The sequence below is a fragment of the Eretmochelys imbricata genome, chromosome 6 (genome assembly GCF_965152235.1).
Source record: "Eretmochelys imbricata isolate rEreImb1 chromosome 6, rEreImb1.hap1, whole genome shotgun sequence".
NCBI lineage: Eukaryota > Metazoa > Chordata > Testudines > Cheloniidae > Eretmochelys > Eretmochelys imbricata.
In genome coordinates this window covers 72,339,238-72,483,416 of record NC_135577.1, presented here as the reverse complement: position 1 = coordinate 72,483,416, position 144,179 = coordinate 72,339,238, and the positions used below count along the sequence as shown (strand labels likewise).

Below are 144,179 nucleotides of genomic sequence, written 5' to 3'. Positions count from 1 at the left end.
GGAGGCATTCACAGTAATGGCTCCTGGCCTGTCAACTCATACCTGCATTGATTTGCAATGGGAGTGCTACCTACCTAGAATTTTAAGTAATAGGACATGGAAAAGGACTCCTGGGTTATCTACTTCCAAATCCAGCACGGAGCAAGACTGTTCTCTACACTCTAATCCCCCAGGTGTTTTATCTAATTTACCCTGTCAAAATAAAAATCAGATTTTTTTTAAAAAAATGTTCCTACTGCATTACTAACACTAATAATTTTTATTATTAACACAGAAAGAACCTTCAAAATCCTTATTTATTTTTCACCATGTGTGCAGCTTGCTTACTTCTTGCAATTCCTTTAGCTTGTACTGTGACACTAACACAGATGGGTCTCTTTTGAGTCAGTTCCAGTTTCTCCCGATAGCTCACTCATTTGACCCCCAGGTTCTCGTGCCCTGGGATAATGCTGTTTTGTTTAGGTTTCCAGTACTGCAGGGGATTGGAAAAATAAGACATTTTTTAAAAGAAGTTGTATTCAATAAGAGCTGCAAAAAAAAAATGAAAAAAATTCTATTCACCCTGGTTTAGTAAAACTATTAGGGCCTTTGCTGTCAATCCTAGGATGCATCAGGCGAAGTATTTCCAGTAGAGATAGTTAACACCATTATAGAAGGCACTGGTAAGACTTCATCGAGAATACTGTGAGCAACTCTGGTTTCCCATGTTTAAGAAAGATGAATTCAAAGTAGAACAGGTGCAGAGAAGAGCTATTAGAATGATCATAGGAACGGAGAACCTTCCTTACAAGAGGTTTAAGTAGCTTGGCTTGTTTAGCCTAACCAAACCAAGGCCGAGGGGAGATATGATTGTTTTCTATAAATACATCAGAGGGATATACATCAGGGAAAGAGAAGAGTTATTTCAGTTATGAGCCAGTGGTGGCACAAGAACAAATTGATATAAGATGGCCATCAACAAGTTTTAGGCTTCAAATTAGATGAAGCTTTCTTACCATCAGAGGAGTGCAATTCTAAAACAGCTTTCCATGGGGAGCAGTGGGGGGATAAAAAAAAAATCAAACTTGTTTTAAGACTCAGCTTCATAAGTTTATGGAAGGGATTGTATGATGAGATTGCCTACAATGGCATGTGGCCCACCTGCGACTGCAATTAGCAAATATCTCCAACAGCCAAAGATGGGACTCAAGAAAGGGAGAGCTCTACACTACAGAGTTACTGTACAGAGAATTCTGTCCCAGGTGTCTGTCTGGTAGGTCTTGCCCACATGCTCAGGGTCTAACTGATCACTGTATTTGGGGTCATGAAGGAATTTCCCCCCAGGTCAGATTGGCAGAATACCCTGCAGGGTTTTCACCTTCCTCTGCAGAATGAGGCATGGGTCACTTGCTGGTCTGAATTAGAGTAAATGGTGGATTCTCTAACTTGAAGTTTTTAAATCATGATTTGAGGACTTCAGTAACTCAGCCAGATGTTATGGGCCTACTGCCAGAGTGGGTGGATGAGGTTCTGTGGCCTGCAATGTGCAGGTCAGACTAGATGATCATGGTGGTCCTTTCTGGCCTTAAAGTCTATGAATGCAAGTTAAACTGGTATAAACAGAGGGTGAATCAGACCCCAGTCCTACATTTTGGACCTAAATTATTTGACATTATCCCTCTAAACACCTCTAGAGATGGTGCCAAAAGAAGCCTGAGATCACCTTAATACCTAATTGCCCCTATTGTTACGCAATTATTTTTAACACATAACCTAAATTTTACTTTTTCATTTCACAAGAATTGAGTAAACCAAGCAACACAGTTCATTTGGGAGAGGAAATTTAAGAGTTCCTTTGGGGAGCTAAATTGGGGCCAAAATTTTGCTTTGTAATGAGCATTTCAGCAATTAGAGACTGGCACAGGGGTAGATTTTACGCAAAGTATACTAGACCCCCTCTCCCTTCGAAATAGTTCACGGCCAAATTAAGGCCATCTGGACTGTGCTAGCAAGACTGGATTCTGAAGGACTCATTCCTGGAAATGACCCAGGACTGTCCCATCACTCAGAAATTCAGGTTTAAAGTCCAGAATTATTATTAGGTGTTAAAATTCAGCATTGGTTAAATGTGCCAGAATGACAGGCCTGGAGGCCTCCATGTATCTAAAGAACAGTTACAAAATAGGCAACACTAGTGCAAGTCTCACCATCAGGCCCATATGTCTCAAAACCAATTTGACAGAGTTCCATCTAGAAGTGAGAGTGCACACTTCCATCTCCATCCCACTCAGTCCTTAGTTCTGCTGCCGAGACACTCAGCAGCAAAGATGCCCATCAGTTTAGGCTGTTATGGTGGGTTTTGTGCTGTGTATGCCTGTCCATCAGGAACTGAAGAGAGACAGCCAACTAATTTCACCAAACCACCGTCAGAAGGGAACAACTTTGGTCATTTGCAGCCTGGGCTGGATTTAAATTAGTAACTTTGAGTTAGAAGGCTCCTTAGCCTATCATCAATGAGATATCCCACAATTCATTTAGAGTCTTGGAAATAGAGGCTACCTGTGCTTGGTGATCACTGCTTTAAGGCTGGTAGCATTGCTTCACAAGAGCCATTCCAAAATGTTTGGAATATATGTACCAGACATCATATTGCAGGATTGCCCTTGCCAGTTCTGCACCATGTGCATGTACCTGGGGAACTTCAAGCACCAGAAGAAATGTATCTCCTTTTCTGAACACATTGTTTACATGGTGTTGAAAAAACACCAGAATGCTAATGTCGACTATGGCACAGCCATTCCATCACTCTCTGGAAACTGCACACGACCACTAAGGACTATTAAGATACCCAACCGACTGCATAGAGTTCACACAAACTGTAGGAGACCGACTGCAAAAGTGGGCCCATCACCCCCAAAATGAAGGGAATTACAAACCTCCCTAAGCTCACCTACTACTCTGAACATTTCAACCGCTGGAGACTGTCACAGTGCTACGTTTCAATATGTAATAACAATGAGTTCTTATATAGAACTTTTCATTAGAAGATATCAAGGCACATTACACAGGAGGTCACTAACATTATCCTCATTTTGCAGATGAGGAAACCGAGACTCAGGGAAGGGAAGGGACTTGCCCAAGGTCACCCACCAACTGAGCCATGAATAGAAGCCAGGTCTCCTGAGCTCCAGTTCAGAGCTCTATCCACTGGACCACACTGCTTCCCATAAAATTCTTTAAACTACTGTCTAAGGGTCAGATCTTCCAAAGTTCTGAGACCTTTCAATTCTCACCAAGTCCAATAGAAGTCCAGGGCGCTTGCAATGTCACAGGAGCTGCTCACAGGATCTGATCTGAGAGGCAAAAGGCACAAAGCTCCAAACTCAGCTCCTGAGCATTTTAGATTAGTTTGAAGTTTTAAAATATAAAACAAAAACTTCCTAGAGACAAACTGTTCCAGACCCTTACAGAAGGCAGCCTTGAAACTATGAGGGAAACCTAAATTTAACTCTCACTTTCAGAAGTCCTGCTGCCCACAGGCTATATCTCCCAGTGTGCTGCAGTCATTAACCTCCCCATGTTCAGCACAAATGCTGACTTCATCTCTGATTCAGCTTTCCCTCAGTAAGCCCTTCATACCAACAGACTAGTTCGACTGATTATTCAAGTTTACTCCAAGAGGTGGAGGAGGAAAGAGAGACCAAGAGTGTTTTGTTCCTACTCTTCTCAGCACCTGGCACTCAGATTACTGGTGACAGAGGCCACAGAAACAGAGACACAGACTATTGTCAACTCACAATTTTATTGCAAGCCTTGTGACATTTGTTGTTGTTCTTAAAGCTCCTGGAGTCACATGTGCACATGAGAATTGTAGCTTTCATTTAAAAAAACAAATATTTAGCCCTTCTAGCTGCAGAAGAAAGCTTGAAAACAGGAACCCTACAGGCTCAAAATGCAGACTCCAAATAAAAAGAACCCCCCAGGTTATTATTTATCAAAATCTCATGATGGCTGTGCGGAACAACTTATGATTTTTAAATGTAAGCATTAGGCAATACATTTTTGAGGGCAGGGATCATCTTTTCGTTCTGTTTTTGTACATCACCTAGCTTAATGGAGTCCTCGCCCATGACTAGGGCTCCTAGATGCTACAATAATACAAATAATACTGAGATATACCTATCTAGAGATAGTCAGCTAGAATGGGGTCTCCAAACTTTTTGAATCGCGCACCCCCAGGGCCAGCTATGGGGAAGCAAAAAAAAAAAAAAAGAAGAAGAAGAAGAAGAAGAAGAGCTCCCGCCGGCGTGCCGCCGAAGAATCATAGGTCCAGCAGTGCTGCTGCCGCCGTGTCGGCAGCGCTCCTCCTGCCGCGCACCCCCAGGGACGGTCTTGCGCACCCCCTTTGGAGACCACTGAGCTAGATAATCAAACCCAGCTGTTATGTCTTCATTATGCCTCAAGAGAAAAAACACTAAACACATAACTTTTCATATCACTGACTAATGCAAACATTAACTACAACTGTATAAAATCTTTACAAGGAAAAAGAACCATGTGTTGCCAGGTATCCTGCATGGAGCTGCTCAGGAGTCTACATGGTTTGGTAATGGGCAGAGGGGGGCTTGTCAAGGTGTGGTCATGCAACAATGCTGGAAAGAGGAGGGTAGGGAGAATGGCATAGTTTATGCCCATTTTTTCTCGGGGAGGAAATGCAGGCAGCTGTGAGAGCCATTGACTTCCACATGTTTACAGAGTGTGTAAATCACCCCAACCACAAAGCTGGCTTTTAAGAAATGTGGCTAACAGTAAACAAATAGATAAATGGGTCTGACCTAAAGGGGAAGCAGTGTGGAAGCTGCTGGAGCGTCCTGTTTCCTCCTCAGCCCTTTTCTAGGGCATGGCTTGGGAGATGCCTCCTACCTGGTTCGAACTCAGTTTTACCTCACATTTTTATGGAAGCGATTCTAGTACATTCTCCTGTTCTGCTCTTTCCTTCATTCTTCACCTTCCTCTGTTGCATTCCTAGCCTTCTCCTCACTGCTATTCTTCACCGCTCTTCATTCTGTTTCCCTTTTCACTTCCTTCCCTAGTTCTCTGTACCTTTCTTGCCCCTCCCAACATGGCCTTGCTGCTTATCTTGTCCTTCACCCTCCCTATCAGTCCCCTCCCTAGGCAATCTGACAGATTCCTAATCCTAAGTGTGGTTACGTAAGTGTGTATCTGTACTGTAGGCATAATCCTATAGGTATAAGCATGTGCCTTTACATGCCACACTGTTCTAAAGGCCCAGGCTTGCAGACTTGGTGCATAAGCAACGCTCTGCTGTTAATACCGAACTCTCCTTCTTCTAGTAATAAGAAATAGAGCTATATTCCATTTGCTGTCTAAAGCTCTTCCCTCACATGTCCAACTCCCTCACTCCCTTCCCTGGCTCTGCCATCCTGGGAGTGCGTGACAGAAGCTGGGAGGAAAGGGAAATGAAAGCAGTAAACAGCGATCAGATCCAGAATTTACTGCCCTGGCCTTCGTGACAGCTCCTCGGCCAATTTTTTCACACGCAAAATTCAGCTGGAGTTGCCCCTGGGTCAGGTTCCCTTTTTGCAGCCAACTCTGCATGTAATGTTTGGAGAGGGGGAGGAGAGCTCCCAAAATGACTACGCAGTCTCCAAACACAGATGCAGGACGCCACGCTCCAAAACACACTCTCACTCTCTGTCTCTCTCCCTCACTCACACCGGCCAAGCTGGGAATAATTATGAATGACAATGCTCTGCAGACTGGAATGGATTAAATTAGACACAGGCAGACAGATGGTGCGCAAGCCAAAATTCTGCTATAGAACTGGGAAGCTGACTCACAGTCAAGTCAAGCCTCAATGATGTTCCAGCCCCAACACAGAAAAATATGGAGGGACCAGACCAACCCAAAAAAATCACAAGAGTTGGTACTGACTGGCACTCTTGATGGAGGTCGCTGTGAGAGGCGATGGAATAAATGATCCTTTGGCTAAACTACCCAATTAACCCGAGAGTAAGTCCCTCAAGATTAGGGTTGAGACAAGGCATTACTACACAGGGAAGAGGTAAGATAGCTTGGGTGTCTGGTTCGAAGAGTGATATACACTGAAACCACTGATATATGTTGCAACCTTAAAAGTTTTTTGTTTGGGAATTGCCTTTGGTTTTACAATAGCCATAACATAGGACAGGGGAGAAAAGGAAACTTGGCAGGGGAATCCCCCCTTCTTCCCTGAGGTCTGCAGATGGGGAGTGTCACTAATTAAGATCCTTTGGAAAGGACCTAGTCCCTTGCAGACCTTAGGAGTTGCACAGTAGTAGGGCGCTCTCTGTGTGTATAAGTGCATCAGCCCTATGGGGGAGCTTTATGAGGTCTGTTGGAGCTCCTTGAGCCTTACAATTTTTAGGAGGTTTGTTGTTTAGGTGCCACAAAGGACCCAATAAGCTGCCAGATCTGACTCGCTGAGCATTTCCTGGGGCTTGGGGAGCTCTTAGCTGGGGCAGAGACAGCATATTCAGCCCCTATGGCACTCCCCAACAACTCAGCCCAATAGCATGTTATAGTGGACAGGCATGTCAGGCAGGGAGAAGCAGTGGGCTGCAATGCACTGCATTCCAGCTATGGTTTGGTGTATGCTATGTCTACACTGCTTAGTAAACTTGGGTCTGTGGGACCTTGCCTGCTGACTTGTGTTTTCAAGCCCACGGTTGAGTGTCCACACTGCACTATAAACCCAGCCATGGCCTCCCAACCATGCGGACGTGTCCATACCACACTACACAGACCCTCACAAGGCATACTTTGTAGTGTGTAGGGTGTGGACACAGGGTGTAAAGGAGGCCTGGCCAGTCATGAGTAATTTACATATGCAGGTAGGCCTCAACTTTTGGAAGATAGAATTAGGGACGTAACTGAAGGTTGATGACAGAGTATTTGTGTTAAATAAGATAAGTAAATATGTCAGTAGGTTAAGACGACATAAGGACATAAGAACGGCCATATTGGATCAGACCAAAGGTCCATCTAGCCCTGTATCCTGTCTTCTGAATGCCAGGTGCCCCAGGGGGAATGAACAGAACAGGTAATCACGAAGTGATCCATTCCCAGCTTCTGGCAAACAGAGGCTAGGGACACCATCCCTGTCCATCCTGGCTATTAGCCATTGATGGACCTATCCTCCATGAACTTACCTAGTTCTTTTTTTTCAATCCTGTTATTGTCTTGGCCTTCACAACATCCTCTGGCCAGGAGTTCCACAGGTTGACTGTGCGTTGTGTCAAAAAAAAAAAATACTTTCTTTTGTTTGTTTTCAACTTGCTGCCTGTTAATTTCATTTGGTGACCCCTTGTTCTTGTGTTCAGAGAAGGTGTAAATAACACTTCCCTATTTACTTTCTCCACACCAGTCATGATTTTATAGACCTCTATCATATACCCATTAGTCATCTGACAGAATTTCTGAGCCAACTCAGATAAGAGGGAGAACACCCATATTTACTATGAACTATCTAACAAGGGACAAAATAAGTTAGGATTGTAGAGATGAAGTAAAGAGGAAGTCAAAACATAGACAATGCGAGGACAGCATATGCTGCACAGGGATTGGTTTCTGCAAAGTAACCAAGCCAGTCAAAAAACGTGTGATGCAATGTATAGTAAATGCAATGAGATGTGTAATGTATATAAAGGGACAGGGTTTCTGTGTAACTTTGGAGCTATGATGTACCCTGCATCTACCCCCTACCCCCTGCATTTGAGTCTGATCAACTCAGCGTAGCACTGCTGTATGCTGCATAAAGATACCTGAGTGACGAAGTCTGGAGTTGAACTGAGTTCTTGGGAAGACAAGTAGAAAGAGGTCTCGGAGGGAATCCCAACATAAGCAGTGCCATGACTCAACCTGGATCCATTAATCTGGAGCAGGTAACATATAGTTTATTATACGTGTAGCTTGGCTGTTAAGTTTTGCAACCCAGCAGCTCAGCAATGGCATTGGAAAGGTTCTAATTTGAACAGGTTTCCAGGACGCTGGAGGAGTGGGTTAAATCCAAAGAATGCCCCTATGGACTCCCCAGAGATGGATTAGGAGGGGACTGGGACCAATTGGAAAAAGAACTCCAACAGATCACGCTGGATAAGAAATGCAAAAAGGACAAGCAAAAGACTATATTGTTACAAGGCTTAATATTGGGAATTGGAGCCTTGAATCAGCAAATAAATGACTTAAACATCAAGGTCCACAAATTAGAAAAGGAAAAGAAAGGACTGGAGGAGCAAAAAGGAGATCATTAAGGTACATGCAATACAATCACCTCCTTTGGTGGAATCTGGCCCCAGGGGCAAGAGATTCTTGGGGAAGGCTCAGGCAGATCAGGAACACAGAAGACCGGGGGTGCAATTTAGGCATCTTAAGAAAAAGAAATGAAGGAAGAAGTGAAGAGATTAAAAGCACTCCAAGGGGGCCAGCCCAGTGAGCAGCCTCAGTTGGTAAACTACCAATAAAACTTCAAGACCCCCGCACCACAGCTGTCTTTTGTAGCACCCCTTTCACAGGACAGCTGAAGATGCCCCATGGTAAAAGCCACTATCGTGGGGGTGGGGAGGTGGTAAAGGAAATGTTACTCAACAGCAGGGCAGTAATAACTATGACAGGGAACTTGTTAGAAAAGACAAAACAAGGGAGAATTCAGGGAGTTTTTGGAGTAACTCACCTGATTAATATTGGGAAGGGGGGAGGAACCAAACACTGGTAATAAGACCATGGAAAGGAGAATGTGTCAACCAATGAAGCAGAAGTACAGAAGACCAAGGTGTGGTTCGATGCCAAAGGAGACCTAACTGAGCATCAAGTGGGATCTAAAGTCATGATCCAAGACCAAGCTCCCTACCATCCTTTTCCAAAGGCAAAGCGGTATGGGCTCTGCTTAGTGTTGGATTGACTTGGCCCCTCTGTATGCTTGGTAGACCTGGGAAGTAAAGGGCAGCGTTGGGTTCAAAAAAAGGCACTCAAAGCTCACAAAAAATAAAGAAAAAAGAACAAGGAGTACTTGTGGCACCTTAGAGACTAACAAATTTATTTGGGCATAAGCTTTCATGGGCTAAAATCCACTTCATCGGATGTATGCAGCGGAAAATAGAGTAGGAAGATATATATACACAGAGAACATGAAAAAATAGGTGTTGCCATACCAACTATAATGAGACTAATCAATTAAGGTGGAGCTATTATCAGCAGGAGAAAAAAAACTTTTGTAGTGATAATCAGGATGGCCCATTTCCAACAGTTGACAAGAAGGTGTGAGTAACAGTAGGGGAAAAATTAGCATGGGGAAATAAAAAAACAAGGAGTACTTGTGGCACCTTAGAGACTAACAAATTTATTTGGGCATAAGCTTTTGTGGGCTAAAATCCACTTAGAACAACACTTCCTCAGCTCTCGTTCCCTAACACCCCTACTCTACTTACGCTACATTGATGATATCTTCATCATCTGGACCCATGGAAAAGAAGCCCTTGAGAAATTCCACCATGATTTCAACAATTTCCATTCCACCATCAACCTCAGCCTGGACCAGTCCACAGAAGAGATCCACTTCTTAGATACTACAGTGCTAATAAGCGATGGTCACATAAACACCACCCTATACCGGAAATCTACTGACTGCTATACTTACCTACATGCTTTCAGCTTTCACCCTGACCACATCCCATGATCCATTGTCTATAGCCAAGCTCTAAGACACAACCGCATCTGCTCCAATCCCTCAGACAGAGACAAACATCTACAAGATCTCTATCAAGTGTTCTTAAAACTACAATACCCACCTGCTGAAGTGAAGAAACAGACTGACAAAGCCAGAAAAATATCCAGAAGTCACCTACTGCAGGACAGGCCCAACAAAGCAAGTACCAGAACGCCACTAGCTGTCACCTTCAGCCCCCAACTAAAACCTCGCCAGTGCATCATCAAGTATCTACAACCTATCCTGAAGGACGATCCCTCACTCTCATAGATCTTGGGAGACAGGCCAGTCCTCGCTTACAGACAGCCCCCCAACCTGAAGCAAATACTCACCAGCAACCACACACCACACAACAAAAACACTAACCCAGGAACCTATCCTTGCAACAAAGCCTGTTGCCAGCTCTGTCCACATATCTATTCAAGGGACACCATCACAGGACCTAATCACACCAGCCACACCATCAGAGGCTCATTCACCTGCACATCTACCAATGTGATATACGCCATCATGTGCCAGCAATGCCCCTCTACCATGTACATTAGCCAAACTGGACAATCTCTACACAAAACAATAAACAGACACAAATCAGACGTCAAGAATTATAACATTCAAAGACTAGTCGGAGAACACTTCAACCTCCCTGGTCACTCAATTTTAGACCTAAAAGTCGCAATTCTCCAACAAAAAAAACTTCAAAAACGGACTCTAACGAGAAACTGCGGAATTGGAATTAATTTGCAAACTGGACACCATTAAATTAGGTTTGAATAAAGACTGGGAATGGATGGGTCACTACACAAAGTAAAAACTATTTCCCCAAGCTAATTTTTCCCCTACTGTTACTCACACGTTCTTATCAACTGCTTGAAATAGGCCATCCTGATTTCACTACAAAGTTTTTTTTCTCCTGCTGATAATAGCCTATCTTAATTGATTAGGCTCGTTACAGTTGGTATGGTAACACCCATTTTTTCATGTTCTCTGTGTATATATATATATATATATATATATATATATATCTTCCTACAGTATGTTCCACTGCATGCATCCGATGAAGTGGGTTTTAGCCCACGAAAGCTTAGCCCGAATAAATTTGTTAGTCTCTAAGGTGCCACAAGTACTCCCCATTCTTTTTGCTGATACAGATTAACACAACTACCACTCTGAAAAAAATAAAGAAAGAAGCGATAAATGGTTTCTTCCCTTTTTGTCTTACAGATTTGCAGTCATGAGCTGGTGGAGGCTTACAACATTGTGTGTCCTGATGTGAAGGCTGTGGAGTTGGTCCCAAAGTTTAGAAACTCTCCAATCCGTGATTCTCCGGTCCCAAGACCTCCACAGAAGTACAAAAGACTCCAATTGCACCATTAGAATGGATGGAAAAATGATCTACAAACCACCATCAAGAACTAAACGAAACCAATGTACCTTTCTGAAAAATGTGTCTTGTTTGTACACTGGGGTAATATTGGCAGCTGTTGGAGAACTACAACGGGTGCGTTTGGATGGTATCTGTGGGCCAAAATGGACAACTGGGGCAGGGTCTATAATACATTCCAGAAAGACACCTTTAAAAAGGTGCTGAATGTTATGGCATAGAAAAACCCAAGACTTGTTTCTAAGGCAAAACAACTGTACTTTAGTGGGCCCAGAATGATTGGTGGATGGGTATATAAAGCTGTTTTGGTGGCGAATAATAACTAACATGCAACACCCCGCCCCAGCCTGCAGTAAGCACTTCTACCACAGAATATTTTTAAAAAGACATGCATAGCATTGCTGTCTGCCAAATAAAGATACCTGAGTGACGAAGGTTGGAGTCGAACTGAGCTCTTGGAAGCTGAGTAGAAAGAGATCTCGGCGGGTATCCCAACACAGGGTGCATTCTGTCACACACTCATACAGATGGTTTGATTTATGTTTTAATTCATAGTTACTTCAGTCCTGAAAAAGCATTATTGTATGTAGATAAAAATTTGGGGTCAAATTTTCAACAGTGCTTCAAAAATGTGCCTGCTGGTTGAGTTACTACATACCTGAAGACAATGGGTACACACAATTGTGGGGTTTTGCACAACCAGACAGGTGAGCTCACATTTTTCAGGAGGTTCACTGACAATCTGACTCGATTACAGTTCATTTATCCAACACTCTGTTCAGCAGCAGCCATCTAACAGTGGTTAAGACTACTTCATGTTATGCTTGACAAAGTGTTAACATGTTACACCTATTACTGACCAGTGGGACGAGCAGTGCAAGTTACTATACTGTACCAGATTCTTACATCTGCGCTTACTAGTATAGCTATTGTATTGGGTTGAATTCTTCACTCAGTTAAGCAAGTCTTACTCCAGTGCAACACCACTGATTTCGAGGATTTACATCAACATAAAACTGGTGTACTGCAATGAAGCATTAGGCTCAGCATGTCACATTTATAATGCTGCATTTCTCATGCATATTTTTATTATTTATGTTGCACCCAAAAGTATACTAGGTGCTTTACAAATATGTAGGAAGACAGGTCCTCACCTTAGCCACTTATAATCTGAATAGACCAACATATAGACCAAAAGAGGAGAGGAAATGGAACGTTACAAAATATCTGTTTTTTTTATTTCTGTTTTCATTCCCTTCCAGCCCTTGTCTATTCTGGCCCTGACCCAAAGATTTGTTTAGTTTTTTGCTATCCTCTCCTATGTCCAGTTTTTATTCATACAGGCTCAGAGTCAAAGCCCACAGAACTCATCATGAGCTTTTCCACTGAATTCAATCTGCTTTAATCAAGCCCTTGTTCTTGCATTTATCACCCATTTCCTATTTTATGTTATTGTTTAACTCCTTTAAATTTAAAACTTTCTACTTTTTAAATTTGAAACCTTTTAAAAAAAACCCTTATGTCGTCATATTATTCCCATAGATTCACAATTCTAAACAGTTGAAAGGAACTTTGTTTGTCTTAAATGAAATTGTGCTGATCTCTTTATAAAACCATATCATCTAAATATATTTATCACTATAAGTTACCTTTATACCCTTTCACAATACATTTCCCATTAAACATTCATTCATAGATACCGTGCTGTAGAAAAGGTCTCTGCCAAATAGAAAAGGGTTTTTTTGGTTTTTAATGAATGAAAGGAAGGGCTCATGCTAACTATTGCAAAGTGTCATTACTGCCCTTGCTCCAAAGAAATCAAATGTTGCCAGATTGCTCTGCAGAGAGCGATCCGCTGGAAAAGGCTAGCACTAGCCACGGGCTGCTCAAACATACATCTAGTTAATAACATGGCTATGTCTACAGTTACAGTGGCATGTAGAGTACAGGCATTACGTGGATAGCTACACATTGCAGTGAAAGGCTGCGGCAGTGGGGAAAGACTCTGGCAGCAGTGAGGCAGCAGGATGCCACACAGCTAAAAACAGCTGTCTAGAAGCATGAGGCACAGCTTGGGGGCAAAGACAGCCCAGGTAGGGTATACACCTGGGGATTCGGGTGTATACGGCGCTCTACTCACCTAAACTGTGCCTCATGGCCTACACTGACCTGTCTACCCAGGCGAGACAGGTGTGCAGTTTGTGTACTCTACACACCGCTGTAACGCACAGTGGATGCACACAATGCACCACCACTGTAAACCTTAACAATCTTACCTGGTAAATTGTCTTCCTTTAGAGGCTAAGTATTTTGAGTATTAAATACGGTGTGAGAGAGAACACATGCTGGATTTAACAAAGACAAGACACAAGTTCTACAACTACACAATGTTAGTAAGGGTACCTCAGGCTGGAATTGTACTGTAATTAAGTAGCATAGAAGTGGTATGTATTCCTAGAGTTAAGGGGTAGCTCTAAAGTCACCCATTCTTTTTCTGATGTAGTAACCAAGTTTCCAAGATCATTCATAGTATTTGTACTTATATAGCTCCTTTCATCCAAAGCTTAGATATGCGGTATCATTTTACAAACATCCAGTATAATTAATCCTCACAATTCCCCCATGAGATAAGTCAGAGTTGTGGCCCATTTTACAGATACTAAAGCGAGAGACAGAAAACTAAATCATTCTCTCGTTTACACCAGTGTAAACCTGGAATAACTCCATGGAACATAACAGAGTTACTCCAGGTTTCAGAGTAGAAGCCATGTGATTAGGCCCTCACATCAGCCACACTATCAGAGGCTCGTTCACCTGCACATCTACCAATGTGATATATGCCATCATGTGCCAGCAATGCCCCTCTGCCATGTACAATGGCCAAACTGGACAGTCTCTACGTAAAAGAATAAATGGACACAAATCAGATATCAAGACTTATAACATTCAAAAACCAGTCGGAGAACACTTCAATCTCTTTGGTCATTCGATTACAGACCTAAAAGTTGCTATTCTTCAACAAAAAAACTTCAAAAACAGACTCCAACGAGAGACTGCTGAATTGGAATTAATTTGCAAACTGGATACAATTAACTTAGGCTTGAATAGAGACTGGGAGTGGATAGGTCATTACACAAAGTAAAACTATTTCCCCATGTTTATTTCCCCCAACCCCCACTGCTCCTCCAACGTTCCTGTTAACTGCTGGAAACGGCCCACCTTGATTATGACTACAAAAGGTTTCCCCCCCCACCCCCGCTCTCCTGCTGGTAATAGCTCACCTTAAGTGATCACTCTCCTTACAGTGTGTATGATAACACCCATTTTTTTCATGTTCTGTGTGTATATAAATCTCCTCACTGTATTTTCCACTGAATGCATCCGATGAAGTGAGCTGTAGCTCATGAAAGCTTATGCTCAAATACATTGGTTAGTCTCTAAGGTGCCACAAGTACTCCTTTTCTTTTTGTGAATACAGACTAACACGGCTGCTCCTCTGAAACCTGTCAGTATTCTAATACTGATTGAATGAGTGCCAGAATGAAAAAAGCCTCCTCACTCCTCCTTGATGTTCCTTGTTTATACATTCCAGGATTGCATTAGCCCTTTTAGCTGCGTGTTGTACTGGGCATTTATGTTCAACTGATTATTCACCATGACCTCCAAATCGTTTCCTGAGTCCCCGATCCTGTAAGTACAGCCTACATTCTTTGTTCCTAGACTTATGACCTTATATTTGTCTGCATTGAAACATGTTGCTTGAACACAGCTTAGCAACATCTGTGTCTCTTCTTGATCCCATTCTGACAGCCACGACTTCTGAAGCTCACTAATCACTAATGGCTCAGAGATCATATTTTCATTTGTTACTAAACTGTTTGGTGGGAAAGACAGGAATCAGTTTGAGACACCACAATTTGATATATTATTGAAAGGAACTGTCATGTCACGAACACTGGACTGTGACGGGAATGACTGAATGGGTATAACAGCAGGAGTTAGCTGATGATCCCTAAGGAGAAAGCGTCTAGGTACACAAAATACCTTACAAATTAGCAGTGTTTGGAAAGGAAACCCCAGAAAAGTATAACTTCACGATGGGGATTCGAGAATACCTTTGATTTAAAGTTTGTCATAATGCAGTGTGGGATGGCTCTTAAAAAGCTGCATGAGCTGATTGGCACTACGTAGTGCCCAGTAGCTCAAGCTAGCTAGGAGCAGCCTAAAGCCATGGTCAAGTGGTACATGGGTAGCCTGTAGCTGGGAGGTCTATTGATATAGAGGCAGTCTGGGGCAATGGTCAGTGTTCCTGCAGGGAGGCAGTAGCCAAAGATCCAATCCAACAGATCAGGTAGGCAGGATAGGTAAGCAAGGTCGGGCGAGGCAGCAGGCCTATTGCTCAGGGAGGTTCCTCTTGCTGTTATAGAGTCCAGATATCCAATGGGAATGCTGTCTGTGCAGCCAATCAGGAGTTGGGGTGTGGCTATAGATCCTTAGCACTACGGCTGCAGGTCAGGGGCAGTGGTTCAGCATCACTGCTGTTGCATGGAAGCTAAGGATGTTGTCTAGGGACCCTGAGGGCCTGGGTTTGATATTGGAGTCCTGGCACAGTAGCAGAAGCTCAGAAGATTTGAGAACTGTACAATCCATCTGTCACTAGAAATGAGCTGCACAGGTCCCAAGGGAAGCATGTTGTCAGACCACCCGTGGAATGCAATGATGCCTTCTGTCCTTGGAATTGAATGAGAACCATAAAACCACATCTGTAAATCACACTTGTTAGAACAACAGAAGAGATTACAGCACAGCAAGAAAAACTCTAGTATGACTGTGTCAAGTACACTTGCCTGTTAAAGACGGGTTCTGTGCTACGCGCTTCTGCTCCAACATGGGCTTCTTCATTTATAATGTGAAATATATGTTTGTGTAGTTTGGAACAGAGATTCTATTGATAGGAGTTTGGGATGGAAGTATTACTTGCAAGTAAGTTAGCCAGTGAGTGCTGATAAACCCTTTACACCATCCCATACCATAATGTAGAGAGAAAAAATTAGAATATTTTAAAAACTATTAATATTTTTCTTATCTTTCCACTGTTAAGTTAAGACAGTTCCTTAGTGCAATGAGCCCACCTGTCCGAGCCTCAGAGGGAGAGGAAAATTACAATTAATAATATTTATTACAAATGGCTATAAAATTACCCAAAACATCATGATATATACCACTATTTATTACAATAGCATCCCAAAGGAGACCAGGGCCTCATTGTGCTAGGCATTGTACATACATACAATAAGAGACCATCTCTATCCCAAAAAGCATATAGGCCTCTGTCCTGAACACGGCCATGGTCAATGTAATTGCGGGGGGGAGGGATGTAGAAGGGGTGGGTGAGGCATGGCATTTCACACGTAATGGAGAAAATGAGACACTTCTTTGGCAGTGTTTGTTTATGTTAATAGCTGTCTGAAGCTGCTCAGAGAGCTGGAATGTTACAAGTACAACCCAGATACTGTGGTGACTCTATAATTACCTAAGGCAGGTAGGTAGATAGTCCTGTAGGGAATACAGGCCTAACTCAAAGCCCACTGAAGTCAACAGAACAACTCCCAAATGAACAATGGGCTTTGGATCAGGTGCTTGATGTAGCTGTTAAAATGCATGGTAAATGTAGTTTAACTATTTAAATAAATCTTATTACATACTTATAAGTTATGTCAACAGTTATGCCCAGCTAATGTTCTCAATGCATTACAACATATATCATTTCTTTTAACAGGAAAGAAAGAACCCTTTCATGGTGCTTTGAGGACCATTTGACATACATCCTCCAAAATGGTGTCTATCAATGCCCACTTTACGTGGCTGGAGTAGGGGACTGGGAATCAGAACTCCTGGCTTTGGTCCCCAGCCCTGCCACGGACTCTCCCAGAGACCTCGGCCAGGTCACCTCTCTGGATCTGATTTTGCCCATCTGTAAACTGGTATGATACTTTCTTTATAGGGATGTTGTAAAAATGAAACAATTGTTTGCAAATGGCTTTGAGATCATTGGGTGAAAGGCGCTAGTGCATATTATGTATCTAAGAGAGAAAGAAATTATGATTATTATTCAAGTATTATCCTCCCCTTCTGTACAATTTAATAAAACTACTGAGGAACACGTTCTCTATTTTACTGTCAGTGGGCCTAGTCCTATAACCCTGATGCAGGCTAATGCCCATTCAATTGAATGGGACTTTTCCCTGTGTCAAGGGCTGCAGCCTCAGACCCTTTGACACTGAATTCCAGTAAAGGACACAAGACCTCCATTTGGCAGGGAGTTGGAGGCCACAGTGCAACTGGTGAGCATTTGTGTCCTCAGCCAGCCAAGTTCCATCTGTTTTTGTTGGTCAGGAGTCTTCATTTTTCTTAATATTGCTGGATGCACACACAGCAAAACTTACAGCTAAGACCCAAAAGCCTCCAGCAGAGTGGAAGGGGAAAACTATTCAGCTGACTTTATGTTCAACAAGTCTCTTTGGGCAGGTCTGCAGGGGAAGCGCTACACTGATGCAGCTGCACTGCTGTAGTGTGTCTGGTGAAGACGCTGTAAGCCAACAGGAGAGCCTTCTCCCGTCCACATAATTACTCCACCTCCCCGAGAGGCGGAAGCTATGTCAGTGGGAGAGCATCTCCCGCCCATGTAGTGCCAGTGTGGACAACACTTAGGTCGATGTAACTTGCGTTGCTCACGGGGGTGGGAGGAGGGTTTTTTCACACCCCTGAGTGACATAAGTTAGATCAACATAAGCGGTAGTGTAGACCTGCCCTTATATAATGAGATTATCTCATTTGTAAGCGATGTTACACATATATTATTATTTACATACCACTATAGCATTGTCAGGTCTGGCAGGCACTTTACAATATCTTGAATATATCATACTGACTATAGATTTGGTGTGTCTTGATTTCTTGCCCCACCGAAACACACGGCTCAATCCAAAGCCCAGTGAAGTTTTTCCATTTAGTTCAATGGGCTTTGGATCAGGTCCTTACACACCAAAAGGCAGGAAGGAGTACAACACAATAGAAACAAGTGTGATGAATGGCCGTTGTAAATAGAACGCACTGTGGGGCTGACATATTTGGAGGAGCTTTTCCAAGGAAATTCAGAGGTAAATGGCTTTTGAGAGATGATCTCAGTTGCATGAACATTATTCCAGTTTATTGTTTAAAACTGAACTACATGGACTGCACTACAACTTCACATATGATCAACTGCCACAAACGGGACCTCACAGCAGAACTTACACTCAGTCATTCTTGTTGATAGTGAATACTAAGGTGGTATTTGGAATATGAACCTGGATCAGATCCTAATTCTGCAGCTGGCTCCAGCCCCACATCGGAATTTTGCAACTCAAGTCTCTCTCTCAAATGTTCGACGGCTGGTGTATCATGGGACTTCGTTTTATTAAAAAACAAACAATTACATAATTTCATAATCCCCTTCTGTAATGCTCAGGAGAACGGCTACCATAACAGCTCACTGCCGGTCAGGTCTCAAATAACCCTCTCTCATTGCCATACAAATACTCAGCCAAATGTCTGGCTAAAACACATAAACCTTATACTATGCCCTGAAAGCAGCTAAGCCCCAGTGAACTATCAGACATAAACTCTAGGAATGGGCCTTGTACTGAATACATTTTGTTGCAAGTCTCAGAATGTTCTATTCTAGGAAACCACAAGTGCCACCAGAGGGTAAGGACCAATGGATCCATCACAGGAATAAAACTTGCAGGTACATATCAGAAAATAGCATTATATATGCAGATGATGTAACATTTTTATCTAAACCAAATACTTCCCTAAAATTAGTTTCTAAAGAAATCCAGGACTTTGGGAAAGCATCTGGATTTAAAGTAAATTATACTAAACCTGAAATGCTAACTATACATTTGCCAGATTCTGAAAAGTCACTCCTCCAGAAAACATTTGGGTACAAATGGACAAAAAATTCTATTAGATATCTGGGAATTTAAATCTCTCACAATCTAGAGGAGCTCTGTGATTTAAATGCCAAACCCCTACTCCTGATCTTTTTTCATTTGCTGGTGCACTGGAGAAGTGTGCAATTTCTTGGTTGGGAAGAACAGCCACGGTTAAAAGTGCTACAGACTATATTCTGCCAAGGATATCTTTCTCATTTCAAAATCTTTCTGTGATTATCCCAGAAAAAACACACTAGCAATAATATAGAGGATGATGTTAGAATTGATATGAAACAAGAAAAGACCACATGTGAGATCAGACACTTTGTACCAACCCATGAAACAGAGTGGACTAGCTGTTCCAAACATTCTCTGTGTTACCAAGCCAGTCAACAAAAAGTGGTAGTGGATTGAGGGGAGGTCTAACCCAGCCAAACACTGGGTCTTTATTGAACAAGAAAATTGCAGCTAGGCTACCATGGATTAATAAAAAGTCATGCCCGCCAGAAATTTACACACATCCTTTAGCAACCGTTCTCTATGAGTCTAAGCTAGAACTAGGGATGAGATAAGCTCTTTTCCCTCACCAGTGACACCACTGCAAATAATCCAGATCTTAACCCAAATTGCAAACCATTGAGCTTCAAAGGTAGGGAGAGTCGTAGAATAAACACGTTGGGCAGCTATTCAGTAAAGAAGCTTTTCTAACTAATTTAGAGATCAAAACTAACTTATAATTGGCCCACACTCTCCTGGTACCAGTACTTTCAAGTCAGGCATTGTTTCTCAACTTTCTAGAAACCTGTTTTATACAGAAAGCTAACTTTAATAGAAGTGATGGCATCCAGTCAATTAGGAAACAAAAAGTATAACTAATGTATATCAATATTTGCAGACAGTTTCCCTAACCCAAAAGAAAAAAATAAGTGTCCATATCTGACAGGCTGGGAAAAGGATAGACAAGTGGATAGACAAGTTGCCCCAGAGGAATGGGGTTTGATCTGGAAAAGAGGACCAGAAACCTCAGTCTGTAGCACAATAAAAGAAAATTTCTTTACGATACTGTTTCAAGGTACCTCATACCAGTTATGTTAAAGAATAGAGAGATTGACTGGGGATAAATGTTGGAAAAAATGTGGTGAAAGAGGCGATTTTATGCATATATGGTGGATATGTCCAGTCATTAGAGAGTATTGGGATGCGATCTGTAACAAAATATCACAATTGTGGGATATTTATTACCCAATGACACTTTGGTAATCCTCCTAGGGCTTCCTAGCAGAAATGGTCATACAAAAGTAAATGAATAATTCATCTCTTATCTTCTAGTCGCCGCTTGGCCACTGGTAGCCTATTGGGGAAAAGAATAGCCCAACCATAGAAGAATGGTTCAAAAAAATATGGGAATGGAAAAATTAATACACCATTTATGTACCCTGCAAAATAGGCAGAGGACAAATTGTAACCTGTGTGGTCAGTCACTTCCCCATCAGCTGAAATCCTAATGTCCCATTGCAGTCTGATAATTCTCTGCCCTTCTCAAAGCTCTTCACAAACAGTAAAGAACTAAGCTTTCCAAAACACTCTTATGAGGCAGGTAAGGATTATCTGATCATTTGCATTGCTGCAGCTCCTAGGAGCCCCAAGTCATGGACCAGGACCCCACTCTGCTAGGTGCTGTACAAACACAGAACAGTGACTGTCCTTTTCTAAAGACCTTACAGTCTAAGTGTAAGGCAAAAGACAACAAATGGATACAGACAGACTGACGGGAGGAGCTCAATGTGAGAATACTGGTCAGCGCTTGGGCAGTGGGTGCTCTTAGCACACCAGCAGCCTGTTATCAAAGTTTTTTTAAAGGTATCACAGCAGGTAGGACAGTTTTCAGGAGGGATTTGCTTGCAAGAGGCTAAGGAGTTAGTTTTGCAGATGTTCCTGTGGAGCTCCTCCTACGTATGAGGGTCAGCATGGGAGAAAGAAACTGTTGCTCATGTACGTTCCATTCTAGGTGTGTGAGTGCCCACTTAAACAGTCATCTGAGATTTTTGCCTTAGCAGTATCCATAGGGTCGGCTGTGGCACCCTCTGGAGTGCCGCGCTCATGCGTCAGTATATTAGGCGTCACCAGCCCTACATCCTCTCAGTTCCTTTTTCCCAGCAACTCCTACAGAGGGGGCAAGTAATGGAATGGACATGAGCAACACATCTCGAAGAACAACAGTTACAAAAGATAGGTAACCGTTTTTTCTTCTTCGAGTGCTTGCTCATGTTGATTCCATTCTAAGTGACTCACAAACAGTATCCCTGGAGGTGGGCTCAGAGTTCACAGTCGTGCAGCTTGCAACATTGCTCTACTGAAGCCAGCGCCATCTCAGGCTTGCAGTGTAAGTGTGTAGTGAGACGTGAACTTGTGAACGGACGACCAGGTAGCGGCCATGCAGGTATCTTGAATAGGTACTTGGGCCAGGAAGGCCACTGAAGAGGCCTACGCTCTAGTCAAGTGGGTAGTTACAATCGCCGGAGGAGGAACTTTCGCCTGTTCATAGCAAAAACGGATGCAGGCGGTGATCCACGATCAAATTCTCTCAGTGGATACAGAATGACCTTTCATCCTGTCCGCCACGGCGATGAACAGCTGTGTTGATTTACGGAACAGCTTGGTCCTTTCGATATAAAAGGCTAGCGCTCTGCTGACATCTAGAGAGTGCAATCAGACTTATGAGGCTTTGGAAAGAAGACTGGCAAGAATATGTCCTGGCTCAGGTGAAACTGTGAAACAACCTTGGGCAGGAAAGCTGGGTGCAGTGCAGCTAGACTTTGTTCTTGAAAAACACTATATAGGGCAGCTCCGAGGTAAGCGCCCTAATCTCAGAGACCCTATGGGCAGATGTTATTGCCACCAGCAATGACACCTTCCAGGAGAGTAGAAGAAGGAAACAGGAAGCCAATGGCTCAAAGGGGGCCCCCATGAGCCGTGCCAGCACTAGATTCAGGTCCCAAGGAGGGTCCTAGACATGGAAATGAGTCACTCCAGACCCTTCAAGAACCAGACTGTCATGTCGTGAGCAAAGACCAACTTGCCCTGGACTGGAGGGTGAAAGGCTGATATAATGGCCAACAGGGCCTTAATTAATGAAAGGGACAAGCCCTGGAGCTTACGATCATAGAATCATAGAATATCAGGGTTGGAAGGGACCTCAGGAGGTCATCTAGTCCAACCCCCTGCTCAAAGCAGGACCAATCCCCAACTAAATCATCCCAGCCAGCGCTTTGTCAAGCCTGACCTTAAAAACTTCTAAGGAAGGAGATTCCACCACCTCCCTAGGTAACGCATTCCAGTGCTTCACCACCCTCCAAGTGAAAAAGTTTTTCCTAATATCCAACCTAAACCTCCCCCACTGCAACTTGAGACCATTACTCCTTGTTCTGTCATCTCCTACCACTGAGAACAGTCTAGATCCATCCTCTTTGGAACCCCCTTTCAGGTAGTTGAAAGCAGCTATCAAATCCCCCCTCATTCTTCTCTTCTGCAGACTAAACAATCCCAGTTCCCTCAGCCTCTCCTCATAAGTCATGTGTTCCAGTCCCCTAATCATTTTTGTTGCCCTCCACTGGACTCTTTCCAATTTTTCCACATCCTTCTTGTAGTGTGGGGCCCAAAACTGGACACAGTACTCCAGATGAGGCCTCACCAATGTTGAATAGAGGGCAACAATCACGTCCCTCGATCTGCTGGCAATGCCCCTACTTATACATCCCAAAATGCCATTGGCCTTCTTGGCAACAACGGCACACTGTTGACTCATATCCAGCTTCTCGTTCACTGTAACCCCTAGGTCTTTTTCTGCAGAACTGCTGCCTAGCCATTCGGTCCCTAGTCTGTAACAGTGCATGGGATTCTTCCGTCCTAAGTGCAGTACTCTGCACTTGTCCTTGTTGAACCTCATCAGATTTCTTTCAATCCTCTAATTTGTGTAGGGCCCTCTGTATCCTATCCCTACCCTCCAGCGTATCTACCTCTCCTCCCAGTTTAGTGTCATCTGCAAACTTGCTGAGGGTGCAATCCACACCATCCTCCAGATCATTTATGAAGATATTAAACAAAACCGGCCCCAGGACCAACCCTTGGGGCACTCCACTTGATACTGACTGCCAACTAGACATGGAGCCATTGATCACTACCCGCTGAGCCCGACAATCTAGCCAACTTTCTATCCACCTTATCATCCATTCATCCAGCCCATACTTCTTTAACTTGCTGACAAGAATACTGTGGGAGACAGTGTCAAAAGCTTTGCTAAAGTCAAGGAACAACACGTCAACTGCTTTCCCCTCATCCACAGAGCCAGTTATCTCGTCATAGAAGGCAATTAGATTAGTCAGGCATGACTTGCCCTTGGTGAATCCATGCTGACTGTTCCTGATCACTTTCCTCTCCTATAAGTGCTTCAGAATTGATTCCTTGAGGACCTGCTCCATGATTTTTCCAGTGACTGAGGTGAGGCTGACTGGCCTGTAGTTCCCAGGATCCTCCTTCTTCCCTTTTTTAAAGATGGACACTACATTAGCCTTTTTCCAGTTGTCCAGGACTTCCCCCGATCGCCATGAGTTTTCCAAGATAATGGCTAATGGCTCTGCAATCACATCCGCCAACTCCTTTAGCACCCTCGGATGCAGTGCATCCAGCCCCATGGACTTGTGCTTGTCCAGCTTTTCTAAATAGTCCCGAACCACTTCTTTCTCCACAGAGGGCTGGTCACCTCCTCCCCATGCTGTGCTGCCCAGTGCAGTAGTCTGGGAGCTGACCTTGTTCATGAAGACAGAGGCAAAAAAAGCATTGAGTACATTAGCTTTTTCCACATCCTCTGTCACTAGGTTGCCTCCCTCATTCACTAAGGGGCCCACACTTTCCTTGACTTTCTTCTTGTTGCTAACATACCTGAAGAAACCCTTCTTATTACTCTTAACATCTCTTGCTAGCTGCAACTCCAGGTGTGATTTGGCCTTCCTGATTTCACTTCTGCATGCCCGAGCAATATTTTTATACTCTTCCCTGGTCATTTGTCCAATCTTCCACTTCTTGTAAGCTTCTTTTTTGTGTTTAAGATCAGCAAGTGTGTTTAAGATCAGCAAGATGTAGAAGCTGGTCCAGGATTGGCCGCAGCAAGGCCTGCTCAGGCCCAATACCCTGGTCCAAGGTCCAGCACGTGAACCGTTTCCATTTGGCCAGATAGGTTGCCCTGGTAGAGGGCTTCCTGCTGCCCAACGGTACCTGCTGGACACGGGCCGAGCACTCCTGCTCTTTGGCATTTAACCATGCAGCAGGCAAGCCGTCAGGTGCAGCGCTGCCAGGTTTGGGTGCAGAAGGTTCTGGAACAGCAGATCCAGCCAGAGGAGCAGCTGTAGTGGGGCTGCCAATGAGAGATCCAGCGGCATGCCGAACCAGTGCTGGCAAGGCCAAGCCGGGGCTATTAGCTTCACCTGTCCTATTTTATCTTCATGAGGACTGTGGATTATCAGCACTGGTGGGAAGGCGTACATCAAAGCCCCCAACCGCAGGAATAAGGCAGCGTCTGACAGGAAGCCTCTGCCAATCCCCCGAATTGAGAACACATGGCATTTCCTGTTCTGACAAGTTTCAAACAAGTCCACCTGGGGAGTTCCCCACCTTTGGAAGATCACGCTGACCATCTCGGGACGGAGAGTCCACTTGGGGTGAGATGAGAAGGTTCTGCTGAGGCGATCTGCTAATACGTTCCTGATGCCCAGCAGGTGCACGGCCATGAGAAGAATGGCATGCTGCACACGGAAGTCCCAGAGCCAGACAGCTTCCTGGCAAAGGGCTGTTGACCTAGCTCTGCCTTGCTTGTCCGACAGGACTTGTATCACCTTGCCCTTCAAGTGGGACTGGAAAGCCTGGCAGGCCAAATGAATAGCTTTGAGCTCCCTGACATTTATGTGGAGGAAGCGACCGTCCCACGATCAACGGCCTTGCGTACTGAGCTTGCCCAAGTGGGCTCCTCAGCCCAGGTCCGATGCAACGGAAACCAGGGTCAACGACGGGGACACGAAGGGAACCCCCTCCAACACCGATTCGGGGTCCAACCACCATTCCAGTGACAACCGGATGTGGTCCGGCACCCTGATTACCAGGTCTAGAAAGTGCCTGTTAGGGGTGTAGACTGATGTCAGCTATGCTTGCAATGGCCGGAGATGGAGCCAGACATGATGGACCACATAAGTACAAGATGCCACGTGACCTAACAACCTTAGGCAGGTGCAGGCTGTAGTGAGTGGGTGGCCCCTTAAATGGGAGATCAAGTCCGACACGGCTTGGAAATGAGCCTCCGGCAGGAAGCCTCTAGCCCGTGTGGAGTTGAGGACCGCCCTATGAACTCTATCTATTGCACTGGTATGAGGGTTGATTTCTTTTTGTTTACTAATAGGCCCAGGTATTGACAGGTAGAACGCACCAGATCGAGACACCTCTGCACTTGATCCCACAATCTGCCCTTGATGAGCCACTTGTCAAGATAAGTGTAGACCTAGACCCCTTGACATCTCAGGTAAGCAGCGACCAGGGCCATTACTTTTGTGAATACCCGCAGGGCCAACAAATGCCATGAATTGGAAATGATGCTGGCCCACCATAAAATGGAAAAACCGTCTGTGTCCTTGGAAGATGGAAATATGAAAATAAGCGTCTTTCAAGTCAAGAGTGGCATATCAGTCTCCTGGATCCAGGGAGGGAATGATGGAGGCCAGGGAGACCATGCGGAACTTCAACTTTTTGAGATATTTGTTGAGTCACCGCAGGTACAGAATGGGTCTTAGACCCCCTTATTCTTTCAGGATTAGAAAATAGCAGGAGTAGAACCCTTTCCCCCTCATTTCCTGAGGGACCTCCTCCACTGCCCCCAACTGCAGGAGGTTATCTACCTCTTGAACGAGGAGTTGCTCATGGGAAGGGTCCCTGAAGAGGGACAGTGAAGAGGGGTGGCATGGGGGTGGCCGAGAATTGCAGGGTGTACCCTAGAGATACAATTTCCAGCACCCAACAGTACGAGGTGACCTGAGACCAGGCTGAACAGTAGGGACAAAGATGGCTGAGGAAAGAATGAGGTGGATCCGGGGAGTTGACTGAGGCGTTGCTCTTGATTGCACCCTCAAAAGGAGAGCTTCTGGCCTCCGTGTTACGTGGGTGAGCGAGAGGAGGAAGGGCGGTGATGACTAAAACTCGTGTACCTATCCCTTCTCCTTGCAGACCCGGTGAGGTTGCCAACGCCTGGGCACTGGGGGTAGCCGGAACTGCTTCCTTGTCAATTGCGGTGTATGCAGACTCAGCGAGCGGAGGGTGACCTGAGTGTCCTACAGCCCATGCAGCCTCACACCGGTCTGCTCAGCAAAGAGTCTAACCCCATCAAACAGGAGGTCCTGGACTGAGGACTGCATCTCCTGGGAGAGGCCCAGAAGCCAAGAACTGTGCCTCATGACCATGGCTGAAGCGACCACACTGGCCACCGAATCAGCTGCGTCCCACACCATTTGGAGGGAGCACCATGCCGCTGTAGTAGCCTCCTCAACAAGGGTCCCAAATTTGTGGGCCGAGTAGAACTGGACTGCCTGTCTGTCTTTCTCATTGGCTGTGGAAATGAGCAACTACCCCAGGGGATGGTGGGTGTACAAGTATTCAAACCCCTTGGCTGGGACAAAATACTTCTTTTCAACCCAACTGGAGGTGGGTGGGATTGAGGATGGGGTTTGCCAGAGGCTTTGCAATTTTGAGGACCCCATCAGGCACCAGAAATGAGACACATGCGGGGGTTGATGGGGAGAGCACATTAAACGAAGTTGTCCGATTTCTCCACCACCTCTAGGCCTAAGTTCATGGCCACCTGTCGGAGCAAGCTCCTTAAAATCGTCCAGTGGACTAGCATGAAAGGGCCCTGCAACAGCCTCATCTGAAGAGGATGAGGATGCCTGGACCACCTGGGATAGGCCTCGGGGCTTCATTCCCCATGGGAGAAGGAGGTTTTGGGGTGGGTACTTGCTCCTCCACCCCAGCGTCCAATTGCGCTTCGCACACCGAGCCCGGTGCTATCTGTTGCTTTTCTGAAGTGGCTACTGATGACTGGTGCAAGGAGGCATCGGCATAACCGGCACGCCCCAGGCACTCCAGTAGGGCCACTGCACCAGCCACTAGCCCTGCTGCCATGATGGCATCGTGGAGGTGGATGCAGCCTCAGGTGCCCAGTTGCGCTGGTGCTGCCTTGGTGAGGGGCTGAACCCCCTTTCTGTGCTGAAGGAATCCCCTTCTGGTGACCGCGATGGGGCTGTCGACAGCTGAGTCTGGCAGCTAACCTTCGCCGTGAGTGAACGGTGCCCTGAATAAGCAGATTGGTGCCAGGAGCAAGGGGATCGGTACCATGTTGGGGAATGTTCCCATGGTCTAAGTGTCGGTGACCTACGTCATGAAGATGGTTGGCGGGAGGACGACCAGTGTCGGCCATACGGTGACCGGCGTCTCTCTCTGGGAGAACCTTGTCAAGAAGGCGGAGACTGGGAGCACAGTGCTGGTGATCCGAAGTGGTGAACCAGCCACCTGGATTGCCACAGAGATCTAGGGCGTGGAGATGGAGAGTGCTGTTTCGGCTCCGGGGCCTGGCGGCATTTGCTCGCCCTCTGGGAGGATGCTACAGCTGGCTTACCCTCGTACGGAGCCTTCGCCAGGACCATGACCACATACAGTGCCGGCTGCGCCAGAAGAGTCCTTTGCTTTCTGGGTGCCGGGAGGGCGGTGGCTCCATCAGGAGTCTGGGACCCCTACCGCTCCCTGGAGTCGGTGGTGGATCCCTCTGGCGGCTAGAAGGCCCCATAGGGGAGACACCCCCATGTGATTCAGGTGTGGGCGAGCTGCGGCCCAAACAAGGTCCTTTACTAGATTCCCCTTGGTCTTTCTTGCTCAGTGCTGGGTCATACCTCTTTGATTTCTTCTTGGGCATCGGCGAAGGGGAGCCGTGCCGGGAGTGCACTGCGCACCGAGGCCGAAATACTGGGAGCCGAGTCCAGCCAGGACGGCTCTGAGGCTGGGAGGAGAGCAGACTCCATGAGGAGGGCCCTCAAACAGATGTCGTGCTCCTTCTGTGTTCTGGGATGATAGTTCTTATAGATGCAACACTTTTCTTTTACATGTGATTCCCGCAAGCACTTCAGGCAGCTGCTATGGGGGTCACTAACAGGCCTAGATCATACTCAGCACAGGGCTTAAAACCAGTGACCAGGGCATGCCCCACCTGGGGCAAAGTCCCTGCCAGGACCCTAACTTACTAACTACAGTGCTTAACTACTTCACTAGCTAACAACTGTCAACAGAACTATTTACAAAGCACTAAAACACACAGTGAAGGAGAAACCGCTAACCACTTGCTAGGCAAGGGAAAGAGATGCTCCGGCCAACCACCACAGGCGGTAAGAAGGAACTGAGAGGGTGCAGGGCCGGCAGCACCTAATATATCGACACATGAATGCAGCCCTCCAGGGGGCGCCACAGCCGACCCTATGGATACTGCTAAGGCAAAAATCTCCAGCGACTGTGCACGTGTGCACTCACACACCTAGAATGGAACTGACATGAGCAAGCACTCGAAGACTATTAAGGCACTGCCTTCATTTTATGGAGGATGTCACTCATTCTGCATTTCCACCTAATAAGGATATGGAGGAGAAATTTTGGTGCACTGATACTTTTAAAAGTCTTTCATGTTTTTCTTCTCATGCTGCTACAGTGTTAAGCGGTTAAGTTACTGAAACCAAGATTTTAAAGATAGGAGCCCAAAGTTAAGATCTTAAACTCAAATTTAGGCATTTAAATAAGCCTGTTTTTCTGAAATGCTGAGCACCCAACAGCACCCTTTGAGGTCAATTGCAGATGGCAGGCACTCAGCATTTTTGAAAATCAGGTCACTTATTTAGGTTTCTCAAAAGCACCTACATGACTTTGGAGTCTTAGTCCCAATTTCACAAGTGATGTAAGGCACTTAGGGTATGTCTACACTGCAGCTAGGGGTGAGGTTTCCAGCACAGGTAGTTGGACTCACATCAGTGCAGCTCAAGCTAGTATGCTAAAAATAGCAATTTGGATGTTGCTGCAAGGGCTGTGAGCTCAGGCTAGCCACCTGACGCCAAGCCTGCCAGACCCACCTGGGTCTGAGCTGCATGTCTTAAATATATTTAAAGGGACAGAGTAAAGAAAAAAATCATATAGTTAAAGAAATTTCTTCCCTCTACTGTTAATAGCACCTTCAATTATTCCACTTAAAATAATTCCTGCAAAACAGATTTGCTTTCTACCATTTAAGCTCTCTGGTTTTATTTTTGCTTTTCACTCAGAAATGGAGGCTAGTCAGTTTCACTCTGTTCCTGTGTGCTTGCTTAGCACACTGCTGTTGTGTTTCCAGTACTGCAAGAGAATGTTTAAAGGAAAACAAAGAGCTTCATGGATTTTTGTTATATTTCAGAGAAATATTTATATCCTATTAGATTCTGACTTCCCTTCCTACCCCCCATTCCCTTTCTGTGTTTAATTTTTTAAAATGCAAAGTTTGAACCTACGAGCACTTGGCAGTGATGCTTTAAAAATGAGAGCTAGCAGGTGTAGAATGAAAGAACTGCTCAGACTTGTCCCGATGTTGTGATGATAAATATTCTTTCAATAAACAAACACTGTGTAAAAGAATTACATTTCCAGTGGAGCATGAACAGCAACACTCCTCAGATCATCCTGGCATCCAGCCTCAAACAAACACCCAGCAAATGTAGATTAAAAAAAAAAGTCAGGAACACTGCCACAAATACAACAAAAACCCACAAGTCAAGACATATACCGAGTGTGGACAGATGGAAAAATATACTTAAACACAGATCTTGTCATTAGGATTTTGAATACTCTCTGGGTCAGCTCTTCAGCTGGTGTAAATCATTGTAGTTCAACATACATCCATGGAGTTATACTGATCACTTAGGGATGGGCCCAGCATCTTCTGATGCCAACAACAAACCCTGTTGTCTCCAGTGATCCAGGATCAAATCCTAAAGTCACTACAATGTAAGAGAGAGAGAGAGAGAGAGAGTGAAAAGAAAAAAGAAAAAGAGAGATTATTTTCTCCTTCACCAATGCAGCTCGCTCAGGAACTCTCTTAGCTCTGGTTCTTAGATAATACTCAAAGCATGTCAAAATTGAAAAACGTTGTAGAACTTCTATTTTTCATTGATCACTGGAAAGCTCTGGCTCTCAGGACTAATCGGTGTTCATCAGACTCTGGGCCCTAATTGTAGGCAAAGCTCCCATTGGCTTCAATAGCAGTTTGGCCTGAGTAAGCGCTACAGGTCTGAGTTCTTTCCTGTTAAAGTTTGCTAGTAGATTTTGTTTTCAGGGATAGTCGTTTCTATACAGTAGCTACTTTCTTTGAATAAACTGATAGCTATTAACTTGGAACAGACACTATAAAAGGCCCACAGGGAGCTTTCTTCAAGACAGCTGTTTAATTTAAACCTGACTGCTCCAATATGCGTTCTTTCATCTCACTGCCTTTACGTAAGGAAAAATAGGAGAGGAAAACACATAAACTAACTGTTCTAGGACCTTTAAGATCTCTTGTCATTTGCACTGCTGTGTGATGACAGCAGAACTACAAATGGCAAAAAACAAAACAAACACTTGTATTTACATTACATTGTAACAGAACATTTATATTAAATAAGCAGTTAGCCTGGTTGTTGGCTTGAAGTCCACATGCCAAAGCCCCAGAACACTGAGGAAACAATGAAACCACATGATGTGGTGTTAACTCCCTTTTTGGAGTTGTTGGCTGAGGCTAACATTTTTCAGATGCGTCCATTGAGTTTTGACTGCTCAACCGAAGAAGCGTGGGTTCTGCTTTTCAGAGTTGCTGAGCACTCATCACTGCCACCGACTTCAATTGAACTTGTGGATGGCTCAGCACTTCTAACCTGAGCCACCTCTGGCTTGATCCTCAGGGCACCCCAAATCAGTGGCCATTTTTGAAAATTTGGGCCTTAATGAAGTTGCAAAACAGTTGGCGAATACCTACCTAGTGCAGTTGCTCCCAACCTTGATTTGCTGGAGCCCTCTTAGGCAGTGGCACCAATTAGGGGAGGCTGGGGTAGTATGGGGGAGCAACCACTCCCCCCCCTCCCCCAAAGTTTTCGCACTTGCTCAAAATTCCATAGGCCACTGAATGGAGATGGGGGGAGAGGGGAAGGGGGCAGGGCCCAACCACTTTTAAGCAATGGCCCCATACTAAATCAGTCCTGAGCCTCACTCCAGCTGCATGGTCACACCACCAGTGAAATCTGACTCAGACAGCCCCCTATACAGATGGAGGGGCACCCGGGCCAAGGTTCAGAAAGTGTCAGTGTGACCTGGGTCATGGGGTCACAGTACCATTCAAATTTGGCCCAGCCGCCGCGCTCCCCAGATGGAGGGGCGGCCAGGCCAAATGGTGTTGGGGAGCCTGTTCCTGTATGACAGAGCACAGGCGAGTTGCTGAGAACTTGACTCCTGGCCGCACTGGCTTGTGCACTGTGTGGGTATAAGACAGGGGATGCTCTCCGGCCGAGGGAGACCCAGGGGCCCTGCGGGAGGAAGATGGTGGATGAACAGGGACTGGAACAAGGTCCCTGCACAGGAGCAGGGGGAGGTGTACTGGAGGGAGTCTGGACATGAATTAGCAGGCCCCTACCCCCTCAAAAAATATGTGAATTGGCACCACTGCAGTCTTAGGATAGTTTGGCGTGTGAATGATCCCTCCTCATGGCGCCTTGTATCAAGTCCTGGCTGTCTCTCTTTCCGCTCCCTCACGTGTCTTTGTCTGTCTCTTTCTCCTCCCCTCTCTTCCCCCCATGTTTTTGGTGACTTCTCCTCGTCCTCTCTGGTAGCTTCAGCTCCTCTCCCCATTCCCCAGGAAGCAACATAATAAGAGGCTTGGGTTGGTGGGTCCTGCCTGAGCCTACAGCCACCACACTTGTGAGCTGCTTCTACAGCCAGCTACTTTAGGGCTTGTCGTCACTGCTAAAAAGGTGCTTTTTTTTAACCTCAGGGTAACTACCATGCGTGAACTATGCTGAGGTAAAAAAAACACTGAAGGCCAGACACCTTTGTTGTATCATTAGATAAACAGTCCTGTACAACCTCCTGGAGTTGACTTTGGTGAGATTACCTCCCGGTAAAACTGAAGTGCATGGTCTTCACTTTCGTTTTACCACACAGTCGGTCACAGAGGCTGGTTAGGATGAGGTAAAGAACACACCTTTTTTAGCGAAGACAAGCCCTAAGAAACCTCAACAAAAGCAGGGAGGAAAGATACCTCAGATAATATTGTACTGTCCAGGCTCCTCCTAATTATCAGTTATTTGAGAACAATGCTTTATCTGTCAGCGAAATTGAGCAGACCTTTGAGCATCTCCCATGCAGACACAAATGTCTGTTCACAGCATGATGGAACAATGCAGCTTCACAATCTGCGAGGCTGGACACATAACCTAAATCAGTTTCAGTATTATCTGAGGACCAGCAGCCTTCCTCTTTCAAAGAGGCTTTAGTCCCATTGCAGCCTTCTCCAACTCAAGGAAGCCTGCTGAGTAGAGCTTCCTCAATGTAACAGCAAAAAGGGTTTCCTCCACATCACATGATGATTTCACTAAATTCTAAATGTGAAAATAAATGGCATCTGAAAGATTCATTCTTCTGGTTGTCTATAAAAAGACATTAGGGGGCCTTGCCAATAGAGCTTTAGCACTTCTAGAGAGTGTTCAGGTCAAACACACACCAGCACAGCCAACACCTGAGCAGGTCTAGTGTGGCCAGTGCTAAGACAACATGCTGAGCAGGGGGATCAGAGTTAGAATCTCAATTTTGCCATCTCCAGACTGGCAGGAAGGGGAACATCCAGGGAGTGATTCCTTCAACTTCAGGGATGAGGAAGGGCTTTATAATGCCACAGTGGCTCTCTTACCTGAGAACTTTGAAGTGCAAAGCACTGCTCTGAAGGGAGTCTGGTTTCTGCCTGCAGCTAAAGGATGTTGCTGCTGCAGCTTGGACCTGATGCAAGGAGGTATCAGGGATGCTCTTGCCGAATGGCTGATGCTGCAGTCTCTCTAGCAGGAGCAATTCTTGATGACAAAAGCAAAGGATAACAAGGAAAACATAGCTTTTAACCAAGCTGTGAAGTTGGAATCTCAGAACTTCTTGCTGCCTGGGCATCAGATCTTTATTTTGGAAGGGCCCCACTGTTGCTAATCTTGCCATGGAATTTCCTGTTAGAATGGCAGCAAGAGTTCCTTCGACCCAACAACACATTTAAAAGGGGCCGTCTGGTAAACAAACAATAAGCTTCTTATCTATCATTCCCCTATTACGGGAATTATTATGCCACTATGGGAGGCAAGCAAGCTACAAAAGAAATCAAGAGTACAGACAATTGTGGTGGGGGGGGGGGGCGCGCATATGTTGGATAAGGTGGGCTTCAGTCACCCCCCTCCAAAAATTATCACTGGCTGCTAAAAGAGAACAGTCATATTAACTTAGTTCTATCATTGTGCAATGCTGCTGTCAGAGATATGAAGCAAGGTGCGTTGATGTGCTTTGCCCAAGGTTTGGTAACCGATTGACATGGAACATAAATCTGAACCATCAAACACAAACATCCCAAACGCCACTGCTTGAAATATTCACAGGTCTTTATGGATTCCTCTTCAACATCAGAAAAGGATTACATCAATTCTGGAACATGTCTGACTCCTTCCTAAAGCTGTGATGTAGCAAGACAGGTTTTTGACAAGTTCCACAAATACCTCAGCCTTTCAAATTCTTAAAATCTACTTGAGATCCATAATAGTAAATGCAAGGCCAAATTCTGTATTTCTAAATGCATTCGAACATTCAGCAAAATCCATAAGAATTCTGACTAAGGACCACTGCAGGATTTGGGCCACAGAGACTGTTCTCCAAGTAGATGTTGGAAAATCAGTTTTAACTAAGGGCAACAGACCCAGAAAATGTTCCGGGGGGAAAAGTCTGTCTGTGGATGTGCTCCTCATGGCCCAAAATCATCAGAGGCTTATCTCTATTAACTACAGTGGAGTTACACTAGAGATGATCGCGATAGTTCTCCACGTACCCAGGACTGTCATCTCCAGCAAGAGGAAGTCACCACCAGCCTTTCAGCTGTTCAAGCACTCTCCTCTGGGCTATGCCAGCTCTGTCTTCACCTTGCAGTTTAACAATAGGCACATCCAAATCCCTTTGAATCATTCCCCTGTGATATCCAACCTCTGACACTGGCTATTCACAGAAATCCCAGATCATCTCCCCCAAACATGCAGTGTACCCCAATTCACCAGTTTTACTGTAAGCCACCACTCCTGTAAATCACACAGCACTTGTCAGTACTTATAATAAAACAAAAGTAGGTTTATTTAAGAAAAGGTAAAGATTTAACTAGAAATGAAGGAAATATGTGAACCACTAGTTACCATAAAAACAAAATCATAAGGTGCAAACCTGGGTCTACAGGGGACCTTTCCAAGGAGTCTCTGCAGCACAATGACTATAGCATGTCCCCATGTATGCAAGTAGTAACAGTGAGCACCTCGCCAAAGACCTAAGAACTTTTCATGCCTTTGATTTTAGTGCCTGGCTAAGTTTCCCTACCCCTCACCCCCAACTCAATACTGCCTACTGCTTAGAACAACTATACAAAGAAGATCCTTGACAAATAGTCCATATGCAGTATTGTTGTAGCCACGTTGATCCCAGGATATTAGAGAGACAAGATGAATGGTCCCCTGAAATACATGTTAACTATTCATGCTAAACAATCTGTCCAAACCTTGTATTTAACAGTGACACTTTGAGATAGTTTCCCAGACCTGAGGAAGAGCTCTGTATAAGCTGGAAAGCTTATCCCTTTCACCCACAGAAGTTGGTCCAATAAAAAAAGATATTACCTCACCCACCTTGTCTCTCTAAACGGTCCATACACAGTGAAACCAATAAATAGCTAAGTACTCCCCCCCAGCCACGCCCCGAGCAACTTTACCCTGAGTTCACTATTACCAGAATTGAATTTTCATACTTTGAGGCAAACAAACAATTCAGGACTTTCTACCTCACTATAAATAGAGTTTACCTAAATCCAAGTTCAATATATGCAGATTCTGCTATACTGAGTTGTTCACAAAAGACAGGTGGTACTATCAGATCAGCCTTGGAATCACCACATAGGAGCAATACTCCGCCCTCCCCTCCCCCAAAAGAAAACTACGTCTAATTATAGAAACATGAGCCCTTCTTTCTAAGAACATGTTTATACACACACATATAAACACGATTTTCCCCTAATGCTTGTGATATATTTCTAAAGAACTATCTCTCCTAGCCCCCAAAACATGTTATAGCTCAGTCCATGGCAATAGACCACAGCAGTCCATTAGAACATTCAAGCTTCCACAGTGACCACCACACGTTCTAGTGTCAAAGAGACGCTATTCCATTGGAATACCAGTACAGTAGTTCAAAGGTGATGTGCACAGGAGATGTGTGTTATCCCCACTTACTTCGTATGTTTCGCAGCAACACAGGCACAGCAGCAGAAGACTGAAAGGAGAAACTCACTGGTCGATGCTACTACCACCACAAGGCAGAAAAAGAGGAGAGCAGAAGAATGGTAGAGAGTGATGCTCCCCATCCACCCTGACTTCTGGGCATTTTCCATCTCCCTCTCCAGCTAAGGATGTGGAAAGTTGTAGCATTTATTTAGCTTCTGCAGAATGGGATGGAGCAAAAACTGATCTTCAGTGACTCCTTAAGAACAAAAATAAAGAGAAGTCAAGGAAAAGTCAAAGCAGCAAACTCCAATGATAAAGTGATTGCTCTAACAATATCTACTTCACATGAGTGGGGTTAAGGCTTAACAAATTAAAGCAATATGGTCTTAACTCCTCAGATAGCAGTTGATATAGCTAAATGTTAACATACCCTATTAGACAATATATCGATATATATTTTAAGAGGAATATTTCCCTGAAGGGTAAGAAACAAGAGGTCATTCTGGTCTACAGGGCCAGATTATTTTATTTATAGTCTCCATCTGACTCATTGATCCTATAACTCTTTATTGAGTATCAAACAAGTCATTGAATGTTAATCATACAAGCACTGTTTAAAGCTCTATAGCTAAGGCTGAGTTGAGTTTTTCACTAAAAGCAGGGACCCTGTATTCTCCCCCTATCCCCGAACTAAGTAAGTAAATAATAATTAAATTTGAGTACTGAATGAACTTTCTGAGAGTTTACAAATAAATCAGTAAATTCGTTTATGAGTTAAAATTAATTAAAAAGTGGGTCCTTTAAGATATTTAGCAGCCAGCATCAGACTATTTTTTGTCCTGAATGATCTCACCTTAAGGCATCTAGATAGGGCTACTGAAAAGCTTCTTAAAACAGTCACACATGTGCAACAGGAAGTTTTCAAAGTTAGTAACTGCAGTGTTTTTAATTAAAATAAACACCAAAAGTCATTACAGCCTAAATGCATACAACATTGTATGCTAGGAAGCAAAACTGGTTTTGAATTATAGGAGCATAAAAATGCATCTTAATTTAATAAACTGCTATTGTTTGGCACTCATTATACAATCAGATTAATTCTACTTTTCCTTGAAAAGTTTTTTTTAATAACTTGCTTATAGGCTGACACTTTCGACATTGTGAGCAGAGTTCAAACGTTGTATTCAACTAATTTAAAAGTCCCTGAAAATCTGGATTTATAATGGAAGTGGTGACAGTTATAACTTTATTATTACACCATTAGAACATGCGAAACACGGCCTGTGACATCCAAAACATAGATGCAAAGATGAAGGCTGTGCAAAAGCTGCCAAAACTAAGTACTGTACATTGTCCTTGAATTCTGCTAGTCACCACCATTCTCTCTTGGGCATTCATATTATTCCATCAAATGCAATGACAATATGTCTTTGGCCAAAGGCATCCACCAAACCTATGCAGTTTCCCTTTTGTGAAGGGTGAAGTGAAACACTCCAAGACTAGAGACAAAGGGAAATAACCCACTGGGCATCAGTTTTGGTCAGTTGCTTACAACAGATGTTTAAAACCCACTGGTACATTTTGTCTTTGGTCTTCGAGCATAGGCATGCCTCAGATAATGTGTTGTCCTCAAAGAGAGGCACAATCAGGCAAGCATCCAAGCATGGATGCTTTGTTTACCTGACCTACACAAATCTGCATTATAGCTCACCAAAAATGACTGCTAAACTTAAAGATGATGTACAGACTTATCACCTCAAAATTCTTTTATTTTGCTAATTATTTGGTGAAGCCATGTCCAAAAAGAGTAAGGGTCGAATATTAATCTTGAATCCCTCACTGAAACTGCTGATGGGCCATTTATTTTCCATTCTAAATTTATTTCATCTTTGCTTGCATAACTGGGACAAATACACCAGGTATGGTGTTACTTCTCTTTTCCCTCAGTGAGTAAAAACTGGCTTTCAGATGTTACTGTATCAGTTCTTTTAATGTCAGCATAGCTATGACAGTAACCAAGTCAGAAAGCATGAGTAACACTTTTCTGTTAGCACGGCATCCCATAAATATGGAAGGACTTCTGTGTGCAGCCATTTTGGTATGTTCATATGAGATAGTCTGTACTGAACACATCAATTTCTTGCAAGTATTCATGATTTGACTTTGCTGTGTCACATTTTGGAAGCATAGTTAGAATCTATCAGGAAACCCAAACCTATGTTATCCTTCTCTTCTAACACTCAAGCTGTTTTAGAAACCACATCACACCCATGGCCCCCTGCAGTCATGGAAGCTTTGTCACGCCACACAAAATGTGCAGAATAATCAGTTTTCACAGGATAGTTTTATCTGCAGAATTATTACAAAATCCAAACTGGATACTTTGCAATGTAGCATCACATTATCCTGATGTTGTATTAATAAGTGATTTGATTGTATCACAACTGTCACAGACTGAGGCAACCCTGTGATAAGACCCAAACATCACAACTTGGAATCGATTGTATTTAGAGCGCTAAACCCAACACTAACATTGAATGGGACCCCAAAAATCTGGCAACTAGTTCTGCTAACACCAACCTCAGAAATGAGTGCAATGGGCTTGTGAACATTTCAGTATCCTTGTCTACAGTGAAATAACTCTGACTAATTGACTTGGAGAGTTGTTTGGTTTTTTTTAACTTATGGTTTTTGAAATCCTTCTCCGCAAGATTATACAGAGACATACAATTTGTGTTCAGAGGGCATTAACACTGGAATCGGTTTCTTTTGGAGCTATTCAGTTGTAACATGAATCATATTTGAAAAAGAAACTACACTTCTATAAACTGTGTGCGGCTTCTATAGCACAAGCTCTGACTGGCTATTGTTAGGTACTGAAGCATCGCATGCAAGGCCTCTCCAACTTGAAGAATGATGACAATTACTTTATCTGACAAGATAAACCACCTTTTCAGCTTCATGTCCGACTGTAACCTTCCTTGCAAATATATATTTGGGTTGACCTTCTCAAGCAGCTGCTAGAAGGCTACAGCTTATATGGCTGTGCTCCTGAACTCTAAATCAAGCACTGCTAGTTGAGATAACAAATAAAGCATAATAATCTGTGGTGCTTAAGTACTTTTGCAGTATGATCTTTTATATCATGCAGGAATGGTATGGTGGCAAGCATCGCTTGTACTTAATCTCTTCAGTGGTCATTTTAGCATGGAAACCAGTAACACTGAACTTGACACCAGGCCTCTATCTAGTCCACGAGAGGGAAAACTATGGCCTGTGGGCCGGATCCGGCCCATCAGGGCTTTCAATCCAGCCCGCAGGATTACCAGCCCCGTGGTGCAGCAGGGCTAAGGCAGGCTCCCTGTCTGCCCTGGCCCCATGTCTCTCTCGGAAGCGGCTGGAACCGGGTCCCTGCGGCCTCTGGCGTGGGGGAGGGAAGGGAGAGAGAGACAGAGGGCTCCGTGAGCTGCACCACCCCCCGCAGCTCCCATTGGCCAGGAACGGGGAACCACAGCCACTGGGAGCTTTGGGGGCGGTACCCGCAGGCAAGGGCAGCATGCAGTGGAGCCACCTGTGCCACCCTATCCCCAGGAGCCACTGCCAGACATTTCCAAGTGCGGCGCAGGACACGAAAAGGCAGGGAGCCTGCCTTAGCCCCGCTGTGCACCACTGCCACCCTACAGCCACACCCTGAACCCCTCCTTCACCCCAATCCCTGAGCCCCCTGCCGCACCCCTTCTGCACCCCAACCCCCAGCTCTGAGCCCCCTAACCCTCTGCCTTGAGCCTCTGCTGCACCCCTCCTGCACCTCAATCCCCTGCCCTGAGCCCCCCAACACTACACATCCCCTCCTGCACCCAAGCCCCCAGCCCCCTGCCCTAAGCCCCCTAGCGTACCCCTCCTGCACCCCAATCCCCCGACCCTGAGCCTCCTAACCCTTGAGACCCCAGTGCACCCCAATCCCTTGCTGAGACCCCTGCCACACCCCTCCTGCACCCCAATCCCCTGCCCTGAGCCCTCTCCTGCACCCCACACCCTTCCTGCACCCCAACCTCTTGCCCTGAGCCCCTTCTTACACACCGTACCCCCTCCCACACTCTCTCCCACACCCCAACCCCTTGCCCCAGCCCTACATTCATGGCCCTGAATACAATTTCCTCACCCAGATGTGGCCCTCAGGCCAAAAAGTCTGCCCATCCCGATCTAGTCTGATACAGCTAATTACATGCAGTAGAATGTGTCTGGGAAAGCAACACAGCACATGGAAACAATAAAATATGACAGGTAGATGATATAGTGACATGACTAAGAGTTTGCTGAAAGCCAAAGCCCAGATCCTCACTGGTATTTAGGCAACTAACTCCCATAAATTTCAGTGGGATTTAGGTACATAAATGCCCTTGAGGATCTGGGCCTAAGTGCTTTGAGCACTCAGAAATGCCAGTCTAATGCATGGCTTAGGAGTATGTGGGTGCTTTAATAAAATGTTAGGGTTGTTTTAAACATCAGATTTAACTTCTCTGTTTCTCTTCTTTGATAAAAACAATCCAGCTTGTTTATAACATTTTAAAAGGAAAATGAGTTCTTTTACCCACAGCCAGCCATGAAGCTCTAGATGCAGGCTAGGGGGTTAAAGGATTTAATACCTTCTCGCCATCATATCCTCCTCTCTTTTTTTCACCAACTCATCTCGCTCAGCAGTCCTTTGTCTCTGTAATTGCATCCTTTGAAAAGGCATCCCTGTTTCTGCTCTGTGGGCCTCTTTAGTCCTCCAGTGTGCCCCAGATTCCTGCATTACCTGGTAGTTCAAAGAAGGTGGAGCTGAAAAGAGTGCAGTGGTTTCAGGGACATATTTAATCTGTATGTCATTGAGCAGAAACAAGGAAAACGTTTGAGAGGATCTGGTGGACAGAAAGTTTGCTTACAGAGAATGATTTGGGTCTGTCCTGTTGGTGATTAGCCATGGAGGTCCCCTTATTATTCTGATTATGCCCCATTATATATTGCACATTAGGCAATTACTTACTTAGTGTGTGACTAAAGATGTCCTTCGTAATTCATAGAACATATGAACAAGTACTAATGACTGCATCTTGGATCTATGAAGAATTCTAAGTGAAGTTTTTTTTCCTTTTTATAAAATAATCATAATACCACTTTTCAATTACAGATATCAAAGTGCTTTACAAAAGGTGGGTAGGTATTTCCATTTTACAGATGGAACAAGTGAGGCAGAGACAGAGTAAGCCCCAATGGCCTCTCCTTTGGGGTTCCTAACTTTAAACTTTCAAGGCCTGACTTTTCAGAGGGGCTGAGCCCCCACAACTCTAGCTGAAATCAATGGGAGCTACAGGTGATCAGCACCTTTGAAACACTGCTGTAAAATTAATACATTCCCATCTACTGAAACACTTTCTATAAAGATAACATAAACGAAAAAGCATTCTGACTTTGGGAAGGAACAGTGAAGGATTCTAGGATCCATCATCCTGCTAGTTAGTGTCATAGCCAGAATTAATACTGGTTAGGCCACAACTGGAGTACTGAGTCCAGTTCTGGGCACCACATTTCAAGAAAGATGTGACAAATTGGAGAAAGTCCAGAGACGAGCAACAAGGTTAAAGATCTAGAAAACATGACTATGAGGAAAGATTGAAAGAATTGGGTTCGTTTAATCTGGAGAAGAGAAGACTGAGCGGAGACAAAACAGTTTTCAAGTACATAAAAGACTGTTACAAGGAGGAGGGAGAAAAATTGTTCTTCTTAACCTCTGAGGATAGGACAAGAAGCAATGGGCTTAAATTGCAGCAAGGGCAGGTTAGGTTGGACATTAGCAAAAAATTCCTATCAGGGTAGTTAAGCACGGGAATAAATTGCCCAGGGAGGTTGTGGAATCTCCATCATTGGAGATTTTAAAGAGCAGGTTAGACAAACACCTTTCAGGAATGGTCTAGAACAGTGGTTCTGAACCAGGGGTTCGGGGTCCCTGGTGGGGGGGGGCACGAGCAAGTTTCAGGGGGGCCACCAACTAGGCCCAGTGTTAGACTTGCTGGGGTCCAACATAGAAAGCCAAAGCCTCACTGCATGGGACTGAAGCCCAGGGCCCCAAGTCCTGCCACCTGGGGCTGAAGCCAAAGCCTGAGCAATATAGCTTCACAGGGGCCCTGGGCAACTGCCCTACTTGCTACCCCCTAACGCCGGCCCTGGCTTTTAGATGCAGAAAACCAGTTATTGTGGCACAGGTGGGCCATGGAGTTTTTAAGCATGTTGGAGGGACCTCAGAAAAAAAAAAAAGCTGAGAAGCCCTGGTCTAGATACCACTTAATCCTGCCATGTGTGCAGGGAACTGGACTAGATGACTTCTTGAGGTCCCTTCCAGTCCTACCATTCTATGATTAAAACTCAGGCATGTCTAGCTCTGAGCTCATATCACATTGTTCTTCTCCTTTTATACTTACCCCAACCCTGCCCTTAGCTGAGGAGGTACAACCCTGGCCTTCCAGAAGGAGGGTGAGTGGTCTAAAGCAGTCAGCTGATGAGCCATCTTCCTGCACAAAAGGAAGGAGTGGGAAACCTGAAAACAAGGGGAAATCACAAGCTTCACTGAAGTTTATTTTAACTTTTGAAAGAAGCTAGGAAACAAATTCCCTAAATATATTCACATAGGGCTTCTCCTTTTGTCAATGTTCTCTAGTCAAAACAACAACACTTTCTAGTCCAATAAGAGTTTCTTTTAAATGATCAAAATCAGAACAATGGATTTTTTTATCTTGAAAATGCTTCTCTTCTTCGCTTGCCCTATAACCTAGCAATAAGCTCATATTCCCCATGGCCCAGATCCACAAAGGTATTTAGGTTCCTCACTTTCATGGATCTGAGGAGCCTGAATGCCTTTGTGGATCTGAGCCCATGTGATTGGGCTAACATTCAGCAAAATGAGACACACACTCACACACACCTGGCATAGTTTCCTAGGTCCCTGCCCCCACTGTGCACTGGAAAGGCTGCCTGCCCCTTCCTAGTTGGCCAGTGGCCTAGCGTTCTTAGCTATTGGCTCCAACTCCCTGTCTGGATCAGTTGCCGTTCCTTGCCAATTCTCCCCTGTTCCTGGCCTCAATTCCTAATGTGGCCTATTTCTTATTCAGACCAAGAGTAGTGTCTAGAAGTGGCAGCAGGGCAAAGTGAGTTACTGTGACGAGCAGGTGGTGAGGAGAGACTCCCAGACATCCAGAAACCTTCCCGCTTCCTTGCCATAACATAGCAAACTCCCAGTTGACAAACACCTGGAGGCTAGGCTCGAAAGGGTTAACTTTAAACTTTTTGATCAGGTCTGCAACTGAGCCCAGATCTGATCAAGTCAATTTCTTTTTCTAACTAATTGATTAAAGCATGTACTGAAAGCACACCTATAAAAGAGGTTGGGGAACAGAACTGCTCAGTTTGCCTGTCCAATTATAAACAAGATTCTAACAGCTGGGGCTGAAATTCATTAGGTGATTCTACCTACTTCTCGCCCTCTCCGAGTATTATGAGGATTCAGTAGGCAATGGCTGTAAAACCCTTTGAAGATGTGATAGTATCATCACTACAGCATGTGACAAAACAATCTACTTGATTTTTTTGTACCATACACCACAGAATGCTGTGGAGGTGACTAGAATCCACAGGATCAGTTCTGACTCTCTTCACTAGTACTCATCTCCCAGCTGCTCTCTCTCCAACACACTGTGCTAATAATCTTTGATTCTTCTGTTAAGGACATTCTCAGAAACAGACCAAATTGAGCCATTAATAACACAGATATCATACGGTTATAACTCACACACCACTCAGGAAACATACCTGGTAAGGGAATGAATTCTGACAGCCTCCTGTTTTTATCTTGTACTTTGTTTTGATTTGATTTGCCTCTTTATGCCTCCTGGTCTGAATATTTTGTATGGGCACAACTGTATTCATAACTCAGCACTGAATGGTAAGAGTTAGCAATACTTAGCTCATATATCTGGCTTTTCATTTCATCTGTAAACACTAAAACACTTAATTTACAGACAGGGAAACTGAGGGATGGGGCAGCTTTATGATTTACTCCAAATCACACAGCAAGCCCTTGGTACAGCTGAGAACATAACAGAATACTGTACCTCTACTTTCCCCCATCACCCTGCCCAGGCTGACTCCTCCTTGTTCTACATCTGGTCTTAAGAAAACAGTGAACTTACAATGTATCCTACAGGCAACTTCTGCAGATGTGCTATCAAAATACTTTGCACTTCTATAACTCCTTCCATCTAGGGATCTCAAAGCCCTTCACAAACATTCCAGCCCCATTTTATAGGGGGAGAAAGTCAAGCACAGAGAGGAGAGTGACTTGCTTAAGGTGACAGCCAGTTTCTGTTAGAACTCAGGTGTCCTGGCTCCTAATCTCATGGCAGACTAATCTCACTGCTTGGATGTTAATTATATGCGATGCTTGGTAAGGGCACAGAGTGCTGGAGAGATACGTGGCTCTGCAGGTGAGATGCAGGTCCTTCTTCATAGACTGTCAGCCATTCAGCAGCCACACAGCAGCATCCTCTGGGCAAAGAGGGAGGGGCGGCTCTATACTGCAGCTTCTGCTGCAATCAACAAACTTGGAAGTTAGAAAGAGAATCTTTCAAAGCACAAAGGAATATCCCTTCCTTGTGTGGAAGTCTCCCAGTGGGGAAAGCCTGTTAAGGCGCCTCACAGAGACCCGTGGTAAAAGCTCTTCTCCTCCTCCTGCTCCGGGAACCGTGTTGCCTTTGGCACAGGGAAGAGTTTGGAAAGTTGCAGACTTTCCTCTTTTGATGGATGAATCTGCTGTTTCAATTCTCTCCGGGACGAAATCACGCAATCGCTTCGCACGGACTTTTCGGGGGACTCTGGGACCACCACAATGGGAGGAGAAAGGCTCAGCCCCTTTCAAGGCAGCTATAAAGCCAGGGCATGCACCCTTCCCAATCACCAGAGCAGAGCGAAGGATCTTAGAGAAGGTTAACACAGGACGGGACTGAAATTACTAGGCAAAGACACAGGCAAAAAAAAAAGGGGAGGGGGCTCTCTGGCACTGAGTCTCAAGGATCAACCTGACAAGGCAATTTGAAGAAACCCATTCGCTCACGCAAAAACTATAGGATGAGATTCTGAGACTCTGGAAACTGCAGAGGGATCTATAGGCTGAGAGGAGATTTACTGGGTCTCCAAGCTCAATAAGGAGCCATCTCTTGGCGAGCGCACAAGGGGATTCCTAGACGGTTCAGGTGCTGCACTAGTGACTGGCTGGACTGAAGAGATTTCCCCCCAGACAGTTTGGGGTCACAAGAGGCTCCCTAGACTTTTCCCCAGGCCGGGACCCGGAGTCTGGGCGGGGTAAGCGCTATGGCCACGGGAGGGGAGAGCAGCGGCGGCCGCCCGGGGGAGCCAGCCCCCTGGCTCAAGGACACAGTCCCGCCCGCCCTGCTCCTCGCCAGCGCCTTCTTCCTCTGCCTGTGGGCGAGGAGGCGCCTGAGACCGCCGAGCGGGAGCCCGCCGGGTCCCTTCGCCTGGCCCCTGCTGGGCAACGTGCTGCAGCTGGGCCGCCTGCCCCACCTCACCTTCTGCAAGATGGCCCAGCGGTACGGCGACGTCTTCCAGCTGCGGCTGGGCCGGCGGGTCGTGGTGGTGCTCAACGGCGAGGCCGCCATCCGCCAAGCCCTGGTCCGGCAGGGCGGCCAATTCGCCGGCCGGCCCGACTTCCCCTCCTTCCGCCTGGTGTCCGGCGGCCGGAGCATGGCGTTCGGCCGCTACAGCGAGCTGTGGCGAGCCCACCGCCGCCTGGCCCACGCCAGCCTGCGGGCTTTCTCCACCGCCAGCGGCCGCAGCCGGCAGCTCTTCGAGCAGCACGTGGCGGCGGAAGCGCGGGAACTGATCCGCGGCTTCCTGCGGCGGGCCGCCGGCGGCGCCTACTTCGACCCCTGCCCGCTGTTCACGGTGGCCAACGCCAACGTGATCTGCGCCCTGTGCTTCGGCCAGCGCTACAGCCACGACGACGGCGAGTTCCGGGCGCTGCTGGGCCGCAACGACAAGTTCGGGCAGACGGTGGGCGCGGGCAGCCTGGTGGACGTGCTGCCCTGGCTCCAGGCCTTCCCCAACCCCGTGCGCCGCGTCTTCCGCGACTTCCAGGCGCTCAACCGCGAGCTGCACGACTTCGTCCGGGCCAAGGTCGCCCAGCACCGGCGCACCTACGACCCGCGGCTCACCCGGGACATCAGCGACGTCGTCATCGGCAAGATCGAGCAGGGCGGCGGCGGGGCGCAGGAGGGGCTCAGCCGGGACTACGTGGAGGGCACCATGACCGACATCTTCGGGGCCGGCCAGGACACCACCTCCACCGCCCTCTGCTGGGTCCTGCTGCTGCTGCTCAAGCACCCGCACCTCCAGCGCCGGCTGCAGGCCGAGCTGGACCGCGTGGTGGGCCGGGCCCGGCTGCCCACGGCCGAGGACTGCGGCTGCCTGCCCTACCTGGAAGCCTTCATCTACGAGACGCTGCGCTTCAGCAGCTTCGTGCCGGTCACCATCCCGCACGCCACCACCGCCGACGTGGTGCTCCAGGGCTTCCGCATCCCCAAGGACACGGTGGTCTTCGTCAACCAGTGGTCGGTCAATCACGACCGGCACAAGTGGAAGGACCCTCACCTCTTCGACCCGGCCAGGTTTTTGGACGGAGAGCAAAAGCTGGACAGGGACCTGACCTGCAGCGTCATGATCTTCTCCATGGGCAAGAGGAGGTGCATCGGCGACCAGCTCTCCAAGCTGCAGATCTGCCTCTTCACCGCCATCCTCCTGCACCAGTGCACCTTCGAGGCCAACCCGGCCGAGCGGCTCACCATGGACTGCATCCACGGGCTGGCCCTCAAACCTCTGCCCTTCACCGTCTCGGTGAAAATGAGAGACACCCGTCCGAGCGGCTGGGCTGGGGATGCCCAGTGAAGAATCACCCTACTCCGAGCTCTCTGGCTGCACTCTGTTTGCTGCGCTGGGCATGCCAGCTCGCCATGCCTACATTCAAGAGCAGATATCTGCCAGTGGGAACGCTCTTTGTATAGCTTTAGGTAAGATCACTGCTTGTATGCAGGGTTTTCTCCCCCGCGCAGGGCAGTTACTCCCTTTCCCAGGAAAGTCAGAAGCCCTTTACGGTGAATTTCTGTTACCTCCCCTTAGAAAGCCTCCGGCCGGTAAGGAGGGAACAGAAAGCCTCCGGCAGCGAGCGATCCTTTCTGCCCGCTGCTCCCCACCAGCCTTGTTGCTCAGTAGTCTTCTGTCTGCTCCGTGTTAGATCAGCTCTGACTCCGATGCAGTTTAATTCCATTTCCGATGGGTAGTGACAGCACGTGGAGCCAGAGGCGACCTTAACACAGCGCCTACTGCCAAGTGAGCTGTAGTTACCTTGAGGATGTCTTTTTGCAGGTCCGGAGTCTCAGCGATTTTCGCTTTCTAGAGATCAGACGTTTCCGATCTCTGGCTACACAGGGGAAGTCCTTCAACCTGGCTTCTGTATGTGGCAGAGGTTTGAGCAGCAAGCTCAGCCTGAAGGCAAAAGGATGGAGAAAAGAAACGCTGTCTTTGCTAACTTCCTTGAATTACTGTTGACATAAAAGGGTCGGCGTATTCGCACTGCCCCTTATTAAAACTTCAGAGCCTTACAACAGCTCATAGCAAGAAGTGAAGGGATCTAGATTAATAATGATTTCTTCCACGTAAAGCAGACCATGGGCGTGTAAACCACCTGCGAAATGTACACTAGCCCCTAGAACTGCATAAACAAACCTACCAGCAGGCAGTCGGATACTCACCTGTGCTAATTATTTGCATTCCGATTCGGACAATGAGCTATCATTTTCCCGTCCCTGGAGTCTAAATTGAAATTCGGCCGGGTATTAAATGGTTAATGCGATTTACCGGTAGCCTTGCAAGTTGTGTTCAGAAGTTGACATTGTGACATTAACTTTGGCATGAGATCAGCATCTCCATTATGTATATAAACAGCCCCACCACTAGCTTGGGTTGCCTTCAGATTGCACCCTCTCCGTACAAAGAGTGTCTTGGTTGTTTCCTGCGGGGTGGACAAAGTAAGTTTGGCAGAGCCTGTCTGGGTTTTAAACGCTTTCCTAACGAATGCAAGGAGGTGAAAGTCATCCTTGTTGGACGCCACAGCAGACTGCCAAGTTTTGCCTTCCGCTGAGTCAGTCCTTGGGGAACAAGTGTGTGTCTAGCTTGTCCTGAGTGATTCTCTGAGCAGGAGGAGAATTCAAGCTGAGTAGCACTTTGTTCCGGGCAGCTTCCCCCTCTGCCTGGCAAACCCAGAGCTTGGAGAACTTTTAGCTTATCTAGATAGCGCTGCATACTCTCTGAGATTTTACACGCAGCATTCTCTCTCCCCCTACTATTAAGCTTTGGACACATATATTTGTCTATGGTGCTTCTCTGAGTTATTCTTTTGTGACATGAATGATTTCCATTTTAATTCATGGAATAACAAAATGTGACTTTGTCCCTTCTCAATAAAATATCTTTGGCACAAATGTATTGCATTGCTGGTTTTGGTTGGTTGGGGGAGGGAAGCAGTGGGGGTGTAATTTCTACCTAGATTGAGTTTCCCTGCTCTGAAGAGCTACCCTGAATTTGGCCACAAAGATAGCCAGCAGAAAAATCTTCCAGCAAGTAACATATGAGGCTCTCTCTCTATGTGTGTGCGTGCGTTCCTTCGCCTGGCTTGAAATCACTATCCCAAGGGACAAGGATATTAGTGGGGGACAATATTTTCCGAACCCTCATGCCCACTGAAACAGCAGGGATCCCATGGATTGTGTGTAATCAATGGCAGTCATAGCCTAGAGGCAGAGTAAGGGTAAGATTGTGCCCTTCATTTATTATTTATGGATAGGGCCCTTCTAAATTCACAGTCCATTTTGGTCAGTTTCACAGTCATAGGCTTTCTTTAAATCCTCAGTTTCATGGTTTCAAATATTTATATCTGAAATTTCAGGGTGTTGGTAACCAGGGGGTCCAGATCCAAAAGAGGGGTTTTTTTGCAAGACTATTGTAGGAGGGTTGCAGTATTGTTACCCTTACTTTTGCACTGCTGCTGACAGGTGCTTCCTTCAGAGCTGAGCAGTGGGCAGCACAGACTTGAGGGTCCCATGGTATAGGGGGTCATAACTTTTCAGGGGGGGACAAGGCCAGCCTTACTGGTGGTTGACTGCCTAGGACCCCATGGTCAGCGGGGTGCTGTGGTCTCCGTCCCCGCCCCCCCCCAGCCCAAGGTCCCTTTAGCCCTCGAGCACTGGGCCTGGAGCCCGGAAAGGCATGACTGAGGGCAAGGACGCCAGAACCTTTGGAAAAGTAGGGGAGGAAAAGTGGGGGAGGTAAAATTAGTGCTGGAACTGGAATGGCTGGGGGTCAGGTCCCCCCCACTTTCTAACATGGGTGTAGTTTGGGGGGCAGAGGTGGCATTACGCACCCCTCCAAACTGCAAGCTTCAGGCAGGCATGGAGCAGCACTGGCAGGGTCTGTGCTTCGTGCTAGTGTTGACCCCCAAAACTGTAAGCCTTGGGCAGGTTCAGAGTGGCACTGGCAGGGACTGTACTTCACAGTGGGGGAGCTAATCACCATTATCAGCTCCCCTGCCATGAAGAGCAACTCCTACCTACCCCCCTGAACTACGCCATGTTAAAAAGTGGTGGGTATGGCCCATGACCCCTCCCTCCCCCCGCAGTTCCAGCACCATTGGCTGGGGATACCCCAGCCCAGGGCTCCTACCAGGCTCCAGCTGCTAGTCCCAGCCAGATTAGGGAGGGACTGGAAGGGACGGGACTTCCATTTCCCCTAGATGGGCCACTCCAGGACCGGGTCAGACCCACATTTGGGAACCCCTCCCAGCAGTAAGAAGCTCTGTTGCTACTCCCTGTGCCGTGACTCCTTCCCCCCCGTGACTGGGGAGCGATGGGGGCAAGAAGAGGGGCAGGGGGGCTGACCTTCCTGAAGATGGCGGAGGTTCCCGGAGGTGGGTCTGATCCGGCCCCAGAAGCAGCCCCTGTAGGAGAAGAGGAAGTCCCATCCCTCCCCACCCCTGCCAGGACTAGCAGCTATAACCCGGCACAAGGTAGGAGCCATAGGTGCCGACTTCCCCTCTGCCCCGGGCATGCTGGAAGCCCCCCTAGCCCTGCTCTCGCCCTGCCCCAATTCCACCCCTTCCCCCAAGTCCCTGCCCCGCCTCTTTACTGCCTCCTTCCCACTCCTCCCCCAATCTCCCAGAAAGTCCTAAGTGCTGCCAAACAGCTGTTAGGCGGCAGGCGGGAAGTCCTGGGAGGGGAAGGAGTGGGGACGTGGTGCGCTTGGGGGAGGAGGAGGCGGCAAGGAAGGGGTGGGGGCAGGGAGAGCTTGGCTGCCGGTGGGTGCGGAGCACCTGCTAATTTTTCACCATGGGTGCGCCAGCCCCGTAACACCCATGGAGTTGGTGCCTATGGTAGGATCCCTGGCTAGGGCACCCCCAGCCCTGCCCTCATGGGCAGCACATGACTCCCACATTCGGAAGCTCCCTAGAAGTTGGAAGGGCCACTGGCACCTGGACCATGGCTGCATCCTGAGGCCCACTCCCGCTCAGCCCCTGAAGCCCTTGCCATTTGTTCCTCTTCGCCTCCTCCCCCAGGGACACCCGCTGCTCGTACCTTTTCAGTCCCTGCCCCAAGTAGCCCGTCACCCACCACTCGTGCCACTCTGCCCCCTCCCCCGAGCCCTCCCCCCCACCTGCTAATGAGCAACGTGCAGGGGTGGAGGGAAGAGGCGGAGTGAGGGCAGGACCTCAGGGGAAGAGGCAGAGAAGGACAGGAAGAGGAGCAGTATGGGCAGGGCCACGGAGGAAGAGGACAAGCGGGAGTGTGGCCTCGGGGTAGAGTGCAGGCAGAACTACTGCCCAGGCATCCTTTCAGCAGTGACAGTGCTCCAAAGGTGGCAGGCTGGTGCGCCTCCAGCGGGAGATGCGCCACATCTTGTTTGGGTAGGCTTAGCCTCCCCTGGCTTCTTATACCCGCTGCCCATGCCTGCCCCTTCCCAGCAGATTTCACAATGGAGACCAGATTTCACCATCCATGATGCGTTTTTCACAGCTGTGAGTGTGGTAGGGCCCTATTTATGGAGCAGAGGCACTGCACAAAGCTAAGAAGACAGGATCTCTGCTCCAGGGGTTGTGATCTTTGGGCTTCAGGGATTTGAGCAGGGGGTTGGACTAGCTGACCTCCTGAGGTCCCTTCCAACCCTGATATTCTATGATTCTATGATCTCGTTCACACATGGACAGAACTAAGTGAGGGCCCACGTTTGTGAAGGAGGGGAAATTGTGTAGTGAATACACTTGTCAAGATTCACACAATCGATCCATTTTAAGGATATGAAGGTGACAAGGGGCTGTTAGGTGCAGAAGAAGAGTGGCTTTTCTGAGTTCATGGGGCAGCACTGAAGAAGTGTAAAGCTGGAGACTAGAAAGTGGCAGGTAAAGGGGGAAATGACCCCCTAGCACAGTGATACCCAGACAAAGGCTCACAAGCGCTTCTGTAATGTGTCTCCTGGCTTTTTGTAGCACATGATATTAAAATACTGTATGATTTAATTATTAACCAATCTAAGTTATTATTAGAGTCATAGATGGAAGGGACCTCTGGAGGTCATCTAGTACAACCCCCTGCCCGGAGCAGGACCAATCCCCAACTAAATCATCCCAGCCAGAGCTTTGTCAAGCCAGACCTTAAAAACTTCTAAGGAAGGAGATTCCACCACCTCCCTAGGTAACGCATTCCAGCGTTTCACCACCCTCCTAGTGAAAAGTTTTTCCCTAATATCCAACCTAAATCTCCCCCACTGCAACTTGAGACCATTACCCCTTGTCCTGTCATCTGCTATCACTGAGAATAGTCTAGATCCATCCTCTTTGGATCCACCTTTCAGGTAGTTAAAAGCAGCTATTAACCAGTCAGGATGCTTTTACTATGTAATTAACCAATTAAATTATCAACTTGTACTATGTTAACATTTGCTGTGAGAACTGTGTGTGTGTGTATATATATATTATATATAAATAAATCTATTAACAATCATAAATGAAACAATGAATTCACACTACGGTGGCTCTTTTGGGTAATTGCTAATTTGGCTCTTGAACCACTGAGGTCAGTGTATCACTGCCCTAGCATATGGCCTGGATTCTTCACAGCGAGGGCTGAACTTACTGCTCTTGAAGGGGGGAAATCAGGGTTCCCTTTAAAAGACTAGGAGGTTACCTTGTTAACCAGAACGTTTATGTGATTAAAATGACTGTGTCTTACTTATGGATACTTAGAGTAATTTGGTATTTGAGAAAGTTATAATAGCACTGTTGCGGGCTGAGCTCTGTTGTGCTAGTCATCAAGGGGCTGCCCATTAGAACCTATATACCTCCAAGACTGAGAGAAAACCTCAGCAGGAGAAACAAATCTATATACATACAGCTCATTATTATATATCCCAGCAGTGCCAGTGTTAGGCCATTGGGGCCCCCAAGCAGGAATATTCCTGCTCCATACTAAAACAGGCAAGTTTTTATAATAAAAAGCAAGTAGGGGGCCCCTTGAGCTGCTTGGGCCCTAAGCAATTGCTTAGTTTAATTATGCCTAGCAACAGCTCTGTATCCCAGCAACTCCAGCCCTGTGAGCACTTGTGAATGCTGCAGGGAGCCGGTGGGGCCCCTGGTAGTGGCTCTCCTTGATTCTACTTACTTCTACTGGTCTCCACTAGGAATATGTCCAGAATAGATTCATTTGTGTTTGCGAACACATTTCTGAAAAACACCTCGTACTTATTTTAAAACTCTAGTTTATATAACTTACCCTGTTTAAAGTGGCCATTTGTTGAATATGCAGATGTCTATTTTAACCCCGAACAAGTATCATAGCTGTTACTCTAGTTCATTTGAGATGGTAGTGGTATGATTCAGACCTACAATCTGATTTCCTGCAGGAGCTCCCACTTGCAGAGATCTTCTTTCAGCCAAGACTCCACTCAATTTTGTAGGTTGAATGGAAGAGAATGGGCTTTGAGTAGGCAACCCCTTTCTGAGTCTGAGGTGGCTACATTACTGAGAAGTAAGGGGGTACACAAGTGACTCACCTTGTTCAACCCACACCAGCATCTGTAAAAACTTTAGCTCAGTCTTCCCATGTGTTCTGTGTAAGCCACAGACTTCAGAAAAAATATATTTGTAACCATTTACTTTTTTAAAAATCACTACGCCTATTCTGTTAGACGCTGTATAAACACAGAATAAAAGACAGTCCTTGCCCCAGGCAGCGAGTTATATGGGCCCATGGTGCCTATGCTCCACCAATATTCAGAAAGGTGGGCCTGGCTCCACCACTGTTTGGGCTTATATTTTCAGAGCCATCCCGTCCATAGGACAGACTGGGGCAATGGTCCCATGCTTTGGGGAGGCCCATGCTTCAGGAGCTCATGGGGGGGGGGCTGACGCTGGCAGCAGCCAGCAACTCTGCTCTGCCCTGCCCCACCTCTTTCTGCCCTGCCCCCACTTCACCCCTTCCCCCAAACCCCCACCCTGCTCTGCCCCTGCTCCACCCCTGCACTGCGTCTTTCCGGATTCCAACCCCTCCCCTGACAGACGCTGGGAGCCAGCGGAGCAGGGTGCGGGGACTGGCACCAGGTCGCTTGCTGCTGTCGGCGCCAGGCCCCCTGCTAACCCTCCAGGCCGCCCTGGATCCAGTGTCCACCTGAAGCGCTGGGCCTGGGGTGGTTGCCCCAGTCCGTCCTATGGATGGGACGGCTCTGCTTGGACCCGTTCTGGGCACGACCAAAAATTATACAAACCTGGCACCCATGGCCCCAGGAACTTACATTTTAAGTATAAAGTTCAGAAGGAACCATATAAAAACCCTACTGAACTGGATTCTGTTGATTAAAGTACTGCATCCAATTGAGACTTGCAAGCTTCCCCAGTGTTCCTTCCTGCCAGCATCTGCTGAATGCAGATATAATCTCTTATGGGGTGAATTTCATAACTTCCACTAGTCATAATGGGGGTAACAATAGGTTATTATTGATTAACTTTTTCTTAAACAGGAAAAACAGAAGGTAGGCTGGAAAAGCAAAACTTGCAAAGTGTAGTACAACCTACTCTGCCATGGATGCTAATAACAGAAGCTGGGAATGGGCAACAGCGGGTGGATCACTTGATGATTACCTGCTCTGTTCATTCCCCCTGAAGCACCTGGTATTGGCCATTCTAAAAAGCAGGATATTGGGCTAGATGGACCTTTGGCCCAACCCCGTATGGCCATTTTTTATGTTCTATTAGTAAAGTCTGTAGATCAGGAAACAACCCAGCCAATGTACCTTTTCAGCAAGCAGTCTATAGGGGGACAGATACCTCACACTGGTGCAAGTTCTCCCACTGCTTCAGCGGTGCTTCAGCCATGAACGATTTCCTCAGCCAATCCCACACAGATACACATGAGAGAACATCTGTTGGCCCTTTCGCCACTTGAGAGATGTGCTCTGTTTATCTGAAATGCTAGTTATTGCAAAGACTTTTGAGAAAAAGTTCCTCAGAGTCAGCTTGAAAACGCGTGCAAGGGTTTAATGCAGCTGAAGTGGTTTATTCCACTGGACAGGGAAGCAGCTCAGAATTTGACTGAGACCATCTGCCCTGAAAGTACAAGGCTGGAACTAGTCCAATTACAGCTTGCTTGTTGGAGCGCTTAAAAACTACTGATCTATGTGGGGGGCATATGTACAGTACCCCTCACATGCTATATGTAATCCAAGGAATATCTCAAAACAGTTTCACTATTTAAACTCCATTAAGTACTGTACATTATTCCATATCCAGACCTTGTGTTCATTTTACTAAACACATCTGTATTTGCAAACACTGTAGAATAGGTAAAGCACTGTTATATTGAGAAGGAATTTTATTCCAAGCTCTGGCACTGACTTGTTGTATGATCTCACCTGCACTTAGTCACTCCAGTTCTTTGTGCTTGATTCCTCACCTGAAGTCTGGGTATAATATATACTACCTCACAGGGGAGCTATAAAGATACAATAAATATTTGTAAAAGTGTTTTGAGATCCTCACATGGAAGGCACTGTATAGAAATGCAAGAGAAATATTTGCCAGGCTGTCTAAACCTATTATATCCTTTAAAATTAGAACACAATCATTCTCAAACTTGCATCCTCTCTGTACCTCTCATTGTGCTGTCCTGGTACCAGTTCATCAGACAGAATATATTTTTGTATGGGGCTTTCTAGCAGCAGAAGGTTTTTGTTTGTTTGTTTGGTCTCTCTCTTTTTTGCTTTTTTTAATCTGCACTAAGAAAACATCTCAGGTGGAAACCAACACAGAACTAGTCTCCTTGCCTATAAACCTCCAGCATAACTGGAAAAATTTTTGGAAGGCCTGAACTGCACTCTTAAAACTTTTGTAGAATTGTCATTAGGGAAATTACATGGAATACAACTCTTATTATGTTCTTTCCCCAACATTTAGCTTCTTAATTCAATTTGGCAAAATGACTTGCATTTTTTTGAAATGTTCTTTCCCATTAGTGCAAAGAATTAAAATCCCACAAGCAGTGAGCAATTAATAAATGCATAACTCAGAAATTACTGTTTTCTTCTTCTGCTGCTGCTATTAACTCCTTCATGCCAGACTTTTCCATACTACTTTAAAATGCATCACTAATTACATTGGTGGATAATATATCTAATCTAAGATTGGATACTGTACTCTTCATCACAGTATCCAAGACCCTCCATAGCTTCCTGTCCCAAAAGAATAACATAGAAATTATCATACTAAACTAGACCTGTGGTTTGTCTAGATACTAGATGCTTCAGAGCATGGTGCAGAATATCCCAAAAGGAGAATGATGGATTAATCTGCCAGCAGAGGAAGTTTCTACCTAGCTCAAGGCAGTTTGTGTTTGGTACATCTGGTCAAGATTTTTGGTAGAACAGTTTTCCAATGGAAAATGCAGTTTCATTAAAATCAAAGCACTTAATGTGAATGTGTTGATTTTGACACTATTTGAGACTCATTTTGATAAGGCAGAAACATTTCATTTCAACTTTATATTTTCAATTCATTTAGTTACATCTCTAGGTTCTATTAACTGTATTAAAGTCACACATATGTATATTTGTTTCAACATTACCAAAATGAAATGTTTCAGTGTTTCCAACTACATTTTTCAGAATTTTGTTTACATGAAAAAATTCAAATTTTGATTTTTCCTTCCAAGTCAGAATGAAAACAAATTTTCAAAGGTTAGAATTTCTCATACAGTGGAAATCCAGTTTCCTGACCAGCTTGAGTTGGCGGCTTATGCCCCCAACCCCGAGTTATATCCCTTACACGTATTTTATACTATGTAACCTAATTGTGGATGATCTTAAAAGCAACATAAATACCAGGGGTGAGACTTGGGGCTGCACCTCTAAGAAGTGCAGCACAGAACTCACAGCACAGGTTGTGTCGTTAAGTGGTTTTATGTCATCTTTGCACCTCCTTATCCTGGGCTGTTTTGCAGGTCTGGAGAGGTCCGAAAAATAATACAGACAATCCTGGGGGGGGGTGGCGTCTGTCTAAATTACATTAGCTTCCTTCAGCTTCAGCACTACCCAGAATCTCTGCAGGGTGCATCCCTGCCCCCGAGCACCATGCCTCCTACACCTTGGGAGGGGGTCCTCTGAGGGCAGCCTTAAAGCTGGCTTCTGTAGTGCTTGCTCAGGAGGAATCCTCCTTTGGCAGGAGATAGGTTTTTTAGGACTAATTTACACCATTCTGGTCCTTTTATCCAGCATAAAGAGGCTAGAACTGGGATGAGGATCTCACCCCTTCTCATTCCTTTTTAAATCCTACCAAGCTTTATCTCCCCTCTCCCAATGAGATAGTCTGCTAATGAGCTTACTTCAAGATTTGTTGTTTTTTAAATTCATTGGCTGTCCTTTTGTTCTTGTACCATAGGGAAGGGCAAACAGGAGTGCCCAGCTTTTCTAAACCAGGTGGTACTTTGTATATCACTAGCACGTATGTCCTTTTTCATTTGTCTCCTCTCTAAACTAAGCAGGCCTAACCTTATCACTCTCTCTTCATATGAAAACCTTTCCATGTGTCTAAGCTTTTCATCACCATCTCTTCCCTCCAGAAGGTTTGAAGAGTCCACACTGCCAGCCAACTTTTTCCGTATTTGTTCTTTTGACTGTTTGCTCCTCCAAGTCTCTCTCTGCCCTGTTAATTGCCATTTTACCTACCACAGAAAGGTCCATAAACTATGTGTTTGACTTAGACTAGATTTGTATGTTGAATTATTCCTTTTAATAAATAGTAAAAGGCAAGTGAAAGTGGGGACTGGGATAGAGACAGCCACTATCGGGAAGCCCCAGGAAGAACGACCCCATCGTCTAGCACTTGGGGAAGAGGCCAGGAAATTGATAACCTGCTGGATGGTACAAGTTCCCACCCCCCCCCCAAACAGGTGCTTTGAGTGTACTGATCATCACTGTGGAGTGCACAAGAAGAGTGCTCGGCTTGGTGATAAGCTGTTACAAAGACTCTTCAATTTTTTCTTGTTTGCAATATTGATGAGATTATTTAAATGGAAAAGAATACAAATGACTTAAGAAAATAGTTCAAGTTGTTTGAGTAGCTGGAAAGATACTACACAGCTGTTCATTCAAGTAAACTATTTTCCCTCCTGCAAAAAAAACCAGCCAAGAGTACAAAAAGTCTTAAAAACCATTTGAGAAGAGTGCACTTTGGTATTTCAATGCTTTCCAAGTAATTTAGGGTGTGGGAGTTACAGTCAACTACCACTTAGGAAACACCAGGATTACACAGGCTTATAGATATCCTCTGTGCATAGTTGCTTCAGGCCTAAGACTGCTGTAAATTATGAATTCAGATTAAAAAAATGTCCACGTAAAAACTTTTCCTGCTAGCCTGCCACATCCAAAAGAGAGGTGACTGCTACAATGTCCCCAAAATCATCATACACAAAAGCTTATTCTAAGATATTATTGAATATGGGCAGAAATAGAACAGTAGGTTTCACATCCCTGCTTGGACATAAAGGTCATAATTCATGAAAGTCTCCCTTACACACACACCCCCCTCCTGTGAAGATAAAACCAATATTTTACAGCATACTGTTACATATTGATTTATAGTGGGGTGATTTTTGAATTAATAATGTTAGTACAGAAAACATCTGACTTACATCTGTAATAAGGCTAGGAGCAAATGCAAATTGACTGTAGCACAAGAACTGCTCTGCTTCTTTCACAACAGTAACCCACAAATGCAAGCAAAAACCAGCAGGGACAAACACATGGTATTGCAGTCTCCCAGGTTGCTTGTGGTAGCTGACGCACTGAAAATGAAGGGCATGTTTCTGCTGCTTCTCCAGTTTGCAAGTGTTTTACTTCTGTTTTTAAAGCAGAGCATCTTTTGTATTTCTTCAGGCAGGGGCAATTTTCAAAATGTGTATGAAGTACTTAAAAGTAAGAAATGTGCCCACCTAGATCCTGATCTTGCAAAGAATGCCATGTGGGGGAGGCAGGCAGACTCCTGAATGCCCTTGGAGCCCTACTGAAGTCAATAGGAGTCTACCAGCATGGAGTAGCTGGCAGAATTGGGGCCTAGTCTAGAGTCTAGCCTAGGAGAAGAAGCAGGGTGTCAAAACAAAAAGGGAAGGTGGAATGGTGCAGTTTACGGACAGCCTTTTGGACCAATAGCAGACGAGTATTTAGGTAAACCCCAACCATCAGGACTAATTGATTTAAGTTTGCTCACTATTTCTGGTGAGAGTGAGTGCCTGTTTAACCTTTAAAAAAGAAAAGGAGGACTTGTGGTACCTTAGAGACTAACCAATTTGTTTGAGCATAAGCTTTCCTGAGCTACAGCTCACTTCATCGGATGCATTCAGTGGAAAATACAGTGGGGAGATTTATATCCACAGAGAACCTGAAACAATGGGTATTACCATACACACTGTAACGAGAGTGATCAGCTAAGGTGAGCTATTACCAGCAGGAGAGCGGGGGATGGGGAGGGAAATTTTTGTAGTGATAATCGAGGTGGGCCATTTCACTACAAAAGGTTTTTTCTCCCCGCGTTCCTGCTCATTTAGAGGGACAATTTATATTTATCACAAAATATTATATTGTGTGATTATTGGACCAAATAATACAAGGCCTTACAGCATATTTAAGAGGGAAATGATTTACTTTGTCCAATGAATGGGACAAAGCAATTTCCTAATTAAACTCAAATAAAAACTACGTACATAAACAAGCCAGCATTCAGCAACTGTTTCAAAATGCAGAATTTTAAAAGCCCTAAATCTCATTTTCCTCCTGCTCTTCACCCCAGGCTTTTGAACGTGTCTGAACTATTGGCACGCAAAATGTCACTGGAGATGCCAGACAGCAGCATTCCAGCACCGTTATTGCACAGCTCAGAGTTTTACAGTCCATTTACCCCAGCTCTGTGGACAATCTCTGGTTTTGCAATCCAGCTGGTGACTTACTTGATATCTAAATCTATCCTCTGGGCGATGCTGGCATTGTAGACTGAAGGACCACCTTTTATTGAGTAACAGCCTTTTTGACTGAAAGGTAAAAATTGGTAATCAAGCAGGGTCGCCAAACTTGTCAGGGATGGTCTAGGTTTACTTGCTCCTGCCTCAGCACAGGGGACTGGACTTGGTGACGTCTCAAGCTCTCTTCCAGCCCTACATTTTTATGATTCTATGAAAACAGCATGGAGGGGAAAAACATGGGAACTGCTGCAAGATCATACTCCTCATTTTCAAATGAGCGCAGTGGATGAGGACTCAGCTATCTCCAGGACCATCTCTCTCTGCACCCCTCCAGCATTACTATGATCAACAGGACCACCCTGGCCAACAAAACCTAGAATGAAAACATTGGAGGCGAGAGGCATCAGCTCTTGGCTGTGGAACTCCCTGCAAGAGCCAGAGTTCAGATCACAATGCAAGATTCAACTCTGTGCACAGGCTTCCGCACAATAATGGTTAAGCAGTCCAGAGCCATTTGCAGAACCAACACCTGAGAGAGAGGAAAGTGGTCTCAGCTGAACCAAAACCATGATGCTACTACTATTCATATTTGGCCCTTCAATACTACAGTGCTGGATATGCATTAGGAATCCACACATACAGATTCATGTGTGCTCCACAGTTCAGTGGCTTTAGGATTACTCAGTATTGGCTTGCAGAACTGTGCTTTGTTTTGATTAAATTTCTAGCTTGTGAAGAAACCTTCCTATGTGTCCATGTGGCCTCTCCACATTTTTTGAAGTATATCAAGTTGGGGGCACCCCCAACAACAACTTCTGAAGATTTAGGCCTAGATGTTTGTATGCAACAGTAAATCTTTCCTTTGCTGTGCCAGTTGGCAGCACGCTGTTGCAGAGCAGGTTGGCTACAGCTCTTTTCTACAGGGAAAAACTGCTAAAGGCAGTTATTTGAACAATTTTGCAATGCTTTGTTGACCAGATCATTTCTCAAGTGCAGGGCCGGGGGAAAGCAGGCAGGAAGAGAGATTCCCAAGAACTGAGATTTTTTTGGGAAGCAGGAAAGAGGCAGAAAAATCATCCAAGATTACAGCATTATTTGCAAATGGCTTATAAAGGTTTCAAGACTTGAAGCTCTGCAGACTTGACACTAACCTTGCAGAGGATGCAGAACAAATTAGTTCCACTCTAAAGACCTAAGAAGTTGAGAAATGGGGGGAAGAGAAGTATGAACTGTGATGGCACAACAATCCCACTGGAGAAAGCAGATCTGACAAATATACCTTGTTTTATGATTAAGCAGGTCTGCAATACGGAACGCACACAGGCTTTTGGAGAGTATGCTCTGCTTTTAAACAAACAATCCAGTGAGTAGAATTTGATTGTGGATTAAAACTATCCACTCAGATCAAGCCTGCACCTACCTCTACAGAGATGCCTTGGTGGAAGATGAATCAAGCTGTAGTGTAGAGGCATGTTGTCCACATGAAATTAATGGTGGAATTAAACCAAGACTGAAGACTTTAGTTCAAGTGGGAGAAACCCTTTCCCCCAAGGCTCAGATGCAGTGGATAGGCAGCAGAACAGCACACTAATACCTCTTTCATGTTTCTGCCCTTATTTTTGTAGAATCTAAAGCTTTTAATTTTTATTTTTTTAAAAAGTCTCTAGCTACTTTGGTTGCTGAGTAGTCTTAACAACATGATGTCTGCCTGCGATTGTAGAAGCTGAAGCAATAGCTCAGAGATGTGATCTGCTCCATTCATTTCAATGGGCACTCAGATGCCACAGCTATCACTTTGATGTCAACATTGTTAGCTCCTCAAAAGCACATAAGAAAACATGTTCATACTACGCAGATCTGCCCAATCTGCTGGGACTGACAGCTCATTTTGGCAACACCAGTGAGTGGGCTTGAGGGTGCTGCCACTTTTCCACCCATGCCCAGCCAAGGAACCTAGCAGAGCCCAGTGGATTACCCGAGATCCCACAAGGGGGAGACAAGCTCAAGCAGCACAGCAGGGTACATGAGACTCACCAGAGAAAGAGCCAAGCTAAGCCCAATGGTGCATTCAGATGCCACTGACAGGGAACTCAGCCCAAGGTGCCCAGAGAGTACGTGCAACTATTTTAAACATTGTTCACAGTAGATTTGTGCCAGCGTCTCATGTGCCTGGAGCTTAGAAAGGTACCACTAACTTTTTCTCCTCCACACTGTGACCGTTTTCCTTTTACAGTGAAAATATGACTTCCACTAGTCATTTTGTTCAGCTGGAGAAGTTTTGTGGGTGAGACACCAATTATACAAGCAGAAACAACATACACACTTTAGCTGTACCATTTGCAGTTGGAAAAAACTTTGATTACCCATACCGATATTCAGGAGACCTTGCAATGGGATTATGATTAAAAAAACCCCTCAAAATGAACCAGTGACTGCTCTCACCACTCAACAAATATCACAAAGGAAAACTTTAGTGATGTCAGCAGCAGGGATTGCTGTGGAAAATGAGAGAATGCACACATAGGAAGTTGCATGCAACCACTCTCTCAAATTCAACAGGGTCAGAGCAGGTCAGTATTTGCCAGAGATGTTCCAAGGAACAGTCTTGTGTTGTAGGAAGTAAAACAGGTGTTGTAGGGCCCATTTCTAGTTGGAAATGATGTTGACCCTGTTACTTGTCACTGAAGGCTCATCTACAATTACAATGCTGTTGTGTTGCTGTAGCACTTCTGTGTAGACACTACATATGCCAATGGGTTCTCCCATCGGCATAGGTACTCCACCTCCCCAAGAGGTGGTAGGTGACCTAACACTGTCTATCCTGGGGGACTTAGGTTGGCTTAGCTATCACTCAGGGGTGTGCTTTTTCTAACTTTATTTTCTAGCTTAGAAAGTCAGAACTTACCCAGAACATCAGGAAGAATTCAGTGATGCTTAAGATTCTGTCTTTGATATGAGATATAAAACCAATTTCCCCAGCACTTTGGTAACTGATGGTTTGATGGCACTCTTCTAGGAGTGGGGTATTAGACCAGGAATATGATTAAATTCAGGCTTGGATAATTACATTATACCTAAATTCCTCCTGTAGTTTCATTTAGATACAGTATTCTTTGCTTTCCACAAATGTTATTACTCTGCACTGTTAAACAGTTAGTGCATTGCACTCCAGAGGGCAGTTGAATTTCAGCAAAGGCAGAAGTGACTGCTCTGTATAGTTGGTATATTCGTTTGCTGGCATTGTGTAATACTTTAGAATAAAAGGAGCTATAAAATGTAAGATTCTAAAGAGTTTAAATGCTAAAACTAACTTGATTTAACAACACTTGTCACACTTTCTGAAGGGGAAAGAGCTGGTCATTTGGGTAAGAGAGGCTAGAGACTTAGATTACTCAAATCCTTATCAGTACAAATGATTAACAAGACAAATTCACCTTAAAACAACTTGTGTGTATAAGTAACATTCCTTTTTTTAAAAAACAGGAAGTGTACATATGTATTACAGTGAAAGTATCAGCAGCTATGTATATATACACACTATACCATCCACAAGTGTAACACATTCTCCCCTCCCCACCACCCCCCAGCCACAAAACCGTGACATGTTATGCTCCCATATGTTCATTATGGTATTTTCAGTATTATGCATACATATGCATTCAATGACTTTTTAACAGAAAGATGTATTTCTGTCAGTGGACTTGCTCAATTACCTAAATCATTACAGTAAAGAATAAGGTGCCAACACTACAATTAAATAAGGGGAAATTTTCTCCTTAGACACTTCAAGTGTTTTATTTCAAACAAGACAACACAGTGAAGTTAAAAGCAGTTTGGTCATTTCACAGTTATTCTTTAACACAATACTAATTAACCACAGACAAATATGCCATAAAAACAACACAAGACGAGTTGCAGGAAAAATAATTCTCATCTCTGATCCCCGCAATAAATCTTGGAAAAAGGCTTCCGAAGGGTCTTTCAATTAAGATTTAGCCCTAGTCTACACTAGGACTTTAGGTCGAATTTAGCAGCGTTAAATCGATGTAAACCTGCACCCGTCCACATGATGAAGCCCTTTATTTCGACTTAAAGGGCTCTTAAAATCAATTTCCTTACTCCACCCCTGACAAGTGGATTAGTGCTTAAATCGGCCTTGCCAGGTCGAATTTGGGGTACTGTGGACACAATTTGACGGTATTGGCCTCCGGGGGCTATCCCAGAGTGCTCCATTGTGACTGCTCTGGACAGCACTCTCAACTCAGATGCACGATTGTTTGCCGTTGCTCTGACGCAGGGAGGGGCGACTGACGACACGGCTTACCGGGTTGGCTTACAGGGAGTTAAAATCAACAAAGGGGGTGTCTTTACATCAAGGAGTATTTCAGGCAGGACTTCACAGAGGGTTCCAATAAGAAATGGTGCACCTAAGTTATTGTTCTTATTGGAACAAGGAGGTTAGCCTGGCCTCTGATTGATACATGGCTAGATTTACCTCGCTGCACCTTCTCTGTGAGCGACTGCAGTGTGACCTAGAGGAATGAGTCCCCTAGACGGGGGGCAGGGGGTTTTTGCAAATGAGTACAAAACAAATCTGGTCTATTTCTTGTTTTGATCCACTCCATCTATCTTTTACATCTTTGGCTGGCAGCAGACGGTGCAGAAGGACTGCATGCCATCCACATTTCAGGGCTGCTCGGCAGAAGATGGTACAATAGGACTGCTAGCCATCCTCATCTCTTGACTGCCCGGCAGAAGATGATGCAATAGGACTGCTAGCAATCCGTATCACCTGCCTGCTCACCATAAGATGGTTCAATAGGACTGACTGCAGGATTAAAGAGAATGACCTGATCAAGTCACTCCAAATTTAGTCCCTGCGCCCATGTCTGCCCAGGTGCTCCTGATCGACCTCACAGAGGTGAGCAGGAGCACCTTGGACATGACGATGACGGCTACCAGTCCTATTGCACCGTCTGCTGCCACAAGGCAATGGGTTGCTGCTGCTGCGTAGCAATGCAGTACCATGTTTGCCAGCACTCAGAAGACATACGGTGACAGTGAGCTGACCGGGCTCCATGCTTGACGTGGTATGGCATCTGCACAGGTAACTCAGGAAAAAAGGCGCGAAACAATTGTCTGCCCTTCCTTTCATGGAGGGAGGGAGGGAACGGGGGCCTGACGATATGTACCCAGAACCATCCGCGACAATGTTTTAGCCCCTCAGGCATTGGGATCTCAACCCAGAAGTCCAATGGGCAGCGGAGACTGCAGGAACTGTGGGATAGCTACCCACAGTGCAACACTCCGGAAGTCGACTCTAGCCATGGTACTGTGGAAGCGCTCCACCGAGTTAATGGACTTAATGCACTTAGAGCATTTTCTGTGGGGACACACACACTCGAATATATAAAACCGATTTCTAAAAACCTGACTTCTATAAATTCGACCTAATTTCGTAGTGTAGACATACCCTCACTCATCCAAATCTCCTGTCTCTTATGGCCCTGGAATGTTTACAGTGCAGTCAATTTCAGTCCTGGATGTTACTGTTAATTTCATGGTCAGTAAAACACGTGCAAACACAAAAAACAAAACAAGCTCTGTGTTTACCTGAAGCTGTTAAAGTGCATCCCCCTTTCTAACAGGAGGAATAACCCCTGCCACCTTTCCCTGCCTGAATATAAAAGCCACTCTCTGTCAGAGTATCTTAGGTTTATCCTCTGAAGAGGAGTCTTAAAATTTAGTTGTTTAAACCAAAAATCCCAAAACAGCATGGTTAGGAGTGTGTTTTTAATTAAACTTCCATGATTCGCCACATCAATCTGAAAGATATGCTGTTCATTAGAATTGAAACTGCATTCCTCAATCAGATTTCTTATTCATAACCAGCAAGAAACACAGAAAGCTAGAACCTTTAAAAAATTTCATTTGATCCCCAGCACAGCACACCAAGGATCACTGCGATAGATCGGGGTGGCCAACCTGTAGCTCTGGAGCCACATGCGGCTCTTCAGAGGTTAATATGCAGCTCCTTGCGTAGGCACCGACTCCGGGGCTGGAGCTACAGGCGCCAGCTTTTCAGTGGGCCAGGGGATGTTCACTGCTCAACCCCTGGCTCTGCCACAGGCCCTGGCCCCACTCCACCCCTTCCCTCCCCTGAGCCTGCCATGCCCTCGCTCCTCCCTCGCCTCCCCCCTCACCCCCAGGCTCCTGCATGCCACAAAACAGCTGATCAGGTGGTGTGGGAAGAGAGGGGGAGTCGCTGATCCTCGTGGGTGGGAGGCACTGTGAGCAAGGGGGTGTGGCGGGGAGCTGATGAGGGGCTGCTGACGTATTATTGTGGATCTTTGGCAATGTACATTGGTAAATTCTGGCTCCTTCTCAGGTTCAGGTCGGCCACCCTGTGATAGATGGTCAGGATGGAAACAGCAAAAATAGAGCCTTTGAGCTTGAAAAGAACTGCAGACTTTACCATCTCCTTTCCTCATGTTCTTAGAGCCACATTAGTTTCCAGCAAACATATCTGATTAGAAAATAGTGTGTTGAATTCAAGTCTCCATCCAGTTGTTAAGCCAGAAGTGTAGCTTCCAATGGAAGTCTTCCCTGTACATGCACAGCTCTGAATATCGCAGCCCTGAACTTCAAGTTCCCAATGAAAAAGCACAATGGGTAAAAATTAAATTAAAATGGAATTCCAGACCAAGATTTTTTTTTTTAAGCAACAAGTGGAAGTCTGCTTTAAAAAAAAAAAATGCAATTGAAGCAGGAAACCCAATACATAGAAAGCCTAGAGTAAATGTTCACAAACAAAAATGGAGGGATGAAATAAGGGGTGAAGAGAAGACACCATTCCTCATTTGAAGTAATCTAAAAACTAGAGCTCCCACTAAAATGTTAAAAAGAGGAAAGGACATCCCTTTCCTTAACCTCATTACTGCCCTCTCCCCATTCAATGAAGAAATTTAAGCTCTCTCAAAGCTAAAAGAGGTTTAGTCACACAGCCCAATCTTCCTTAAATGTCTTTTTTCAAGGCATTCTATCCAATACCCCACAAGACTCATTTCAACTTTCAACCAATGGAGGGAAAAAAACCCTTTCAGATTTTGGTATTAACATCAATCCCTGCTTGCCTAACCTTTAACTCACAGCTACATTTGTGCAAGTCTCCTCATGAGACAGCTACGTTTGTGCAAGTCTCCTCATGAACTACAGCATATCACATGGCCATACAAGGAGCTGATCTATTCCTTGGTTACTTGAGGATCTATTCTACATAACAGAGAAGAATGCTCTGCAAGCACCCCAATCCTACTCCTATTTAATAGGAGTTCTGCCATCAGTTTTGAGTGGAAGCATGACTGGGGCCCAACTGCACATACATTCAAATACCATCCATCCAGAATGGATTCCCAGGGAGTAGAATGGAGAAAGGGGCAGTTAATTAGGTGCTCATTAATCTCACTTCACCTAGCTCAATTGGCAGTTTCCAATTTTAATTGTATTCTCATGTCTATTTAGAAACAAGCAGACATCATCTGAACTAGAATTCTCTTGGTGGGTCCCATGCCTTCAAAACCTGAATATTTCTGAAGTCTTCTCTTCTAGAATTTGTCAGAACATTTAACTATTTGGAGATTTGCTGAAGACTTACACTTCTGGCCAGATTCTGCCTCCATGGCAGTGTGTGGACAGCAGCTTCAGTGCTCCTGCCTTTTATCTGCCTAACAGGGTTTTTTTGACTAATTTTTGGGGGCACCAGTGAGCAGTGTTCTCCCTCCCAAGCCCCCTCCTCCCCCCAGGCCAGTTTTTACTCAGATATTGGAACCCACCCAGAGCCTCCACTGCAGCGCCTCCCTGTTAGCTTCTCAGCACCTTTTAGGAATGACAACGAAGCCTAAAAAAGCAGCGTATGAAATCCAAACAGTCCCCCAGCTGTGACCTGGGACAGTTCCCCTCAGGACTTACCCTGAGTCGAACAGGCATGGGGATCCTACCCACCAGAGCAGCTGTAATTAACTGCAATAATGGACTAGGTGTCTCTGGGAAGAATGAAGATGACCGCAGTCAGCTGACTCAGGGGGTAAGGCCCACGGGATGCCTGGAAAACAGGGAAGTGAGACTTACAGGGTCACAAATCCCCTCCCCCACATCTTAAAATGGGTCCTGAGTAGCCTGGGAAAAGAAGCAGAGCTCACAAACAGCCCCCTGCGTCCCAATTTGGCCAGGACTCTAGAAGCATTCCCCCACCCTGGGGGAATGCGACCCAGCAGGCGAGGACTCAAAAATCTTGAGAGAGGACTTCAGGCCCTTGGGAAAGCTAGATGCAAAAGGCCTCACCAAAGCTGTGATGGAGCTAGTACGCTCTCTAAGCGAACAAAAAAGCAAAAACTAAAAAGGGGAAGCAAAAGCTTAAAAGATCTAGAAGTCCTCTGATTCCTCCTCCACAGAGGATGGTGAATTGTCAGTCTCTGATTTCTATCAGGACCTGGGAAAACTCAGCCAAGGTTGTCCCCCCCACCACCCCCGGCCCCCAAAGTGTCCCCCTAATACATATGTATATGTGGTTAAGAAAGGCAATGAGATCTCATTTTCTATTAGATAGTGTGTAATTAGCTTAAATGTTTGGTTTTGTAATCCCACTCTACAGCAAATCAGACATGATATTATACAACATGTAATAAAGTGTTTAATGCCCACACACAGATAGCTACCACCTAAAATTAAAAATTAAAAGGAAAGAGGAAGCCCAGTTAGATTCCTGGGAGAAATCACTGTGCATAGAACAAGGTGAGTTGTGTTGTCCTCTGGAAAAAAGTGTTAGAGGAGGAAAAAAACAGACTTTCTGCTATTTGGAACTGGCTGGAACAAATATGAGTGGTTACCTTGATTCTCCACCCCACCCCAAGTGTCATTTTGATTATATTTTGAATTTGTTAGCTAGCAGAATGAGGTGGAAAGACACTGTGCTGAACTGTCAATTTTGCCACGTGGTTCCTCCCTTTCTGCAGCAAGTGCTTCATAAAGATAATGAACAGCCTCTGCAACTCCTAAACTTCTTCATTTACATCAGGTAGGTAAGGTTTAGATGAGTGCAGAAGACATCAACTTTTCACAATTAAGGAATCTGAAAGTGTCCACTTGGATTAAAATATTAGCATTTTTGATGAGTGAAGAAAATCCAGTTTGCGTTCCAAGTTTAAGATTTTATCACTTTGTCTCTTATGGCAGTGATACATTTCTTTAACATAAATTCTTATTTCTGAAGAACGTCTCTGAAAGCAGATACACTGGTCCCATGATGTTAACCTCCTAGACATATGTTGATGAGTATTGCTGATTTTACCTTGATGACTAAAACCACTAACTAGTCAGATGAATTTGCAAAGAGACAACAAGATCACTGATTGTTTTCAGAGGGAGGTGAGGAGGGGCTGAGCAGAACTCTTGCCTTTGGTATTATGCTGAAAAAGCCATGAGCAATCAAAGAGCTCAGCAGTAAGGAAAGACTGACATTCTCAGCTCTGCCTATTAGCAATGGTTGTCACTATCTACTAAGAAATATAGGCATAGCTAAGGGGCTGTTGATTCCCTGCCTTCATGACACACTAGAACCATGCCTCTGACATTTTATTAAATAGAGCACAGGATCCCAACACAACTTGAACTTCACATGTTTATGTCCTCTCCTGGTGGAAGTTGAGCAAAAAATACTTCTTGGGAAGTGTAGGTGGATGAATGTTAAAATCAAAGGCATAGAGGAAAACTAAAATCCAAATCAAGTTGATGGCTGCTGCACTGAACAGGTCAAGCACTGGATTCATTAGACTATATCTGTGTAACAGGCAGGCAGATGAACAGAATTAGAGTTTAGTCCTGTGAGTCTCTGCCAAGATTTAACTCCTCAGGGAAGTGCTGTTGAAACTGCAGTTTGGTTTGTTCTTTGTAAGATCTGTGGTTCGCCCATGAAGCCCAATCCAAGATCATCTGGATTGTGAAATCCTTTAGACTGGAATTTGTACTGTTCACAGTTATCAGAGGACTGGGCTTTTAAAAAAATACTTATTCTTCTGAGATTCCTTGCATCTCCTCAATCTCCCTCTTGAGTTTTTCATCCTGAGAAAGCAAAGAAAGGATAAACATCACAATGGCCAGTGGATTTAATCCAGTCCCATTTACAAAATTAAAGGTTACTCACTTGGTTTCATTTTCTTATTCAACCCTATGTTTTGTTTTTTTTTTAAATCAACTTCTCATATCCCTCCTCCTACTGGATACATGTCTTTATAGTTGTTTTAAAAATTCTATTCAGGGTTTCCAAGCAGTAAGAGGAAGCCTTCTTTCTTATTTCTTTTTCACTTCTGAAAGCACAGAATTGTGAACCAGGAACTCTGGAGTTCTAACCTTCGCTTTCATGCAGACTCTTTGTTGAACTGGGTAAGCCACTTCACCTCTTTGCCTCTGTTCTTCCATGAGTATGATCAAGTTACCTATCTACCTTATGGGGTGAAGAGGATGAATGTGTGCAATTACATTAAAAATGAAAGCCACGATATAAATATTATCTGGACCGCCTTCCTAGACCCTCATTTTCCTGTTTGTGGCATGCTGCTCTTTTCTTTATGCCATCTCAGAAAAGGGAAGTAAATGCTCATGCGTCCTTGATTTTGTCTCTTTCCTGAAACCCCCCTGCTTTTCTTATTAAGTTTTATTCCTCCAATATACTACTTATTCTTTTGGAATATCTCCTGTTTCCAGTTAAATGTTTCATCCTAGTTCCATCAAGAGGAACTTGAGCTGAGGAAGCTTGAGCTGAGGAAGCTACCCATTTGGCTGAATATGGCCATTTCCTGTTCACATTCTGGAATTCATCAGTTTGATACCCTGGTTTCCTTTGGTTTGGCAACGTTTAGCAGCTGAGTACCTTCATGCAGTAATGGATAATGCTCTGGAGGTGGCAGCACTACCAAGTCAGCATGTTGCAGATGGCTGGCTGAGACTCCCTGCCGACCTGCGGCCTGAACCCCAGCAGAATAATTCAGCTACAGCAACACAGTCTAATGACATATTTTAAAAAACTGTGTTTGTCATAACAAAGTTGCATACTTCTATAATGTTGCCTTACATGTCAGTTTTTATTCAATAATACAGAGAATGAAGGAGTAAGATCTGGCTGACTTGTCTAGATTACTTTACTTGCATTTTTGATAATTATGATGTAAACAATAACTGATTACAAGTAATTTGGTGGGTTTCTGATCAGTCCTTGACTAACAGTAATAAACTGGCAATACCCATGCCATAACTGTATTTCCCTACACAGTAGACAGGGTGAACTTATTGTCAGGCCAGTGTAAGGGAGGCTATTAGCCTACCAGTTCAGTTTCATCTGTTGTCTCAAATGCATGGCAATCAAGTGATACTTGAAGTGTGGTTATAATGAGAAAGCTATATAAAAAGGCACCATGTTATTCAGATCTGCTTTTTTGTTGTTGTATTCAGTCATATCTACTTTAATGACAAAAATATATTTTTACAGCTGCTAGCAGTGCAAAGCCAAAAGAGACTGCTATAGGAAAGTGAGATGGATTCTATTCTATTTGTGTATCATCAAAACAATTACAGCAAGATCCTGCAAATGGAATGTATCATGACCCATAATGAAGAGAAAAAAAATCTGTTTAACTTTTGAATTCCAAGTTGAATTTGCAGCAGTTTGGCCAACAGGTTTTGGGCTTTTTTTTTTTTTTTTTTTAAAAAACTTGTAACCTGGAAAGATTCATATGGAAAACATTAAACAGGGAGCCCCACCATGCCATTCTCATATAGTCCTTTTTTCAGAGGCTAGCCACATACAGAGAAGGGTGAGAAACAAATTTATAAGGACCTGAATTTTTTTTTACATATATATATTTATATTCTATAATAAATATAGCATGATATATCTTCTACCACGCCATATGCTAAAATTTAAAAGATACAGATGTCTTTCCATGCCTGAGGTATTTAACATATTCTATATGTCACATAATATTAATAGTCATGGAAGCTTACCTAAATTACTAAGCTGTATTTCCATCTTTTTTTTTACCAACTGTTCTTTCTGGTATTTTTGAGTTTGCTACAGCTACTAGGACAGCCATACTTGGATACAGTATCAACCACTCAATGGTTTTCATTATGTTGCTTGATCGCTTGGGGCATTCTGAAACTACATGCAATGAAAAGGCAAGTGCCTGTGCTAAGGAACAGACAACTATAAAGTGATAAGATAGAACACCTTTGAAGGTGAAGACAAAATGAGCGAGCTTAGAGACCTCTCTCCCAACTCTCCAAATCAGGGTTGAAGTATATACAGGCAGGGCAGCATAAGGAACCTTTGCTGAATCTTTCTGTGAACTTCAGTTTCCAGGGCTCTCAACCCACCAACTCTTACCAGCAGTAAATTCACAAAAACATACAATTTAAAGAGAAAGTTCACTAGTAGACTACAGTGTGTGAAGTTTGCCATACACTTAAATAAGAAGTGCTGAAAGATAGGGTTTGAGGAAGTTTATGTCTAAGCCTGCTTAAACGTAGTTTGTATACTATAAAATAAGAATTATCTGCAAATTTTTAATAAGTTACTACCACCCAAATTACTGTTAGTTTAAAAGTTGATTTTAATGGGAGTCCATCAAAACATTTTGAAGGGCTTAGGCAATAAATATTCAAAACAAGATTTGCTTTTGGATCTCTCATAAAATTGCCCAGTGACAAATTTTACCAAATTACCAATTTCACAGGTAGATTGATATTGAATAAATGTTCTCTCATCTGATCCCAGAGGTCAAATACATATATAAGTCTATAAGTGGATCTAAAATTAAGTTTTAAAGGGTTTTTTGTTACATGATCATATTGGAGTGTCAGTGAGATAAAGAGCAGAAATTGCTACCTCATTTGTGATAACTGGCAGCTCTGAAGCCAGATTCATCCACTGAACAGCTGCAGAGTTATTCCCCAGGTCTCTGTAGCACTGTAAAGAAAAATGGCAATAATGAAAAGTCTCAAGAAACAGGAAAATAGATGTCAGTCAGCCACTCTGAGGGATTGGAAAAGCCAGCTTGTAATTGATGAAAAGGGCTCTTTTCACCTTTAAACACCTACATTCAGCAATCTCAGGACTCTGCCATCTTTCCTATAGACCCCTTCATGCAAAGCACTATAAATGATACCATGTCACAAAATAAATAATTTATTTTTGATAGGAGGTTTTACAGTTCCTTATTCCTCCCCTAATATGGGCACCATTTCCCTGAGCTTGTTCTTATCTGGAAGTATAGCACCTATTTCTCACTGTTCTCACTATTCCTTGAGTCACCTAAATAGCCAGTGTGCAGTATGGACTCCCATACCTCCAGAGTAAGCATGGCATTTTATCAAGTGCCTTTGTCTTCAACAGCCCAGAAACAAGAGTCCAAAATCTAATTCCAAGCTCTGACACCTACTGTCAAACTTGACAGACTTTCTAAACCCACTTCCCCCACCTTCAACAGCACCAAAAACAGTTATCCCATTGGCATAAGCAGGCCCAAGTTTTCTTAAAATGAATTCTAACCCCATCTTTCCAATGCTGACTGCAAGAGAAGCCATGTTCTGGACCCTCTGTATTATGTAGCAAGCTCGAATTAAATTCAGCAGCAGAGCCCTCGAGGTTCTGTAGTGCTCTAGATTAGCCTGCAATACATTCTGGAGAAGCTTCAGGTAATTTTAATAAAAAATTCAAATTTTTAATAGGTGACTAATGCAATTAGTATACAATTCCTTCTGATTTTAGTTCTCAATTAAATTCAGCTATTTTTACACTGCCCCATAATTTTCGTTTTTGTGCTACATATTTATGCCCATAACTCCTAACTGCCTTGTAGAAATTGTCATGGAGGAAAGCTGGAGGCTTTGGCAGCTGGATAGTGATATTTGAACTTTTAGTTCCCAGAGAGTCATGGGAGGCAGTTTGGGATTGTGGGAGATGCATGTTATCTAGAGAGACTGTTGCTACAAGTGATCAGCAGTGAAAGTTAGCAATGCTGAGGTTTGTTACTAGTTTCAAGAGCTGACACTCCATTGGGATTGATGGGTCAGTTCACACCTCTCAGAGTTATTGTTTCAGGCTCTTACACTTAATGGCATCTTTAAATATAGTTGACATTTTAAAATAGTTAAGGGCCATACGTTTTTTGGTTTTTAAGCTTGGACTCGGGAACACAAACTGTCAATGGATAGATTCTGCTACATATTTATGAACTCAGGAAGTATCATGTTTGATACTTGTCCAAAAGGCTCCAATTCTCGGCATTAGGCCCAGAGTCTCAGAAAGCAACTGCACAGCAGGTTTCTTTTCCTCTTCTGCATTTTGATCCCTTAGTTAAATTCTACTTCATTCAAAGTAATTAAATATCAAGTGAATTTAGAAATCCTGTGATCAGATATTCAACTCAAGAAGACAAAGTGGGATATGGGGAAAGAGACAAAGCACATTGGGACCCCACCACATTCTCTGGCAGGTTGTGTCTTCAGAATATTTCCTCTTATGAAACTCAAGCACTTCTATCAGAAACACTGTGTGTGTTTTATTAGGATAACAGTGAATCTAGTCATTATGGGGAGGTATGACAAAGTAGGAATTTTCTGTACTATTTTTATGAATCCTATGTGTGCCACAATTTCTTCCTATACTTTGCACTGCTATGGGTGGGGGAGTGAGGAGGAGGAAAGGACTAAATTTGTTCTCAGGGCAGATTATGAGACATGGGGGGGTCATCCTGTGTGTGGTTTGAGCAGACTGCATGGGTCATTAAAAGGACTGGCCCAGGCCTACCCATATCAGTGGGCAATCCAACAGAACCATGGAAAACCCCAATTACCAGAACACTGACACCTAACAACCAACAATCCAGAGGGAGGAGGTTTTCTCTGCCCCTCAGCATGGAAGCTGAGCAGGACCCCAGCTTGGGAGTAAAGGATAGAGATGTGTCAGGTGGGGGAAAAGAGAGCTGGTTTCTGGGAGAGGCTGAGTGACTAAGGAAGTCGGAGACAGAGCCTGAAAATGGAGTTCAATGGAACTTGGCTGGTGAATTGCTCTGGCTTGACTAGAATGGACTATGCTTTAAATCTCTCTCTGTGCTAGCCTAAGGACATCCAGTGCTGTGTTCCAGCTGACTAATAAATCCTAATCTGTTTGGAAAATGCTGCTTGGGTGTCACTGCAAATACTTGCTGAGGTTCATTCATCCCTGAAGACTGTACAAGCCTCTACCAGGCGTCTATCTTGAGCCTGGTCTACACTACAGAGTTGGGTTGATGTAAACTGCCTTACCTCAGCCTATGTCAGCATCTACACTACAGCCTTGCTCCAGCAGATATAAGTGCCCTACTACATCCATATAACCTCCACGAAAGGCATACAGCTTATGTCGGTGTAGTTAGGGCCATACAGTGCCTCCACAGCCATGAAATTGACAAGAAATGCTGGTAGGTTCCCTGCTGTAACACTCCCCTCCCCCCGCCTCTCAGCTGTGCTGTCACCCCGGGGTAGGTGGGGGGCTCTCAGCTCCCTGCAGAGCTAACTAGCTGGTGCCCAGGTTGGGCTCCCAGCACTTCTCTCCCCCCCCCAGGCAGCTGCCCGGCTCCCCGCTCCCTGCCCGAAGCCTGGGTGGCAGCTAGGCAGCTCCACGGGGACCCAAGAACCTGAGATCTCAGCCCCTACACTTCCCCTCTTGAGTCGCTGGAAGTGCTTCTGGTGAGGATGTGCACCACCGACAGAAGGGGGGTAGTGTCAACACAAAAAAACGCAGAAATTACTACGGTGGCTGTAAGTTGACCTATTTTGTAGTGAAGACATGTTCTCGCAGTTGGATTCACTGAACAGAGCTCACAGTGTGAAGCAGAAGTTCTGGAAGCCGGAGGCTCAATCTAGGAAGTAGTGAGGCTGCAGGGCCTATCCTGAAGGAAAAGTGGGACTCCTTGAGGTCGGGCACATTGGAGGGTTTCCTCCAAGAGACTATTTAAAAGCTGGGGCATAGTGCAGATCCTGTGGATCTGTGACAGGAGGTTACAATTTAACCACATTAAAGCCCTACATGAGAAATTTTCCTGTAACTCTTAAAATGTTAGCTGAATAATTAAGGTAAACCATAAGATTTTCCAATTATGGGACTGCAAAAGTTGCTGCCCCCTTCTATTAAACATGGAAGTAGTAGTGTGGTGGTGGTTTTTATTCTTAAAAGGGGCATACAGGAAAGATGTGGATTTTGAATATGCACAGATACAGGTTGGGCGTGGCAGCAAATGGGAAAAAATACCTACACGAACTTTCACTCTCGTAAATACTAAAAGGATTTGGAAACGAGAAGATGATGCTCATTTGTGGGTGGGAAATTTAATCTAATGGGATACATAATTTCCATTCCTACACAGGCACATACAGCTAGACATGGTATGTCAAAGGCAGAACTGTGGTAGGTGCAAGGGCCTCTAAGCACCTATTAGCTCCCTTCCTGGTTTGAGATCAACTTTCAAGGTTTCATAAAATAGACTTTTCTTGTCAAATAGACTCTTCACCTAGTTATAAATGCTAATAAATTCCAAGCTGGGAAACCAACCTTAAACTAGCACGCTACCCAGATAAAAATTACAATCTTTGGGAACTGGGAATACAGTGATTTCACAGAAAATGACTACAGCTACACTTTGCTACGCCCACTCTGGCTGCTGTTACTAAAGCTGTTTGGGCTTTAAATATTTCCTAGACTCCAACAGGAGGCCAAAGGAACTAAGCATCAGTTTTAGCATTTAAAAGGTTCAAAAACAATTATTTCCCTCAACACAAACAACAATAAAATCAGCAGATCTTCTGCTTCAGGCCAACACATTCATGGTCTGTTTAATCATTGCCATCCATGCTGGAAAAAGAAGGTCAAACTGGGTATTTCACTCTTTCCGGGACTCTCTTCTTGCACACAGCTTAAATGTGAGGATCAGTAAACAGATGATTTGGCTCAGAAGTTAATGTTAATTTTTAACCAAAAAAAAAAAATCTGCGTAAAGTAACCTGGATGCCCCTTGGAAGATCTGTAAAGACAAAATAACCAACAAAGAAAGAGCAGCTTAGAGTTCCATATCCTCCTGCCCCAGATGAATTGTTATCTCCCTGCCCATTTGTAAAAAAACACACAATATTAACTTATAAGTGACTATATTTATATACAACACTTTGCATTTCTACAGCATCTATAATCCACGGACCTCCAAATGCTTTACATACACGCCATACTGTACAAGCATATGGACTGAAGAGAACAAGATTAACTGTTCCAGTGTAAGAAATGACTGGTTACCTTAGCAATGTACACCCTTCCTGCTTTGGAAAATCCTGAGCTCAGCTTTTCAGCCTACAGAGGAGGGGAGAGAAGGATTCAGTAGGATTTCAGAAGGACCCAGTTTGAACAGTTTTTTATTGCAACTCAAACAAATGTTGTCTTTAACACATGGGGCTGACTTACATACAGTTTGTGCACCAATTTAACTTTTATCTGTTTAGAAACAGATGGAGTTAAATTGGTGCAATCCGCCCAAGAGTACTTTATATCAATTTAGATTAAGTAGGAATAGATCACCCCTCGGATTTCCACAAAGTGCCTGAGATTTAATGAGCAATGTTTATGTCCTACTCTAATATTACACACTAAAAAAAACTACATTAAAAAAACCAATAAGGTTGCAAAGTCATGAGCTCAAAAGTTAGGAAACAGCAGAATTAAGATTGCCTGTGAAGGCCTACTTCGTCCCCCTTGTGCTTAAGCATTACAAGATAATACACAATTTTTTGACCCATCAGATGTGTCTCCTCCTCCCTCATGGGTCCCAATCTCCCCCACCCCAACTTCTAAACTTACTTCTTCCCACTGCCCCACCAGCCTCCAGTTCCAGTCTCCATCCCCCAGGCTCATGGGCCCAAACTATTTACCACCCACTCCACCAGCTCAAGCCCCTGTCCCTTCTTCATTCAAATGAGGCAGCTTCCTCCTCCATGCCACTTAAGCTGGGGAGTGAGGAGGGGACAATGAAGGACAATGAACACACAAAAAAGGCAGTCTGCCTTGCTCTGTTCTGGTGGCTGGACCCAGAACTGACCCAGCCTGCAGCAGCCCAGATCTGCAATTGAGGAAAAGTCCTGCTCAACCCCAAGCTGGAACAACCTCAGAGTGGTGGATGGAATCTTAAATTTTTAGCTATGAAACTCCAGTAAGTCTGAGCCTGTGCAAACTCTGATTTTTTTTAAAGGTTTAGAACATACATTGGGACAGATTTTTAAAGGGATGGCAAAAGGCATCGCTGACATCAAGGCTACCACTTGCCAAATTTCAAAATATGCTCCAAAACATGGGGGTGAGAGCTTGTCAAACACAAAAATCATCAGATTTTTTTTAAATGGAAAATACACTTTTCCCTAGCCTTGTTCTCAGAAATTAATGGACCATATTTGGATGACATTTTCAAAAAAAATTCATCCCAAGGCCGATACCCAGCATGAAAAATTTCAGCCTGAAAAGTTACAGTCCAGCAGAGTTATAAGCAACTGAAAAACAGGATCTTACAATAGGAAGTGTTGGGCAATCTTAACAGGCAGTGCTGCCAGCCCCACCTATAAATTGTAGAGTAATAGTTTCATACAGTATTCAAAAGCACTATATACCAGTACAGACCAAATCAGGATAGTATGTTTAACTGATCCATATCATACAGTCTCCAGAAATATTTAAGTATTAGAGCTATAAATTTAACAGTTTCCTTGCCCCCCAGATTTTAGTACCTTTAAAAGGTTCTGCAATGCATCATGGACAGTGGCTGTAGGGGGTGCTTCATACAAGGCAGAAGCAGTCTTTCTTTCAAGCCATCCCAGATGAGCGATCTGCACAGAAACAGTAACATTAAACTACCAGCAAGGAAGTCAGTAGCCTGCATGCATCCCTAGGAATTCCCACAGTATATGCAAAGCATACAGGGACACCTTCATATCCACAGTATCTGCAGCAACCTCGAAGTCACGTAAAAAACCATTTTGTTAACATCAGCTGACTCTGCCCAGGTACACAAATCAATCCATCTGCAGAACTTGCATTCCTTCTCCCCCCTGCCTCAACCACCATTTGGATGATTAACAGTGACACAGATATGGCTCAGAATAAAATTGGTCTCCGCAACTGGATGGCTCTGTCTAGGAAGCTCTCTGGACTGTTTAAAATCTGACCATCACCTTATTATAACCACATCTGTTTCTGGTGACTCGCCTGCACACCAGAGCAGACCCATGTTCTCCCCCTCCAAAAAGAAAAAAATTGGGGGATTAAGTCTTGTACCAGAGTATGCCTTTACCATATATACACAGACCTCGAGAGACAAGCTTTCCACCAACACCATAAGAACATAAGAACGGCCACACTGGGTCAGACAAACGTCCATCAAGCCCAGTATCCTGTCCTCTGACAGTGGCCAATGGCAGGTGTCCCAAAGGCAATGAACTGACAGGTTATCAACTGATCCATGCCCTGTCACCCAATCCCCTCTTCTGGCAAACAGAGGCTAGGGACACCATTCCTGCCCATCCTGGCTAATAGCCATTGATGGCCCTATCTTCCAGGAAGCTATCTAGCTCCCTTTTGAACCCCGTTATAGTATTGGCCTTCACAACACCCTCTGTCAAGGAGTTCTAGAGGTTGACAGTGCGTTGCGTGAAAAAAATACTTTGTGTTTGTTTTAAACCTGCTACCTATTAATTTCATTTGGTGGCCCCTTGTTCTTGTATTATGAGAAGGAGTAAATAACACTTCCCTATTTACTTTCTCTATACCACTCATGATTTTATAGACCTCTATCATATTCCTCCTTAGTTGCCTCTTTTCCGAGCTGAAAAGTCCCAGTCTTATTAATCTCTCCTCATACGGAAGCCGTTTTATACCCCTAATCATTTTTGTTGCCCTTTTCTGAACCTTTTCCAATTCCAATATATCTTTTTTGAGATGGGCCGATCACATCTGAACGCAGTATTCAAGGCGTGGGCATACCATGGATTTATATAGAGGCAATATGATATTTTCTGTCTTGTTATCTATCCCTTTCTTGATGATTCCCAACATTCTGTTCGCTTTTTTGACTGCCACTGCACACTGAGTGGATGATTTCAGAGAACTATCCACAAGGACTCTAAGATCTCTCTCTTGAGTGGTAACAGCTAATTTAGACCCCATCATTGTATATGTATAGTTAGGATTATGTTTTCCAACGTGCATTACTTTGCATTTATCAACATTAAATTTCATCTGCCATTTTGTTACCCAGTCACCCAGTTTTGTGAGATCCTTTTGTAGCTCTTCGCAGTCTGCCTGGGACTTAACTATCTTGAGTAGTTTTGTATCATCTGCAAATTTTACCACGTCACTGTTTACCCCTTTTTTCCAGATCGTGTATGAATATGTTAAATAGGACTGGGCCCAGAACAGATCCCTGGGGAACACCACTATTTACCTCTCTCCATTCTGAAAACCAACCATTTATTCCTACCCTTCATTTCCTATCTTTTAACCAGTTACCAGTCCATAAGAAGACCTTCTCTCTTATCCCTCTTATCTTAAGCTTACTTTGCTTAAGAGCCTTCAGTGAGGCTTTCTGAAAATCTCAATACACTATATTCACTGAATCTCCTTTGTCCGCATGCTTGTTGACCCCTCTCAAAGAATTCCAGTAGACTGGTGAGGCATGATTTCCCCTTAACAAAAACCATGTTGACTATTTCCCAACAAATTATGTTCATTTATGTGTCAGACAATTTTGTTCTTTATGATAGTTTCAACCAATTTGCCCGGTACTAAAATGAGGCTTACTGGCCTGTAGTTGCCAGGGTCACCTCTGGAGCCCTTTTTAAAAATTGGCATTACATAGCTATCCTCCAGTCATTTGGTACAGAAGCTGATTTAAATGATAGGTTACAGATGACAGTTAGTAGTCCTGCAATTTCACATTTGAGTTCCTTCAGAACTCTTGGGTGAATACCATCAGGTCCTGGAGACTTATTACTGTTTACTTTATGAATTTGTTCCAAAACCTCCTCTAATGACACCTCAATTTGGGACAGTGCCTCAGATCTGTCACACAAAAAGAATGGCTCAGGTGGGGAACCTCCCTAAGATCCTCAACAGTGAAGACCAATGCAAAGAATTCAGTTAGTTTCTCCGCAATAGCCTTATAGTCTGAGTGCTCCTTTAGCATCTCGATCGTCCAGTGGCCCCACTGGTTGTTTAGCAGGCTTTCTGCTTCTGATGTATTTTAAAAAAATTTTGCTATTACTTTTGGAGTCTTTGGCTAGCAGTTCTTCATATATTTTTATACTTCATTTGCCAGAGTTTATGCTCTTTTCTATTTTCCTCATTAGGATTTATCTTCCACTTTTTAAAAGGATGCCTTTTTGCCTCTCACTGCTTCTTTTACTTTGTTGTTTAACCACGGTGGCTCTTTTTTGGTTCTCTTATTCTGTTTTTTAATTTGGGGTATACATTTAAGTCGAGCCTCTATTATGGTGTCTTTAAAAAGTTTCCAAGCAGTTTGCAGGAATTTTACTTTTTGTCCTGTACCTTTTAATTTCCCACTAACCTCCTCATTTTTGTGTAGTTCTTCTTTCTGAAATTAAATGCTACAGTGTTGGGCCGCTGTGGAGTTTTCCCCACCACAGGGATGTTAAATTTAATTATATTATGGTAACTATTACTAAGCGGACCAGCTATATTCACCTCTTGGACCTGATCCTGTGCTCCACCTAGGACTAAATCAAGAATTGCCCTCTCCTCTTATGGGTTCCAGGACCAGCTGCTCCAAGAAACAGTCATTTAAGGTGTCAAGGAACTTTATCACAGCATCCCTTCCTGAGGTGATATGTACCCATGGGAATAGTTGAAAAGCAGGCAGCAGTATAGTTATAGTACTTACCCCCTGAAATCTCATTGTCCTGCTCCCAACTCTCTTATCCACCTGAAATAAGCCTCCAGCAGCCATAAAATGCTCTACTATAATTCCATAGAACAAGGAATTGCTATTTCAGAGAACATCTTAGAACATCTTCCTCACTGTAGGACTCTCACAACATGCAGAAATCAAGACTATTAAGGGAATGCTGTGGAGAGGAGAAATGTTTTTGCAACTCCAGCAAAAGAGGTAATTATCTTGGTGCCAGTCAAAGGATCAAAATCTTTGTAACCAGAGCTTCTGTCCTAAACATCACAGGCAGTGAGACAGACTAGAGCTAAATGACACAGGACCTGGGTTTGACAGGAAGGAGGACAATGAGACAGGATGCTCAGATAAGTAGACAGAAAGGGGCCTCCTTTGAAATACTGACAGCACAGACAGCAGACAGAAGATATTGGGATCAAGCCTTCAGATGGGGGGACAGAACAAGGAGTAGTAATATGGCTGAGTGTGAATGTCAGTACAGGCAGAGTAAGGGACTTTGAGCTGAGTTTCCTTCTGGATATCAAAAATCGAACTAACTTAGTCACACTTCAGCAGCCCATCTGCAGTAAGTACGCCAATTATCTCAGCTAGAATTGTCAATGTGATTTCACTTTCAACAATAGCAAAGTACTTCCAACTCATAAATGAAGGAATGGATGGTCACAGCAAACTCTTATTTCTTTTTATAGATACTAAAACTGAATGACAGTGTTTGACTCCAAGCTTTGCCCTCTTGAGAATTATAAAGCAACAAACACGCTTCTAATACCTGCAACGCTATCTAGCAGAGGCAACACATGCAGAGATGTACTGTAGGCAGGAGACTTGGCCAGCCCTGAAATATCCTTGATCACGTCTATGTGTGCTTAAGAGATTGGAGGTGGTTTGTTTTTACTGGAGTAAAGCATGGGAAAAAGAAAGAGCATGAGCTAGTCTGCACCCAGTGCTTTTCTTGAACTATTTTCTCTTCCACTTCCCAGGCCCCCTGCAATGATCAAAGGGCTGATTCGGGGCAGGAAACTATCCAGAATTTGGATTTTTTTCAAGGTGAAAGCACTACTTTTAGCAAGTGATTGCATTTATCTGCCAGAGATACAGAGGAAAAAGAGGGGAGCAGAATTATGTAACCATTATTACCAAAGCTTAGAGGCAAGAAAGTCAATTGTTTTCACTCAACATTCATGGTGAGAAAGAAGAGGTACAGCAAGTACTTCAAAAGCTCTTAACTGATGCAAAGGGCAAGTACTCTAACAGTAGGAACAACTGGACTTGCCAAACTGAGCCACCATTCCCTAAGCTCTATTTTAAAAAGAAATCTAGCCAATTGTATTCTAATATCATGGATTCTACTCCCCCACTTTTGATCACTAGTCCTGGACCAGTGCATGGAAAAGGTCTACTGCTCCTGGAGGAATTCTGCACCACCGTTTGTGTGCAGAATTTATATTCATGCAGATTTCTTTGATTCCCTGCAGAAAAATGACTTTGATGGGGAAGCAGAGGAAAGCTGGAAGAACGATCATGCGCCGCTCCCCAGCAGCAAGGGCTTGTCATTTTGGAAGCCCGGAGCAGCTGGTGGAGAGGTAAATCACTACAGCAGTGGTGGCGGGTGGGGGGGGGAGGGAGGAGACGTACACCCTGGCTAGTGCCAGGTCAGACCCCCCCCTCATCGAGCCTCAGCAACAAGAAACCCCCTGCACCCAAACCCCCACCTCACCAAATCTCACCCCTGCATCTGGAGCCCCCACGCACCGAGACCCCACTGAGCTGCACCCCCCCAAACCCAGACCTCCTTAGCCTTACTCCAGCTGGTGGCTCCTACCCTGCGCCAGGCTCAGCTGCTAGTCCTGGCTTAGCTGGGGGAGGATGAGCAGCACACTTTCCCTGCATATGTCCGGCTGGGGCTGGGTCAGGCCCACTCCCAGAAACCTCCCCGAATCTGCATCCCTCAGACCCCACTTCCTACCCACATTGCTCCTCAGAAGCAGGGGGAAAGGTCACTATGTAGGGAGCTGCTCTCCCATCTCCCAACCCTCCCTGCATGCGAACTCCCACCCCTGCAGACTACCCCCTGCCAAGCCCTATCCCCCTGCATCCAGACCCACCCCTCCGCCAAGCCCCAACCCCCTGCACCCAGACCACCCCCCGCTGAGCCTCTCTGCGCTCAAACCCCCACAAGCCCAACCCCCATGAACCTGGACCACCCCACAGCCCCCCACACCTAGATCCCCACCCCACTGAGCCCCAACCAGCTGCACTTGGACCCCCATCTCACCAAACCCCACTCCCCCAGCACCACCACCCCCGCTGAGCCCCAACCACCTTCGCCTGGACCCCCCTGCAGAGTCCCATTGTCGCTGCACCTGGAACCACCCCCAACCAGCCCGCGTACATCCAGATCCCCCCGTACTCCCTCACTGAGCCACCTGATTGCCCCACATAGAACCCTCTCACCCCACACTAAGCCATTCCACACCTGGTGTGCCTGGCGCAGGGTTGCTAATCCTGGTGAATTGCTTCACCTGCTACTCCTGAGGGGAATTCTGCACCAAAAAAATAAAAATTCTGTGCACAATATTATAAAATTCTGCGCACAATATTATAAAATTCTGCAAGTTTTGTCAATAAATAAATGTGGAGGCTTCAGCATGGCAGTGGGGAGCACAGGAGGTGGGAGATCATCCTGCAGCCCTCCTCCTCCACTCTGGGACATGGACCTTTGGGGCAGGCCCGGCCCTTGCGCTGCATCAGGGTTGGATGCAACCTCACTGCAATCTGTGTCTGGGGGGATGCAGGGTGATCTCCCACCTCCATGCAGCCAGTGGTCTGTGTTCCCTATTGCCATGCTGGAGCATCCATGTTTATTAATTGACAAATAAAATTTGCAAATTTTTAAATTATTGTGCACAGAATTTTTTTTTTTTTGGGAGGTGGGGGTGCATAGAATTCCCTCAGGAATATCTACTGGTCTTGAAAGCATTTGCACTCAACATTCCCTCCCTCATGAGCTGCTTGAAACTTGAAACTGCTTGAAAGCCCATGCTCTGAAAAAATGTTTAAAAGCTTGGATTCCAAGTGGTAAGATAGTAGAAGGCATTGATTTATAGCTCTAGCAGTTAGAGAGAAAGATTGCATAAATCACAAGTATTCAAGTGGAAGAATAACTTACACGGGAATCTGAATAACAGATTCTAAGGTTAGGTATGTTGTACCCCGGCAGGCCTTAAACATTATGCATTATCTCATTTGCAAGCTGGGATGCCAATCATATGAGAACATTCATTTATAGTCCTAATGGCATGAGAGATTTCTGAACTTCAAGTATATCACATCTGAGTCACAGTTTTTTAGCACTGTTCCAGGACTGAATATAGGAAGCCCTGGACCTCCCATAAGGATAATTTTCAATCTATATATACAAACAGGGAGCTTCAGAAACTAGGCCATTTCTATGAGGGTGTATTAGGGTTTTCTTATGCAATATGCAAATTCAACAACTGAATAGAATTCCCCTAAGACTTATGGCTGTTGGATTGAATTCCCCATCATTTTCATACAGATGAAAGATCATCTTCCAGAGAAGAAAAAAGTAATAAGATTTAGAACATCCAGGATACTGTACCATGGAAATCAGGAATACAGGCTGAAGAAAGCTATTTACCTGGTAACACCACCTGCCCAGAAGATAGTAAGACTTGGGGTCATCTGGTTTCAGGGCAATTGCTTTATCAACATGTTCCTAAAGAAAACCAGAGCCAAGACACAGAATTAACTTATAATAAAATTATTGTAGTCCATAAACAGATGGAGGGGGGGAAATCAGTGACATAAGTGCCACTGCCAAATAAAAGTCATGGTTGGAAAAGTTCTATTTTAAGCAAATGTAGTAAAATCAAAAAATGCTGTTTTTGCAGCCTTCAAAACTGAAGTTATGTATTCATCTACCAGCCTGGGCATCAACAGTGCAGGCCTCCCTCTCATTAAAGCCCTGGCTGGGATGATTTACTTGGGGATTGGTCCTTCTTTGAGCAGGGGGTTGGACTAGATGACCTCCTGAGGTCCCTCCCAACCCTGATATTCTGATTCTATGATTATTCTGTCAACATCCCTTAGCCTGGAAGCAGAGGGGCCGCTACTAAGGGTGAAATATTTCTTTTTCCATGCCCATTCAATCCTTAACTTCTTCACAAAGTAGTGGTGGTGTGGAGATTTTGCAGAGTAAAAACTGGACTGAAACAACTCACTCATTTCACACAGGTCAACTCTGAGACTGGACTGTTGTAGTTTTCTTCCACAATTCAGGCCACCTACTTTTGAATCCCTCCATTAGATTCTTATAATTTAGCACATAAAATTCCAAACCAATCTTCCTTGCTTTCTACCTTACAAGCAAGCTCTCAGTAACTCGCATATATGAAGCAGCTGCTCTTTACTCACCTTAAAAACAAACCCAGCTTGAATACGCTTCTGAATACTTTCATGTTCCGAGAACTGGCCACAAAGAATAGCATACCTACATAGAAAACAAGCCCACAATAAAAAGTCACATATTGTCACAATTCCCAATAATGGTTTACACTTCCTTCCAAAGATCTTAAAGGGCTTTACGAACATCAATTAAGCCTCACAACTTTTCTGTGAAAAAAGAGAATCATCATACATGTTTTCCAGATTGAGAAATAAAAGCACAAGAGAAGCAGTGACTTATCCAAGGTGTGCAAACAACTCAACAGCAGAACAGTGACTAGATCTCAGGAGTCCTGACTTGAGTCCCCGTCTCAATCACCAGACAACAACATTTCCTCTATGTAAGAAAGAATAGCATACTTATTTTACAACATGCTCCCTCTTCCCTTGTCAGTGTCAAAATACTAACACTAGGGTAACTGAAGAGTAAATAGCAACACTAACACATTATTAGATGGATGACTATCCATGCACAAGCGAAGACATGGAGCTTCCTGGAGGAGGTATGGAATCCTACTTTGAGTAAAAAGATATTCTTAAAATCTGCCCACCTCCCTTAGCCCAAGAGCACCTCCACACCAGGAAAACAAAGATAGCAAGCATTTTCAATGATCCAAGCTCAGACTAGTGTAGTTAATAGCTGACATGAAGCCATTTAGTTTATGCCCCAAAATTGTCCCGTAAAGACGTTAGTAATTTTTAACTCCTCTTAAAAATAAACTAACAAAAAAGATGGAAACAAGATTACAGATGGAAACAAGATTACAACTTCAATGGAAGCCATTTTTCAATAGCTAAAGTTCTATTCGGTCAACTATGCTGATAGATAGTTTACCCTCTCACCTTACTGTCCGAGTTCCTTGAACTAGCCTTGGTGCTCTTAACCCTGGTAGTTTGTAATACTGTGTCACAAAAATCTTTTGAATCTCTGTTTAAAGTCATGACGACTTTAGGTCACAAAGCTTTGCTTCCCCTATTGCTCTTACCACTTCCAAATGCCTGAACTAACTTTTCAAGGTGCAAACTATGATGTAAAGTTCTGTCTTCTCTTCTGCTTCTTCCTTTTTCAAATTCCCTCCAGCCACTCACATCTGACTGATAGCACTTCTACATCTACTGCTAGAAACAGAACTTCCCAACTCGGTGAGCATGCCAGACTCCTTCAGTATCAGTACGGGGATTAGTCAAGAGAAGGACTGCATATTCAGAACACAGGATTGTGCCTAAGATGATACTGTATCAGTTTTACAGAACCTGAAGTGTAATGCATGACCCACTTTTGTACTTTGAACATCATAATGATAAATGTATAAGTTAGAATTAAGACGTTTCCATACTCTGGTCCAATAATGAAGTTCCAATTTCCATTGCTAATTTCAGACATTAGTAGAGTGATGCCTTATTGGATGGAGTCCTGGTCCAAACTGGAAAAGCAGTAGCAGCACTCCACCACGCTCCACCCAATGGAGATGCCACTCACAGATGTTCAAAATATGACTGTGTATATTCTGCTGGGCTCCTTGGGTTTGGCTCCCATTCAGTGACATATGGATACACCCATGAACAGGGCTGGATTACAATTTAGGAACAAGAGGCACATGCCTAGGGCACCAGAATCTGAGCTATTTTTTTCCTTAAAAAAACAAACAAAATAAAAATTCTAGCTCTAGTGATTGTGAAGAAAAGCTCTGAAACAGATTAAATGTCTGCCTGAGCCTGCAGATAGCTTCCAGCAGAGGGAGGAACACCAGCTACTAGAGCCAGTGGAAGCTATTTGGCCCTACAACCACCACCAGGACAGACCATACTCCGCAAAGGTTTTGGAGGTCAGGGAACTGGATGCCCCTAGAGCCCAAGCCTAGGCCTGTAGAGCTACCAGGCAGCTGATATCTCCAGGCTGCTACCCAGTGGCAGCTGTAATCAACTTGCGCTCCACTTCCCATGACCCGCTGTGAACACAGACCACAGAAAGCTCCACCTCAAGGGTTTGACATACAGCAGCCCCGTAGCTCCTGATTGGCTCCCACGGGCATTCCAGGAAGTGTTCAGGCAACAGTGTGGATGTTCTGTAGCTGCCATGACTGTTCCTGCTCCTTGCTCTTGAACTTCTGGCTTGATCTCAGCTTGATTGGGACTTTGCCTCCTGATTCTGACTCTTGGTACTGACCCTGGCCTGGACTGGACTACAAACTCCTCTGCTGCTCCCAACCTCTGTTTTTCCTCTGCACTGACCCTTGGTCCTGACTGCCCTTGCTGGGATCTTGACGCACTGGGTTTGATTGATCCCCTCTGGCTTTTCGACTTAATGGGTCATAATGAGGAACAAAAAAAAAAAATTGTGGAACTCCCCCAAGTGCCACCCACTCATGGCACCAAAACAGACTGTGCAGCTCTTCATAGTATGACAGTCCCTCTCCTTCTCACATGTTTTGAGGAACACAGTGAAATAGTTAATGTTTGACATTTAAATCATCAGTGGGCATCTGAGTGATCATTCTGCTGAGATGAGTGGGGGAACTCATCCTTCTCAGAGATTGTATCAGGTTCTCTGCAAACTTGGGCAGGCATTGCTGCACTGACTACACCCAGGTCAGATTTTAAAGGTTTTATTAGCAACCAAAGCAGCTAAGAATTACTGCATTTTTTAAAAAAATGAAAGTTGACATTTTGAACAAGATGACAGCCTCAAAACACCCACCTACCCCAGACCTGGTCACTAACCCAGTCCAATTAGAGCCCTATGTGAACTCTGCTAGACAGCTACACAGATTTCAACTGGTGCTGTATCCAGCTGCTAGTGTTATTACCTATACCAAGTGTTTTCAATACACTTCAGGGGAGTGGACTAGATGACCTCTCGAGGTCCCTTCCAGTCCTACAATTCTATGATTCACCTGACCTAAGAAACCTGTAAACTGTGTTGCTATAATAGTGCTTGTCAATAAAATTAACAGAGAATAACTATGTATTAAGAATTCACTAAACTGGCTCTTGATTATGATCCCAGTATTACAGACAACAGGCCAAACCTAGCTTGCACATTTTAGCTCTATACTGCAATCTCCTGGTCCAAGTTGTGCCTTGAGTTCCAGGGGTGTCAGCCTGTTGGTGATTCTTACCTATCTGTAAGACTATTTCAGAACTATCTCATTGTGCCTTTTAGATCTGGAATTCCCCTCCTCAGTCAGTTTGCAATGCCAATATGGTTTCTTCTTTCATTTGTTTAATTTGGCTTATTCTTCATTATATGAGCTGTTCACTTTGAGAGGCCCGATAGAATTATAAGAGGATTGACTAAGTGTGATAAGACTTTAAAAAAAAAAAAAAGGAGTTAGAAGAGGGGATTTTCATCTCCTATAAACATTAGGTAATATCTGAAATACAGCATGAATTAGAAAGTCCCATTTCAGACAGCTGTCTAAGCAGTTCCTGAAACTTTGGAGTATGCCACTTGCAGCACTAATTATTAACGAGAACTGTTCATTAAGCTGTTGACCTGGGTCAAACCACAAGCTCCCACAGGGGTCTCAGCACGATAATGGGTTCTCCATTTGCTGAGAAATGAACTCCACGGATCAGGAGTGGCTGATATCATAGGCAGGACACACACGTACATCTGCCCTCCCTACTCAAGTTCCAGAGTTCAGGTCACATGGCTGCCTTAAGACCTCATTTCCAACACTGCACTTCGGCTGACTCCAATTTAAGCAGGACTTTTGCCCTCGTGGGCTGACAAAATGTAAAATATACAGTTCTCCACAGCCCAGCACCTGCAAAGTAGCATTTAGGGGGTCATGCCAACCAAAGAACCCCCTTATCTTCCTCAACTGATAGGCCTTCGAAATAGCCACACTGTGTTGGTGGTTCCTTTTGACACAGTACAGACAGTAAATGTAAAAAACGAAATGGGGGAGGGGAGATGTGGGGTGGGAAAACTGTTTCTAACCAAAATGATATACTGGAACTGAGCAGGTCATTTTATTTTGCCAAGTAAGGCTTGAAGTCTGAAACTCAGACAGGTGACCATTACAACAATGGGAAAGAGCTTTCCTTTTATTTATTTGAACTAAAAGAACTGCTCTGTGTACTTTCAAGAGTCATCAACAAATACTTTTATTCCTATTAGCATTGCACTAGTCAATACAGCTATGGAAGAATGAGCAGGATTATATTCCTTATCTAACTCACAGGGTACAGTACAGTAATTTAGAAGTGCACATTTTTTATTATTATAAAATATTATTTCCCAGGCTGATGGGGTTCAGGAGTACTCTGGAGGCAGGGAGGGCTTTTGGCTTTGGGGAAGGAAATTGAGATGGGCTGCTTTGAATCCCTCAGATTTTAAGGGGAGCTACAATCATTCTCCCTAGGATGGAAGAGTAATGGCAGCAACACAAATATTTGAGAGTGAAGACTGTAAAAGGGCAAGGGAACAGAAAGTTCAGGAGTTCAATAGGGATGGACAAAGCCTACATCAGTGTTAGGAGAAGCTGACATAATTAGGATAATTACAATGGGGTTGAAAATTGCGATTTAAAATGCAGTTTTACAACATTAACAACCAGCCATATAAACCCCATTTGAACTCAAATGGATCTTTAAATAAAAATGCTTTCAGTCTGTCCATATTTGCCCTGAGGCCTGGCATTAACAAAGAAAGAAACCCTAGAGAGGTGTTCTATTACTCAGCATGACTGCTTGTAAATCCTACCACACTTGGGAGACTGCATTGGGAGTTCCCATTACTGCTGGTTACAAGAAGTATTTGAACAGCTAGTAATTAGTGGTGAGTTTGCAGGTCTGGCTCCAGTTAAAGAGAACGCTCGCTTTCTTTCTCTCACAAGTTACTGCACTGGCCAGGTAAAACAAGGAAGAAAGCAAGTTTCGTACTTAGGCATTATTTCAATTAAAACAATTTTATACAGACTTCATATTTTAACATACACCCTGCCACCCTGGGCAATTCTCTAGGTCCGTTTCACCCTATGACCACCACCACAAGGCACTGAAGGAAGCATTACTGTAAACAAGTATGGATCTGCTCTCCCGTGCCATCTCATTTCATCAAGCACAATTATGCTACCATAACAGGACTTGCAGCCATACCACCTTGGGCAGTAGTCCCTTCAGTTCACACAAATGAGGCAAACAGGTCAGTTCTTGGACAAGAACTGAACACCCAGATGTTTTCTAAACAATGGTTGTGACAATTCAGTGGGTGGTACTAGTCCCTCTGATTAAATACTGTAATTAGCATGACGGGTGTCAAAGGTGCTGGCTTTTGCATGAAAAGTTCTGACCCTTGTGGTAATTAAGGAAATCATATTAAAATGTATTAACCAACATGTTTTACAAAACAAACCACCACCTCACACACACCCCATCTAGACAGAGCCAAAACCTAGTCTATTCACTCTCCATACTGCTATAGCTATTTCAGTTAGATTTGCCCCCGCCACTCCACAATCACATCACAACCCCTAGAGTGAACACAGTTATATCAGTATGAAGCCATATCTATACTATGGGTGCTAAAAGAAGAACAGCAGCTATGGAGCTATAGCTATGCTTAGACACTTCCTACAGCAATGGAAATAATTGTTCTATTGCTGCAGATAATCCACCTCTCCGAGCAGGAGAAGCTTGATCAACAGAGAATTCTTCCAGCAACCTAGCCACAACTATTCTGGGGAGTAGGTCAGCACTGTTCACACCCCTGTGTGCTGTAGCTATGGCAGCCTAACTTTTAAGTATAGGCCAGGCCTACGGCACACATATAGCAAAATAGCTTACTCCCTTTCCTGTATGGAAGTAAATTTGTATAACTGCATCCACACTGGGAGTCGGGTGGGGTTATTCTACTAACTATACTGGTATAGATAATGTGGTACAATTTGTGTGTTTAGACAAGTCTTTGGACAACAGTTGCATCCAGTGGTGTGTGAAGTGGTCCACATCATAGACTTTAAGGTCAGAAGGGACAATCATGATAATCTAGTCGGACCTCCTACACATTGCAGGCCACAAAACCTCACCCACCCATTCCTGTAATAGACCTATAACCTCTGGCTGAGTTACGAGCCAATCATGATTTGAAGACTTCAAGTTACAGAGAATCCTCCATTTACACTAGTTTAAACCTGCAATTGACCTGTGCACCATGCTGCAGAGGAAGGCAAAAGACTCCAGGGTCTCTGGCAATCTGACGTGGGGGAAATTCCTTCCTGACCTCAAAATATGCAGATCAGTTGACCTTGAGCACATAGACAAGACCCACCAGCCAGATATCTGGGAAAAAATTCTCTGTAGTAACTCAGACATCCCCATCTAGTGTCCCATCTCCAGCAGCTGGGGTTTTTTGCTACTGGCAGTTGCCAATGGACCATATGCCATTGTAGGCAGTCTCATCATACCATCCCCTCCATAAATTTATCAAGCTCTTAACAGACGGGATCTCTTGCTTACATCAGCAAGTAACAGAATAATATTTATTTTTAGCTCAATTATAAATATATCAATTAAAATTTTCACAGTTGCATTAAATTGGGGGAGGGGGGTCAACATCCCATATCAAAATATACAAAGTATTCTTAATTCAAACTCTAGTATATTCTCAAGCAGTATTTTTCTTGCTTTGCCTATCTGTAAGTTTTGACTATTGTTGACAAATATTTTGTCATCGGTTTGTGTGTACACAGTGAAAGCAATAATTATGGACATCTAACAATAAAAATTTAATCATTCCAAGCCTACCATTATCATTCTATTCCCAGCCCCTACAACTCCAACTTTTCACAGAAATATTTTACAGTATGTGTGTATGTATAGAGAGAGAGGGGCATTCATTGTTCTTTATGAAAAGGGATTTTTTTAATTTTTAAAGAATAAAGACAACACTATTTTCCCCCATTGAATATTCAATGCAGACCAAGGTCTACAGTGCCAAAAAAGTAAGCTTTTCATCTTCATGCTGATGAAGCCACCAAGTTTACTCAATCAAAGCAGCAATTCAAGATGACCTGAAAGTGAACCTCCTCCTCAGGAATGAGCAGTGGAAGCTTGCTGTGTATAAGCAAAGCCTACTCCTTTCCAAAAGGCTCACATCTGGACAAGATGGAAATCAGGGAAATGCTTCATTTGATCAAGAGCTACAAAGATTAAAGCAACAACCCCAAAAAAATCCCATAAAGAGGAAGAACAACAATTCTTATGCTACATTAAAGGCTTGCTGTGGAGAATTACTGCTTAAAAGGATAAGTCTCTCAACTCAGAAGATAGGAACAATGTAGTTGTAAGCACCTCAGTATGAATATTTGAGTAAGGCAAACACACTGCACTGAGCAACATTTCGTTGCAGGTTAGTATTCAACTAGCACTTCTGCTTATCAGTGTCCTCAATCTTCCATTTTCCCAATTATGTTGGCATAGCATAAAGCTAATTCTACTGAACATGAGGAAAGGAAGAGCTTTGATGAACTGAAGTGGGAAATTTCAGGAGCTGCCAAGTAACCTGGATTTCAGGAAGAGGGGGGTTGGTTGCAGCCCATAATATGGTTATTTGGAACTTTATCATCACTCAAATAACTTCAGTTTAGCAGTTTTATTTAAAATTTTCTATGGAGTTTATTGGTAATCTTACGATTTCACACATTACATCAGACTCCAGTCCCCATATGTTTACAGCAGGCTCCCTAAGAAACAGTCTTGGCATGGTGGCTGAGGGACAGCAAAACAATGACAATTCCCAACCTCACCTGGCAGGAAACATCCTAAGGTTTCAGTAGCTCTCTTCATAAGCAGGAACACGGTCTGCACTGTATTCATATCATAGGAGCGAAAATGGAATTTGGAGAGATTATTGGTTCTTTTCATAGTCCAGAAAGCACAGTTGAGGAAGGAATGGTATACTAGTCAACTTATTTACTTATGAATCTGCCCTATCCACCTGTGTGGTAGATAGTACATGCCTGATTTTGGTATGAAAATTAAGTGGTTTTGCTCATTATGAGGTGCTGAGGAGTTGATTTTATTCATGTACGCATTAAATCTTGTGGACACACGAGAAAAACCACCACCACACAACATTTTGCTAGGTGAATTCAAATGGAAACACTACAAGCGTCTCTCAAGTGCTACTTCCATTAATTCAAAAGCTTAGTTAATTTTCTTCCAAACAACAATACCTGTCCAAAATCCCAGTGCTAGTATGTACAGATTCTGTCCTGTGAGATGACGAACATTTGCACAGGGTGATAATTACGTGCTGAACTGTCTACCTTGCACTTTCAAATACACTTGTGTGCAGAAATCTGCTTGCCTCATGTCACTGGCCTCTCCACTGTCCCTTACTGAGAAGCCACTGAAACATGTGACTCCCATTAAATTTAGTGAAGTCACATCACTAAATCTCCCAGCTACCACTCTGCTGATGTATATTTGAAATTAGCTGTGGAAAAAGGTAAATTTTCATAAAAACCTACCAGCGTATGAAACAAGAACTATTTATGGTCATGGAAGAATTTGCAACTTCAATAGGTTAGATAGTATCAGAGGCTTCTACACTCCAGTATGACCACAGGTAGACTAGGAGACATTAGAAGTGCAAGTCAGTGATATTAGAATGGATTCACTAGATAGTAGTGGATAGTTGTACTATCCTAAAATATGCCCAGAATGCTATTCCATCTTCTGGGTGAAAAAACTCTGCCAACCTTTATGTGAATAAAAATTTGGTGGTGGAGGAATGGATTTAATATTTTATTCCTGGCTACTACACTATCGAATCCCATATTCCAGGATTAGTACATTGTTCCATGAAATGGAACAACAGAATAATCACAAAGAACATAGCCACTGCATAGCAGTTTATAGTTTGTTCACTACATTTGTCTAGAACAGACACAGCTGGCAAATGGAAATCCGTTCCTATTTAAAAATGCCAAATTTTTAACATTTTCATTCCAAATAGATGAAAAGACAAATGCCAAATTTTTCACATGAAGAGATTTCCAGAAAATTTAGATTTTGGGAGGATCAAAATAAACTTTTCATCTTGCTGTCTGTTTGTTTGCAGGCAGAAAGTGAGATTAAGATCCTTCCAGTTGAGCAGCTGGATTTTTATCACGATTTTCCTGATGCAACACGGAAGGCCTTTTTTGGTGGCAAAGTTAAATTTCAACTTTGAAAAAAGGGAATTTTACATCAGAAAGGTGTTCATGAAATGAAGAAATGCAGAGTCAACATTCTCTCACTGTCTAGAGGCTCCCAAAATGCCCATGGACTCCTATTATTTATTCACAATGCCTAGAGAGTGTACAAAGCAGAACATATAGACAGACATTCCTTGCCTCAACGGTTTATAATCTAATGGTAAACAAACATAACAAGTGAGAACTACATACAATAGGGGGAATTAGGGAAGGGAGGATGAGGATTACAAGGTCATCTGATCATTTAGATTTGCTATGCATGTTTTGGTGATTCCTTTCTCATACACATACAGAGTAAAATATAAATCTTCTCCTTTGGCTTCTTGATCAAGACCTAAAAAGTTGCTCAGACTTCATCTTTCTAAAGAAAATTACTATTTATTATAGGACCTATTTTCTGAGCCATTTCACATCCACCCATTTATTTACACCTATCATTGTTCTTTTGTTTATATAGAATTCTTTACATTACTTTAAAAAATATGATTAAGCACACCAATTTCCCCTTCAATGCCTGAAGTAGACACTTAGCCACAACCATATCCCCTTGTGATGGCAACCACTCGTAGTCTGTATTCTCCATATACCTGTTGTGACAGGGTCAGGCCAGATGGCTACAGGAGAGTGACAGAAGGCAGATATATTAGCCCCAGGTTAAGTAGGTCCCTTTTCCCTGGGTAAGGTAACAGGGAAGGTTCCAGAACAATCAGGAATCTTCTGGAAACAATTAGGACAGGCTGATTAGAACACCTGCAGCCAATCAAGAAACTGCTAGAATCAATTAAGGCAGGCTAATCAGGGCACCCGGGTTTAAAAAGGAGCTCACTTCAGTTTGTGGTGCACGTGTGAGGAGCTGGGAGCAAGAAGCATAGGAGTTGAGAGTGAGAATGCATACTGTTGGAGGACTGAGGAGTAAAAGCATTATCAGATACTAGGAGGAAGGTCCTATGGTGAGGATAAAGAAGGTGTTGGGAGGAGGCCATGGGGAAGTAGCCCAGGGAGTTGTAGCTGTCGCACAGCTGTTCCAGGAGGTAAGCTAGACAGCTGCATTCCACAGGGCCCTGGGCTGGAACCCGAAGTAGAGGGCAGGCCCGGGTTCCCACCAAACCTCCCAACTCCTGGTCAGACACAGGAGAAGTTGACCTGGACTGTGGGTTCACGAAAATGGCCAAACTGAGGGCTGCCGTGAATCTCTGAGGCACGCAAATCCGCCAATAAGCGCAAGACCCACCAAGGTAGAGGAGGAACTTTGTCACACTGTCTGCCAACTGCAATTCCACTCCCTCTGCAGAAGTGAGCAGGCAGAGCGCTCACAAGTTAGGAAACATCCAGGAGGAGGGTGTGCTGGAGACTGTTACTGTCCTCCTGAAAGCTTAGCTCCCTCCCATGTCACAAGAAATAGTGAGGGCTCTTGTCCCAGGGAACAACTGATGAGCAACTGGAATCAAGGCACTAGCATATTCCATGTGGGATTTGAGGGTGGTGGTGAAGGAAAAACTGATATTTACTGCATCAGTAGAACAAAACATATGCAGCTCTCTTTTCCATTAACACTATGTGAAGAACAAGTGCACACTCCATAATCCTTTGCCACCAAGTAGGCACATACAGAGCCATTTTCCTCAGCGAACAAGTTTGTTCTCTTCTCTCTTTTTTGCAGTATGGTAGCATGAATGGGGACATACAGGAGGACAGAGACACAAGCATGACTGAGAAGTACCCTAGACTAGGGCTCTTGGGTTTCATATATATTAGTTTACTTGATAAATGCTATCAAAAAGATCACACAATAAGATTTGAAAGCCTAGTGGAGGGGACAATGCAGCCTGTTCTCCTTCCCATAATAGAATGCATGGGTATTCCTGTTGCTTAGGAACTGACAACACCCAACCTCATTACAGTGCTTAATCTGTAATGAAAGAGATGCTGGGCCTCAAGTAATTTTTTTAACTTTTATAACTAACACAGCAACCCTAGAGGTGCTGGGGGGCTCAGCCCTGGCACAAATTAAGCACTGCCTACAACTGTATGCCTCTCCTAGTAAAACAAGCAGCTGATATACCAGGAGCAGAGGTAAATTCTGTTAGCGGTTGAAAACAATGCTGCCTCCCCCCATCCCTCATTCAAGCTCATCTTAAGAAAGTTCATAAGTAGAGCAGCACTTCTTACTAGCTGTAAAACTACCACTAATTAAAGATGGGTTGAAACTGTATGAGTCTCTTACTGCTGAAAAATGAGTTCTGGATACGCCACCAAGGTGAATGTGAAACACCAGGGACTAAAAACTAGCTTCTAATTTGTGAATTAATCCTGCGCTAATGAAAAAGGAGCAAGGAAATGAACGGCATAACTCTGAGCCAGGTGGTTGGCCTCATACTGTTATCATGTGCCTATTTTGGACAGTCAATCAGGGCAAATTGTTCAAAGTCATGCGTTGCTTTTCTGATGGGTATTGATAGCGGCTGTACACTGCTCCTGCTCCTCCTCCCCTACAGCTGGAGCTCCCTCTCTAAAAGGCCCTTCATGCACAAAGGAAGTGTGAGACTTAACTTGGTGGAAACCAAATTAATTTAATTTGTGACTTAAACCAGGATTTGAATCATGGTCACAATAGGAGAAATGATAACATACCAGTCCTCTTCACCTCCTTTGCTCTCTACCAGTTCCATTTTGTCTTAATACGGGGGGGGGGGGGGGGAGAGGGATAGCTCAGTGGTTTGAGCATTGGCCTGCTAAATCCAGGGTTCTTAGTTCAATCCCTGAGGGGGCCATTTAGGGATCTGGGGCAAACATTGGGGATTGGTCCTGCTTGGAGCAGGGAGTTGAACTAGATGACCTCCTGTGGTCCCTTCCAATCCTGATATTCTATGATAAAACGAATTCCAAGCAAAGTGTTCAAGATTTAATATATGCAAGATTTAGCAAAGATGGGGTGAATTTTGAGCCAATCCTGGATCTATGGGCTTACGGTCTCTAACTAGACTGGGGGGAAAGGAGGGATCTAGAACAGAACAGAAAAAAGTTAAAACTTATGTTGTAAAAAATACTAATATTTCCCTCCTCCACAATAGTCAGTTACACAGCTAGATTCAACTAAAGATGCTCTAGAATATATTTTGGGTAGTAACTTCATATCTATTCAGTCTCCCATTTTTCTCCAGAGACTCCTGATTTTACTTGACCCTGTCATGGACTAATAAGTGGATGCCTGGATCTTCCAGGGAAACAGGAAGACTTAACAGAAACTGCCGGCAAGATGTTCTACGCACAAACATTCATAGTTTGAATGTTTCTGGGTAGAGTATCACACTTGTGTTGAGGGAATGTAAAATACTGCATTAAAAAAAGCCATTTCCAGTGAAAAACAAGTTTTTATTAGTTCCTGGGTTTTGTAGGACCATGCTACCTATTCCTGAGAACTACTGCCTGGCATCTTTACTATTTACATTCTGGTATCTCTCAGGAAGTCTCACAGCATAAACACTGTGTGGGGTAGAATGCCTCACACCTCCTTTGTGCATGAAGGGCCTTTCAGAGCCACAGCTCCAGCTGTAGGGGAGCAGCAGCAGGAGCAGTGTCCAGCCACCATCAATGGCATGGAATGATAATTTCTGTGACTACAACCCCAGCTTTCAGTGAGCTGGACAAGTGCGTCTGATACAACTCCCTCCTCATCTCCAGAGAAAGCCTCTCCCCCACTCTCCCAAAGGAGCCAACAGCGTGGACTCCAGTTGGATATCTAACATTAATGGAGTTACCATGGTATTTTTCCTTGGTACCTGGGCTCCTCACTCTCGCTCCTTTAGAGATTATTGGAGTTTCTGACAGACGACCTCTCCCATCAGATTGTCAGCAAATATTACTTTTAAAAATCAGAAGACTAAGTGTTTAGTCTCAGTCTGTATTTATGCTTTAGTCTCATTAAGCACTTAAATGTCTACTAAAGTTAGTTTATACTTATGGCATGTCCATCACTGTAGCAAAGCAACTGAGATAACAGTAGAAATAAAATGTTTTTCATTTTAAAGCCTGATATACAATGAGGTGATGCATATTGAAATATTCAAGTTAAGGCATTACATCATGTTCATACAGTCTCTATATTTCCAGGCCTTCAGTTTTAACAGAAGATTCCTGCTACCTTCTGGAGCATTGGTAGTAGAAGACTAACTGAGGGACAAGAGAAATTTTAAGGCAATTGAAAACTTATTTATTTTCATGACAAATGATTTTCCCCTCCCACCTCACCTCACCCCACCCAACATTTATTATTAATCATGTTTATTAGAGTAGTGCCTAAGGACCAGCCACGAATGTGGTCACAATGTGCTAGACACTATGATACTTGCAATGACATGTTAGGTCTAAAAAAACCACCACAAAAAACTTAATTTTAGAGGAGGGGTATTACTAGAAGGAGATTAGCTAGACAGAAAGGAGAGGGAACACTGAAAGGAAGAGTTGAGAGATCAGGAAGAAGAGGGTACAAAAGGTACATAGAGTGAGGCTGAAGTGCAGAGCCTGTGATAGATGGGGAACGAGGGGGTTGGAGCAAACAATTAATCAACACACGGTAGATAATATTCAGTCAAAACTGTAAAAAATGGTCTCACATCAGTGTCCATTATTATCTTGTTGAGGTTGCTTTCATGCCTGTTCTTCCTGGTTTCAATTTCTTTGGCCTAGGGCTGACTCCTCCCTAGAATCTCTTTCTCTCCGAGCACACATGGCTCGGGGTAAGGGGCACTTCATGGATGCTAGTGCCCCCAGACTGGAGTGTGTGGTTCATGGTCCAAAAGGTGCAGGGATGATCCTGGCTAGGAGCTTTTCTCCCCTCCCCATACTGCAATGTTTTCCTGAGGCTGCTCCTGTGCCTGCTCCTACTGGCTACTGTTTCTTTGGCTCCTGACGTATGTTCTAATGCTCTTCTGTTTAATCCACATGATTAATAGGGAGCATTCAGCATAAGTCTAGATTTAGCTCAAAATTCATGAGTTCCATGCAGTACTCTGATAAGAGTTAATCAGCAAGGTCCCCCTGATTGGCGAATTAGAACAGGCTTCTGATCATCAGCTCTGCGCTGTGTCCAGAATGCTGTTCACTTTACAGTAAGACAAAAGTGCCCACCTCAAGAAGTCCAGACACACCGAGTGAAATTAAAATTTAAATATATTTGTGTAAGTGGTTCTCCTGTGAACTTTCAAGATGCTACATTGAACGAAGTAACTGATTTTCCTTTAAAGAAAAGAGACCATGTTTCAAAAAAATTTCATTCAATCCAGAAGACTATTTTCACTTCCCATAACCAATATGGAATGATCACATTTCAAAGACAGGCAACAAAAACTTATTACTTCATCTACAATGAGAGCTCTCAGCAATCAGCAAATACCATCTTGTTCAATTTGACTATTTCTCCCGTTGACAATTAAGGAGGATAATGCTGCACCTGCAAAATCCTCCCTAGACGGACCCCTGAAATCCCCTGCTACTCTAGTTGTACTTCCAATATTTCTTTAGCACCACGACTGAAGCCAAGGCAAACACACAGCTCCCTCTCTTCCTGATCCTTAAAGCTGGTGTTGTGCGCTTAGAATTGCACAGCACACAGACGCATTGAAATGGATAGGGAATTATTTGTTTTTCTCTCTAAATTCTTGAGAAATTTGTTTATTCGGGCCTCAGCAGCTTAATACACATGCCTGTCCCACATGCAACGCCCCAGGTTGTGTTTTTTGTTAAACAAAAAAAACTTCCCCACTTGTGCTTGTTTTCTCCTTTTCCATAATTTCTACAAAGCATTCAACCATGGGATATAGCACCTTTTACAAAGATGTTACAAGATTACTAGTTGAGTAGTAAAATGTACATATTGGTTTCAGAGCTTTCATATTATGGCACAGGCTACACTGGTAAGAGCTGTAGAACTAGGAATCAAATTTCAAAATGTATTAGACAGGCCCATGAAAGTAGTAAGAGAATGCTAGATTCTTGTCCCAAATGGCTTTACTTGAGGTACGAATTTGGTCCAGAATCATTTGGAAGCAGCATCTAATACACAAGACCACTTCTTACTCATCTCCATGTATTCCTAAAGCAGTGCCTGCCTGAGAACTACAGACATGGAAGTTGCTTTGCTGTACAAAGGATTAATATTCTATTCACCACTGGGATCAGATCACAGTTCTGTTTCCTCCATGTGGAGAGGTCGCTTGGGATCTGCCAAGATCTGAGTGTAAACTGTAGCAATTGCCATTTGAATTATTGTGTTGTACAGACTCTAAGGATCAATGTGAGGGTTCCCCTTCCTACTTGGTTTTGGCCCCAAGGCCAGTCCAGACAGGGTCCTATACACACTCCCTTTCTCTAAATCATTCTTGAGAAAGGATCTGTGATCATGTTGCCATAGCCATCCAAGCCATCTAGTCAAAGGCATGCTATAGAGCTGTGGTTAGTCAGTCATTTCCTGCTCAGTGTTTTCAGCTAGCCCCTATGATTCTGTTCTATTCTACAAAGGTTTAGTGGTTTTTTTAAACCACACCCAACACCACAGAAAATGCCAGAGACCAAAGCAGGGAAAAGTAGCAGTCTTGCCTACAACTGTAGTCAGACTGCTCGTCTCTACGAAGAGGAGACCACTACCATAGTACACCCTTATCAACTCCGCACTACATGAGAACAATCCTACCTTGTTCCAGGTCATCATGATCCAGAATTAGGAGAGGAAAAGAAAGCTGGGGTAACATGCAGTACTAAGATAGCAGCACACAATGAAACAAACAAAGGGAGGGAAAGCAGCACAACTACATCCTAGATAATGCAGAGACATTAAGGTGTGAGTAAGGCTGTGTCTACACTGCTAATTTCAGTGCTAAAACTTTTGTCGTTCAGGGGTTTGAAAAAACACCCCCCTGATCGACAAAAATGTTAGTGCTGAAAAGCTCCAGTATAGACAGCGCTTTATCGCTGGGAACCATTCTCCCAGCAATAAAGCTACCACTGCTCGTTAGGGGTGGGTTGGTTTTTTGTTTTTTTTTTAAATCGCCAGGAGAGCTCTCCCCCGGTGATAATGCGTGTCTATACTGCCCACGTCACAGCGCTGCCGCGGCTGCGTTGTAATGTGGATAGTGTAGACATATCCTAAGTGGAAGATCTTAGGATGTACGATACTTTGTCATTATGTTGGGTTCCCCAGTACACAAAAAATCAGAAGTTTGGGGGGGGGGGGGGGGACGACACCACGACGACGGACATGTTTTTACAAATTACAAAAAAGTAATTTTCCCTCTGCTGATACTCACACCTTTTTGTCAACTGTTGGAAACGGGCCACCCTGATTGCATTGGCCTCGTTGGCACTACAAAAGTAATTTTCCCTCCCTTGGTATTCACCCCTTCTTGTCAACTGTTGAGAATAGGCCACTTCCACCTTAATTGAATTGGCTTGTTAGCACTGACCCCCCCACTTGGTAAGGCAACTCACATCTTTTCATATGCTATGATATATATTCTGCTTACTGTATTTTTCACTCTACGCATCTGATTAAGTGGGTTTTAGCCCACGAAAGCTTATGTCCAAATAAATTTGTTAGTCTCTAAGGTGCCACAAGGACTCCTCTTTGTTTTTTCCTTGGTGAATAAGAAGCTTTTTCTCAGGGTGGCTAATTAACTTAAACAAAACAGGCTGCGACTAAAACAGCTTGCAACTGTCCCACGACCCAGATGGCGCTGGAAAGAGAACATTTCAGTTATATATTCATGAAAGTGTAATTATGTCTTTCTACTAATAAAGGTAATTATTCATATCCCATGCCTCCCACATGCTGTTCTGCTATTTCCTTTCTATGGCTGTCCTCTTTCTTCCCTTTCTGCAGCTGTTCTGAAGAAATAAAAGCAAGATGTAGAAATGCATGCCCCCACTCAGCAAAAGGGCAAGTCTACAGAGACAGAATTTAAGCCTGTGCACCTTTCCAATGATGCTGTTCTTGGAAGAGGTGGGCACAGACGACAACACATGCGTTTAGCATATGCCAAGACTGTTTCAGCACAAGGGGATACTGCACTAGAGACAAATGATTAAGCAACATGTTACCACAGAACCATCATAACGTGAACACTCTGCATCTATAGGGGCCTTATCAAGGTCTTTCAGAAGGGATGAGAGGAGGGAGTGACTTGCACTATCAGCCTTTTTTTGACAGCATGTAACCATAATACTACAAGTGTCATGCATATAATCTGTGGCTAATCAGATTTCATTCCATCTCCAGAATTAAATACTGCTCTGACATTTCTTTGGATCAGTTACTTACTTTTGACACAATAAAACTCTGAATCATTAGGCTAATCCATCACTCTTTAGCTCAGAAGCAGAATCATACTCTGTCACATATGCAAAGCACAAGTGCCAAAACTGTTTAAAACTTTAACAGGCAACGTGGTGGTTCACCAACATTCCAGTAGTTAAACCGGCAGAAAGAGCCAAACACCTGATTCCATTACAGAGATCAAGTCATGCTGGTTTCTTCCCCTATTTTTGCCTCTCACCAACATGAAAAACATGTTAGTGACCAAAGGCATCTAATTACTAATATGAAAAGAATTTTCTCCAAACCTTAAATTCAACTTCTAGGCTACAAGGTATTTCTCCTGTGAAGTAATGGTCCAAGCAGATCTTCAGAAAGCAAAAGAAGAGAGATTATTCCCTAGAAGAGTTTTAACCTCCATGCCCTTGACAATCCAGCGATCCTAACACTGATTGTTAATGTGTTTAACATTCCACCTTCAAAATCCCACCTGCCAGCAGTAATGCATCAGACATCAGTCATGCCAGAAATCCAACAGAATTTATCAAGCAGTTCACTCCAAAAAACAGAGAGGAATTTTCTCTTCTCTCTATAACCAACATTTGTACTAAACTAGGCTACCTCACGATTAACAGCTTTAGTTTAATCATAGCAGTAGAATCAGCAATCATCAGCTCCATACACAAGTTTCTACAAAAGACTGGTAGATACTCAAGCCACTGAGAATGGTAGGGAAAATGAGAAACTCCTCACTTCTAGCCAGCCACAACACTTGTTCAAAAATAGCAATGAAAAAACAAAGGTATTTATTACAGATAATTTTAGTTTAAATTACGAAGGAAAATAAAAACTTTGCCTATGTGGAAGCTGTATGCCAATACTACTACTTATGCTGGTTAGAGTTATTTCAGAGCCATTCAGTTATGTAAAATAACTGAACCAAATGAGAAGAGCATAGGATCGGAAGATTGTCTTCTGGCATGACACTGGTTTCTCTGGAAGACCCTGTAAAAAAGGTTACCTAGATTAAGACACCTCACAAATACAAAAAGCCAAGGCTTTTGCAAACCTCTAGCAATGGCCATGATAAAACTAAAAATGAACAAGATCAAGATGAGAAAAAAATTGTATAACAATGTAGTCAGTTTTATGGTTTCCCTTGTAGATAAGAAGTTTTTCCATGTACATAGGTCTGTCACATAGCAACTAAGTAAAGAAAGTGGAAAAAGTTTAGTGAATACCACTTAAACTGAGAGGGCAACTCAGGGCCAGGTAAAGTACCCAAAAAAACTTAATGTATTTTTGAAATTAACTAGATTTCAAGATAATAATCTGCTGTGATCAAGTTATCTTAGTTACATGTAAGTATGAGAAGCTGAAGAAAGAGTTGTATTGTTTGAGGAAATAGCATGTGACGACAACTTAGTCTACTGTAAAATAAATACTTAATGCACCAATTTAAGATTGCATGTTCAATGTTAATTTAGCATTTCCTGTTTTTTGAAGGCAAAACCCTTTATTTTGTAGGAGTATAGTTGTGACATACAATGTAAGCTGTTTAGATAACGTTTACATATAGTTAATCACAGCCATCAGTTTAAAGCAAAATTGTAATGGCAGCAGAATGCTTACCCTCCACTACAGAGAGACAGCCACTATCTTAGCCCTCCTCTGGATACGGCCAAGGAGAACCTGCCATATAGAGTAACTAGAAATTCTTTTCCTTTTAACCACGAACAAACTGCAATAATCTATACATTTCAAGCCCAGATGACAGATTTCAGAATTATGGAAGTCTCATGTTGCAAGGGACCTCTTGTTCTGAAGACATAAGAAATAAATTGCCCAATACCTCAGTAACAACCGCGCGGTCAAATCTCTCCCTTATTCCCTCCATCCCAAAAATATGGACGCTTTCTCTCCAAACCCTAGAGCCAAGGGGTTAGCCTTTCTTAAAATAGAGTTTCTACTTTACTTGGCACTATGTAAGCTTTTGAAAGGTCAATAAGAAAAGAAAATAAGAAAAGCAACTAACCCTAGTAAAACAAGAAAGGAAGAAGGAAGAATGTCAGGTCATCATTAACCATCTAGCTCTCAAGTTACTGCTCCCATAGCTTGTGCAGCTGGCTGTTAATTTGGCTTTCAATAGACATAAGAGGTTGCTCTGTAGGGGACTAAAGAGGGGCCAACAGAAACAGAGCAGATGAGAAAGAAAATAAGAGAGGCCACCCCAGTTCCAGTTCTTGAACAAAGGAATTACAATTTTCTATAAATGAGCTGTGTGAAATGGGCTTCCTAACCCTCACCTACCAGATTAATTTCCAGCACATAACAGCAGGATACATAAGCAGTCGTTTTCCCAGGGCACACAGAACCAAAAGGATCATCAATAAAGTTCAGCTCATTTCTGAGCCAAGATCTTTCATGAGGTCTCTTCTAGCTACTTCTATCCAGCCCCGTTTACCACAGTATCTGAGCAATCCTTAATGTACTTATCCTTACAATATCTCTGTAAGATAGGGGAGTACCATTATCCCCACTTAACAGTTGGAGAACTAAGGCACAGAGAGACAGAAATGACCTGCCACAGACTTCTTGTGTGACCTTGGGGAAAGCAGGGAATTCAACCAGAACTCCCAAATCTCAGACTAATGTACTAACCACTGGATCATCCTTCCTACATGAACATCATTCACAGTTATTAACTGAAAGAATTGCTTGTGGGACTATGACCCAGAGTGTGTGAGATCACCAACCACAACAACATGTCTCACTGGCCACAGGAGACATCAGATACAGCAAGAACAATTACTCCATTAATAGAATATAATATTTGTTTTGGCAGAGCAGTTTACAAATTCCTTGTTTTCTTGTCATTTAAAAAGAAAAACTCCAGCTGAACTAAGAAAAAACCTCTTAATGCTGGAACAAACTTTCCTCCATTTCACACTCATGTTCTCACAACACACACAGTTACAAGATATAATTATAGGTTTCAGAGTAGCAGCCAATTATTCCCTCCCCCCCATACTGTTCCTCACACGTTCTTGTCAACTGCTGGAAATGGCCCACCTTGATTATCACTACAAAAGATGTTTTTGTGTTTTTGTTTTTTTTCTCTCCTGCTGGTAATAGCTCACCTTACCTGATCACTCTAGTTACAGTGGGTATGGTAACACCCATTGTTTCATGTTCTCTGTGTATATAAAATCTCCCCACTGTTTTCCACTGCATGCATCCGATGAAGTGAGCTGTAGCTCACGAAAGCTTATGCTCAAATAAATTTTAGTCTCTAAGGTGCCACAAGTCCTCCTTTTCTTTTTTTGAAGATATAATTAGGATTTCCAGAGATCAGTTTAATAACTCAAAGGGAATCCTTTTAAAACACAGTTTTAGTCTCCAAATTTAAAATGCTTAAAAACTTCCCGAGCACACTGAACTCTGCATCTCAATTTCTTTTTCCTAGAAGTCCCTTTCTGCAAGACTCATCTATAAGCTGAACTTTTACCATCCTTGATGAAGCTCATTAAGCTATGAGATGCAGACTCATAAGAACTTGATACAATCAGTTTCTCAGAAACTAAAGAACACACATTATTATAGTTGCCTCCATCTTCTGTTCAAGAACTCCACCAGGCCATCTCCCCTCGGAACCAAGTTCTTAATTAGTTGTCATGAACCAAATAAAAACAAAATTTATCTTGCTAATTGTAACCAGTATTGTCTGTCGCTTATTCATGCCTACTAACAAGGAAAAGAAACTAAAATAAAGTCTGTTAGGAAAAGCAGATTCAATAATGTATATTTAAGGTAAGAAACAAACTTGTCTACTGAATAGACTGTGATAAAACCCAACTCTTAATATGACCTTTAACCTCCCTTGTTCTTCTCCCACACAGCAGAAAGTTACATACCACTGGTGACCCTCAGCACTTTGATCCCCTTTCTGTAGGGCTGCCTCTGCCTCTTCTTTCCCTGCAGACAGAAAGCACTAATTTAGAAAGCGTGAAAGTCACTGAATTTCTCTGAATACGTACCTCCCAAAGTGCTAGGGTCTCTACAGTGACAGGAAAGGGTAAAGAAGTTAAACATTTGTTAGTCACCTAGTAAATTTAGCTTGAGACTATGGACACATTCCAAAAGATCTCCTGTATGGAGAACTCAGATGCTCCAAGGCCGCTGGGCTGACCTAAGATCAGGTTCAAGGACACTTTCAGCATCGACACTGCAAGCTGAGAGGTTGCAGCTAGCAACAGGCTACAGTGGCTGGCTGCACTGTACCAGGGAGTCAAAGAGGCTGAAAAGAGGTGGCTGAGAGAGGAAAAAAGCAGAGAGCAAAAAAGAAAGTGCAACAGGCCTCAAAGGTGCTTTGGTGCTTACACCACTGTCTGTTGAGATAGTTGCTCTTCCACTCACTACCAGCTAAGTATCTTTCAGTGATACTGGGCACCTACCACCACACAGAGCTCTCTTTCTCTCTCACACACACTCACACAATTTCATGGAGCTCTCTTCTCTCTCTGCTCCATGTGTTTGTGTTCCCAAAAATGTGGGAATTTTGCAAGCCATCAGAAAGGACTATATACATTAAAAGAGACTGAAAATGATTGTCTTAAATGACTGCTATACATTGCTGAAAGGGACTACTCAGGCAATTCAGGCTTAAAGTTCAGGTTAAATTAAAAAGGGGAGGTGATTTCCTAAAGTTGATAGGAGCAGAAGTGTTAATTAAAATCTCCTGGTTTTATTTCAAGTCCTGTATAATGTTAAAAACCCAAAACAAACCGCATCTGAACTAGTGAATGAGAAGTAGTGAAACTGATCAAGTAAACAAAACAAGAAAACAATTTTTAAAATTTGCATTAGTAACATAAGGTCTTTTAAACAAGATACAGTAAAAAAAAAGTTTATCCAATAAAAACCCTACACTGAGCTGCCTCACAAACACTTTTTCTTACCATCAGAAGCATATGATTTCTTTTCGTCTGCATCCTCTGTGATTTCATACAGATCACTGTATGCTCGAGCCAGGCGCCACAGAAAATCCTGTCTGTCTCCATACTGCAGACAGAACATAAATATTTCAGATCACCTGTTAGAGAGCCCCTTTCTTCCACTGGTACAAAGATATAAGGAAGAGGACCGTCAAGTGGCAGCAGTAACAGGCAGTATGTTATTTTATTCAAACAAGTGGATGCATCTTTTATATATCTAGCTACACAGAGTAAACATATGCAAAAACACTTTGAAAAAAACTTTAATAGACCCAAACCAACAAGAATTCCAGCAGAAGTACAAAAAGAGTAAAATGAACGTCCAAATTTGCAACTAAACCCACAATTCAAAGGAGATCAGAAGAGGTCTAATTTATCACATCACCGTAAATGGATTCTCTCCCACCCTCCTTCAAAGAAGTTTTAGTTCGGATGAGGGGATGAGCACTGGAGCCACACATCCACTTGTCTGACTCCATCTCAAAAAGCAAGAGAAAAATCACAAGTTTTAAAAAGTTCAGTTTACTTATTTATGCTGTCTGCTCACTTTTTGCATTTCAGTCAGCTTGGACATAGGAAGATTGGACAGTTTCATATTCTGGTTTACACAAAACAGCCATGAGGCTGTTGTGGTTGGATTGCCAAAACTGCAGTGGCAAAGTTCAGTTAAAAACAGAAACCAATGTATTTTCAGTGACATATTAAAAAACCCAACTCTTCATACTAGGTTTTGTTAAATCCTTTTTTAAAAAAGTACAAGTTTTAAGCCTAAGCTACTTGACAATATCCATTTAAGTTGGCTTACTTTGGTATTATCTTAGACTATTAATAAGTAGGAGAAACATTTAAGAAAAGGGATACATTGGAGCATTAAATAAATTCATGGCATGATCCCTTTTGGGGCTTACAAAGAAACTTTACTTATGCTTAATGTTGATTAAGTCATTTGTTATCTCTAGCCTCTACATCATTTTTTATTTTAATGTTGAAGATACAGCAGCCAAATTGTTTTGCTTTTTAAACAGGCACCTATGTAAAAAAAAGCTATGTAATTTCCTGTACTGACTATACAGTCCTTGAACTCTATAACTGAGTCAAGGGACCCAATTACAACACTGTTTAGATTTGTACTATAGACAGGATGCAAGATGGTACATTTAAGAAAGCCAAGTCCTTGGACTGTCAGGGTTTTAGTTTTGTTAGGTATCATCTACACTACACTTCTAAGCCATATTATGACCAGGTCCATTGACTCCATTACATTTGTAGCACGGACTAGGTCTCGCACAACGACAACTAAAAGCCCAACTTCATCTTTCCCTGTTAGTGGAACACACAATTTTGCTGGGAAATTAAAATGAACTTTACCACCAGTTTATTATTATGCAGCAGCTGGAATCCTTCCCTCTTCTCCTGGTTATTTCCACTATGCAGCTGGTCAGCTTGCTGCAGCAGTTGACCAAATTCTTCCTCCATTGTAGAGTCAAAGACCAAAACAGTTTCATCCTCATTGACTAGGTCCAGTGAATCCCTCCGTGCAATCTTCACTGTCTCACAGCTCACTTCATCTTCTCCTTCCTCACTCTCTCTCTCTGACTCCCGGTCATAATCAGACTCTGCATTGGCTGTGGTGTACCTTTCAGTAAAAATTAAAATATAGAATTAAGTGACATTACATGTACTCAATACAAGATGAACGGCAAACAGTTTATAAACCAAGAGAAAATATTTAAAAAAAATCAGAGAGATGGGAGTTGGACTAATAGATGTCCTAGGCCCAACCTTCTCTAGTGCAGAAGTGTTTTCGCTACACTGTATTCTCCAGAATTTTGTGCAGTCTAGTTTTAAATCTCTGCAGTTATGCATCTTTCACCAAGTCCCATGTAGTACAGACAAATACAAAAGGGGTGAAGAAAATAAATTCAAAAGGAAGCTAGTGTGGAAGTCAAGACACAGGAGTCTACAGCCACTTGCCTCGTGAGAGAGCTTTTTTAGACCATTTAGCTTTAAAGCCTACAAAAGCATACACAGAACAGAACCAGCAAGGCAAGTCACTTGGGAACTCACAGATTATACATCAGATACCTCAGTAGGAAGTTTAACAGACTTATCTGGGTGGGAGATACAGCTTGAGGTTTTTGGTCTGTTCCAGAGAATTTCAAACAACTTTCTTGGCAAGATTAGTATTTTGATCAAGACTGTCTGAGCACTAAATATGAAACAGCTTGTTCAAGCTGACGGGGGAAAAGGTGTGAAAACGGTGGGTGAGTGATCAAAATTATTGCACATGTACAAAAAGACAAATTAAGGACTAGCAGCTGAGCCATGTAAAGACATGATATCTATATAAAAGCAGACAATGATTAACAATTGAAATGGTCCAGATTAGACAGGGTATGACTCAGACCAAGATTTTCCATAAGGGACTGTCTAAAGTTAAATTCCCAAAATTATGTTCAGGCATCTAAATAGGTGGCCTGATTTAAAAAAAAAAAAAAAAAAAGTGCTAAATACCCAGCAGCTCTCATTGAAGTCAGGTCACTTATTAAAGTATGCATTCTGAAGCTTAAATTTATAACCTTCCCTTTAAAAAAAATGCTTAGCCTAAGGTGTCCCTTCTCTAACTCACAAAGGAGCTCTTCACGAAGGAGGAAGCACTACGTTAGCCCTCATTGTTTAAGAACGTTCAGTTTTAATTTCAGGCTTTGTCGAAACTTGTTTCCCTCATTAGTCCAAAGGAGAGGGCCCTCTGCTGCAAGCAGTCTGCCATGAGCCCCCATGACATTTAACTACAGACCCTGACTGCAACTATTACAGCAATGAAAAGGAAGATTAACCAGATGTAACTAAGACCCAAACTATGTGTAACTTTAAAAGCTCAATGCATGAATTTGCACCAGAAGCAAGTAGGAAACCATTGTAGCCTATGGGACACTAGCATAATGTGCTGCCTATGGTTAAGGCTGCGAGTCTGTCATGGAGGTCGAGACGGGCAGCCCCTGGGCCAGGAGCAGCAGTTTAGGTGTGTGGGAGGGGGCTCAGGTCAGGAGGATGCGGGGGGGGTGCTTTACTCAGGATGGGGGGGCTCCCTGGCTCCCACTGGCATAGCACTGCTGCTCTTAGGCAGAGGGGCCAGGGGGCTCCTGCATGCTGCCCATACCCGCAGGCCCTGCCCCCGCAGCTCCCACTGTCTACAGTTCCCAGCTAATAGGAGCTGTGCAGCCAGTGCTTGTGGCGGGAGCAGCACGCAGAGCCCCCTGGCTCCTCTGCCGCCTAGGAGCTGCAGGAACACGCGGAACTGGATAGGGAGCCCCTAACAGCTCCGCCAACCTTCCCCAGCACCAACGGGGGTCCCGGACCACCTCCCCCAGCACCCATGGTGCCCTCGGACTGCCCCCCCCAGAGCACCCGCAGCCCCCCGCTCAAGTTTTATAGTAAAAGTATATAGTAAAAGTCATCGAGAGGTCACAGGCCATGAATATTTGTTTACTGCCTGTGACCTGTCCATGACTTTTACTAAAAATACGCATGGCTAAATCATAGCTTTACCTACGGTCAGCTATGTTAAGCAATCAGACCACCACATTTTGCAACAGCTGAAATGTCCAAGTATTCTCCAAAGACAGCCTCTAACAGGGAACATTACAGTTATCAAATCTAGAGATAGAAGGTATGTGCCAAGGTACGCGTCTAAGAGAAATGTGGATCGCAATTTTGCCAAACACAGATGAAAAGATGGCTACCAAAGTACTGTTTCTTCAGGAGTCATGAGCAGTACAGTTGGATCCCTGAACTCACTCTCTCCTTGGTAGAGAGCCAACAAATACTGTCAACTCAGAGGGTAGACACCACACCAGCCCCATCACTCTCTCTAGATCATCATGAACTGTACACTACCAGGTAATCAAACCAAATCTCAGGCTAAGCAGTGTAGTCTGGTCATTATGTGGAGGAGAAGCCTCTAAGAACACTTAATCACTATGTTGCAGATTCAGTAGATATTCTTCCCTCTGAATCCATAGTGAAGCAATGAATCAGTATGGTGAAGGACATGCTGTACTAGAGGTGTTGCCATATTTTATGCAAGTTGTAAAACCTAAGGTACTGACCACTTGTTATTAAACATCTTGTGGCACTTTCATAAGAACAACGATACAAACTTGGTTCCCTAGTCAAATCCTGTTAGAATGTAACTGCTCAGTCTCCCTTAATTCATGCTGCAGTTCCAATTCAGCGTGCTACTCTTCATTTCCTGTCCTACACAGCTGTGCAGCGTAGGTGTCAGCAGATAAACAGCTGCCATGCCACATTCCAGACTGGCAGCATTTTAAAGGTGCTTAGAATGATTTGTGAATCTAGGCTGAAAAAGACTTTTTATCCTGAAGCACAATCAAAAGTACAAGATCTAAAAATCATTTCAAAATGCTGTGTCAATCTTTCTTCTTGTTTTTAGAAAAAAGATAATTACTATTCAGTGATGGCTCGTGATATATACATTTTCCTCTCACCCAGATAGACTCGCTCTACTGAGATGGCTCATGTATGAGATGCTTCCAGTTTAAAAAAGAAATCGTGCTGAATATAATTCAATAAAAACAAAAGTATTCAAAAAGACCAAGGGATTTAAGTGTTTTTATCCTGTTTTTCTCAACTTTAGGAAGACAGGCAGTTCTTAAATGCATTAATATGTGAAAGTCCCTACGTGGCACATTTCCTAAATTAACAACAAGCTATTTGGTGCTAATAAGCATGTGAAAAAAAGAAAAAGGCCCCAGTGGGCTTGTCTGCCCCCACAGTGCCAAACAATGCAAGACAATTAACTTCCACACCACAATCCAAGACTTCTTGCTGCTGATAGCATGAAACAATTTGGGTCATCTGGAAGTGAAACATGAGGCGCTACTGATGCCTGTTTGGATTATAAGTAGCAGCAGCAGAAGTTTTATAAGATTTCACCAAAGGGCAAAAGAAAGCAACTGCCAAAAAAAAAAAAATGTATTGCAGGAATCCGAGGATAATCTGTGCTAATTGAGAAAGTTACAAGTCAGTTCCAGAGTGGCTACCATACACAGCTACATAGCATTAATACTGGAGGCATAAGTAACATGGAATCTTCAGTTTAGTACCACAAACTTGTTTTACATTAGGCCAGGATTGCTTATCCACTAATTCATCACAGTGACTCTTAAAGCTGCCTGCAAAGTTTTAAATTACTGACCTGCTACTGGTCTGAACTGTTTAAATATATTTTAAACAAACCAAAGAATTGCAAAGAAGCAATGAAACACAGAAGCTGACTTCCAAATCCTTACAACTGGTTCACAGGGAGGGAGTGCAAATGTGAATATAGAAAATGCCCCAATTTCTTACCCTCCCACACAAAGTCCCTGCTCTCCTTCCAGCCCCACCCCTCTCCCACTGGCATATCTGCTAGAGTCTGCAGGAGCAGGGCTCCCTTCCCACAAATGTCAGAAGGGACACAGCAAGTGGGAACTGGATGATAGCTGACAGTTGGCAATGTGAAGATACAGTATTGCCAATGCCAAGAGTCATGCTCCCCAAAATCATGAGGCAAGCTTAACAGTCAAATTTAATTAAAAAAATCTGCTCTGAGCTTCACATTTTCAAACTTCTCTCTGCAACCATGAGGGCTAGAAACTTAGGTAGAGAGGTTAAACAAAAGCTGTGATTATCATAACATGATTTCAGGAGCTGGGGAATTAAGAAAAACACCTATTAAACACAAGACTCACAATTAAATCACAAGTGTTAGCAATATTGGAGATCAGAGGGGCCTCTCCCCACTTGGTGGCCCTCTTAAGGTCTGCTGCAGAGGAGAATCACAGCTAAGTCTTTGGAGGCTCGCAGTCCTCTCTCATAAGCTTTTTGGCTGAAAAATTCTCTCTACTCTCTAATAATCGAGAGACATTTTGAACTCTGTTGGAAAAAAAGCTTGAAATTTACTTTCTCAGCATCCCTTTGATATCTTATATCAAGCGTGCTAAAACATACATTTCATAATGACATTAAAGTCAAATAGCTTTACATTTGTAATCAAATATGTGTTTTGGTCTTGGGAGCTAATTCTCAGCTAGGGGATCCAGTAAACTATATTTTAATTTATTACCTGTTCTAAAAATGGCAAAAAGTCTCAACTTTCTGAACTCTCCTGAACACCCATTTTTAAGGTGTCACGTTAAAGTCATTCCCTGACTCACATCTAAACTATAGATTTTGGATTTTAAAAAGAAAGGAGAGAAACAAAGCAAGTTTATAATGGAAAGCTGGTTGCAACCTTCACTATGGAACTTTATCTCCAAGCTTTTTCCTCATTTGTATTAATTGAGAAAGTAGGTTAGCCAAGTTAAAAGGATTTAACTTGCTATGGTGATTCTCAAGTTTAAAAGTCTTATCGTGACACTTATCTTTTCACTAGTCTTCCTCTGTTAGATATGTTCTACAAAGATTTTACCTACCTGCAGGCATTTGTTATTAGATCAGTACTACAGTCAATCATCAAGAAGGTTCAACTGAATACTTATTAGTAATTTAAAAGCCACCATGAAAGACAGTCAGGAGTAAGCCCAACAGCCCTGCAACAAGTCTGTACTTCCCTATCTCAGGGTAACAGAATACTGCTGGCTGAGGCAGCTCAATGACATTAAGCTGTTTCCTCTAACAGAGGATCTCTTTTCTGCAACCTGTAAATAGTAGGAGCACTACCTTTTAATCCATTGCAATTATCTTTATTAGTTAATGCCTCTTTAGTAGCACTAGACCAACATCTCAAAAAAAATCTATTATCCACTGTGCCCGTTGGGTTCTGGAATTGACATTTACATCTTCTAAAAGATGTCAGTATAGTAACTTGTGACAATGAAGATTTAGTACATCTGTTATTACATACAGAACTTCTTTAACACAAGGACTTTTTCAGAACCAGTTACACAGAGTAAAGTCTTGTTTAGCCAAATTACTTTAAACTAAACCTTCCTCCTACCAGAATCTCAGTTTTGACCCTCCATGAATCAGTTACTCAGTAACTCCCCCATTAGCCAAATGTTTTTAATGTCTTCAAACTATTTCCAGGTGAATGAAGTGATTGTGTAATCCGTCTTGTCAATGCCTTGTTCTAACTACTATTTTATGAGATGAAATGAAAGGCTTTTAGCACTCCAAGATCCAGATTTAGGGTTGATTTTCTCCTGTGATAGTTGAAGATCCTTCACACAAAATAAAGAGAGAAATGAATACTCTATCCTGCTGTAGGTGTTCCCAGCTATTACAGAGAAATATTGCAGGGCCCTGAATTTAGCTCTTAACTGCTAAGCAAAAAATAGGTATGACACTCAATTTTGTTCTAGAAGAATCATGGACTTTTAGGGCAAATGTGGACCCATATGGTTATAAATTAATATGGTAGTAATGGAAGGGGAGTAGAATATCCATATAAAGGAATGTCTGACAGTCAAACAAAGCCTTTTGAAAATACTTTGGTAGGTAAGATGGTGGATGTTGGTTTTCTTCCTGTGTAAATATTACTACCATAGGCCTGCTCCTACTCCCCTTTAAGTCAATGATTTCAGGGGGAGCAGGCACCTTTTCATATTCTTGTTCATAAATGGATGAGACAGACACTTTTGTTTTAAAGTTGTAATTTTAAGTCTCTACACTTTATTAACCTGAAATCTTAAAAAATACTATCTGTTTAGGTCAGCTTCAGAAAAATGCTGTTAGGTTAAATCTGGCCCAAAGTTTAGCTTTCATAAAACTTGAAGACTTTTGTTAAAACAAACTGAGTTAATATTTCCATTTTTAATTAAATAGAAGCATTCTTTAACTTTTAAATACACCTTTGCAAGGTAGACTACAGACTGTACAGATCTCTTTACAGTGAGAAAGTCTGTGAATATTTCTCTGTGCTGGTAGAGCGGATGGTTAAGTGACATGGTCTACCAGTATGCTGCCAACAATGCAAGCTGTGAGTGCAGATAAGTGTCTACACATTGTCCTGCAAACAAACCCCTTGAAATTCTCCAAGTGAAGTAGACTAAAATGAAACTGACTAGTCTCGTCATCGACCAACACCAAGAAAAATGTAAGAAGTGATGAGCATAACTGGTGCAATAATTATATTAAAATATTATTTGTATAATAAGGATTTTTTTTAACCTGTCCCCTTATATTCCATAATGTCATTCTCACACAAAACAAACATAATTACATTTCTCTTGCAGTTAGGATCCAGTACTTAGCCTACAACTAACAGGAATTAGCCAGACAAAATTGGGGCTTACTGACAACCTTTCACTTCAGAAAAAACAGACATACCTGACTTGTTTCAAAAAGTTACAAATCACCCTACAAAACCCATTAAACAACATATGCAAGCTGTTCAGTAAAACCTCTTAGCTGTCAGTATTAAAGAAAAAACAGGGCATTTCACTTGGAGACAGCAATTCAGTTATAACCAACTGTGCTGTGTCAATCAAGGTGAGTGAGCACATAAAAGATTAATTTAAAACCTTCCCTCCCAAACTATTAATCAATAGGCTACAGTCAAAAGTGATCAAAAAGATTGTTCAGTAATTAGCACCATGGTGCGGATGGTGTTACAACAGTGAACAATTGCCATCCTTATATTGAGATTGTTCCAAATCTGTCTTTTGCAGAGCGTAATTAAAAGTGACTTTACTAGAAGGATGATCAAACCTGTGGAAATATTTATAACTGGATTTTAATCACCCTGAATAGCCTGTACAAGTAAAAAAAAGTTTCTCTGAATCAACTATAAGCTTACATATTTTATCTGAAAGGAATACCATCTTCATCAAAACAAGATTGAGAGGACAAGCTGTAAAATGCTCTCAATATATCTGCAGCTGGAAACATCTCCGTCATTTCCATGTCCTACAAATGATTCTCTGTTCTCTTCAGACAGCTTTTCTTGCTTTGTTATTTTAATACTTTCCTCAATGTCTCTTAGGAGTAATGTTTTCTGTTTTGTCAAAGCCAAAGAACCCAGACAAATCTTATACCTCTGTAGAATAAGCATGGGAATCCCAAGAAAGCATATTCCAAATTCCAAGATGCTGTAAACAACATCCTGCTAGGTCAAGAATTGCCTTTTTTCCTTTTATAAAGCAGAATTATTGTGGAACTATTCTTTAGTCACTTTGAAGCACATTAGTTATCATATATCATTTGCAGGGGGTTAAAAAATGACAATGAGATCAGCTCAAATTCCTCCTCTAAGGAAGATCTCACAAAATATGAGAATCTGGAAGAGTTTTACCATCAGCTGAAGACAAACACTGTACAAAGAGATAGAAACTTTAAGTTTTCTTCCTCCATGCAGCCACACACACTTTACAAGTTGACCTACCCATTATCAGCAGGTAGAGGCAACATGCTAGTTATATGCACTGGCAAAATTATTTGAAGATTCATTAAGACCTGCAAGTGACACTGAGAAAACACACATGGTAATTTGGAACCCTCGGTCTAAAAAACATATAATTTGCCTTTCCATGAGAAAATACTGACAGAGAATTTTATGCTCAGGAATCTGCTTCATGCCCTTCTTAATCTATTGACTTAAAAAAAAAAAAAAAAAAATCAGGAAAGAGAAGACTTTCCTCCTCTTGACCAGAGGCACATGCACCCACTAGGCATCCTACTTATAAAGCATCAGGTGACTTACGGTACTCAGATAGTACAAGGATAGGTGTGGTAAGAACCTAAATAAAATGACAAACATGTAAGCATGATCCTACCAAAACGAGGCTTTACATAGTCTTAGAATTAGATGTCCTGTATTCTGTTTAACTTCCTTTTAATTTCAGGATCTTTTAGAAAACATTACTTCAAAAGTAATTTTGGTTTATGGCCTGACAGTTGCTGTTGCTCTTTTGCCATTCTGACCCCAAATGATTTGTTAGTGTAAACCAGATTTACATAATCTCTCCCAGAATGTCACGTTTAGAATTATAGCACCCATCTCCTTCTAGCCCAGCCAAAGGCTTATTCCCATCACCCTTTAGTCAGTGAACTCCGCTTCACCCTCAACAGTGGGTTCTTGCTCCAGCTGTACCTAACTGCCAATTCTGGTTCAAACTACAGAAGATTTCATAGGTTTGTGTTAGATGGAGCCCTGCTGCTCAAACTCTCAGTGAAAGTTGCCTGCCCCTAACTAGAGCACCTCTCTTGAATTACAATTCAAAGAACACCATACTCCACAATTATAACTAGAGCCAACTGGAGTATTTCTTATTTCCCTCCAGCCCTGTCATAATTTCCTTGCCAGTTTGCCTGCAATGGCATATAAACTGTCACACATCACCCTGACTGTTGATCAAAAACTGGAAGGGATAATTTTTTTTTTTTTTTTTTAATTATAAAATGTGGTAGCAAAATTACAATTCTTGGTAGGAGGACTCAGGGGCAGGTGTAGTATCTAAAACTTCTGGCTTTTTTAAGAAAATCAACAAATCTGAATACAAGTAGAGCAGGAAAAAAAATGCATCTATTGAAACATCCCATCTGTGATATAGAATACAATGAAGTAAGTGGCTACTGAGTTTCCGAGACCAAGAACAGTTCTTAACAGATGTTCTGCTTACCCTCCCTCACTTTCACCATCATCTGTATTGGCCCCTCTTGAGCTGGCTGTGAAATAAATAGAGCTGGACCCTGTGGAATCACTCCTCTCTCTAGGAAATGGGTACCGCCTCCGCCGAGTTACCTTCTGGGTTTCTTCCAGGTGGGATCTGAAAGACAGACAGAAACACAGTAATGACTAGAGAAGTGTCTATTTCAATCCATGTCAATTTCTTTGCTTCTACCCGCATAATCTATTACATCCACTCCACACCAAAGGAGCAATAATTAAAATGGTACTTGTTCCTGCTTTGTGTAGGTGAAGTCACAAATTGCCAAGTTTAAAATACTGTGGGCTACACTATAAATGAGATCAAACAGAAACCCACAGGCAAATAGAAAGTGTATACAATCATCCTTCCCGTGAAGAAAGATGAAGGAACATTATTTATCATTCATATTATCATAGCGCCTAAAGGCCCTAGTCAGAGACAAGGGCCTCACTGTGCTAGGTGCTCTATGAACACAAAACAAAAAGACAGCCCCTGCCCCCGAGGAGCTCATGTTTTATAGGATATTCCATTCACTACATAATCTACAGTAGATATGAATGGGACAAACATTGCTACAGAGACAAGAAAAGAGCCAGAAATTTACAGACCACAAGTCCATCTGGTTCAGCATCTGTCTAAGATGGCTGAGAGCACCCAATTCTTAGAGGAAGGAAAACATCCACAATGCACCTAGTCTTATGTACAGTGTTGTACATGACAAGAAAACTTAGTTCCTGAAATAGGGAGATGATCAGACATCCTGAAGCATAGATATGACTTCTCATACTGTCATTGTTTTGTACAACTATAAGTATTGATTGTCATAAAGTTACAGGCTTAAGAATCCAGAGTAACTGTTCCACTGACCTTTGAGTAAGAAAACATCTAGGGTGAAATACTGACCCCAGTGAAGTCAAAGGGAGTTTTGACTTCAGTAGGGCCAGAATTTCACCTCTAGTGAACAAACAAACTGTGTAAGAGAAATATTTCCATTTATTCGTTCTAGATTTACTGGGCTTTTAATTTCACTGAATATCTCCTTGTTCTTGTGTAACGAACAAATCAAAAAGGACTGAATGATTAGTTTTCACTATTCTTGTCACAATTTTGACAACTTAAAGCCAATTCCTTCTGGATCTTCTCCTTTCCAGTTTCAATAATCCTACCCTTTAGTGGGATTTACACAAAAAGAGATTGTAAACACATGCCTGTGCATGCTCAGATTATCCAAATTGTAGAATATCGAGCATACATTGGATTTCAAATTTCCTTGGCTGGCATTGGCTCTCTGTTTGGGGGAGTTAGGTGGGGGAAGATGGGACAAATTTTAGAAAACAGTAGCTTACACCCTTGCCCATTTTTAGAGCTTTATTGTAATGAAGGGTGGATATGCTCTTTGCGTGAGAGACTTGTCCTGATTCCCATTTATAAAAGATACATAGGTTGATCTCTTCATTAGAGAAGGCAGAGAGGACAAGATTGTTTTCACCTAAAACCTGCTGGTCTGTAAGCTCTTTCAAGGCATATAGAGAGATGGTTTTCTAATTGTCTATGATTGACAAAAGGAAGGTGGTTTTGTACTTACTTGACTTCTCCACTGATCTCCCCAGCTAAACTCTGCAGGCTGTTCTTCAGTTCCTCCACTTCTTTTCGTAGCTCTATAATGTTTTTCAGCACAAAGTCCAGGCGGTTCAGCACTTCCACGTGCTCTTCTCGTGTTAAAAGAGAGGTGTATGTAATGCCATCACCAGCCTCCATTGGTGCTTGTCTTATAAGCAGAACTAAAAGAGTGAGAAAAAACTTAATTAGACATAGAGGTGAGTGACAAAGATTAGAAACAGGAAAACATTGCCAGATGCTTGTTTCTGGACATTCAAAGAGGGGAATAAAACCATGTAATAATGCACTGCAGAAAAAAATGAATACATCAGTGACCACGGCAATCGAGGAGGTTGCTTACTTTTAAGCATGCTTCCCTTTCTTTTCCTTGGTTAAAACTATCTGTCTGTCACAGGCAGGTTTTAAAGTTATATTCCCACTAAAAGTAAGGTGACAGCAATTCTTATGAAAGGCTCCAGAGGTAATCCCAGCAATCACAGGCCGGTAAACCTGACTTCAGTATTGGGAAAACTGGTTAAGAACAGAATGATCAGACACATAGATGAACATGATTTGTTTGGGAAGATTCAACATGATTTTTGTAAAGGGAAATCATGCCTCACCAATCTACTAGAATTCTTTGAGGGGGGTCAACAAGCATGTGGACAAAGGTAATCCAGTGGATATAATATAGATTTTCAGAAAGCCTTTGACAAGGATCCCTCCCCAAAGGCTCTTAAAGAAAAGTAAGCGCTCATGGGATAAGAGGGAAGGTCCCCTCATGGATCAGTAACTGGTTAAAAGATAGCAAACAAAGGGTAGGAATAAACGGTCAGTTTTCAGAATGGATAGAGGTAAATAGTGGTGTCCCCTAGGGATCTGAATGGGGACCAGTACTTCAACATAGAATCACAGAGTATCAGAGTTGGAAGGGACCTCAGGAGGTCATCTAGTCCAACCCCCTGCTCAAAGTAGGACCAATCCCCAATTTTCGCCCCAGATCCCTAAACAACATATTCATAAAGGATCTGAAAAATGGGCAAACAGTGAGGTGGCAAAATTTGCAGATAATACAAAACTACTCAAGACAGTTAAGTCCAAAGCAGATTGTGAAGAGTTGCAAAGACATCTCACAAAACTGGGTGACTGGGCAACAAAATGGGAGATGAAATTCAATGTTGAAAAATGCAAAGTAATGCATATTGAAAAACATAATCCCAACTATACATATAAAATGATGGGGTCTAAATCAGTTGTTATCACTCAAGAAATGACTAAGAGATGATGGAGGTCTATAAAATAATGACTTGTGTGGAGAAAGTAAATAAAGAAGTCCTATTTACTCCTTCTCATCATGCAAGAACTAGGGGTCACCAAATGAAATTAATAGGCAGTAGGTTTAAAATAAAAGAAAAGGAAATATTTCTTCACACAATGCATAGTCAACCTGTGGAACTTTTTGCCAGAAGATATGAAGACCAAGACTATAACAGGGTTCAAAAAAGAACTGGATAAGTTCCTGGAGGATAAGTTCCATCAATGGCTATTGGTCAGGATGGGCAGGGACTGTGTCCCTAGCCTCTATTTGCCAGAAACTGGGAATGGGTGACAGGGGATGAATACCTGTTCTGTTCATTCCCTCTGAAGCACCTGGCATTGGCCACTGTCGGGATACTGGGCTAGATGGATTTTTGGTCTGACCTAGTATGGCTGTTCTTATGATTATGTAGTTACACATAATTAAGCACATGAAATTCTACTACTTATATGGCTCTAAAATAGTCTTAAACAGCCACACTTCACTTTACCTCTGAAATGCAACCAACTCTGGAATGCAGAATATCAGCCAGGAGATCAACTAGTTCATAAAATAATGTACAACAGTGGAACAGAGGTAAGCAAACTAATTCCGGCCAAGGACATGAGGAAAAATCTCTACTGTTGCAGAAAGTGGCATGGACTCTTAATATCAGATGAGCAAATTCAAACATATGGTTGCTGTGCCCTAAATATTTATGATATTTTAGCTTATCTGTTAAGATGCTGTACTTTGCTCCAGCTGCAACATGATCAACATGTACTGCTGGTATGACCACCGATTTAACTATTATCAAAGCTCTCTACAAACGGTCTCGTTTTTAAACTTGTTTCTCTATTTCTTACCATAAGGCCAGAAATTTATTTTTATAAGACACAAATAATCACACCTTAAGTCAAGTATGACTATAGTAAGAAAAATAACTTAAGGACTTCGAAGGAAGGAATCTTTTAAATAAAACAGTCTGTCAACCCTTCAGATTATTAAAACTAAAAAATGATAAGTATTTTGCTTCTCATTACTTATGCTGTTGATTTGGACATTAACACCACAAACAAATGAGGTTAGACAAAATTTTACATTGCTGGGATGGTACATAGCACTGCGGAAGAATGCTAAGTAAAAAAAAAATCAAATTTCTTATGATTTCAGTGAAAATGTTTTTATTGCAGATATGCAATTTTTTTTCCCAAAAGCACACCCAGCACCCTGGTAACAAGTCACCAAGCCCAAAAAAAAAAAAGAAAAAGAAATTAAATTTTGGGCTGACTGTCCCTTTTTAAAATGTAATAGCAACATATTGTATAATACAAAAATTAAAACCCAAACTGAGTGAAAGCTTGCTGCTCATGCCGTAAAACTAGTTAAACTGATGTACTGCATATCCTGAATTACAAGATTCTGTCCTCCAACTAACCTTTATTTTCTACACTGAAATCACTACACTTCTTTCAATATATTTAGAGGGATACAACTGAAAAAAAAATCCTCTGGTGTAAGCAAGTTTCTTTATCTATGTTACTAACACCACCATGATTTATTGAAAGTGAAACATTTAACACTCCAATTTGTTTCACTCAATTTAGAATCATTGTTTAACTTGTTCCATTTTTCAGCTTGGACAACTACTATCAATCAAGTTACATTTTCAAATTCCTAGCTGTAAAAAGTTTGGTCATGGACAGGCAAGGGGATATCAATTTTTTACGATGTTTTAACTGGATTTATTTTTTTAATGTTTGTAAAAAAATATTTCTACAATTTCATTGGTCTTAGTTTTAAGAAAATTGTAAGTGTCCCTTTACGTTTTACTTCAAACAAACCCTAAAAATACACCACAAAAAACAACTCTCCACATAATAGAACCTGTATTAGCCTGTAAATGGCACAGTAAAGTTTGTTAATGAAAAGCAATGCAAAAACTAAGAGGAAAAGTAAAGGACCTGAGAGAAATTTCTTTGCAGAGAAATAATGCGTTTTCAAATACTGTTGATAGAGAATGACCTTGGGAAAAAGCCACTTAGAAAAGTGGTTCAGTGCACTTGTCTCATGTAACTGTAGTGTGTAGGTTGTAACTTGAAACAAACCAAAGGACGTACTTCTTCACACAAAACACAGTCAACCTGTGGAACTTGTTGCCAGGGGATGTTGTGAAGGTCAAAACTATAACTGAGTTCAGAAAAGAATAAGATAAGTTCATGAAGAATACCTCCATCAATGGTTATTAACCAAGATGGTCAGGGATGGAACCCCATGCCCTGGGTCTCCCTAAGCCTGTAACTGCTAGAAGATGGGAGTGGACAAAAGGAGATGGATCATTTGATAAATGACCTGTTCCGTTCCTTCCCTCGGAAGCATCTGGCATTGGCCACTGTTGGAAGACAGGATATTGTGCTAGGTGGATTGTAGCCTGTCCCAGTATGGCCATTTGTCCTTAGTTTTATGCAGCTGAACACAATCTAGTTACTGTAATCTAATTATTCAGTTCCATGCCCTTGTCCACATCTCTTAAAACACTTGTTTAAAAGTTGTGAAGTAAAATAGTATAAAGAAAATTAACATCAGTTAGATGTAAGCTCTTTGGGGTAGAGAATGTCTTTATTTTGTGTTTGTACAGCACCTAGCACACTGGGGTTTTGGTTCTCTTTAAATAAGATATTTTGCCCCTTATTTGCTTATAAAAAACTCTCTCTCTCTCTCACACGTGCACACCCACAAACAAAACATTTAGAAACTTACTATGGTCTAGCTCAGGGGTTCTCAACCTTTCTTTTTTTTCCCTGAGGCCCTGCTCAACATGCTATAAAAACTCCAGGGCCCAACTGGGGAGAGATGGGGGACACGGGGCTCCGGGCAGGCCCTCAAGCGTAGATGTAGTTGATATTTCTATTTTGGGGAGGCAGAGGCCAGCAGGGCCTGGGCCAGTTCCGCACAGCAGGGTCCAGGAAGGCAATGCCACCTCCACCCCCTGACTCACCTCAGCAGGCCACTTAGCCTGTGTGGGTTGTATGCAGTGGGGGTTCTGCTCAAAAAGTTTGGCAACTGCTCAGAGTGCAAGGAGAGGGTAGCTAGGAGCTGTGCATGGGCAGGGAAGGGGTAGCTAGGGGCTGTGTGCCAGAAGGGCTCCCCTGTGATCACTGCTCCCCCAAGGGCTCTGCCACAGAGGGGGGGTCCCCCTGCCTAGGAAGCCCTTACCAACTGCACGAGCTGAGGAGCAGTCACAACCCCGGGCACCCGCAGCAGACGGGAGAATGCCGTGGCTGCCTGCTCCATGACTTGCCTCGGTAAAAGGCAATGCCTCGGGAGAATGCCGCACTGCCTGACTCCAGCTTCGGGCCCGGGGAGAGGAGGAAGGGGTGGGAGTGGAGCTGCCCCTAGAACTGTCCCATTCTGGCACTGCAGTGGGGGGAGAACCAGTGCTTGAGGTTTCAGCCCCGTTGCGGGTGGGCGCAGGGACTCAGGGTTTCAGCCCCACAGCAGGGGAGTGCCAAGGCTCAAGGTTTCAGCCCCTCCCCGAAAGGGCTTGCAGCCCCTTGGTTGAGAACCACTGGCCTAGCTCCTGTAAAGTAAGCTCTATTAAAGTTGATGTGGCTCTGCATGAACACCAGAGCAAATCCAGGTGGAGCCAGTTGCAGGATCTACCCCAAATGATATAGGGGAAAACAATGACACTGATTGTATGCAAAGGAAACAAATCAGAAAAAGCAGAGAAAAAACATCTCTCTTTTGTCTTCCGTATTATTTATAACACATGTAGCAAATGACTTTTTAAATGAAAAAAAGTCACTTTGGTAAGTTGACTACATCTTTTCCAGGTGTCTGGCTGGAGGGTCTTGCCCACATGCTGAGGGTCTAAGTGATCACTGTATTTGGGGTCAGAAAGGAATTTTCCCCCTGGTCAGACTGGAAGACACCTTAGGACTTTTTCAGCTTCCTCTGCAGCATGGGGCATGGGTCACTTGCTCTTTCAACTAGTGTAAATGGTGGATTCTCTGTAACTTGAAGTCTTTAAATCATGATTGAGGACAGCAGTAACTCAGCCAGAGGTTACAGGTCTATCACAGCAGGAGGTGGGTAAAGTTTTGTGGCATGCAATATGCAGGAGGTCAGACTAGATGATCATGATGGTCCCTTCTGACCTTAAAGGGTCTGTCACTTGAGGTGTTTCCCTACTACAGATTTGCAAATCTGCAGAATAGCCTTGCGCTAGTATATCTGCAAAAGTGAAAGGGAATAGAAACTGAGTAAATAAGAAAGCAAAAGTTACTATTTAGTATCCAAGCTAAATAGCATTCTAAAAGAAATGAAACATCATAAATGGTGAAAACTAAATTATGATAATCATTCAGGGCAAGACCCTACAACTGGCTGCATGTGCCTCCCTGACTTCAATGCGTGGGAGGTCCACCACACAGAGCTCCCTCCAAAATTAGGGCCAAAGACTAGAGAATGTGATGTTACACACTGCAAAATGGTTGAACAGTGATGTTTTGCATCCTGCTTGTTTAGGATTTGTGTTCTTAAAAATGTTTAATAATATTTTATTCTGTTTAATTCTTCCCTGAAATAAATTGGGGTTTGTTCAGTACTTACCAACTGTCTGGAAGAAGGTTGCTTATCTTGGATCTTTAAAATTCTTTAACAGGTTATTAGCAGTCAGTCAGATTTTATTAACTGTATTAATTTGATGATAGTGTGCATTTAGTTTTTCGAGTAACAAATGGATTATTTTTAATTTACGTCAGTTATTTTAAGCTGATCTACTGATCATCTTTAGGGTGAGCAGGTGGGCAGTTTACCTCCTACAATGGCAATATCCCAATTATATACTAACCACTTCTGAGCTACAAACAGAAAAAGCAGTAGTGGTAGCACTGAACCCAAGTTCAGACATGAAGGACAAATCCACCCTTGCCAGTCAGAGACCAATTTTGCAGATAACACAGAAGTAGAAACAGAAATAATTACTGTACCCTGGTTATGGTGCCCCAGAGTCTCTGCATTTTCATGGGGCCCCACAGAGTTCTGCATGAGCTGAACCAGAGAGTGCCTGGAGCTGCCTCCCCACCAGGGCCTTTTCCGCCTCTGTTTGTACAAGAACAAGAACCCGATCCCAACAGCCGCACCCAGCAGTATCCCAAGCCCCACACGGGACACCCTCAGTTTGGACATGATGTGCCTGAAATAAGCAGACAGGATACAAGTCACATGAATGCCAGTCACCACCTCCCCCCACTGCAGCACCTCGGAGGGCAGGGAGGCGAGCCCCCTTGATGCCGGCCTCCCGCAGGGGTAGCAGTCATAGAATCATAGAATATCAGGGTTGGAAGGGACCTCAGGAGGACATCTAGTCCAACCCCCTGCTCAAAGCAGGACCAATCCCCAATTTTTGCCCCAGATCCCCTAAATGGCCCCCTCAATGACTGAACTCACAAGCCTGGGTTTAGCAAACCACTGAGCTATCTCCCCCGCAGCCCCAGTGCTCCAGCCCGAAACCTCTCGAGCCAGCCCTGACCTCTGCAACCGAGCGAGCAGCCCCCGAGTCACGGGTGTCTAAGCCTGCCGAGCGGGGGCGGGGCGGGGCGTGCTCTCCGCAGCTCTGCGGCACCCCGCTCACCCAGCCCCGCACCAGCCTTGCGCTGACACGGCCGCTCTGGGGCCCGCCTGTCACCCAGGCACGCACTGCCCCACCGGCCGAGGGCGCAGCTCGGGCCCGGCCCGGGGGAAGAGCCGGGGGCGGGGCCGGCCGTTTATCACCCCGCAGCCCGGGCGGTTACACCCGGCTCGCGCCAGGCTCGGGCGGGAGGGCTGGGACGACGCTGCCGGCCAGTGACTGTCGCCGCAGGGAGCGTGGGGCTACCCGCAGCAGCCCGGGAGAGCGGAGCCGGCGGCCGGCGCTGCGCGGTGACACACACGCCCTAGGCTCCACAACGGGGCACTCGGGGCTACTCACACCGCGAAGCCCTGCGCTCCCCGCGCGGCCACCGTCCTGCCGCTCGCCTGCCACACGCGCCCCTCACCCTGCCCATGAGCCACCCTCCCGCCGGTGCATAGAGATGACGTATGGAAAGCCAGCCGCCCCTGCCTGCCCTCAGCACCGCCCAAAGTGTCGCCGGTGGGATGATGTCATCAGCTCCACCTTACTAGGCTAAAAGCGCCAGTTGAGACTCCATCACGTGTCTCTCTGCCCTTGGGCTAAGGGCACGTGACTCCGGGGAGCCAATGAGCGTGGGCCAGGAGGTGGGTGTGCTCATGTCCGGGGGGCAGGTGGAGGTGTGGGGAGCAGGGTGGAGATTGAATGGAAGCTCTGAGGGCTCATTTCCCAGCCCGATGCTGTATCTGCGTGGTTTGCGTTTTCATTGGCTAGCCTGTCCGCCCCCCCTCCGGTCCCACGCGCTGCTCCCACGTGCCCGCCTCCAGCTCTTTGCAAGCCCCTGCCCTAGGCTTCACCTAGTGCTGTGCTGAGCGCAGGGCCCGGCTGCTCACTAACCCGGCTTGTGCGGGAGCTGGCTGCGCCGGGTACCCTCCTCTAGGGCGCACTTGTCATTAGGTGGGCGGGCTTCAGTAGCCGTGAAGTCAGGGCACTTGTAAGAAAAAACAAAAGAAGTGCGAGCGTCAGGAGGACTTACGGGGGAGAGAGGTTCTGATCGTCGGATGGGGACATAGTGCAGTGGTTTGGGGTGCCTCTAGCCTTCTTCCCCTGAATCCTTTTGGTTGGGTCTCTGTCCCTGTAGCTGGTTACACTCACAAAGATGGGGCCCAGAGGTATTTAGGCTCCTAACTGCTATTGATTTCCCTCACTACCTTTGAGAATCTGGGCCTTAGAGCCCAGGGGAATTTCAGGTCTGCTAACTCAACTGTTTTGTAATCTCAAGGATGAGGTCCAAAGTGTGGAGCCCCCAGAACACAGGGCCCTGTGTGGCTTCACAACCAAGTGTCTAACCCTCTCTGCTATAGAGACACCTGACCAAAAAAAAAAAAAAAACAGCAGTGGAGGGACACTCAGTTTTTCCCCAAGCAGGAACACCCTTACATCATTTCATTTTGAAGTGATCACCAAGGTAAAATTTGGATTGCTGATGGGTTTATTAGTTATGTCAGAAAGCCAGAGAACAGTACCGGAGGATTTCAAAGCCTCCTCTGATACAAGTTTGGAACATTCAGGCACTAAACTTATTCTTCATTTAAATTCAACCCTTCTTCCTTAAAATAATTTTTGGCTTTTCACTGTATTTAGGTGATATCAGGCGAAGAAAAGATGCTTTTTGAGGCTCTATCTTGTGCTGGGAATCTGCTGTTAGCCTTTCAGATTGCATTGGTGACGTAGAAGCTTTTGGTGAAGGCAGCTGAAACACATTTGTTCTGATAAAACCCTGACATTGAATGGAAAGGGGGCACTCCATTTCCTCAAACTCTAATTATTATTTGCAGTCTTGTTGTTATCAGTAAAGCAATAACAGGCTCAAGGCAGCATGAGTTTGAATTCATATCCCCATGCATATTAAAGATGATATCTGAGTAGTACCACACTATAGCTTTGATTGTAACTCTGTTGTTTGTCTTGTGCTTCAGATATCAACCTTTATGAATACAATAAAACCAGTCATCTTGAAAGAACAATCTGTGAATGTGGTAGATGCTACCTTAGCCCCTTTGTTCTTTCCTTTTAACTCCTTACTCCAATGGAAGGCTGTCTTATTTTGGCAGTTAGGGTACTGAATCATAAAAGATAGAGATAGAAAAGACCTATTGGATCATTCACTCCATCTCCATGCCACTGCACAATTGCTCCCCTACTGTACACTGTACAGTGTCCTGTGCGGTCTAGTTTTAAAAGTTCTAAGCACTGAGGCCTCTACCAATTCTCTTGGAAGACTCTCTCATTATCAGGAAGTTTTTCCTGAAATACATCTTCGTTTCACACAAAATAATTCTCCCTTCTTGGTATTTACATTCTTCAAATATTTGTAGTATTGTGTACCCCTATCATGTACCCCTTTAGTCACTGTTAAGCAATTAGCCTAATGGAGCTCATAACAATCTACAGATATTTGAAGGAGGTAACTATCAAGGCAGGAGCATGATTTTGTGGGAAATGTACATATATGTCTCCTTTTAATCTTTCTACATGTCAGTTCCTTCAGTTCCCAGTTGCTCTTTTCTAAGCTTCTTCCAGTTTATAAACTTCTTCCTGGTAATATGATGCTGCTCACTATGACATGCACACAGTATTTCAGATCCTGTCTCACCAGAGCTATACAGACAGGGATTGTGACCTACCCGCTCAATGACATGCTAATTTTGTGAAGGAACATCCAAACTACATTGGTGTCTTTTCCCCCTAGTCATGTAGCATTGTAAACTTGTGTCCTACAAGGGGCCTCTATTGCTATTCAATCCTTGGTTTTTCTGCTAAGATTTTGTATAAGAGTTTAAATCACTGCCAAGCTTGGAGTGATTTTATGTGATCTGGATATGTAGCACAAGAGGATGCCAGTCCTGATTTGGGACACTTAGTTCCTACATGTAATACAAAATAATAATCAACTGCTCCCCAGAAATGAACTGAGATTGCCCATTCATTTCAATTGGCAACTGAACAACACTCAGAGGATAACAATTGTTGGTTACTACCTACCTACGTAAGATGTGAAGCAGTGACCTGCAATTGAAAGATTAAACTGTGATAAAATTGTAGCTGCTCTGTAATAATTTATAAATACCATATATTGGCCTGGTTACTGGGATGTGTACTATATGACTATATTGGTTTAGTTTAATATGGGACTGTAAGAAAAAAAGCAGGAAGGGAAAAGAATAGCTCAAGATGAGCCTCTTCTCTACACACACTTGAGGGCTGTTAAGAGAAAATGGCATTATAGGAAAAGGCTCATGCACACCAGAGATCAAAATGACCACAGCAGTTTAGAAATGGACTCTGCTTCAAGAGAGGGAGAGGGGAGGGAGTTGTTTGGAGAACCAAGAGCCAGACACAGGCACCCACTGGGACATCTGACGAATCAGGCCTGCCTAGCTTACCATCAGGGAATGGTAAGTCTTTAGATAAGACAGACATGCTCATAGACTATTGTTTTAAAATCCTTTTTCTCTAAGTATTTTTCCTACTGTTAAAAACAAACAGTGCTTTGCTTTAAGAAGGCTATTTGGTCACTATGTACACCACTGATCACAGAATCCCAAAGGGAAGAACTACAGATCTCCAAATTCAGTCAAACCTACTGGATAAACATGATTGGTACACAGGATACTGTAGCCCAGGGCTCTGTCTAAGAGTGGGAGAATAAATATGGATTTACCAAGGAGAGGAAAAGGCAAGAGGCCTGACACTTGAGGGGGTCTAATCAGAGAGACCAGGGAGGGGAAAGAGGTGTAGCTAGTCCTGTATCCATGATAAACATCAACAATATTTCTTGTCTCCTCACTATTTTGTGTGTGTGGCTTCTTCCTTGTGTACACTTGTCATAGTCTGATAACACAACTTGTTGGAACCAGACCCCTCTGTCTGTACCCCTTGACGGAGAGAGATTCCCTTACCTTTCCTCACCTTTTTTATAAGTTATGGGGCTCTTTTCTCTTTGGGGATGTCTATGTGAAATTATCCAAACAACAGTAATCATACCAAAACCACAAGATTTATTAAAACCAGATAATTAGAGCCCTGCAAATCAGTGGATATCCACTTTATATCCATGGACCATGTTTGCAGATCGTGAATGGATGCGGATCCAAATTTTATATATAGAACCCTGCAAATCTGTGTGCAGATGTGGCTATCCTGAGGTTAATGTTAAACATTTGAAATGCAGCTATTAATCATCATTAAACAATCTTTGTGCTTTTAAGGGGCCATTTTTTTTTATACTGAGAGCCCACAAAGCCGTAACGTGTGCAAAGCTAATTGGAGAAAATTGGTTTGGAAAATGAGGGGTAGATGCCCTGGATCAAGGAGGGACTTATCTGGTCAGCTTGCATGTCCAGATACATGGTTTAGTAAACTGGTTGAGTGGGGGATGGTGTCACTGATCTCTCTCCGGGCACAGTGGCAGGAGCTGGTTCTGACAAGGGGATGTCAGAGCAAGGACTTGCTTTTTAGTCATGCAAAATCAGGGGTGGCCAACCTGTAGCTCTGGAGCCACATGCGGCTCTTCAGAGGTTAATATGCGGCTCCTTGCATAGGCACCGACTCCAGGGCTGGAGCTACAGGTGCCAACTTCCCAATGTGCTACAGGATGCTCACTGCTCAACCCCTAGCTCGGCCCCAGCCTCCACTCCACTCCTTCCCCCAAGGCCCCCGCCCCTTCCCCTGAGTCTGTTGTGCCCTTGCTACTCCTCCTTCCCTCTTCCCCCCCGCATCTTGCACACCACAAAACTGCTGATCGAGGTGGGCAGGAGGCACAGGAATGGAGGGCTAGATGCCCATCGGTGGTGCTGCTGGCAGGTGGGAGACACTGGGGGGGAGCTGATGGGGGTCTGCTGATGTATTACTGTGGCTCCTTGGCAATGCACATTGGTAAATTCTAGCTCCTTCTCAGGCTCAGGTTGGCCACCCCTGTGCAAGATCTTTCTTTTCCTCTGTAACTAAGCTCAAAATGCCTATCTAGTTTAGCTGATGAGAAGTGTAAGTCTAGATACATTAAGCAGTTTCTTTTAATTATATTTAGAGCCTTGTGTGGATACAAAATTTGTATTTGCATCCGATCTGTAATCTATAAACATGATTGTGTATATTTGCATCCTGTAGCACATTGGGAAGTTGGGGCCTGTAGCTCCAGCCCTGGAGTCGGTGCCTACGCAAGGAGCTGCATATTAACCTCTGAAGAGCCGCATGTGGCTCCAGAGCTACAGGTTGGCCACCCCTGATTTTGCATGACTAAAAAGCAAGTCCTTGCTCTGACATCCCCTTGTCAGAACCAGCTCCTGCCACTGTGCCCGGAGAGAGATCAGTGACACCATCCCCCACTCAACCAGTTTACTAAACCATGTATCTGGACATGCAAGCTGACCAGATAAGTCCCTCCTTGATCCAGGGCATCTACCCCTCATTTTCCAAACCAGTTTTCTCCAATTAGCTTTGCACACGTTACGGCTTTGTGGGCTCTCAGTATAAAAAAAAACGGCCCATTAAAAGCACAAAGATTGTTTAATGATGATTAATAGCTGCATTTCAAATGTTTAACATTAACCTCAGTCTATATGTCTGAGAGTCATTTTCTAGACTGTCTTTTGAAATAGGAAAATTGGCATTTTTCTCAGTACTGAGGGACCCATATTTTGCTTGTTTTCCATTGTTATGAACTACCAGTTAGGGACAGTCTACAATGAGAACCTACATCGGTATAGTTACGTCTCTCTGGGGTGTGAAATGTGTACACAGTGCTAGGTTGATGGAAGGATTCTGTTGACCTAGCTACCGCCGTTTGGGGAGGTGGATTACCTATGCTGATGGGAGAACCCCCTCGTGGTACGTAGGTAGCGTCTACACTGAAGCACCACAGTGGTGTTGCTGCACCGCTGTAGCATTTCAAGTGTAGACAAGCCCCTGTTGAAGAGAGAGTTTAAGAGCAGACATGCCCTCAAAAACTTCCATACACAAGATTCTGCCAGTCCTCAGCATCTTTCAATGAGATATTGCTAATTATGTTAAACTGTCCTCCTAACTTTCAGATGACATGGGAAAAACCATGCCCCACAGTCTAGACTGGGGGGAGGGGGGAAAACACACTCATTTTCACTTGTGACCTAAGCCAGAATTTGAACCTGTTTCTCTGGAGCCCCTAAACTGGGATTTGAACTCATGCTCCCAGAAATGAAAAGTAAGGTGAGACAGGTCTAGTGGAATGAGCATGAGACTAGGCACCAGGAGTGGAGTTCTATTCCCATCTCTGCCACTGACTTGCTTTGTGGCCTTAGGCAAGTCACTTATCCTCTCTGTGGCTCAGTTTACTCATGTGTACACATGAGGCTAATACCACCTGATGCATATGGGTGTTGTGAAGATAAATTAGTTGCTTGTGAAGTGCTATATGAAAAGCAAGCTACTTAGCTCCCAAGTGTTTTCTATTTCATAATTTTCTTTCTCCAGCTCCATAGGGTAAAGTCTTTCATTCTTTTCTTGTGACATCAAAATTTGTATGGATGGAAATCATTGCTCCATCATAAAAACAACTTTATGACTTCATTGAATGGAGCAGAATCAAAGAAGCTAGGCTCCAAAGAGCTAATGGTCCAGACTAAAGGCATCTTTAGCAATTAGGGAGAATATTTAAAAGGAAATGTAATTACTTTTAATATACAGCAAGTTTTCATTAAGTAGGATGATTTTGAACTAACTGTCCCTTTAATGTGGTAGGGGCTATTTATTCCCAAGTTAATGTGCTTGCAGATTGCTTGTTACTGAAGTTTCTATCCATTGCTGATCTTCTGGCCTAAGAAAGTTACCTGTGTCAGCTCTGTTTAGACTGTTGTGGCTGGAAACGTGCCTTGTTATATGGCTCAGCATTCAGGGAGCACAACATTATCATCTGCAACAGTTCTAAAGCAGATGGAATGTCTCGACCTGTGCAGCAGAGACAGATGCTATGGCTACACTACAGCTTAAGTCGACATAAATTATGTCACTCAGGGGTGTAAATTAGCCACCCCCTGGAGCGACATAACTTATGCTGACTTAAGTGCTGGTGTAGACAGCGCTATGTCAGCAGGAGAGCTTATCCCACTGACATAGCTACTACTATCATAGGTGCTGACTCCGTGGGTGCTCCAGTCCTGGAGCACCCATGGGAAAAAAATGGTGGGTGCTGAGCACCCACTGGCAGCCAGCCCCCGCCCCGCCACACACACACACACTCAGGGCCTCCAGCCCACTGGCGGCCCCACTGATCAACTCCTCCCCCTCCCTCCCAGCGCCTCCCACCCTCCACAATCAGCTGTTCCACAGCATGCAGGAAGTGCTTGTGGGGGAGGGGGAGAAGCAAGGGCTAGGCACTCGGGGGTGGATGCAGGAAGAGCCAGGGTGGGGGTTTGGGGAAAGGGGTGGCGTGGGGGCAGGGTCTGGGGCAGACCTGGGAGTCAAGCACCGCAGCACATTAGAAAGTCGGCACCGCTGACCGCTATTCATGGGAGCTGGAGTAATTAAGTCAATGGTAGAGCTTTCTTCCATCAGTTTTAGAGTGGCTACACTAGAGAACTTGCAGCAGCGCAGCTGTACCGATGCAGCTTCGCCACTGTCAGCTCTCTAGCATAGCCACAGCCAGACTATCATACGATAATGTGTGTCTGGTTTAACAGAAAGGTGGCTGAAATATCACTCCGTGACCAGGGTCCCAGTGGGGGCCAGCTGTGGTCACTTGATTAGGGTGAACTGCAAAGAATGGGGCAGACAATCCCTGCAAAGCAGGTGGATAATTCAATACTTAAATTTACCAAGCCAGCATAAAACAGCCTCTTTATGACCTTACTGGTTACTCAGAAGTCCAAACAACACAGTTCCCTTGAAGTGATCCAGCCTCAGGCTTCCATCCAGGTACCCAAGTCAAATATGATGATTTCTGAAAATCTTATTTCATCATATAAAAGAAAAGGTTTTAACCAATCTCAAAGGTTCAGACACATTACCTCCCAGGTTAATGAAGGTTTCAGATCTTATCCAAATACACGCTACAGCCAATTCTTACTAACTAAACTAAAATTTATTTAAAAAAATAAAACAAAGAGAGAGAGAGTATGGTTAAAAGATCAATATACATATTGACATGAGTTCAATTCTTAAGATTCAGATTCATAGCAGGGATGGTGAGCTTTGTAGTTGTAAAGAGTTCTTTCAGAAATAGTCCATAGGTTATAGTCCAATGTTTATATTTCAGGGTGATCCAGTTAGAACTGGGATCTCAGTCCTTGTAGCTTAGGCTTCCCCTGCATGAAACCTTAGGCCGATTGGAGATGACAGAATCAGGATCCAAGGGTCTTTTTATACAGTGTTCTAGCATTCACTTGACCACACAGTCCTGGGTAAATAATAGGCTTTTGACATAACCTTCTGTCTTCTAAACACCACCAGTAATTAGTTACACAGATTAACATTGGACAATTTATCCATTAGGCAGTCTATCACAAACTTCAAAGAGACATAGACAACGACATTATTTTACCCACGATTCATCTAAATGTTAATATGCCCTTTTGATCTCTAAATCAATAGTTATAGTTTCAGAGTAGCAGCCGTGTTAGTCTGTATTCGCAAAAAGAAAAGGAGTACTTGTGGCACCTTAGAGACTAACCAATTTATTTGAGCATAAGCTTTCGTGTCCGATGAAGTGAGCTGTAGCTCACGAAAGCTTATGCTCAGATAAATTGGTTAGTCTCTAAGGTGCCACAAGTCCTCCTTTTCTTTTTGCAAATACTTATAGTGAGACAGGAACTGTCGGTTTACATGGGTAACATTCATGAGTACACAATTAGCATTACTTCTAACAATATAGGTTTGCATTTTAAAGTTCTAGCCTATCTAGTTCTAGTATGGCCCTAATTACCATTTCTAACATGAAAAGGAGGACTTGTGGCACCTTAGAGACTAACAAATTTATTTGAGCATAAGCTTTCGTGAGCTACAGCTCACTTCATCGGATGCATTCAGTGGAAAATACAGCGGTGAGATTTATATACATAGAGAACATGAAACAATGGGTGTTACCATACACATGGTACTGAGAGTGATCACTTAAGGTAAGCTATTAAGCAGGAGAGCGGGGGGGGGGGGGAGAGAACCTTTCGTAGTGATAATCAATGTGGGCCATTTGCAGCAGTTGACAAGAACGTCTGAGGAACAGTGAGGGGGGGAATAAACACGGGGAAATAGTTTTACTTTGTGTAATGACCCATCCACTCCCAGGCTCTATTCAAGCCTAAGTTAATTGTATCCAGTTTGCAAATTAATTCCAATTCAGCAGTCTCTCCTTGGAGTCTGTTTTTGAAGTTTTTTTTGTTGAAGAATTGCAACTTTTAGGTCTGTAATCGAGTGACCAAAGAGTTCTCCGACTACTACAAAAGGTTTTTTCCCCGCCCCGCTCTCCTGCTTAATAGCTCACCTTAAGTGATCACTCTCATTACAGTGCGTATGTATATAAATCTCCCCGCTGTATTTTCCACTGAATCCATCTGATGAAGTGAGCTGTAGCTCACGAAAGCTTATGCTCAAATAAATTGGTTAGTCTCTAGGGTGCTACAAGTACTCCTTTTCTTTTTGCAAATACAGACTAACAGGGCGGCTACTCTGAAACCTGTCATTTCTAACATGTCTTTAAAGGTCAGCTTTGGGTCATTCAGCCTGCAAGCTGTTTAACCCTCTCTGGCCATGAGTTACAGATAAGTTTCCTTGTAAGTATAGAACAGTGGTAGAAATAATGGCTTGCATGCTATGTCTCTGTTAATGCAACCTACAATTGTATTTGCATTTTTGCAAGAGCATTGCATTGCTGGCTAATGGTGAGGATGTGATCGACCACAACTCCCAGATCCTTCTCAGTAGTGCTGCTGCCAAGCCAGTTCTCCCCTATTCGGTATTTGTGCATTTGGTTTTTCTTCCCTAAGTGTAGCATCTTATATTTGTCTTTGTTAAATTTCATTTTGTCTATAGCCCCGTTCTCCAATTTATCAAGATCCCTCTGAATTTTAGCTCTATCCTCCAAAATATTAGCAACCCCCCCACCAGCTTTGTCTCTTCTGCAGACTTGATCAATGTGCTTTTTATACCTACATCTAGGTCATTAATAAAGATGTTAAACAACATCAGATCTAGAACAGATCCTTGTGGAATCCTACTTGAGACCTCCCTCTAATCAAACATCATTCCCTCAATAGCAATGAGTTCATTGCAAGTCTGGGCAAGACTCCCAAAAGTCAGAGGGCCCTAGTCAGTTGTTTAAACCAGTGGTTTTCAAACTCAGTTGAAGAAAATTGTTGATGCCCATGACCCAGTGGAGCTGGGGATGAGGAGTTTGGGGTGAGGGAGGGGCTTAGGGCTGTGGCAGAGGGTTAGAGTGTAGGGGTGAGAGGTTCTGGATGTGGCCAGGAATGAGGGGTTCTGTGTGTGGGAGGGGGCTCTGGGCTGGGGCAGGAGGTTGGGGTGCAAGAGGGGGTCAGGGCTCTGGGCTGGGGGTGCAGGTGCTGGGGTGGGCTGAGGATGAGGAGTTTGAGGTGCAGGAAGGGGTTCCAGGTTTGGGGGGGGGGCTCAGGCTAGGGCAGAGGATTGGGTCACAGACTTACCTCCGGCAGCTTCTGGTCAGTGGCGCAGCCAGGGTGCAGAGGCAGGCTTCCCGCTTGTCCTGGCACCATGGACCACACTGCGCCTGAAGCAGCCCTGCCAGCAGCAGGTCTGGCTCCTATGCAGAAGCATGCAAGCGGCTCCCCGTGGCTCTCATCCACAGACACCGCCCCCCCCCAGCTCTCATTGGCCGGGAATCAGCCAATGGGAGTGTGGAACCAGTGCTCAGGGCAGGGACAGCGCACAGAGCCCCATGGCCCCCTGCCTAGAAGCTGGATCCACTGCTGGATGCTTCCAGGGTGCAGCGCGGTGTCGAAGCAAGTAGGCACTAGCCTGCCTTAACTGGACAGCACCGCCGTCAGGAATTTTAGAGTCCCAGTCTGTGGTGCTGACCAGAGTGACCCAGTGCCTTACATGCCATGATCCAGTACTGGGTCACGACCCAAACTTTGAAAAATGCTGGCTTAAACCAGCCCTGAGACTGAAAAATTCTTAGAAAATTGCATTATCCTAGAATAACGAAAGGAAACTATAGTAATTCATTTCACACCTTAGATAATTAATAAATGACTGAATAAAGAGATCTTAAACAAAGAATTTTGCAAACGTTTTTGTAAATACATGTAACCTTTTCATTATCTATAAATTGGGCAGATTGCATCATCAGATTGGGGCCTCTTACTGAGAGACAGAGTCAGGGCTGGCCTTTGGGATGGGCCGCCCAAGCCCCCAACCAGGGCAGCCTGCTAAAGAGGGCGCTGCAAGCAGGGTTTGGATTCCCACCTGACCTGCTGAGGGCCAGCGGTGCAGGCAGGCAAGCAGCACCGCTGGAGAGGGGGCAGGAGGGAGAGACTCAAGCTGCAGGGGGCAGTTGGACGACCAGCTGTGGGAGCCAGGTGACCAGGTGACTCCTCCAGAGCAGGGGTTCCCCTCCTCCATGTGTGCAGCTGCTGCTATTCCTGTCCCGCACCCCTTTCCTCTCCGGAGCCACCCCTGGCCACTCCGGACTGGGAGCATCCTGCTGTCTGCTGGGGGGCAGGGGCTGATGTCAGGGGGTCCCCCTCTCCCCTGCACCTAATTTCCACTGAGCTGGGGTGACGGGACAGAGGGAATCTGTGTGTGTGCTGCTGCCTCTCTGTGTCCAGAGCTGTTGCTGCTGCTTGTGTCTGAACACAAGCCTTCAGGCTCCTGACCCAAAGTGCTCTCTTAAAGAGACAGCGCACTCACACTCAGGCGCACACACACATTCCCCTCAACACAACACACATTGTCACACACACACTCTCTTCTCTCCCCCCTCCAGCCCCAACACACACATCACCAGGGCTCCCTGCATTCAGGTCACTTCCCCACCTGGGCTGCGCTGAGGCATCAACAACTGCTGCTCTCCTGCCATCTCCTTATGCAGCCTACAGGGTGCATGGGGCAGCGGAGCAGCAGTCCAGGGAGGAGTGAGCAGCAATGCTAGCTGCTTTGTGCATCCAGGTGGGTCATTTTCCCCTTGTGGGTGCAGGAGGGGGATGCAGGGGGTAGGAGTGAAGGGGGCACAGTGAAGGGGTTAGGAGCACAGGAGAGAGCTGCAGGGATTAGGGGTGAAAGTGGCACAGTGCAGGCGTTGAGGGGAAGGGAGGATGGGGAGCCTGGGGAGCCCATGGGCACGAAAATGGAAGTTTGCCTAAAGCTGACACTGTACAGAGTAGCACACAAAGAACGTAGCTCCTATCTGAAAGTGTGGGGAATCAGGAAATGTTCAAAGTTGTAAGATAGGGGCTGTATTTTTAAATATATACATATATAGAGATAAATTGAAATATTCATTTAACAATATTAGAATTTCTTACAACAGCTTTGAAAATCCCCTCCTTTCCATGCAATCTAAGAGAGCCACATTTTCCATGTTTTGCTCTCCATCCTCAGACTCTAGGTGGTAGCTTGTTTGTTTAACAATTAAAATATTTGATACTTTTTAACAGAAACATTTTGTGATTTACCTTTGCAATCAGCTGCTGTAATTAGAATAGCTGATAATATTTTACAGTGCAATTTGCCTTTAAGCAGCAAAAGCCAGATTCATGGGGCACTTACTGTAAGGTGTTGCCCTACATTCAATTAGTAATATTGCAGGCAAGGAATTTAAGTGGGTACTATAGAGAGAAGAAAGCATTATTTAGAGAAAGCTGCTGCAGCTAGAATAGAAAAATGAACCTATTCATATGCCACTTGCCTCTTGTATTGTGAGCAACAAAACTGTGATCTAGAACAGAGCCAAATAACCTTTATCCGTCTTTTACATGAATTACATGGAAAGACCCAAAACAAACAGCCCCCAGTGGGCCCGGTTTCTATCCTAGGCAAGCAGTTCTATGTCTGACAATGACTAAGTGCACTTGGAGATAGTGTCAAATGGTAATACCAATGAGTTGCTTTCTGGTGATGAACAGTACCCCTGAGATATAGCACACTGAGTTTTATAGCTGACTCTCACGCTACCAATGTGTGGAGAACTTGGACTCCCTTACAGATTCAGGATCTGAACAGGAAACTAAATATGAAAATCCAGCATGCAATTCTCTCTTTTTTTTTTTTTTTTTTTTTTTAAAAAGAGAGAATTACATGAGCCAAGATGACTAGTTAGAATTTGGCAGCCTGCCACATAATAAGAATCCTTGCTTAGATTTTTATTAATGTTTGTTAAAGATCTGGGTTTGGAAGCTGAGGATTTCAAATTTCTATTACATTCTGCAGCTGTGAGCTAATATTGGAGAGAGGCCACCAAGAGACAATGCAATCATAGACACGCAGCCTCATCAAAGTCAACGGAAACGTGTGTGTTGAAGCTCCTGCAGAAATCAAAGAAGGTTAGTGCAAGGTCTAGAGCACCTTTCAAACAGAGTGATCTCCTAAAATACTTTACAGATTGTTGATACTGGGATCACTCACCCAGCACAGAAACGCAGTCACCTCTGAGGGAGAATGCAGTAGCCATTCTTAACCAGTGACACAACACAAAAACTTGAGAAAGTGCACCAGAAAATAACTACACTAGTTGGAATTGCAGTGGGAATGTTAGGAGGACAAAATATTGTTTATCTAATTTTAGGTGAGCCAGAAGGAACCCAAAAGCGAAAGGAATTTTTTTTTAGCATATTGTGCACCCAGGAGTCAATCACGCTCTCCGACGGGAAATTCAACACCCCCCCCAGCAGAACCCCCCAGAAAAGCCCCAAAACAAGCAACATGCTACTTAAAGAAATATATAGGCAGTTACATACACAAAGAAGACAACATATGCTTGCTGGGAGCGGCCTTGGCAGCCCTTTGGCAGGTAGGGAAGTGCTACTATCCCCGTTTTACAGATGGGGAACTGGGGCACAGAGAGGTTAGGTGACTTGCCCAAGGTCACACAGTAATAAGGCTGTGGCAGAACAGCACATGGAACCCTGTTCTCCTGAGTACCAGGCTAGTGCCTCAATCACTGGGCCATCTTTCCTCTGGTTTCTTTTCAGATTGTATGTTTCAAAGTAGTACTGACCAAGTTAGAAAGTGGCCAAGGCTTATATCCCTGTTCTTGCAAACAGGGTCATGAGATTGTTCATGACTGCAAGTGATCAAGACCTTTATTTAAAATATCATCCAAACACACTACTAAGCAGCATCCCTTTCCCTAGCCTCATGCTGGAGTATTGGTTGTGCACATTTAAACCCTAATTCAGGAAAGCACTCAAGTATATGCTTAAGTCCCAGCGTCTTTTACTTCAGTACTGTTCTGAATCAGGGCCTCAATGGGAAGACAGATGTGCTTAAAATAAAGCCATATATTTACATACCTAGTTACCTCTGTGCCCAAGGCTTCTATAACCAATTCATCCATTCCCCCAGAATACTTTTCTGCTGAGTTCAGCAGTTCTGTGTGTTACTGTCCTAAGCTTTTAAAGTGTTAGGCTGGGTGTTGAGGGTTAATGACTTCACCTGCACCACGAGAAGCCTATACTATGCCCAGCCTCTCCCACTGATTCCCTTTGTTTCCTGAGTCTCATTTCACACACACACACCCCAAAGGAATTTTACAATTAATTTTTGGAGTGGGGGAGAAACTTATTGGATCAAATTAAACCCTGGTGTACATCCAGGGTGAATTTGGACTATTGATTTAACACACTCAGGACCTATTACTTAGCAAAACAGTTTGCGTTTAAACACCAGAAAGACCAAATCGCTGACTTTGTAGGTGTTTAACTGACATTTGCTTAGTTAGTTTCAGCTGGAGATTCCAAAGAAGTTTACAAAGCTGAAGTAAATGAAAACCCTCAACAACCCTCTGAGGTGGGCAAATATTAGCTCAATTTTTTTTAAACAGCTGGGCAAAGAGAGACACAGAGTGGTAGAGTGACTTACCTAAAGCAACATGGTGAGGCAGTGGCAGAGTTAGAAATAGAACCCAGGTGTCCTGGCTCTGAGTCTGCATTCTAATCATCTTCTTAAATCAATCAATTATTATTAATAATAATTAATAATATATTTTTTTAAACCTAAACTAGCTCTTGGAAAATGGGCTTAGATCCAAAAGTGTTGTTGTTTCTGTTTAACATAGAATTACTTCCAGAAATAAAAGCCGTATCTTTTTTTTCTTTGCACTGTAAATATTTCCATGTAATTGTCAGTGTTGAGTTAGGATGGACCTGACAAAGCTTTAGAACAACCAGCAACTGAGCTCTGCAGAATATGCTGGTTTCAGTGGAGAAAGTATCAGTGCCCTGAATTAACACAGCTTTGTAGCTCTATTCTTCGTTCACTGCCAGATGGAAAAATAACATACTCCCCTCCCTCTTGTATTCTGTTGTAGTAGTGCACAGATCACCCCTTAAATCAGAGTTGGGCAAACTATGGCCCGTGGGCCACTTCCATCCTGTGGGACCGTTCTGCCCGGCCCTGAGCTCCCGGACGGGGAGGCTTGCCCCCAGCCCCTCTTGCGCTGTCTCCCCTCCCCCGCAGCCATGCCGCCACGCGAGCAGCATGGTTTGCACCCAAACACCCACCTCCCAAGCTTTCCAACAAGCATGTCTTGCTGCTCTGAGCAGCCTGGTAAGCCGATGGGGGGCAGGAGGTCCCGGGGGGGAGACACGGGACAAGGGGCGGCCAGATGGGGCGGAGGTTTGGGGAAAGGGGCGGTCAGGAGACAGGGAGCAGGGGAGGTTGGGGTCCTGGGGGGGCAGTTAGAGACAGGGGTCCCAGGAGGGGGTGGTCAGGGGACAAGAAGTGTGGGGAGGGATGGGTCAGGGGTCCCAGGAAGCCTGTCAGGGGACAGGGGTGTGGATAGGGGTCGGGGCAGTCAGGGGACAAGGAGCAGGGGGGCTTAGATAGGGGGTGGGGTCCTGGGGGGTGGTTAGGGGCGGGGGGTCCCAGGAGGGAGTGGTCAGGGGACAAGGAGGAGGGGGTTTGGATGGGGGGAGGGTTCTGAGGGGGCAGTCAGGGAGTGGGAAGTGGGAGGGGGCGGATAGGGGGTGGGGACCAGGCTGTTTGGGGAGGCACAGCTTTCCCTACCCGGCCCTCCATACCGTTTTGCAACCCCGATGTGGCCCTCAGGCCAAAAAGTTTGCCCACCCCTGCCTTAAATGGTTCTGATTTGATTTAATCCCATTGCCATAGGACATTACAAAGTAATACCTCAGCCAAGGACACAAAAACACTTGCAGAAGCTACAGGGAAGCTAGGCGAAAACTGTTTTTCTCTCAAAACTCTTACAGTTCCCTATCTGAAGGCAGGGGAAACAATAATAAATAGTGAGCAAAGAAAATCAATCTGTTGTCATCCCAAGAAAAATCCGGGTGGGACCATTGGCTCTTGCCATCTCCTGTTTTTCACTCTGTGAGGTTTCACCAGGAAGGATCTCAGAGGGCTGTTTTCTGTCTCCAGTAACCATTTACTTGGAGCCTCTTATAAA

The 144,179-nt window shown here is 43.9% G+C and overlaps 1 protein-coding gene and 1 pseudogene across 3 annotated transcripts; one reads left to right on the top strand and one right to left on the bottom strand.

The window, feature by feature from the left end:
- Nucleotides 1-45,126: 45,126 nt before the first annotated feature.
- On the top strand, nt 45,127-46,716 carry LOC144266773 (cytochrome P450 1B1 pseudogene; annotated as a pseudogene).
- A 21,246-nt stretch (nt 46,717-67,962) lies between these two features.
- Nucleotides 67,963-128,010, bottom strand: RMDN3 (regulator of microtubule dynamics 3). Of its 3 annotated transcripts, none has more exons than XM_077818882.1 (13): nt 127,913-128,010; nt 126,933-127,138; nt 120,628-120,823; nt 119,013-119,159; nt 109,759-110,026; nt 108,355-108,457; nt 107,311-107,371; nt 85,853-85,928; nt 85,077-85,154; nt 78,225-78,323; nt 76,750-76,803; nt 72,310-72,390; nt 67,963-69,488 (listed from the first exon to the last, which is right to left on the bottom strand). In XM_077818882.1, exons 2-13 carry the CDS (start codon nt 127,129-127,131, stop codon nt 69,435-69,437), a joined length of 1,416 nt encoding a protein of 471 aa, XP_077675008.1. In that variant the 5' UTR covers nt 127,132-127,138; nt 127,913-128,010; the 3' UTR covers nt 67,963-69,434. The 3 variants fall into 3 exon arrangements, with proteins under 3 accessions (XP_077675008.1, XP_077675009.1, XP_077675010.1); XM_077818883.1 differs by lacking the exon at nt 127,913-128,010 and adding an exon at nt 127,475-127,585; XM_077818884.1 differs by lacking the exons at nt 126,933-127,138; nt 127,913-128,010 and adding an exon at nt 127,577-127,620.
- Between the last annotated feature and the right edge of the window lie 16,169 nt (nt 128,011-144,179).

Bases quoted from the DNA above. Each gene is read 5' to 3' on its own strand.
- RMDN3 (XM_077818882.1), bottom strand. From the start codon at position 127,131: ATGTCCAAACTGAGGGTGTCCCGTGTGGGGCTTGGGATACTGCTGGGT. The intron at 119,160-120,627 runs GTAAGTACAAAA...TCTGTCTTTCAG, and splicing joins GAGATCAGTGGAGAAGTCAA to ATCCCACCTGGAAGAAACCC. The intron at 69,489-72,309 runs GTAGCAATTTCT...TTGCTTTCTCAG, and splicing joins TGCCAGTTATCACAAATGAG to GATGAAAAACTCAAGAGGGA.